Here is a 144179-nt window from a genome sequence, read left to right as displayed (position 1 = left end):
TAAGCTTGAAGATATTTTAATGTCCTGCATGCTTGTGTTTACAAACTTCCAAACATTTGCTTGTGTTTACAAAGACCCAACATGTGTTTGTATTAACAAACTATAATCATGTGCATCTTACTACTATAGCTTCCGATGGAGAGAACAGCGATCATGACGACGAAGGAACACAGCGTACCGCCTTGCCTCGAGTGTGTATATAACTGATTAGATTACATGGACATCTACCAATCTGCGCTGGTTATCTCTCCTTTATCTTGCTGTGCAGCTCTAAGAGATACCTAACCCAAAGCCTAGTTTGCTTCGGAACTCTAGACTTCCCTTATTCCCGCGTAGCTTCCTTTGGATCTCTGTCAGGATTCCTAACATCAGTTGCTTAGCTTGCTTCGGAGCTCTGGGGAGATCCTGCCCTAGGAAGCTCGGGATTTGGGTCAACCCCCCCTCTCTCTCTCTTTCTACCTTATATTAAAGAATTTACATTATTGTAGTATTTCTGTAAAATACTGTCCATATAGAATTTTTCTATAATAAAAACAGGTAGTGGCAAACTATTCCAGACTATAATTTACTATACCTATGCTCTATCTATTCCTGCACAAACAGAGCTTTACAATACATATTCACCCATATAATTTAGCCAAATTGAATTTGATCTATCGATTCGTATGCGTCTTTCTTCAGATATGCTTTTTCCTTTAAATGATAAATACATTGTGGAACTTGCGATTTCTTTAATATATAATTTAAAATCATGGTGACTACATCCATAAATTTACTTACGATATGATTGCTTCATGTCTTAATTTTTTTAACCATAAAAGAAAGAAAAAGAGAATTTTACTTTAATAAATCATCACCTCTGATTTTAAAATATGGCAGCAACTTTATGAAATAACATTAATTAGTCACATTAGCATTTTTGAAAATCAAATAAAACATTTAATTTTCTAATCCTCTCAGTGGCATTTAGTTTTATTTTTGTTTTATTTGATTGTTGTTTTCATATTCCATAATGAGGTGTTCGCACAGAACTCATTTTATCTATTTGTTTATGTTGAACATAAATTAGCAAACAAATAATGTTATTTGTATGTGTATGTATATATACTTATGAATATATATGTTTAGCCTATATTATGAAAGTATGAACTGTTTTGTAGAATTTAATCATCTTCTTTTGAACCTGTAATTTCGAAATAAATTTTTTGGTTGGTTTGTTTTCCAATTACAAATTATGTATGTCAATAACAAACCATGTGTTCAACTCATAGACAGAAAATCGAATACGCATTTCTCAAATAATGTTACTACTGAAAGTCAATGCAAAAGAAAAAGAAAATACGTAATAAAATTATCTCAATCATTCCTATCACTACAGTAAATATGTAGTACAACTTTATTTTAAAATTGGATTTAGCTTGCAACAAAATGTTCAGAATTTCATGGTATAGTTTTCGCAACGTAACTTTAATAGCACTATAACCATATCATTTTCATTTTTGAATATTTGTAATATAATGTATTAAGACTTGCCAACTCTAAAAGTTGTTGATATTTTTCATTAATTATTGAAATAAAATCACACATCACAAACGTTTCTCATACGATCATAACCAAACTTGGCACGTTGATAGAGCTTGACGAACTCAGTAGGTTTGTCTAATATTGTAATTGTACGCTTTTGGTTCCTGAGTTATGGTCCTCCAAGATTGGAGTTTAAACTAACACAAATTTTCGTTTTGAAAAAAAACTACGCGATTAATGAAACTCTTTTAGTCTTGAGTAGGCATACAGTTAGACTATAAGAGCTTAGTATGTATATGGAATATCAGGATATAGAAGCATTTGATTTCCAAGTTATAAGCTGTCAAGTATCTAGTTTAAATTTAATCTCATTTACATAAAAACAATTCTAATTTCTATTTTGAACAAAAATACAATGCTATTAAACGTTATTTGAGACATAAGAAAGTATATGATGAAGCAGTGGACAAGCTACAGTATGTAGCAAATGCGATGTGTACTAATAAAAATTTCATTTTAAAATCAGCAATGAAGAATGAATCTTTTTTCCGCATAGAAAATGTTACTTGATAACTTTAAGCTGATTCTAAGACTCAAGGTTCTTTGAAATGAAACAAATTCCATGAAAATAAAGAAATAAACGGAAAAATATATTTTGTAACAGTATATCTTCACTATAAGAATTCGAACTAGTCAATGAAAAAGTCTAACCAATGCGCTAATTACAAAACCTGAGGTAAAGATTCTGATCTTACAAAATGGTTCCTGACACGAAATGTAAATCACAAACCACCTGCATAAAAATGAAAAGATCTCTTATATCCAATATAGATAGTTCATTATTGCGTATAGCGCTGATAATGCCAGTAATTCTACAAACAAAGTTCGTCCCATATTTATGAACAAAATAAGGTGTAAATTTCTGGAAGGAAAGTTAAGCAATCCTCTCACTTAACATTTTTGGAAGAAAATACTTTCTCACGAAAACTTATCGGCGGATGGTTAAAGAGATAGTAGTGACAGAAACTTCCAAGTGAAATACAATAATTCAGACATAGAACTAATTAATATATATTTTACATATGGGCCTAATTAAAGGGTGAACTAGTATGAACTAGTTGTTAACACTATCCCTAATCCTACGTAGTTTCATAATTTTGGGTGTTCAAAAATATAAGTTCTCCATGTCGAAACATTCCAGAGCGAAGACTTTTTTATATTTCTGTTTCCTTTTTTCTGCACTTCGACTGTTATGATTTAACATTCTGGATAAGATTACCATATATAGTCTATGTGCTATTCCAAACCGGGACACGTTGCTTTAAGATTTAGGACAAATACATCATATGTGTGAACATCGACGTAATATACACGTATATTTAGAGGAAAGATCGAATTCAAACCGAAATTGTCCTAAGAACAAGTTCAATTCCGGCTCTTATCTCTCTGCTGCAACTGCAAACGTCAGAAATCTATCGACTTCAATATTGATCTTTACGAAGTAACACCGATGAGAGTGTTGGAGTTCAGCAATCCCAGAGTAGATATGCTGTCTTCGCACTTACATGTATATTGAAATAGTAAGAACTAGACCCAATCCCTTCCGCCTTCAGTATTGCCTTTCTATATAGCAATAAATGTAAGACATTACGAAAAACGCTGTTTTAAAATAGAGTAAATATTTCAAGAATATATTCTATTTGACTTTTTTTTACTTCCAGTTTCAATATCGGATCTCCATAGACTTAATTAAAGTGGTAAGGTAAGATGCTAATGAAAATATATTTTGGTCTTATTCTTCTATTGAAACTTTGAATGCCACATCTATAATTTCCAGTTTCAGTAAGACACCTTAATTTGACAAAAAGGCGCCACAAATGATACCATAATCTCCCATCTACTATCTATATAACTACCTGTCAGATACCAGCAAAGTCATTCAGAGCATAACTTCGCTTCATGGTGTTGCTATTATTGGTTCACAGGAAGTGAAGTATAATTTATGTGACTGTAATTGTTTCCAGTGTTACAATTATATAATAATAAGTACCGTAATAATTGTGTTGAAGAAAAATCAACAGATCTTAAACTAGTTTTAAATATATCTCGTTTCCATAACAAGTTTATTATTATAATTAAGTTGGAATTTAGTGCATATTTAAATTTTGTGATTTATAGGTTTGCATTTGTTAAAAAGGTTGAATTCTTTAGAGAATCGGAAGTTACCAACGCCAGCCATGGACAGTGGTAATAGGGAGCATTAGGCTCTATGAGACCTACCTTTGTGTATGTTGTTACTTATGCAAGCTGCCAAAGCTGACGATAATTTCAGGTACAAGCGTAAGGAATTTCTTTTACACGAAATATTTAAAATTTCGTATGAATTAACTCAAAGGTGTGTAATAAATAATGTTTGTTACATGCCGTATTATTTAAATCATCATTTTATTGATATCTGGAGTATTTATATCTCTAATAGCTATAACAGTTTGAATATAACGTAGCTGGCGTCCTTGTTATTAAAATAAATATTTGAATTACGTATTATTTCTAACCTTCTTCCATTGCACTTCGCTTCCAAGTTTAACTGACTCTTCACGACGATAGATATGAGATGAAAAATTATTTCACATACACTTTTTTTAATGTTGCCTGTCCATCTTGCTTTAAAGGCAGTGGGGAAAACATCTGATACTTTGGCCCTAAAGATCCTAATTAGCAAAAATAAATTGGTTTAATTCTAACAGTAGGTATGAGAGCAGGGATTGTTAAAGAGAGCTGCAAGGTCAGACTGTTTTAATCAAGAATCTACGCAATAAGCCAGACAAGTATGTAGTCTACGTTGTTACTAGGAAATTGATATTGGAATGAGAAAGCAATATAACAATTATTTTCTTTGCTTTTAGGAAAACATGAAATATTATTTTAAGACATAAATAATTATTTGAAAAAAGAGATCAAGTCAATTTTGAACAAAAGTACTGGCAAGAAATTAGTGTGACTTCGAATAGTAGGAACCATATTGTACTGCGACACATAATATTATTCAATTAGTAACATTAAACATACTATGTTAGTATTGTGTTACGTTATAGTAAGTATTGAAGATTCCAGACGTTAAGGAGCAAACTGTGAGAACTCTTCAGTTTTTAAAGAGGGAAAATTATAGGTCCAAGATTGAAGGAAGTATATTTAAGACAGCGTATAAATCTAGGGCCAAAGCAAAGAAAAGAAATAGTAGATGGAAATCAAGCTAGGTGAGATAGATGATTTAACACAGTGCTGTATATAGAATTTTGTCAATAGAGGTTAAGTACCTAACCTGAAAGCGCTTCAAGACATGTGCCAGTATTGTATCTTAATATTTATTTTTCCATATCTTGTTGAAGACTGGTTAAAACCTGGAAACAGCCGTTTATGACCGCTACTAACAGGTATAAAAGAGCACTGTTAGAAAGAACAGTACAGCAACTGATTACAGAACGTATCCTAAAACTATTTCTACAATTACAATTCAATAGAATTGGATAACCTCAATATCCGGCGTCTAGCTGTGATTTCGAAACTTCTTATCACCAGCACCAATGCAGTAAAACAAATAATATGGTGCCTACTACACAAATCACGGACCGTTAATGATTCATAGAGAGTAAAACTGTTTGTTAAGGTATATTTGTGTTTATTTCCAAGAACAGGCCGAGTTTGAGTATGGCGGTCGCACAAACAGATATATGTTCTGGGTTGAATATTTCCTTAAAATGAACTTGGTAGCAGCCTCGTCCTTGTTTGAGCAGCAATTTAAGGATATTCTTTTGGTCTTATTAATTACATTCTTAAAAGACAAATTACTGCAAATGATTAAGTAGACATTTCAGGTAATTGTCCGCATATTGTAATAGAGATTATGTTCCCTAACAAAAAATTCTCGATAACAACACGCTAATATGGCTACAAAGTTAAAATCTTTATCGTTCTTTGAAAAATACTAGAATGGGCTTCAATATTTCTCCTGGCCACTCAATTATCAACCTTTAAATTATTAAATTCATTTTAATTGTGGGTTTTAGAGTGGCGAATACCTGATAGATTTTCTTCTTTATCATTAAGAAGGATAGTTGGCACTGTAGTTCAACTAAGAACTGTAGTTCATGAATAGCGTTCCACCATTTATATATAATCGACTTACAAGTTATGTTCTCCATTTCCAACAAATACGATTTACTACAATATAAAGGTAGTTCAAAACCATATTATTGAGTAGGTTGCATTTTATAAGGAGTTTCCACTATTTTGATAACTAACTATATATTTAATTTCTGTATAAATGAATGGATATTATTAAATTATGTAACGTAACACAATGTTGATAATTACAGTTGAGACTCATACATATTCATGTTCTGAACTTCAAAATATAACTGGTATCCACAGTATACGTCACTGTTAGGCGAATTTAAATATCAACAGATATCTGTTACTAAACGCTTTATATTTTTCTTATCAGCAGATAAAGTAACGGTAAAATTCAAAAGATTACTAACTGGAGCAGATTGGATACTAAAGACACCCTATTTAATGCCATCATGTTTTTCTCAAAATTTACACATGAGTATTTACCTTCAAGCAAGTTATTTTCTTCATCCTGATATAATCTATTGGTTGGTATATAATTTATATTTGGGCAATATGATACTTAAACAAAAATTCAGGTATAAGAGTTAACCATAATTTAGGGCTCCATCTCATTAACCGTAATTTGTACTGCTAGTGCCTTAATGAAATACTTGGCTAGAGTATATTACAATATCACTTTCATCATTAAAGGTCCCACGATTATCGAACAGGATATATTTTTGCGTTTACGAAAAAAGCTTATTTTTATAGATTTTGTCAAAAACTACGGATGAAGAATTACTCTCACCTATATGATATTGTTCAGTTAACTGAACTCTACTGATTGTCATATGTTTCATCTTTTGACTTTTTTGTTAAGCTCTAATAATAATTTGAAAAGTGAGTGCTTACTGCGCAATGGTTTCATGAAAATGAAAATTTGCTATTAAGCGTACTAAGTAGTTTGGAATCTTAAGGTTTACTTTATTATTATCCCAAAAATACACTTGCTTCTTAGAAATCCACTTCATTATTATCTTACCTCGTATATCACAATCTGAACTTAGAACCAGAACTCATTATTTAGGATAGAATAATCGGAGAAAAATGCTCTGAATTGTGTCTATAATTCGTTACAAACCGACAGAAAAATTTTGCGATCGGTTACTAGAAGATAGGCGATCTTAATGTTCCATGTATAAGAGCCAACTTCTTTACAGACTCTTTCTCCCCGTGAGGCTTCCTTCCACGTGATATGCTATTCTTCCTTGTTAACGTAATTTAAAGTTTGTATATTCCACATTTATTTGTTTTTAATTGTATTATTTCGGAGATGGTTCTAATGATATATTAATTCCAGTAAACTATTTAGGTACTTAAATTGTTATATTTTTGTGTATATATAAACATTGCTGAAATATTAAGTAACATGTTCTTACCTATAAGGAGTATAGGCGTTAGTGTTGCTAATGTCTGTATCATTGTCCGAAGACACGATCTGATATTTAACGGAGTATTTTTAGATTTGCAGTACATAAACATGACTATAACCAATCTGTTCCAGCATAACGATCAGTCATCAAGGCAACGAACTACATACATTTTAGCGCCACTTAAGTTTGTTTTTTGTGAATTTCCTCGGATAATTTGAATCAACGTTTACTCTTAAGCATGTTCTTCTGTTAGGGTCGATGTGACCTATCAATTGATATAAGGTTAATCTTTTTTACAAGATTTTAGTTAAATAAAGAATAAAGAGTAACTGGTAATCACTATTTTGGCCTATATATCAATGGCTTCACCATTTATTGCCTCTTCCTAGTGTCATAATGAAGAGGTTTACGTAGATTTACGGGGAACAGTAAAAGATTCCAGGATTTTGTTAGAATTCTTTATTACCACAATACAAGCACATACTTGATTTCCCCTTCTAAGTTGACACCTTCGAAACAAACACACTTACCATCCTTACCACCGTTACCACCGTTACTGCCATTGCTACGAACACCGATGGAAGTCTTCTTTTGGCATCTTTCTAAGTTCAGTTATCACGTTAGTTTTGAACTCTTCTACGATTGCGAAACAAGTGCATTTGTAGCCCATTTTTAACTTTGAGGAAAGCCACAAATTTGACGGTACTATTCCGGTTTTAAGGTTATCAACGTTTCTGATGGTAGATTTCCCAAACTTTTACGTGAACTTAATGTCTGCGTGTTGCTCAAACTGAGACACTTCGTTAACTAATCGCGACACACCCTTGCGTTCAGCTACCCTACTCGTACACTTCCTGTTACGACCTGTTCACAATCATTTAATTCATAGTTAGGCAACCTAAGAATTGTACTGTACAAGGTGCATGTGATTACATCACAAATACCAAAACTACAACAATATTCCGGAAACGTTTTGACCACCCATCCAGTCTCACCTTAATAGGTGTTGTGGATTTTGTTTAGCATCAATTTCTAAGTTTACAAACTAATTTAATATTTTCAATTTTATCGAAATCTACACATAAGCTTTTACATTCACACACATCATTTTGTTTCACTTGGTAAGATCTATTGATTGATGAGTTTCTTAAATTGTTGATTGATCTTAAGATATTGTTCCGTTAAACATAATAATATTCTAGAATTTATAAACTATTTAGTGGTAGTCTATACGCAGAGCTAGTTTTAGCATTTAAACCATATACATCTTATGAAACACTGTGAATGTATAAAAATTTCATCATTGTGTGGTTCTGAAACACATTATCTTGTGTGAAACTCAATATTAGTCACTAGGCTCATTTTACCTTACGGCACCAGCGCAAATGCCTTCAAAAAACTTTTATTTTACGCGTTAGAACGTCCCTAATTTACTAAGCATGTTTGCAGGGAATTATTTTATGTAAAATCCTTCTGGAGAACGTGGGAATCTAAAAGAGTGACGACAAGCGATTAGCACAGATGGTTAGAAGTATAGAAGGCACAGAATGGAGAGAGTGCCACAAAGAAGGAGGGGGTAACTAAAAGCACAAATTCAAAACAAGAGAAAAGGGAAAAAAGTAACTCATATTTAGCTCCCTCGCTTGACGCTTACACTATTTGCTTCAGGACATTCTTTTATGTCTATTTATTATATTCTTTCGTTACCCGTTGTTCACATATTTTGTATAAATTCTTTCACTACCCATTCTATTGCGTTCGTTACTACATGTTTTTGATAACCACAACTTTATAATAAACGTCTTGGTGTCCCAAATTGAATCCTACTGGTATGTTATCATTAACATGTTGAATAGACTTTCTACTCTTAACATTTCTTACATTTTATGTACACAAATTCGCTACCCATAAATAAATTATACGATGAATTGTTATATGTAGTGCTTTTCTTTACTTTCTTTTTGTCTAAAAACAATGAGACAATGCCTTCAAACATTATATTTCAACAACACATTTAAAATTATGTCGTCTGACGCTCTGTTAAACCAATACAGTTTAACAATAGCAGCTTATAAGGGTAGAGTCCACATCCATACATTGTGTTATGCATGAAATCGATTCATTATGACCAAAGATCAGATATCCTGTTGTTGGTCATCCAGATTTACCAGGTACCAACATCAGCAGGTTTAGGAGCCGCAGGTAGTAGAAGCGAGAGAAGGTTGGCCAGTACAACTGGGGACAAGGACACAAAGGTGGGTAGAATAGGCGCTATGTACAGTGAAAGTAACTTTAAAATAGCTTACAAAATGCGTAACAGACGAAGACATATGAGTTGCATAAAGGAGTGATGGACTGAATGCGCTGAATGAAACGTTATTTATAATGAATGCAACTTTAAATATTTTCGGGAATAGGTATAAAATGTAAAAGAATGTAACTTGTGTGTAATTCTTTGTATCTATGATCGATTGTGTGGCAACGATACTTATAATGATTATGCTAGTTCAACTTTATTACTTTACTTAGAAATGTGCCGCCTTCATAAAAGTTACATGAGACTTTTCCTTTCTAAACTACTGTATTCCGTCCGTAAATTTTTCAAATGGTAGTCTTTACTTTATATTTTTAATATGTACCATTCGTTATATTTACACATAAATAACATAAAAATATATAATTTATCTATTGAAATTTAAAGATTAATGCATCATGATTTACAAATATCCATTGTTTTCCATTGCTTCATATAAACACATATCTGAATAGAAGGAAATAAATTATCTATATAGTGCATGCAAAGACACGATGTTAAAAAGTGGTTCTGTGATTCCTGGTCCCATACTATAACATGTAAGTTTGTGGTGGACAGCATCGTGTCCATGGGTTTTCTCCGAGTACTCACACTTCCTTCCACATTCTCATTCCAACAATTCTTTCATCATCATTCACTTGTTTTAATCATCCGTCTTCCTTATCCTAAAGGGCATCATCGTGGGACGACAAACTGAAATATTTCATTTCATTTTTATTTGTAATTTAAAATTTAATATAAAATACGACAAATTGTATTACTCCTTATTTGTCCTGTTAATAAAAGTATGAACGAGGTGTTACAGATGGTAAATATGAGCACCTCCAAGAATATATATCTGCATTTTTCTTTAAATTATAGAATATAAGTGTTTATGCCTTATAAAGCTATTTTATAGTTCCAAATTATAGTAATACATATTAAAACTGGAGGTGGTTATAGCTGGTATACTTCTGGTTTTAATAAAGAGATAAGGACAGATACGCGGAACAGATTTTTATTAGATTGAATTCACAGCAAAAGACCATTTATCTCAATCTCTTATGGTTTTAGCTTTATGAGATCTAATACTGAAATAGGAAGTCTTATACTTTTGCCATTTTTGGTTACAATAGACGGTTAAAGTGGATAAGAAATCATTCGCTGAACGTTTACTTCATATCAAACAAATATGTCGTGCTGTAACTAATCCTATTTTTCTTTAATATCTGCGAACACACTGACGGACGGACGTAAACGTAGTTTCCATCGCAGAACAGTTTGGAAGTCTGTAACAAATGATACGTTAAAAATATATGTTTTTTCCTGGTTAACACTTCATGATACACAGTCGAATAAGTGATCAATCTATCACTTACAGCATGGTATGACCAGTGTGGAGAATTTCTTTGACATGTCGGTTACAGTACAAAAAACGAAGGGAAAATAATTTTTCTACTCTCCATATATTGGATCTTTTTTACGTTAATTTTACGGTACCTTTTTACTAACCGATGCAGGAATCATAGTCACAATTTTAAAGAGTTTGTTTAAAAAAAGTCTTCCAGTAAACGATCTGAGTTATGTGGATTGACAACGTACTCTATCACCTCCGTGAACAATTACGGTGAATGTCTGTTTCATTGTTTTGTGTTACGTAAAGTGAGAATATTTTGTTTGACAGAGTAGAACAGATGTTATTGAAAAGCGTCAACAGGTAAACTGACTACCTGTCGTTTTATGTGAAAGGCAGAAACGACAGAACCAATAGGATAAGTTTCAATTCTATACATCTCTATGCAAACAATCCTTTTGCTTTGGAGATTGTTTTCAAAATTCCTTCACCGTTACTAACAGAAACCTTTGACGTCCGAAAGCAATTTTAGAACAAGCATAAGAGTGAACGGGTCGTAGAAGGAGGGTCATGAGGAAAAATATAAAATCTTCTGAATTACACGTAAATACATAGTTTCAGCAAATATATTCTACATTTTCTTTTTTGAGTTTTACGTCCCACGGTTATGCCGGTTAGGCTAAAGGAGACGGTGATGATGAGAGATGAATGAAAATAGTGGAATGAAGAAAGTGGGAGGAAACGGGAGAACCCCGAGAAAACCCACGTACACGGTGTTTGTTCACCACAAAGTTCACTTTGCGGGAGCAGGGACATTTTCTTTTAGTACGAGAAAAGTGATAATCTTTGTTTTAGTACTGTTGGTGTTCTAGACACTAACCTAATATTGATAGTTTAATATGTTTAATATGTATTAACCCGAAAATAAATTATTTTTAGAGAATTAACCAAGCACGAAAGTGTAGTTAGGACTTTGTTTACTTATGTGTTTCAATTTTCAATACGTCAAACTGGATACTCTCTGCTCTAATATAGTTAAAAGGACAATAATAATACATTCAACACGTGACAACAGAGTATCTTTAAATAACTTTTTTATTTCAACCTCTTAATTAACCTTTCAGTCTATGCTAATTTGAGTTAGGAATGTATCTAGTATAACGTCCTCGCCTGAATAAAAAAAAATGGTCTAACATGATGAAATGTTAAAATAGTGGTATTTACAACCTGTAATATTTTTCCACAGTCACTTGAACTTTTCCCTCTAACTGCTCTCTCTATCTGTATTGTACCAAGGATTTATGGGTATCTTATATTTAGTATTTTTGAGAATAGGTTGTAATTTAGGATTACAAAACATGTTGATCCGTTCAGACGTTAATTTATATCAAAATAGATAAAACAGGGTATGCACGTATTTAACTTGGTTTTGGTGGCACAATTTTCATTCGAAAACAAGGAAATGCAAATTCATTACATAATATAAACAATGTATAATGGAAATAATTTCACTGTACAACACAAATGTTGTCCTTCACTCAAAAATATGTTTTCTTTTCTTGTTCATATTTTCAACTAAAACACAAATGTGCGATTTCTTTCTTCGTATCATGTGCAGTTTTCTTGAAAAACGTCATCTTAGTACATTGTCTGTATTACTTAAGAAACAACTGTGAATTCTTTTAAATATTTATTTTTGTCGCTTGCTAAGAGTAATATCGCCATCAGTTTCACATTGTTATAAAAGGAAACATTATGCTGCAATTGCAAGTGGTTTAAAAGTGTTAACGTTTGTGTTGGATTTCTACCAGTAAGGTCTGTATGAAAAGGAGACTGTGTTCAGTGTATCAGAGTATCCCATTAGTATAAGAATAACCCTGATTCATTTCATTATATATGTAGTGAACTGACGTAAGTAGCCCTACTCTTGTTGTCAAAAAAGAAGTATATTTTGGACGCAAAGTAAAGTATCAAAATAAATGATGGGCACCATATATCTGTAGCAATTCTTGTTACTGGAGCTTGTGAAACTTGATGCAAGGAATGCGAAGTGGACTGAAATTTGCCGTACCAATGGCTTGGAGTGAGCTCAGAGACCACATAATTGACTATTACTTTTGTTTGATAGAAATAAAGGGCTTCTCTTCAAACTAAAAGCATCACATCCAATTAATTTGGAGTCAATAAGGTTCCCAGTGTACTATAGTGAAAAACTGACTGTGCCAAGAAAAAATCCAGAATATTGTACATTTAGTATAAGAAAAGAACGTTAAGGCAACTAGGATGTCAATTCGAAACACAATCTCTCTCATGTGCACCACATCTCATCACACAAGAAAAATTACAAGCTCTCTTACAGACTCTTAATCTATCGAAAATAAAAGCGGAAATGTTAGGTTCTCGACTTCAAGAGTGGAATCTGTTGGGAAAAAATGTCAAAACCAACACATTGTGAACGCGACAGAGGAACATTTATCTTCCTTTTAGAAATTGGAAGAGTTATGTTTTATAACAATGTTAATTATTTATTTCAGGAGTTAGGGCATGAACACAATCCAGCAGAATGGAGATTGATTCGTGACTCGTGTAAGATTAGTAATAAGGCAGTGCTGCTATATATTGGTAATGCGTATCAATCTGTTCCAGTGGCGTATGGTGTTCACACAAAGAAAAGGTATGACGTAATGAGTGATATATTTTAGCATATTCACTATGAGCGTTGAGTGGCAAATGTGGAGACTTTAAATTTATCGAAATTCTTACAGGTTTTCAATAAATGTATAGTAAATGTTATTGCTTTCTGTGCGAATAGAACAGCCGGAACCTAGTTAGGCATTACTGCGAAAAGCATGACATCAGAACAGGAATATGTCCCGGCAATCACGAACATATTACGTGAACAGCTCATGAACCATGAAAATGTTTTTATTCCCAAATTACACATCTTACTAGGTTTGATGAAAATCTTCGTCAAAATAATAAATCGAGACGAACCAGTTTTCAAGCACCCGAAGACAAAATTCCCAAGCGTAGATGATGCAAAGGCAAACGAAGGCTTGTCTATTGACTCACAAATAAGAACTGTCTCGTAGGATAATGAGATTAAATGTACACTGTCAGACATAGAAAAGGCACCGTCAAAGCGTTCAAATTTAGTGTGTTCTAATTTCCTTGACAAAACTAAAACACCAATCTATGAAACTATTGTTAGTACTATGGAGCACTGCTTCTAACTCATGCGATGTCACATGCTTCTGAAATTACATTTTTGGATTCACATTTGGACATCTGTTCACAAACTTTAAGGACTGTCAATGATGAACATAGGAAACGGTTTCACCAGGACATTGGAATATTTGAAAAAGCGATTAAATTGAGGTTGGAACCGCAGTATGCTTGTTAAATGTTGCTGGTCTATCAACAGAGAAACTCCTCCACATACAAAAGATCATAATTGTCATTTCCTTAGAATTTTGTATAGACTTTTGTTTCTATTCGTAAAATATTTATCCTATGTCTATGTAATAAAATGTCATACTGGCTGCACAATACTTGTATAAATTATGCTTGTTAGGAGAAAACGTACTTCACATATCGATCTAGGATCTCTAATTTAGTTAAAATCATGTTTTCAACTAAAGGACAAAACATGGCCTCAAATTTGGTGTACAGTGTTATTGACATAATTGAATGAACACCTTTGGTTAGATTTTTAAATTTTGTAGATATAAATTTATTTGTCATTCTGATTGTATAGAAAAGATAATTGAATTAAATTATTCGATCATAAAGGAGATTTTAATTTCATAAGTCACAATGATTTTCCTGAGCCACAATAACTCTTTTATTGATTTGAGCGAGATCTACGCGTACTTGTGCATATATTTATTGGAAATCACTTCTTCTCAAGATGGTTCATGTTATAGTGACCAAATTCTTTACCATTGCAATAATCAAGAATTATGTCATTGTAATGGTATAGATTGTCATTGACCTATTTGTCATTGACCATTGTAATAGTATAGATCAGGCTTTCTCAACCTATTTCATATCATGACTCTACTTTAATGCCATCCTCTTGCCAGGTACCTCTATAAGTAAATTCTAATTTATAATAAATAGCTCTTTGATTATTGCTGCTCATGTACATATATCTTTGCGAAAAATAACAAATGTCAAAAACGAAACAAATTCCTTTTGAAACTATTCTTAATGTGTTTTAAAGTTTGTTAATATTCTTTATTATGTTTGAAAAGAAGATTGAAAATAAACTTTGTATATCAAAATAAGAAACTCAAAATATATTTTCCACTGTGGTATCCTAATTACATTTATCTCTATTACTTTGCATTGGAACCAATATGTTTCATCTTGTAATGCCCTAAAGTTGGCTATTCCCAGGTTGAGAAACCTTGATATATATAAGTCGTTACTACTTTAATGGAAACACCTAAGGAAAATGAAACGTACCAGATCAATGTGGAGTCTGGCCATCTTCCATCATCAGAGAAGCTACGATGCGACGTCGAGTTCCATCATAAAGATTTGAATAATGACAAGTGAAATATAACACTTTTCAGCATACAATGCGTGATCAGCTCCGTGATAGGGGATGAAAGTGGAAGTCTGATCTGGATTTGTACCTCCTAATGTACAATAGATATTAAAATTGTGTTCACCTCCGAGAATTGGGTGTGCCAGGAGAAGTGTTTAGCTTCATTCCGATATTCCTCAAACCACGCTACAACAGCTTCAGCTGTGCAAATGGGTGAAGCATTATCCTGGAATATGGTGTCTTTGTCCAGGAACAACATCTGGATCATAAGATGGACGTAAGACTTCTAGATGGTGACGTAATCACGGGCAGCGACTCGACTGATAAGCTTTAGTATAGGAACCACTGATAACCAGGATATAACGCGCACAGCATCGCAGAGCCGCTGGCACGTTATACGGTTGGGCGCAGACACTGCATTTAATACGCTCAGAAGCGTCACACACAAACATGCTCGTGGTTGAAAAGATGAACGATAACTCATCTAATCGTATATGCATTTCCAGTCATCAGTGGTACATGTTGTATGCTCGCGGAAGCATTGGAAATGTGTGCTATAGTGTTGTGGTCCCATATCAGTGGTCTCGCTTATGCAACCCAACCCTGTATGTCGTGCCTGTAACTTCCACTAAATTGTGTTTTGTCAACATAGCATGTGAGAGGTGCAGTTTGAGCTCTTCTGACACTGGTATCACAGTTGCATTTTGATTTTAACTGACAACCCGCTTTAATGATCGGCGGAACCTGATACTAAAAGTTTTCTTATGACTAGACATTTTCGTTGATTTTGTAGTGAGTCTTGTAGGTCGTCATTGCCTTGGACACTGTCTCTCGCAACACAATTAGCACTTGCTCGCACCACATATTTCAGCGCCAACAGTTTGTTCTCTTTGGAAATCTGAGATATCACACATTTTACACTATCACCGTCTGTTTAGTTTACTGTGCACTACCCTTCTCCTACTCGTTACATAGTACAGTCTTTCCCATAGCACATGGTTAAGAACAACTCGAAACTGCAAACTCCCTATGACCGTTGTGAAGTCAGACACTTAAAGTGTTTCCAACTACAGGTGTTTACGTTAGATTGATAAATATCTTAATCCAGCTTCACGAGGAATAACTAATGATCTGAAATGAAACTTACCTATTTCCAGTTATTTCATAAAGAATTCTTTATTTACTTAAAATTTTGTTAATATTCTTTGTATATAGTTGATAATAAGTACGGAAATTCTTGTCTAGCAAAATAAGACACTCAAAATAACAGTTTGAAAAATATTTTTACGCTATTAGCTCCTAACTACATTAACTTTTTCATCTTCATTTGTGACTCCCACGATCTTTTAGGGGTTTCCCCCCAAGTTGAAAATCCATAATAGATCTTAAGTGATATGGCTATGCTCATTTACGCACCAGTGCTTGAGAAATATTAGCAGCGATTTTCTGCTGGTTCATGATATATGTGATTAATAAAAGGGTATAGCTGCAAAATAATTCATTTTATGTTTGAGGTACAAGTATTTTAAATCCGTTATTTTTGGAGCACATCCCCACTACCTTTTAATCTTCATTCCTGGCTACACTGTTTCCTATGTGTAGATTGAAAACCCAACAAAAATGTTGCATACTTATCAGATCAAAGTTAATTAAGAAAACAGAAGACTTGATATCCAAACTTAAGATATTCTTTTATAATTTACACTATATGGAAAATAAATTAATGAAAAATAGCTTCGTGCTTAAAGAGGATATAGCCCAAAGGAGTTAGATATATATACAGTAAAACATTTTTAAAAAGAACTCCGATATGTCAGACTTAATGCGGATAGGTAAAAAAGGCAAATGCAAGGTTTTAAATAAGGCTAGAAGTAAATAATAAATATTTCACATGCCTCTGTGAGATTACCAATACTGTACTGCATTTGCCCAAATTTGTCAACTCAAGTACCTAGAGTACATGTATATAATACAGTTGGCTGTATACTAAAGTCCAGTAATAATATTACATATAAACTTATGTCCTTTTCAAGTACCATTATAAACGCATTTTACTTCTTTAAACTGAGTTATAATGTAATTTTTACTGTCCCTTTTGTTTCAGTTAATCTGGATTTTTTTTAAAAAAAATCTTTTCAACATATTCACCAAATTAGTCAGGACTAACAAGCTTTCATTGTATATCACGTATTCTGTTTCATTTAATTCTCAGACGAGATCTGAGGTGACATAATTCTAGACTGCGCGGGAGAAACAATATAACTCAAATAAACACATGTTTTCAGGAGGCGAGTTTTTATTTTATCAAGGATAAGTATGAATCACTTATACCAATAGTGCCAAGACTCGATTATTTAACTCACGTTTAGAATTGACTTATACTAAGTTAACTAGAGGTGAAGCATGAAACATAGATCTCTAATTTTGACTTATCTCATATTGGCCAATTTCTAACATAGTCTTTCTCCCTCGCAGTCTAGAATTAGTTTTAGTTTTGACGTTAAGCACCTTGAACAACGCGCCATTCAGTGGAAACGTTACAAATCTATGACAGTATATAAAGTATATAATGATTCTCAACAGTACGTAATATTTCTCCAAGACTAAGATACTATTTTTGGACCTTACGTATTTGTCCAAGAATTAAAAAGGCGGTTTCAACGTGTATGGTTCCGGACTCAATTCTCAGAACGAACATGTTTATTTCAAATGCAAAGAAATTATATTACATTTAATAAAATTAAAATACATATTTTATGTTCGTAACTCAGAAATGAAATAATTGTTCAATTCTTTGAAGCAATATGAGGCTCTTTCATCTGTTCAGGACGACTATTCAAAAGTATTAGATTTCTACTACAAGTTTCCTTTGAACATTATTAATATTGAAAATCTTTTTGTAGATTAAATATTTTTCGTTAGAATCTTAGTCACCAGTTGATTGAAAGCGATAATATTTGTCAACATTTTTCGTTTAGAGTTATAAAAATAAATTCTTAAGAATATTATTTATATACGTCTAGAAATTAAATTTTATTTACGAGTTAAAGTATATAATGTTATAACTTGTTGAATATAGTGTATGTATATGTTTGAGTCTGAAATACACAAGGCTGGAAGAAGACTACTTTCTTTTACAAGCAAAGAAAACACTGCAGAAAAGATTTATAAGGATTATTATGAATCGACAACAATTGACAAAAGACGATCTTTCTTAAAGAAATCCAATAACAAACGGGATGACGTCGTGCGAAGAAAGAAATAAGCTGAAAGGAATTTTATTTTAGCGAAATTAAATAGAAAAAGTGAAAAGAATCAGAGAGGAAAAATGAAGCATTCTATTGAATAGATTTATAGCCGTAAATCGTTTTGAAAGGCATCTTTTAGGGACGACATATTAATTAATTGAAAATATGAAGCTGCTAGAAATACCGTACTGATACTTTTGAAAAATCTATAAAAGATTTGCACTTCAGAATGAAATCATAAATAATGAATTGAACTTGCATGCGATACAAAAAAGTTATCAAAATTAATTGATTTCAAAGAAATTGAATTGCTAAGATGTCTCCTCATTGCATTATTTAAACGTTAAGATTGGTCAGAAGGCGCGTATTTAACTAGACAGTGTGTGATCAATGTATCAATTTCTTGCACAAATGCTACTGGTTTTTGTTTAATTTACCGCTCTCACGTTCCTTACAGCAATAGTCAAATGCTGTTCCTGGTAGTCATTTTACATTTTACGGTATGTTGCGCAACTTCCACTGTAATTTTACGCTTGCATTATTCCACCTATTTAATTGTTTCTTTATTAGAGGAGACGTTCTCCTGCGATTATATATGTCTCTAGTGTTTCCGTTCTTGAAACCAGTGAAAGCTGCAACACCTGCCATGAGCTCTTTCTCTCACGTCTTGCGATTGTAATTTATTAATGCGTATGATGAACAAGCAGCTGATGTTGTACGTGAAGTCAAGCTCTCTTCCTTCAGCAAATTCTCGTATGGTTTTCCCTCCTTCCAACCACTAATGACAATTTTGGTAATCTCTAAAGTAAATGCAAACTCATGCATCCTCTTTCCATCGGAAGCATCTTCTTTTAATGTTCCTCAATTTGGAGAAAGCCTTATGGTACAAATTGACGTTACAGTATGTTAAAACAGTTGTATCATTGTGGTCTTCATAGTCACATCGCTGCCTTTATAGGTATTTTCCCTCTGAACGCTATTTTGGTGTAGTTATGTATTGCGAAAGAATTGGCTGGGTCGAGCAGAAAACGAATGAGAAGGTGTTATAAATGGTGGGAGAGAAAAGAACAATTTTACATATTATGAAGAAAAAGAGAAACTAGTTGGGACATTAGCAAAGAGGGAATTGTATCATGAGGGTTGTTTTCGAGGGTATGGTGGCAAGAAAGAGAAGGGGTGATGAAGAAGACTACAATAAATGGATGATATCAAAACAGAGAAATCGTACGTGAAGACGAATAGGTTATCGGAAGACCCTGGAGCATGGAAGCTTCTGGTAAAGCAATTGACCTGCCAATAATGGGAGAATAACTATCATGAAGACGATGTATGTATACCGTACTTGCGAAATAACACATTATTTACTGTTACAGATTGTATTTATTATTATCTTTCTTCTCTTAATAGTGGCATACGGATTACTTACAATAGTATATGCAGTAAGTAACATTCAATAACAGTATACCTTTACATTAATCTTCAAAATAATCAATACAAAAGCATAGAAACGAGATGACAGTGTTAATAATAATTGAATTATACGTAGATTAAGTTTTCTTTAATATTTCTCATCTACTTCGTATCACATGTGTTGTGATGAATAGAGAAACGAATATTTCTATTTATTTATTTAAATCATACGCAAACTTGAACATCATATTACAATGCATTGTGAAATAAAATTAGCGAAAATTATTCGTAGAATTCTTAAAATGGTAATTAAATTTAAGAACTATATTAAACAAACAATTTATATCGCATGGAATGTGATACACGACTATGCATATAATTGATTATTATTTAACGGTGTGTAGATTTACGCATCAGTAACTAATCAATTTCTATGTAAATCACTAAGTACTCCTGGTAGCGAACAAAGAATATTAATTTCAAATAATACATATATTTTACACAATGTGGATTTGAAAATGCAATTAGATTCTTCACATTCATGTACATGTAAATATTATACCAGAGTTAATAACGTCTCACTTGAGTTCCAGTTATGTATATATTCCACACGAGGCACTTGACAATCGCGTCAAAAATAGTTTCAAAATGTAAATTAGTGGATTTTTTTTAAATGTTCATAGCAGGACATTTTAATAGCTTGCAATATAACGAAAATAGTTATCAATAGATACTCATCTTGTTTTAAATCTTATTTTGTTTTAGAAGAGAAATATAAATCAAGATCTTGCAATATTTGTGTCAATAAAATGTACTTATGTTTCTATAAATATTGGTGCATTCTTCAATGAAAAAGATGCTAATATTAATGCATTTCTTGTTAGTTTGCCATTAGCTCTAACATTAATATAAGGTACGTTCTGCTGCACTAAAGATTCTCGTTCTCGTTTCTCAAACATATATCATATGACACTGTACTCATTACTAAAATATTTACATATAAAATATGAAAAAAATTAAAATAGACATTTTCAGAAAACTTTAATTGAAAAATGCTCAGCCTGTAAGTAGAACACTGTTTCTATTTTATAGAAATAACTATATTATGCAATATGCTAGTGTTCATGAGAAAATAATTCACTCAATATATATATATATATATATATATATATATATATATATATATATATATATATATATATATATATATATATATATATATATATAATGATTCGAGCTACTAAAGTAACTTCCGGGAACGTACTTAGATAAGTATGTTCGTTTTTGTGAGAAAAATGAATAATACAATATTTTAGTATTGATATTGATTTTTCGCTTTCAATCGAAATAAACTTAATACTTATAGTTGTTTGAAGAAAATTACTTGCTTTGATATTCATTTTCCAGTAAACTACCATTATAATTTTGTGTAAGAAAAAATCAACCCTACCTACCTTAGGAAGAATCTTATTGAAACATTGTCTTACAAAACAAGGTCTGAATATATGAAATAGTGTAGCGTCTATGTCTCTATACAGTACCTATAAAGATTTTGTCAAATGTTTGATGAATTCGTAGCATGAAATTAAATTTAGCAAGCAAGTAATGTAAAGAAATGAATCGGATGAGGTGGTTCAATGTGATAGTATTAATATGTAACTTCGGATTTGGATTTCGGAATGTAGTTTACCCACTTTATTAAATTTAGTTCATGTTTCTTCATAATTCTTGCTGGCAATAGGCCACAAATAAACCTAACAATTTGACCAGTCTTCTACAACAATCCTTACACAATTACATAACAGAATAGTAAAAATTACTCGCAAATACGACTGCCGTTATATTTAATTTAGACTAGACAACTGAAATTTTGCAATAGTATGGAAAATACTTTGCATTTTTATGGATTACACTCTGAAGGTAATGTTTGTTCTAAAGTTTGATTCATAGTGTGAAACGAATGAATGTTTCTTTTTTAAATAAATTATGTTTAATTGAATTATTCCCTATTACTAAAATGAGGGAAAAATAATCACTAGTTGGTATAGTATTTTATTAAATCGGTTAGTGTTATGTTAGTAGTTAGAGATAAATAACACTGCAGACAATTATAATGAAAAAGGTATAATACTCTACACAAACACATACTTTTTTCTTGGGAATAAAGAATAACGTGCTTTTGCTATTAGTAGCAGAATGGAAGAAATGACTATATTTAGACAAACTAAAATCAAGGCGATGAATCAATAAGGTCCTGTAGTGTGTATATTTCTGCCATACAGTTGTTTTGGAGACGAGAAGATGTTGCTTTTGTAAGGTGACATTCATATTATCTTCAATATTCAAGCCAGCTGCATTTAATTCTAGTCTATGTATTGTTTGCAACGAACAAAAGTACGTAGCAGATATTATTCATAACTTCGTGAACATGGTGGCTCAGTAGCAGAGCGGTTACTTCTCGTGTTTAGGGTATCTAGTTCGATCCTTGAGCAAGTAAGTTTGTGGTAGGCAATATCGTGTCCAAGGGTTTTCTCCGACTAGTTCCTCTTCCTCTGACATTCTCTTTCCGCCAATTATTCCAACATTATTCACTTGCTTTAATTAACCGTCTCCCTTAGCTTAACAGGCACAAAAACTTTAAACTGAAAAATTTCTTCAATTGTCATTTAATTTCACATTCATAAGCTCGGTGTTGCATGAGCTCCTTTGTGGCTAAGCGGTTAGAGTACGCTCCTTTGGCGTGGGAGACCGGGTTCGATTCTCGGTGGGAGTTAATGTGTTTCGGATTCCACGTTAATCAGTAGGTCTCGTGTCATATATCCTCGCTGCTGAAAGGGGCGTTAAACTCCAAATCAACCCAACTCAACTCGGTGTTGCATATTGACACAGATAAAATTAAATCAATTTATGCATTGAATTAATTCATGTACTAACATCACTGAAAATCATTTCGTATGATATGTCTGAAATAGTTTATATATCAAATGAAACTCAAAAAAATACAGTACGCGAATAAAGTTAGAAGGTAATTTTCGTGAATTAGTGTAAGTTCAATGAAATCTTGCTTATAAGAATCCAGAAGTTTCGTAGTGTAATGTGGCAATATTATTGTTTATAATGTAGGCAACCCATTTAGTCGTAAAGTGAAGTGGGTTGCATATGTGACAGGCGTTATCATGCATCTATGCCAGGTAGGTTGGTTGATTTCCATTTTAGCGTCCTGTCAACATGGGGACTATAAAAGAAATGGTTCCACAGATTAACGTGGAACCCGAGTCCCACGAGATCTCACCGGGAATTGAATCCGGGTCTCCCGCAAAACACGTAAATATAGAGTTGTTAATTAGTTAATGGGCAGGAATGAATTATGAAATAAATTATATTAATTGAAAGAAAAAATGAAAGTGAACCGAATTCATACTAAAGGAAGTCTTTGTCCTAATCTCTGATATAATATGTGCAGTGAATACGATATATTTGTCAATTTTAACTTCGTATTTCCCTCTCGTTTGTTTTAATCAAAGAAGACGCTTATATACCTTTTGTCTTTGGAATGTGAACGTTTCTATTCTTCTCTCGTATTTTGTACTTTTTTTCTCCTTTTTCTTCTGATTTAATTTCAAAGAAATTAATTTATATTCTCATCAAGTTTTTATTCAACAATAATCCATCTTCATTTAGAACGGTAAATATTGTAAAGCGAAGATCCACATTTTGGAAGTCTGGACCCCTACATCGGGTCGAGAGCAGAATAACTGTAAGCCGTGAAGGGAAACGAGAAAGGTAAATGAAATTAAGATCTAGTAGCAATAAAATGTATTTTTAAAGGTCATTTTGAATATATTATTTTGATAGGTAATTTTCTAATTCCATGTTTATTTTCAAATGCACTAAAGATTATTAAACAAAATTTTAAACAAATAAAGAACCGTTAGAAAATCAAATGACAAAAAAGAAGAATGAAACTGGTGAAAAATGAAATCTTTAATTACAAGAAAACTATATCTTTTGAAAATCAAACGGAATAAAGAAGGAATGAAATTAGTGGCAACAGAAAGAATATATTGAATAAATTAAAACTCAAGTCTACTGTGAAATCTAATCCTGGTGAAATTTTACTAGGTTACACATGCGATAAGCAGTAATAAATGAAAAATCTTATTATATAATGGAAATTACTTTTAGGACACGCTGGCAAAAGAATATGTTAAAAATGAGGTCGTCATATGAAATAGGTTGAAAACCCTGCTATATAGTACTTAAATTTTCGTGAAGTTACACATAGACGCGCGATATTTCATTTTCCCTCCTTTTATTTTACAGGCAAAAACATATGGTAGAACAAATTAAAGATATGGCTAATGGAATAATAATCCTTGAAGAAAATACAATTCCTTTCAGGCATAATGCACGGTATAAACATCCATTAGTAGAAAAGAGCATTATATATAACCACTACTGGGAAAATAGATAAGAGATCTTCTTTACAATATAAAATTTTATATATTACCAGGAAACATGCCTGCAATCTTGGTGTATCCCAGTACAGTTTTGCAGTCATATTTAACGAATAAGAAGTAATCAGTATTGAGAATTATTTCCTTGAGAGATTTCGCGAAACATAAATGCATTCGGTTTTTGGATCAAGAATAAGGTTGAGCTATTGGTCTATATTATTTTACACTTAATGGTGGTATTATACCATTGAAAAGAAAATGTTTCAAATAGATAGATAGTAATGATAGACAGTTATTTAATTTTCTCAGGCTGCTCACCATTTGCAATCGACAACTCTTTGGAAAGTCACACAGTACATTCTAATATATGGACACCGGAACATTATGAACTTCTTCCTAAATTATTTTCAGCAATGTCTCACGGCTTTTGAGGTGAATATTTTCTTTCAAATATCTGCATAACCAATCTCATCTCGTCAGTCGCACTGACTCATGATCATTCTAGTACGCAACCGCCCGCACTGCTATGGTGGTTTGCTGATGTATATTCAGCGCCACTGTGGCTAGTGACGTCAATTAAGGCACTTGGCCCGTGCCTAAAATAACAAATGAAGTTTCAAGGGTAATATATTGAATTACCATTCTTTGAATTTAGACATCGAAATTAATTTAAATGTTTAACTGAACTGAATACTATAATTCTCCCGCTACAGCAGTGGGAGCGCTGATAAGAAGTTTCGGAATTGCAATCTGACAACTTGCATTATGTTACTTCTCTCATCGAACTATGCTCTTGAGGTGCAGATTATTTCTGGTGCTAGTTGACTTGTGCAGCCACTTGTGCCGCATTAAGTTTTCGGTTCTACATGCCAAGGACTGGTAATTCCTCTCGTCTAGGCTAGTTTTCTGACCACTATTCCCCTTATCCGATTATGTCGTACCACTTGTTCTCAATGTTATCATGACCCTGGTCACTGACGACACATGAAACACACTAACAGTCGTACACACACTTGCTCTAAACGACACACACTCACACACTGCTTTCTCTTTAAAGCCCGGAGAGATCCCCACTTCACAGCATAAAGGTCTGGCTTTTTGTTGGCACAAATCCTTCATGGAACACAATGAAACACAAACGGAAGACAATCGTAATGTAATAATAAGCAGTGTTAGTAACTTGCAATGATTACATCATACAGAACAAGGGTGTTATATTATTTTGATAACCACTTGTAGATACAGATGTGTTGATTTGAATATTAAGAATTTGCTGCACTGTGTGTGCCATCTTTCAAAAACCTCACACCAGTTATAGAATGCTCAGCTCTGATATGCAAGGTTCTTTGTTCAATTTCATATCATACAAACGTGTATTATAGAACCCTTTACATGATTTTCCTCTGAGATCTTGCATTTTATTTGCACTATCATTATTTCATTATAGTGATCTACGCGTTCGATCCACGCGTTTTATTATCGTTTTAATGATGTTCAATGCTTCACTCATCCATTATGAACTAGGTACCTGTAGAAACCTGGGAACAGGAAGGGCTGGATCGTAGGGTGACCACATCACCGCATGTGTATGATGCCAATGCTACCAGAATAAGTGTCCCCTAAGGTTTGATATATTATCAAACATTTCATATTCTTATTATAAGATGAACAATAAAATGTGTGAAAGTCATATCCTTATAAAATCTCTAACCTAATCACCAAATAAACTCTAAACAAATGCTGCCAGGCCTGTCCTAAAAAGGAATGCTCTATATCTTTTATAATAAAAGATGTCTTGTTCTCCCTGGTTTCTCTATGTAGACTAAACCACGAAAGCATCTGCATTATTTCCAACCTAATTCCTCTGATACAAAATAAGATGTTTGGGTTTTACAAAGTGAAGCATCGAAGTATTAGTACGTATAATTGCTCCCTCTATCTATTTTTTCCTTATAATGCTTTGCTTCTCTTGAACAAAGATTTATTGTTACGAATCAGTTCAGCCATTCATCATTTTTTGACAGATTGACTTATGAGTACAAGATTTGTCTATTCCAAATCCAACATTAGGTTTTGTTATTTTTCTCACTTTCCATTTATTTTATTTTATCGTATCTTAAATGTGTTTCTCTTCTATATAACGCTTATGATCATACAGCCATTCTTTTATTCTCGTTTTCTTAACATTGTCGGTTGTAACATGTAACTCCTTCTGTTGATCCCAGCTTTAACTGCAACGTAATGACCCATTTCTCTTCTGTTACATTCAGTATCCATTGTCAAATGGATTGGACGTGATGATTACTTCCGCTCAGATGAACACACCGAGTCGTCTTACGTTTTAAACCAATAAGAACATGATACTGTATAGAACCTAAACCAGCTCATTTCCTTTTCGGAATTAACGAGGGTAGTTGTTTTGCTTTTACGACTTCAAAATGTACATACACAGACTATCGTAAGTCAATCCTTTAAATGTTATTATCATTTCTGTTGTATGCAACACATCTCTCTTATATTCATAAAGATTATATCTCCTTTAATGAGTCACAGTGCACGTGTCCACTTTGGTAAAATAGAAGGTAGGTGGGAAAGATTGAAATCGAAATTGATTCCTTCCTATGTTACTTTTCCATTGAAGGTTATTTTATTGGGAAAATCTATTCTAAGGGATATATTTTGGTTGAGCTTTTCAATAGATTTCATATGTCTCTTTCATATGTTGTAGATATGTAAAGATGGTAATTAGGTGTACTATTTGTTGTATTATTGGGAAATAGTATTATGTTTCTTCTGGATTAAGATATATCATGAACAAATATGGAATTCATTTTAACATTCACTAGTTAAGTACTGTATTTTAAACCATGCATAAAAGGCGGATGTACAGAGGTATATTTTGCCCCTGAATTCTTAATTTAACATATTGTTAAGTTACTTGATAGTGAGCTTGTTTTTGGTGTGGAAATCTTTGGTTCAGTTCTTAGTGGAAGCAAATTTGATCCGAATTCCATATTAAATTCTATATCTCCGACTACTGTAATTCAAACGGTCAAAGATCAAATTCAACTGAATGAATAAATCAATGCAATGAGAAGTTTATTTTGGTAACATAATGTCAAATCAGATAGAAATTCCTTGCTTCTGATATAAAGAGGAAATATTATTTGCAATGTCTGCATTTACGTTTTGATTGATAGGATAATATACACACATAGTACGTGGAATTGAAGAAAAAGAATAGTGCAAAACGAAAAGTTACATGTTACTGCTATATTGATTTTTGTTTCGTAGAAATCCTGATGGAACATGACAGATAAACTCTCCAAGTTTTCTCTCGAACACTCACACCTTCTGTCTCCTCTAGCCTAAAGGACCTAACCGTGTAAAATTGAACTACAAAAATAATTCCATTTACAACCGTTCACTCTCAATTTCTGATATATACATGTTCAATATGAGCCCCGTTTGTATGCAATGAGCATCTAAATGATACTCAAGTACTTGCCACATCCATGCCTGCTTTCTCTTCTTAGTTTCACAACCAGCGTATTTCCTCGAACTCTTTCACCCACGTTAAGATGTCTAGCTCAAATCTTGTTCCGGAATATCTCTGAATTATTAACAGGACCTTCTATCGTATTTGAGTAAATTCATGTTGTCATTTTGCATGCCAGTGCTTCTAATTAATAATTTCAGATATAGCGAGTTATTTAGCGATACCAAATAAAGTTTGTAGAGTTTTGTCAATGTTTCTACAATAAATCGATTAGAGTAATCACTGCTAACTTTTCAATTTGTACTATTCATTTTGAAATTGCTGTATATTCATTGGGAAATTTTGGATTTCTTGTAAATATTCACGTTGATATACAAATTAACATTAAATTAGGAGTATGTGAGTCACTACGAATATTGTGTCATGACTAGGAGTATGTGTGTTTCTATTTAACCTATATGCGTGACTGTTCGGGGTACTGTGTCACTGTTTGGAGTATTCGTGTCTCTGTTTAGCATAGGTATGCCACTGTTCGGAGTATTTGAGCCTCTGTTTAGTCTATATGTGTCACTATTCGAAGTATTATGTCCCTGCTAGGAGAATATGGTCTGTGTTTACTCTATATGCGCCACTGTTCGGAGTCGTCACTAGTAAGAGTATTTCTATCTCTATTTAGTCTATGTGAGTCATTGTTCGGAGTAGTCACTAGTAAGAGTATTTCTATCTCTATTTAGTCTATGTGAGTCATTGTTCGGAGTATTTGTGTCTTTGTATAGTCTATGTGCGTCACTGTTCGGAGTATTGTGTCACTGGTAAGAGTATTTGTGTCTCTGCTTATTTTAAATACGTCATAGTTCGCAGTTTTGTGTCACTGATAAGAGTATTTGTGCCTCTGCTTATTTTAAATACGTCACTGTTCGGAGTATATGTATATTCCTGTTCAATCTATGTTCGTCACTGTTCGAAGTATTGTGTCACTGCTAGGTGTATACGTATCTCTGTTTAGTCTATATGCATAACTGTTTGGAGTATTGTGTCACTACTAGGAATATGTGTTTCTCTATTTACTCTTTGTGTGTCACTGTTCGGAGTATTTGTGTCTTTATTTAGTCTATGTGCCTCATTGTTCGAAGTATTGTGTTACCATTTGAAGTGTTTGTCCTCCTTCTTAGTCTATGTGGGTCATTGTTCAGAGTATTGTATCACTGCTAAAAGTATATGTGTCTCCGTTTAGTCAATATGGGTCACTGTTCGGAGTATTGTGTCACTACTAGCAATATTCATGTTTCTCTTTAGTTAATGTATTTTACTGTTCGGACCATTTGTCTCTGTTTAGTCAATGTGTGTCACTGTTCAGAGTATTTTGTCACTATTAGGAATGTTTATGTCTCCGTTTAGTCCATGTGCATCACTGTTAAGAGTATTTTGTCACTGCTAGGAGTATGCGTGTCTCTGTTTTTTTCTACATGCGTAACTGTTTGTAGTATTGTGTCACTACACCGTGTACTAGGAATATGTGTTCCTCTATATACTCTTTGTGTGTCACTGTTCGGAGTATTTGTTTCTCTATTTAGTCTATGTGCCTCACTATGCGGAGTAATGTGTCAGTATTTGAAGTGTTTGTGTTCCCATTTAGTTTATGTGGGTCAGTGTTCAAAGTATTGTATCAGTGCTAGGAGTATATGAGCCTCTGTTTAGTCAACGTGCGTTGCTGTTCGGAGTATTGTGTCACTACTAGAAATGTTCATGTCTCTCTTTAGTCTATGTCTGTGTTACTGTTCAGAGTATTGTGTCATTACTAGGAATAATCATATCTCTCTTTAGTCTATGTGTGTTTCTGTTCGGAGTATTGTGCCATTTCTAGGAATACTCATGCTTCTCTTTAGTCTATGTGTGTTACTGTTTGGAATATTTGTCTCTGTTTAGTCAATGTGGGTCACTATTCGGAGTATTGTGTTACTACTAGCAATATTCATGTCTGTGTCTAGTATATGTGTGTTACTGTTCGAAGTACTGTGTCACTACTAGGAATATTCATGTCTCTCTGTACCTTATGTGTGTTAATGTTCGGAGTATTTACCTCTCTTTAGTCAATGTGGATAACTATTCGGAGTATTTTGTCACCAATAGAAATATTCATGTTTCTCTTTAGTCTATGTGTGTTACTGTTCGCAGTTTTGTGTCATTACTAGAATATTCATGTGTCACTTTAGTCTATGTGTGTGTTACTGTTCGGAGTATTTGTCTGTATTTAGTCACTGTGGGTCACTATTCGGAGTATTGTGTCACTACTAGGAATATTCATGTCTCTCTTTTGTCTACTTGTGTTAGTGTTCGAAGTATTGTGTTATTACTAGAATATTCATGTCTCTCTTTAGTCTATGTATGTTACTGTTTGGAGTATTGTGTCACTACTAGGAATATTCATGTCTCTCTTTAGTCAATGTGTGTTACTGTTCGAAGTATTGTGTCACTATTAGGAATATTCATGTCTTACTTTAGTCTGTGTGTGTTACTGTTCGGAGTATTTGTATCTGTTTAGTCAATGTGGGTACCTATTCGGAGTATTGTGTCACAACTATGAATATTCATGTATCATTTTAGTCTATGTGTGTGTTACTGTTCGGAGTATTTGTATCTGTTTATTCAATGTGGGTACCTATTCGGAGTATTGTGTCACAACTAGGAATATTCATGTATCATTTTAGTCTATGTGTGTGTTACTGTTCGGAGTATTTGTCTCTGTTTAGTCAATGCGTGTTACTGTTTGGAGTATTTTATCACTGTTAGGAGTATTTGTGCCTCTGCATAGTCTACGTGCGTCACTGTTAAGAGTATTTTGTTACTGCTAAGAGTATGTGTCTCTGTATAGTCATTATGCGTCACTGTTCGGAGTATTCTCTCACTGCTAGGAGTATGTGCGTCTCAATTAGAAGTAAGTGTGCTACTGTTAGAAAATAATCTACTACTTAATAGTGTAGTTTCACATGTAAAGTACATAATTAAATAGTCAATGAGCTGCGGTAAAATAAAAAATATAAATTATTGTTGCCAAGAAGTGATATAATTTTAACGCGATATAATTTCGAATTTCCTTTCATCTCAATTTCCTTGAAAACTACAAATTAGAATTTTCTCTAAATTTCTCAGTTTGTTCAACGAGGGATACCATAATGAAAATCTTTGCGACGGTATACTTCAGTATCAGCTTCATGTTAATACGTGGCATGGTTCATAGATATTCCGCCACTATTGGTAGGTTACTTGCTGAAACTGAGAAACTTCCATGCTTCGCGGTGTTCCGCTAACCTCTTCGTCCTGACGTATGACTTCTCTGTTTTGATATCGTCTATTAAATTAATTGTAGTCTGTTTCGCCTCCCTTCCCCCCCTCTCTCTCTCCCTCGCTCGCTCGCTCTCTCTCTCTTTTTCCTGCCACCATACCCACTTGGATGTCCCTCATGATATAGTTCCTTCTTAGCCAATGTCCCAACAAGTTTCTCTTCCTGTTCTAAATAATACCTAAAATCGTTTTTTCTTCCCCGCATTTCTAACACCTTCTTATTTGTTTTCAGCTAGACACAGCTAATTCTCTCCATTGTTCTCCACGCCGACATTTCGAAAGCTTCTAGTCGTTTTTCTGTATTTTCCATGTTTCTGAACCATACAACACCATACTTCTAATACACAGTATGGTTAATGTACACCATTAATTTTTAGTATTACAAAATATCTCAATTTACTAAAAAAAGTACTAAGAATTTACAGTTATGTTTATAAGTTTCTTCAGTTTACTAGGATCTATCGATTGAATCATTTGTTCTCTTTAGTTACTTTTCTTACATCATACGCTAATAATATTGTACAATTTAAACAGAAGACAATTATATTTTTGATTTTATGTAAATTTCGTTGGTTAATTGTTCCTATTGTTAGATGCTAATATGCTGCAAAAACATACCGAAAAAACTGCCGAATGTATGTTACTGTTGTCTGGTGTTTAATTAGGTGACCTCAAACCAATAAAGTATGGTTTATTATACTTATCAGACATTTGAATATTTTTACCAACGTGAATGTGTGTTTGAAAATGAGAAAGCAAAAGAAATAGAATTTCTTCTTACATTTCATCAGGTAATATTGTCAGAACTGAGAGTTTGAGAAAAGAAAAAAATTTGTGTTATACAAATGGTGTGTGAGAAAATGTGGTCTTTTACTATCACCCTCTAGAGAGACGGAGAATATCCTATCGCCATTTAAAAAGATGAAATTTGAACTGCTTTTGCCGAGATTACCCTTTTAAGATTTCATTAATGGGAAGTGCAAGGAATTATTTCTCCCAGTAGTAATATAACTGTCCTGACATTTTCACAAATATAATAGAACATTTGATACCAGAAAGAAATCAAAAGAATAGTTAATTGGTTTCCAGGTTAAAATAATGGTCTATTTCTTCGAATTATCTGTGATTTCAGAAAAAATCTTTCTTATTTTATTTCTTGTTTTTATAGGGCTTACAGTATTTGAATGTAAGAATTTAAAATTATTCTACCTTCAAAAAAAATCGCGAGAAATTACAAAATCATGTTGATAATACTGTACTATTGCAAATGAAGTGAACACAGTTGTACCTTATATGAGAATATATTTCTTCATTTTTAAATGCACAGTTCTCTTTAGAACATCTTGAATATTGAAGTGTTTTTCGGTAGAGTCAAATAAAACGGTCCGGGATAAGTTCTTCACCCATTTATCATAAGCGTAAATTTCTGTAATCAGTTTACAAAGTTTCTTTCTAATATAATAAAAAGCGTTTCCAAGTTCAACGTATTCTGAGCACACAATAGTGGCTTCGGATAAGACAGGTTCAATTTAGATTCTGGTTTGTACAGAAAAGCCTTCGCTCACTGCAGCCTCCGGGTTATATTTATTTTTTATGGAGTCTCTATTGTCTACAGCAAACTCGGGAGACAGTTTTAGGGATTCTCCGTCACTCATTGCAGCCTTAAAAGGTAGATTGTTGTTAGGATATCTCTTTCGCCCATAGCAGTATCCAGAGATAAGGTTTGGTAAGGATTCCCCTTAGCCTGGTGCGGCACTAGAGAAAGTGTTGTTAGGTTAATGATCAGTTGTTAACTGATGCCTCTGCTGTGCTGTGGCCGCCTTTTATGGATGTCCCCTGCAAAGGGCGGTAGTGTTGAGAGGGTAGTCCGCCTTCTTTTCCCATCTGAACCAACTTCGTGTCTTCCTGGTGTCTTCCTTCTATTGTCTGCTGAAAACTGTGTTTGTATACAATAACACGTGTTTGTAATTGAAACATGTGTTTGTGAAAGCAGAATACACTGGAAGGTGTGGATCCTTATAGCATCCATACCTCTTACCAGAAGCTACATACATCTATTTCTTAGGTAGGAGTAGACTATTTTACAGTGCGTGAGTATATTAAGTATATACAGTTTATAAATATGATCAAGTGTTGAGGGAAGGATTGCATACCGTACTCAGCTAATAATGGTTTTCGAGAGGTTTGGTTACTTCAAGACGTGGGTTTGTATTTATTTCTTTGTTATTCCTTGTGTGTTCGTTGCCTTTGAACGATTGAGACCGTGTGTTTCAATGTGTGCTCACAAATAATGTTAACTTTAAAACAGCGAATAATTCTTCTTAAATACGTCCTTAGCGACCACTTAAATACATACCTACAAGGAGGTACAAGATTTCTGGTAAATGTCCAGATACACTGATCTCTAGTAACATAGTGTAAAAAAGCAAATGAAGAAATTTAGCAGAAGATCGGTAGAGGACTATGAGCGAATAGGCATATCATTAGCATTCGATAAAGAAAAACTGGGCCATGTATCGTAATCTCATGAAGTACTATGATTAATGTATTAATGTGTTATGTATCAATACATGTTTTTTCGAACGCTCTGCATAACATTAAAGAACATCTATCCCTGTACTATTATATAAATAAGTAAGTTGATCCCAAACTTGCATAGAAATACCAACTGTTGAATCAATCTTAAACCAACTGTTGGCGAAAACGAGAGACATACTCTGACATGCAATAAAAGAGGAATGAAATTGGTGAAAAATTAAATCTTCAAATACAAGAAAATCATTTGAAAATCAATGGAAATTGGTTTAATATATGTTGTTGTTTTCTGTTGTTTTACTTGCAGACCGCAAACCAATAAAGTATGGTTAATTTTATGCGTGATCAGAAATCCGAATATTTTTACTAACACGAAGCTGCGATAGAACATTAGATACATGTAGCAAAAGTTAAGCATTTCTTCTTACATTTCATTACGTAAAATTTTCAGAAAGGAGTTCGAGAAAAGAGAAATTTTCGTGTTATACAAATGTTCCGTGTGAAAATGTGATCTTTTACTAGATCCGCTAGAGAGACGAAGAATATTCTCTCGTCATTTGGGAAGATGAAGTTGGAACTGCTTTTCCCAAGATTACCCGTTAAGATTCCATTCAAGAGAAACTCATGGAATTATTTCTCCCAGTAGCAGTGTAATTGTGCTGACATTTACACATAGCACACTTATATATAAGGGAATATTTGATACCAGAAGGAAATCAAAAGAATAGTTAACTTGTTTTCAGGTTAGAATAATAGTTCATTTCTTCGAATTATCTGGTATTTCAGAATTGGTCTATCTTGTTTTGTTTCTTATGTCTTTTATATAGTATTTAAACGTAAGGATTTAAAATTATTCTGCTTTTCATAAAAGAATCTTGCGAGAAATAGAAAAAAATCATGTTGATAATAATGTACTACCGGTGGCAATTGCAAATGAAACGAATACAGATGTTCCTTACATGGGAGTATATTTCTTCATCTTTAAACGCATAGTTTTATTTAAAACACTCAACCTCTTACCAGAAGTTACGTGCATGTACCACTTAGGTAGGGAAAGATTGCTGCACAGTATGACAGAAAATTAAGTAGATATACACCTGCAGTATGTAAACATAATTATGTGATGAGCGTACGATTGTATTCCGCACTCTGCTGATAATAGTTTTAGAAAGCTTTGTAGTCTTATAGTGAAGTTTGGTAATCTAGAGACGTGAGTTTGTGTCTATTTTTGTTGTTCCTTGTGAATTAATCGTCTTGAACGATTTACACTGTGTATTTTCATGTGCGCTCAGAAATAATGTTAACTTTGAAACAGCGAATAATTCTCCTTAAATACGTTTTTGCGACCATGCTAAATACCGACAAACAAGGAGATACAACTTTCCATTAGATTTTCAGGTAAACCGCTTCCTAGTTAATATAATGTAAGAAAGCTAATAAACAAATTTAACGTTGCATCGATAAATGACTATCAGTGAAGTCATAGATCATCAGCACTTCGTGAAGAAAGCTGGTTCGTGCATCGTAGTCTCATGAAGCACTTATTTACGCTCTGAATATCATCTCCACCTGTAGTATTATATAAATGCGTAAGTTGATCCGTAACTTACTTAGAAATATTTATACCTGAAACCAATTGTTGGTGAAATACCTTGTACAAAAATTGGCTACGAAAGCGAAAAAAGAGAGACATACTCCAAATATTACACTGATGATACAAACAATAAATCTGTGATGGGTGGGTGGAAAGTCGAATTCATGGGAACTATACAAGTATATCAGAATTACAAATAAAATGAGAATACGGGGAAGATAATGGCTGATAAGGCTATTTAATTAGTTGATTACAGTAGGAGCAATGTTTTATTTTCAGATTTTGCCAAATGCTTTAACAGAATGTTAAACAATCAGAATACGTAACCAGCATTAATCCTTGTCTCAGTAATCAAAACACACATACGCAAAACACAGATATGCAATTTTTAAAATATTAGTTATAGTTTTTAAAGGTATATTACATATAAGGATATTTGTTAAGTTATGTATTATTAGCATATTAAATATGTTCAAAGTGAGACATAATAAAAACGCATAAGTTGATAGGCCTTATTGAGCTGTACAAAATTACATGAATGAGTGTAAGTTCTCATTCATAATTCTAGAGTCGATTGATCAAAAGTATTTTTGCTTTGTTTTTGTAAGTCTAAAAGTTGGTGAATATGATAACCATGTCATTTGTTGATATGAAACTATGCTGAAGTACATCCTTACCAAAATTTTCACTTCAAGCTTTCCTGATACTAGCAGCAGAACGAAGAGCTGCGATGGCTGCTCAGTGATAGAATGCTTATCTTTGGCGCACGGTGTCCCTGGCTCGATCCAAAGTGGGCTTTGTGGTGGATAAACACTATGTGCGTTGGTTTTCTTTATGGTTTCCCCATTTCCTCCTAAGACTAGCAGGACGACAGTACACAACATTGGTAAGTTAGATATACCTCAACTCAACAAGTTGAACAAAATACTATGCATCAGTCAGTAAGTCAGAAAGTGTCCCGTACATTTACTTGTCATATTGATGTGTTAAGAAATTTCACTCAATCAAAAGATGCCTAAGTGAGTGTTAATGATAAGCATTGCAACTATGGAAATGAAAATTATATTGCTACCTTTAGGTCTCATGATTGCTCTATAGTTGCTCTCTATATATAAATGAGGTAGATGAGTAAAGAAAGTGAAATATTATAAACGAATGGATAGATGAGAGGTTTGGAAATAAAAGGGAGGACCTCGAAGAAACACATGGACATGATGTTCTCCATCACAATCTTGACCCACTCGGAGTGAAACAAGAGACCTCTTGCAAAAGGAGTGAAAGCATTATGAACGAATACCTTTCATTTAGCTAATTGTAGATCATCCGCTTTTCCACACATTAGAATTATCAATTATCAGTCAAATTGAGTTTTAAATATATAAACGCCTAGTTTAAAGGGTTGAACACAATGAACAAGAACACTACTGCTTACTACAAACTCACGTGAATCCAAATTCAGAAAGTCATCACAACAGACTATTATTATTATTATTATTATTATTATTATTATTAATATTATTATTATTATTATTATTATTATTATTATTAGTAGTAGTAGTAGTAGTAGTAGTAGTAGTAGTAGTAGTAATAGTAGTAGTAGTAGTATATACAGCCATACTTCTCGATAGTAATATAATACATTTGTCACTTAACAAAATTAGACTATACAATCGGGCGTGGAAACATTTAACCTGGTCAATGATAACTCTAGAATAAAACTGGTAGTAGATAGAGGGGACCGGTCCCAAGAATATATTCCATTTCCAATCTAATCTCTGTACTAAAGCCTGAAGTGAATCTACTATCACTTTTGATTTCAATATAGGGAAAATATCACAACATATAAACCAAATTTCTTCACGTGGTGCACACGTGACACTGCTACTTTTTTATGTTCTTCAGTATATATTAAAAAAACATGTTTCATTTCTTTTCCTCCTGAAAAGTGAAGTAAACTAAAGATTTATTTAAAATTCTACTAGTTGTAACATTCGTATAAAAAATAAGTTTAGTATAAAGACAACACTGAAAACTTATAACCATACAGAAATAACTTTATTGCTATAAATTATAACATTCTTAGATTACATGTATGAGACTGAAAAATATAATTTTGTATGTCTACTTTCTCCAAGACTGTTCATTTCCAGTATTAATGCACTTCCTATCAGACAACAAAATGTATAACAACAATATTATCTAATACATGTGTATCGAAACATCTGTAGCGGAAACATTTGCTGGTCACATGTCAACAAGAAGGCATAGAAGAAAAAAAGACAATAACTTTAAACGAAGAAATCGCCCAATTTATCAGGGGAAGAAAAGAAAAAAAACAGTGTAATCGAAAACTCTTCTTAAGGTTTTGAGAAGTATCAATTTCTCACATGAGCAATAATAGTATCTTCCTGCAAATGACAACTGTTATTTCCAAACAAGTAAAACTTTTATCTTACCCCAACTAGCTTGAGAGAATTTTCAGTCGACGCACTCTTGGGACTAACCTAAACTTTTCTTCAGCTGTCATCAGAGTGGTGTTATATATTAGATTAGTGATGTTTAGTTCCTAATACCTGTGAGCCAGGATAAATTAAAAAATGAAATGAAATGAAATCTTTAAGTTTCACGTCCCATGTTTATGGGTTAAAGGAGACAGTGATGATGAGAAATAAATGAAATGGCGGAATGCAGAAAATGGAAGGAAACGGGAGAACCTCAAGAAATCCCACATATATATGGTGTTTTTCCAACACAAAGTTCACTTGGTGCGTACTGGGATCAAACCAAGGACACTATCACAAGAGGTGAACACTCTACCACTGAGCCACAACGGCCCCATGGACAAATTAACAACCATGGTTTAGGGCTGTTCCCTAGTTTCCTTGTCCCTATGAGACAACGGGTTTGTTAAGGTGAATAAATCATAAATATTTCGAACCATAGCTTCATTTTGTGTATCTTGTTCCCTATTCCAGATATTCAGATTAATTTTTGCCTGTACTTCGAAGATATTAAAGAAACTCTTTAAACTCTTCATTAAAAGATCAACCCAGAACTAATATCTTGCTTTGTACTATTGAATACCTGAATTCAAAAACACCCAAGTTCAGCAGAGTATCTTTATTTGGAAGGAAACAAAAATATTACAAAACAGAATATTTTTGTTTGAAGTGTACTTTTGTGATGTGTCTTATTAATTATGTTCCTTTTTATCTTTCTCTGAAGTTCCAACTGGGTGAAACAGATATATCAACGTGAAAAATATGAATATGTCTCCGTATTTGTGATGTTTTGTAATGCAGCCCCTCAACTTAAAACATTTTTGTGTTGTTAAGTACTGTTACATCTTCAAAGTGTAGAAAAAATATTACATTTTAACATATTAATGAAAACGTGAGGCTCTATGTATGTTGGGGAGTATTCCCTCACCCTCCGGAACCGAATGCTGAAATGATACCAGTTTATTGTGTTATAATATCATTGAGTTGAGTTGATTTTAATTTAGCGTCCCTTTCAGCAGCGAGGCTATATGAGACGTGGACCTACTGATTAACGTGGAATCTGAACTGCATGAGCTTCCGCAGAGAACTGAACTATAATATCATTGAGTAACTGTAGTGATTATAGCCGACTCAAGTTTTTCTGTCATTAATGTTTTCCAATGTAGCTATGTAACTCGCTTGTATGCAAAAATGTTCTAAATAGCTTAACTGAATTGAGTAACATCTCAAGACATATGACTTGAGATGTTATTCTATTGAGCTGAAATTATTTCTTTTTAAAAACGAGATTTTGCGTTGGACTTCGACTGTACTATTATGAAAGTGAATAGTAATTGGAACGTAGATGCCAATGAATACAAAAGCTAAAAAATAGGAAAAAAATGTTTTGTTATGTGTTCTCAATTGAGGTCCTCACTTGGCCTAGCCAAAGAAATAAAGACAATATTTTCACAGTTAGGAAATTCAGTTTTGAATTAGGTATATTAAGGGAGTTAATTACACTCTTGTCGTTAAGCATGAAATTACTTTTCTTACATTTCTTGTTTCTCTTCGCGGTTAGAATAAAACATACATGCGTACCTGATCCGGCCCACAGACAGCCATTTGATCATTACTGCGTACCATAACATGCTTACCAATAAAAATGAATACGTACATTCGAATGATAATCAACTTCAATATATATTAGTGTAACTTCAAGAAAAATGTATTTTCAGAAATTGTTTACATATTTTTGCAAGCCTCTTTTTTTATATGGCAGTATATTTTTATATATTAATGAAGTTGTATAGAAATATCACTTTTAAGTGGTTATTTTTATTTTTGGCTGACTAACTTACTTTAGCTATATTTTCAAGTCACGACTCTTAGTTCCAGGGCTAAGCTTTTTGCCACTACGCGAACGTTCACTCTTAAAGAACTTTGTTGTAGGAGATTGGAGTGCTCATTTTATGTCAACTAGTGATTATACAGCCATGTAATATGAACATAAACTTATAAGGTAATTATAAATCTAATGGTGCATATTCTTCAGGCAATCTTCCCACCAATTTGAAAAGGGCTTTAATTAGCATACAGCTCTTTTTTGCAGTGCAGCTTTAAAAAAATATGCCTTTATACTTGTTACAAAGAATTTAAATTTTTGTTGTTAAAAGGTATCTAACTGAACCATCTCACTATGTACTTTAACAGTTGAAACATTGAAGTCGCCTGCTTGATGTAGTCTGTTTTACTTCACAGAATATTAAAAAGGAAGTACCACCTAGCAGTATTATAAGACGATAATACTTCAAAGAGGATTGCAGCAGAAAATAATCATTTTATTTAGTTTAAAGTTACATATAATCTGTTGAAATGATCTTTTGAATGGAAGTTCTACAATGTATGTATTTTGGTGTACCACAGGGATCCATTGCCGAATCGCTAAAGTTTCTTTTATTAATTATATTTTGTTAACAAAGTGTGTACTGTATTCTTGACAGTATCCTATTGAAAAGTTTAATGGTGATATGTATTTTAGTTTAATTTGATCTTAATAAAAGGCATAGTTCTCGTATAGCATCAATTTTTCTGTTAACTAAAAGTAAATATTTTTAACACTTTCATGAAAATTAAGTATAAGGATTTACCCCAAAATATGTTATTTTGTTCAGCTAATAAGCTGATTGACTTATTGAACTATCGGTTTATCTATCTGGATTTATCATATGTCTTTTCGTCTAGTGTATCTATTTTGTTGAGGGCGGTGATAATAAGCAAGAGAAGAGTTGTCATTGATTTAGAGCAGCTAAGGAGATATGAATCCAGAAAAGATATATATATATATATATATATATATATATATATATATATATATATATATATAGAGAGAGAGAGAGAGAGAGAGAGAGAGAGAGAGAGAGTTAACTATCGTATGTTATATAGAGTATGGATGATTACTACGCCCTGAGATACAAGGAAAATAGAGATTTAGAAGTTAACTTGATGGATAGTTTTATATATACGAAATTTATAGATAATAACAATACAAACATAAAGGTAACCAAGAAAGTTGTGTCGCTTTTTGTGGAGGTCTGTGTTCAATTGGCTCTCACAGCATGAGTTGAAAGCGAATGGAGATAAAGCGAAGGTCAGTTGTTTTGTGTGGGTGTGTGACAGTTCAGTTATACCATGAACTTGAGTAAGGATCGAGTGAACATGTAACCTCCACAGAGCGTCATAAGGGCGTGTATGGTGTACCAGTTGAAACTGGAGTGAAACGCCGTTGCAGCGGGGCGGAAAATATATCAAGCCTTTGGTGAGGGTGTTGTGCATCGGTACTTTAAAATGATTAAGGACGGTGACGAAACACTCGAAGACGCACCACGTGCTGGAAGACCAACACGTGTGCAAAATGAAAATCTTCAGGCAGTAATTTAGACCAACAATGGCCAGACATGTGAGGAACTGGGACAACAATTGAGTGTGTATGGAGAAACCATTAGGCAGCATCTCCATCAACTTGGAAGCACTACAAGTTGGGTCTATGGGTCCCACGTAACTTGACTCCGGGCCCGAAGGCAACGCAACCAGACACCTGTTTTTTTTTTTTTTTGTTTTTTTTCAGTCTCGTCTGAGAAAAGAGCAATTTCTGGAGAGGATGTTGACATGTGATGAAAAGTGCGTCCTCTACGAAGCTCCACGGCATCATCATTGGTTAGCATCAAATGATTCTGTTTCAAAACAGCCGAAACCAGCACTGCACCAAAAGAAGGTGCTCCTGTGTGTTTGGTGGACTTCTCGCGGCATCGTACATCGGGAACTGCTACCATCTGGTCAGAGCATCAATGCTACTGTGTACTGTCAGCAGTTGAACAATGTTCAAGAAAACCTCAAATCTCTGAAGCCAGTACTTCTTAATCGCAAAGGGTCCTCCTGTTATAGGCCAACGCTAAGCCTCACGTGACTAGGATGATCCGGGACACCATTTTGCACCTTGGATGGGAACACTATTGCCTCCACCATACTCCTCGGACACTGTACCCTCTGATTATCAGCTGTTCCACTCCTTGGACAAACACCTTAGAGGACGTCAGTTTAAATTCCTAGTAGAGGTGCACAATGCACTAGATACCTTCTTAGCTTCACGACCCACTAAGTTGTACCTTGATGGAATCCATGCCTTCCAGAACGATGCTAGAAGGTCGTCGATGCTGATGGGGACTATTTTTGATATTTCTGGTCTGTCTTATGTCACTTATCGATGTTCAAAGGTGGTGGGTGAAAAAGCGACCGAACTTTCTTGGTTACCTTTATATAATTTTCTACTACACACTACAATAGTCGATCATTCTTATCAGACGATAAAATACGTAAAAATTCAATAAGCATTTTATCAAGAGATTTCGAAAATTTGAGATATTGTTCATATCATCCATACACGAATTCATTTAATAGTTGTACGTGGCACCGAACTGTAGTGCTTATCACGCAAGTACAGAAATATATCAGCCACAAATCTATTACTAGTTTCCTTAGAGTTTTTTTCCCTAATCTCTTTGTGAGAACGTGTAATTATGAATCATCAAATGACAATTAGACAAACAGCTTTTCATAAACATTCAAATCTCTAATAATGTCGTATGTTTGTCTATTATGAGGTAACAATACTTGTTTATCTTTATTTGTACTGTCTCCTACTTCTCAAAATTAGTTTCAAGAAATACTGGAAATGAAACCTTAAAATCTTCTACACTACCGTTAGAAAGTTATAAACCTACTGCCAAGTAGTGCTATACTGTCTAACCCCTTCAACTTAGTGCGAATATGGCAGAATAACTCTGAGTTACAGATCAGGGAATGAGCATACAAAATGAGTAATGAATAATTGATAAAGCTGCCTTCTCAGTCCCACTCTCTTTTCCACTTTGGAAACCCGCTGTATGAAATGGGTCACCAAAGCTTGATTGCCTTACACTTTACACTACTTCTAGTCTGTGATTACGTCTTGCACTAGTTCTGTATGTCATCACCTTGGACGGTGTTTCACGCGACACTTCAAAGACAATTAGTCTTGATTAAAATTCAATTAATTATTTTAGGACCCGCCATTTATAATCTCTGAAAATCGAAGAGGTCCTTGATTCTTCACTACCAATGTCTAGCCTATCGCATACAAAAATTTGCACTATAACATCTCGCCTACTACTCACTACCTCTCAATATAACACTAACATAAAACAATCACAGTGCAAGAATCACCAATGCTACTAAATGACGAATAGCATGTGTTTGATTACATGGGTATTTCAATTGCATAGATTGGATAAAATGTAATACTAACACTGTTCTAACCACTAAAAAAAACTTCATTACTATAAAATAAGAGAACGTGAGGCGATGAAGTGTGGCGAGTAGTAACTATCGTATGGTATTCGGTTAAAACTTGCAGTGCCTTAAAGTAATGGAGAAAAATGGGGGCGCCATGACAATATGTTTCGGAAAAAACGAAAAACACGCCCGGATCAAGATTGATTGAATGTTCATGCCGATCTGTCAAATAGGCTATTGAGCGATTCGCCAAGACCGGACCACATGTTAACAGGCCCAGAGTCGGGCACAAACGGATCATGACAGACATGTGGACCGACAGATAGTGATAGAGTAGTTAAAAATGGGAAGATACCGTCATCAAACCTCGGTGCTGAGTTCTCAGAAGGTTTCAATAAAACAATATATGCTCGTATCATTCGTAGTCGGCTTCAAGCAGCTGGTATAAAAGGTTCTAAAGTCAGGAAGAAGCCATAGCTATCCGAAAGAATAAAAGGGTACGATATGAGTGGGCTCTAAAATACCAAATTTTTACCGAATAAGAATCGACAAATAAAGTGTAGTCTGACGAGTCAAATTTTGAGGTAAATTAGTCAATTTGATTCAAAACTTAAATGTATTAACAAAGAGCAACAATGCGTGAAGCGTCTACAATATTTCTACCCATTTCAGATTTTTGGTACACCGGGTGCGACCTACGTCCGTCGCCGAGCCGGCGAGGAACGTAAACCAGAGTGTGTGGTACGTACCACGAAACACGACGGAGGCAGTGTTTTGATCTAGGTCACCATGAGCGCTGTTGGAGTTCGACAAATGTTCGTGTGTGAAGGTCGTATGACCTCTAGGCAACAGATAAATGTCCTCTATTCAGAATTACTGCTCTGTTTTACATCACTTTTTGGCGATACAATCATGGAAGGCGTTAAGTTCCAACATGATAACGCAACCTATCACAAAGCTGTTCACATAATGGCTTGGTTTCTGGAAAATAATATTGAATTCCTGAACTGGCCTGCCCAATCACCAAACCTAAACCTCATTAAACATTTATGGGGTTTCTTAAAACGCAATGTCACGCGTCACACAATTCCTTCCAAAGAAGAGTTAAAGGATCGCTTGCGCCTAGAGTGGAACGCTTTAAGTCCCGAATATTATAAGAAGAATCTGGTCTCTCTATCAAAACGAATTGCTGTAATTAAGGCAAGGGTGGGACTAATAAATGTATAGTTTTTTGCATAACACACATTATAAACCTGTATCGGTTATTTCCATTTCGTTTCATTTTATATTCTTCCAACATTCAAAAGTTAACCTGAGTGCTCAATAGTTTTGGCGAAGGCTGTAGTACAAAAAAGGATATTATTCATGTCAACTATGTAAGTGAAAGTAATTTACGTTGTCTTTAAATTATTTCTTTTTCAGATACAAAATATATTGTTTTAAACTTACGTTTAAAAAATAAATTTTAATATTAAAAATTAGGCCAGATAGTCCTTTCAGAATGATGGTTTCAAGACAGAATTGTACGAAGATAATACTTTGAAAGGTTTATTTTTCTTCTTTTTTTTGGGGGGGGAGCAGTTTTAGAAATAAAGATGAATATAGCGAAGTGATATACCAGTAAACGTCTTTCGGTGAGGATAGAATTCGTTTCATAGTATGCAGAAAGAAATGTTCATTACTTGCCTTTCATTCTTTTTAACACATGAAAATTGTGTGCCTCCAGAAATAAAACGAATATATATATATTGTGCACTTCTATTGTTTCTGGAAAATTGTGGAATATGTTCTGAAACTTTGCATACATATGAATATTTTATAAATCCTACTTGTATATGTATTGCAACATCGAAATTGAGTTTACGCGTTTATGTGCACGTGCATTATTTCATTCGTCTTGAAAATCGAAAGAAAATACAAAAAATATACCCACGGAGTTCACATACACTTGCACACAGAGGCCCGCATACATGTTTTCTCTCTTTGAGGAACAGATGGAATGAAATTGTGTGTCAGTGGTGTAAACGTGAACTTTACAAATAAAAAGAACAACAGAAAGAAGTAAAAGAGGAATATTCTGGATTGTTAGAAATGTCAACACCATTTTGAAGACATCTTGTTTTTTCCTTGTTCCTTACAACATGATGGATGCAATTATGTTCTTATTTTCTATATTACTCTATTCACTGCATCTTTGATCAAAACATTTTTAACTTGAAACAAGTTCTATGTTTGCTCTTGTTGTAAAGTCAGTAACAAAAGTTCTTTCTATTTCATGAAATTAGTTTTGTAAATAACTTCAGAATGGAAGGACAATTTGAGTACAGTTTTCAGTAAATTAAAAAGAATGGAATTTTCTGTACGTTGCAGCTTTGAAACTTGGTGAAACTGTGTACGTTCAACCGTTATTCCAAAAATAAATTTTAGCAAATGGAAAGAACTTATGTCGCTGACTGTACAAATAAAACAGTGGATTTATGTTTACAATTTTAAAGAGATTTGCCCGAAAATGGGTTACTTAATGAAAATTATAGTTTTAACATTTTATGCGTTACAGTGATGAGTGGTTAGGTCGTGTGGTATTTAAAACAATTTGAGGACTTTCTTTTTATTCTGTACGTTTCATCCCCTGAATATGACAGGAGGTTCAAGGTTATTACGCGAAATATTCATGTTGTTTACTATTGGTGAAAATTTGTAGCTTTCCATCGCATCATTTTTCCCTGTAGGGTAAAGGAGATTGTTGATTAACGTAAAAGAATTGGTGGAATGGGAATGTGTGAAGGAAGGGGAGTATCTCGAGAAAATACAACAAAGTACAAATGTTTTACACAACAAACGTACATAGCCTAGAATCAAAACAGGGATCTCCCTCGCTTCGTAGAGGAGCGATCTACCATTGAGTCACCATACTATCTTATTTTACGTTTGGTGTCTAGATTATAATTCTGTATGTATTTCATTCTGCAGCAAATACATACAGATAACCATTTCACCCATTCATGTACCCGAAATTTCCAAAGTATAGTTTTATCTTATGTATGTAAGATATAATCATATGTAATTTACGTATCACTATCTATCAATCGTACAGAACATGTGGAATTTTACTTACAGCTGTCCATTTATTATTGAAACGTCTGCTTCTTTCTAGACCACTATAATATATCTCGCTTCAATCTAGATACTTTTAGCATATGCTGTAAAATAAATTAACTTGAATACAGAAACTGAAAATATATTTATAGTGGTCTCTCTTCTACAAGACTACCTCGTTTAAGATATCTTGGCATCCCTTGCATTTCTCATGTTTTGGTTTCACTAAATTCTACTAACGTTGGCTTTCTTGATAATACATTAAATTCAATCGCAAGTTTTATTTAGTTTTATAACCCTCCAATATTTTTATTATCAAATACTAGCTGTTCTTATTTCAATATGTATATATATCACGATACAGGTGGTTAAGTTGGTATATCGGTTTAATAATATAAGAGCCTGTAACCAAATTAGAATGTGATGCAGAGATGATCTTTATAATTTTGTATTACTCATATGAAATGATTTTTGCTCAAAATTAAACCTTTTGTCTTTTTCAGAAATTCAGTTCACTGAATCTCATGCTAAAAGCACTTTTGCTCCATTTAGTTCATACTTGTATGGTTGTAAATGATTAGATTCATGTGAGGAAGCATTTAGCTTCGATTGACCTAAAAAGAGAGTTAGAAATAATTACTTGTCGAAATGAATGAAACTGGCAAATAGTCAGAGTGCAACAAATTATTCATCGGGTTAGCAAAAGCTTTTCGTATTGATGATATATACTGTATGTGTCCTTTTTTTATTCATTTGTAAGCTACTTGTTGAAAATCAATACATGAAAATAAAATGGATATTTGCTCATCGCAGACTCCTATAAATCTCGCCAGTTAAGTTTTGATTATACATAATATTATCATTACAATTATGATTACTAGTATTAGAGTAATGAAATAAAAGAATAAAATATTCCTTATACCTAATATAAAATTCGTCATACCTAATAAATGCAAGGTGCTATCAAACGTTTCTAGACTAGTTCAGTAACACATCAACAGATGGCAGCGCAAAGCTCTACCCACAGACACAAGGAGCACCAACATTTATATGACACTGTGTATAGAGACATAGTTCTGTGTACGTCGGGAGCTGTGCAGCTGGTGCTCTTCTGGCTACACGAATAAGCACATCTGCAATTTCATCATGGACAGCAAGTTAGAACAAGAAGCAAACGTGAAATACTGTGTGAAACTGGGAAAATCCGCCACACAGACGCTTGACATGATTCGGCAAGTGTACGACAACGCTGCAATGAGTCGTTTGCCAAATGTCCTCCCTCAGTTGTCTTAACACCTGGCAGTAGAACTCAAAATTTACGCTATGGCCCCTGGAACAAATTCGTAATATACAATGGCACAAATGTCGAAAAAGACGATGAACATACATTTATTCAAGTTGCGAACCTGCCTCACCTTTCTCGGTCGTGGAGATAATGAGCTCTCACTGTGCATACTGTTGTTTCTCTCAGTTCCTAATTCTAATCTTTTCAGGAACCGTAAATTTAGCAAGAAGCTTTCCTATTTGATCATAATATCATTATGAAAAAAAGAGCAAAATATTTAGATATTTAGACTGATATTTTCCTAGGGTCAATCATTCTTTTGAACACCCCGGTACAACACACTGATCTTGGTATGGACATATTTATTAAAGAATCTGTACTACATACAACTGTGTGAAACAATATGAACGATGAATTTATATATATATATATATATATATATATATATATATATATATATATATATATATATATATATATATATATATATAGTACTTTCCTGTAATGTTTTATTTAAAAATGAGCTGCTTTATTTCGGTCATTGATGGTCAAATGATGATGGCCCACAAGTATTTATTATTTTGCCTCGGAATAAAGATAAAAAAGGAATGATTTGGCCTAATGTTACGAAAAACGCAATTTCGCGGACTTTGAAGCTGAGATCTAATCAACCCAAACATACGAATGGGATGTTAAGACTGGAACAAAGATTCAGAATATGTATAATGTACGCGCGTTTACCGACCCTCGCTCAGGTGAGAAATGGCAATGGTTAACAGAGCATAGTTCTTATATAGACTGGCCCACAGGGTATTTTAAAATGGCCATTAATGATTATTAGTACGACAACCTAAAAGCATAAAAAAGCATAATAGCATTTTACACATATGGTTGGTACTTTGAACATGGTTCTGGTTATCTAAGGGTCCAGAAGAAACTAATTTTAAAAGCATAATAAAGGATAATTTTAGAGAATAAAGCATGAAACATAATTTAAAATATATAACACAATTCTTCGAAAATTTTGTTTAACTGCAAATTTCACATACTCTATTAATATTTTTTAAAACCAGTATTAACAATGCAATTTTTTGAGAACATCATCATAGGTATTCTGCCTTTATTGGCAGGTCACTTACCGCAGCTCAGAAGCTTCCATGCTCCACGGTCCTCCGCTAACCTTTTCGTCTTCGCGTATGATCTTTCTGTTTTAATATCATCCATTAATTGTAGTCTCCTTCGCCCCCTCCCTCTCTTTCCCGACACCATACCCTCTAGGACGTCCCTCATGATACAATATCTTCTTAGGCAATGTCCCAACCAGTTTCTCTTTCTCTTCCTAATAATGTCTAAAAGTGTTCTTTTCTCACCCACCATTTCTAACACTCTCTCATTCGTTTTTCGCTCGACCCAACTAACTCTTTCCATTCTTCTCCACACCCACATTTCGAAGGCTTCCAGTCGATTTTTCGTCACCTTTACGTAATGTCCACGTTTCCGCCCCATACAGTACAACACTCCACACGAAGCATTTTATGAGTCTTTTTCTCAACTCTTTGTTCAAGGTCACACAAAACAGACTTTTCTTCCTTTTAAAGGCTTCTTTCGCCATTCCTATCCTTGTTTTATTTCACGTTCGCATTTCATGTCATTACTAAGAATACTACCCAGGTATCGAAAACTATTCACTTGTTCTATTTTCTCCCCTCCTACTTTTATATTTGACACAGACCCCTTCGTTCCAATCACCATGGCTTTTGTCTTTCTAACATTTATTTTCATCCCACATTCTTCAAAGCCCTTTCTCATTTTTTCTAACATTTTATTGATTTTCTTTTCAGATTCTGCAACAAGCGCCATATCGTCTGCAAATCTTATGCATCTAATCATTCTACCTCCTACCGAAATGCCATCATCATCATGTAGGCTCTTTTTCACTATCTCTTCTAGATAGACATTAAATAGTGTTGGCGAGAGGCAGCATCCTTGTCGAACTCCCCTTCCAATTGCACTCTCTTCCGTCAATTCTTCCCTTATCCTAACACTTACTTGTTGGTTCATGTATAAGTTTCTTATTAGTCTTCTATCTTTCCATTCCAACCCTATCTTTGTTAGAACTCCCAACAACAATTCCCAATTCACGCGGTCAAAAGCCTTTTCTAGATCAATAAATACAACATACACCTCTTTCCTTTTTTCTATAAATCTTTCACCGATCACCCTTAATAATCCAATAGCATCTCTTGTGCCCTTGCCTCTTCTGAACCCGTACTGCTCTTCCTCAACATCTTTATTTGTTCTTTCATATAACTTTCTGTTCAGTATTCGGAACAGAATTTTAGCTGCATGAGATATGAGACTAATAGTTCTATAATCCTCACATCTCTTTGGGTTCGATTTCTTAGCCATCGGTATCATGATCGTTTTCAGAAAGTCTCTTGGCCATTATCCTGTTTCATATATTTCATTGCATAGTCGCCACAATTCTTTCTTCCCCTTGTCTCCTATATTTTTAATGAATTCGATTGGTATGCTATCTATTCCTGTTGCCTTTCCATTCCTAATCTCGGATATAGCCTTTTCAAACTCATCCCGAAGAATACTACATCCTTTATCATCCTCGCCTACTTCATTTTCCACTTCAACATTTAGGCTACACGGTCTATCCCTACTCTCATATAAGCCTTCAACGTATTCTTTCCACCATCCTATGACCTCATTTCTCTCGCTGACTACCTTCCCATTCTTATTTTCTACTGCCATCATAATACTCCTTTGTTTCCTCCGAAATTCCATAGATTTCACCTCCTTGTACATTTCCTCATATTTCCCAACTCTTTCTAATTCTTCTATGTTTTCGTTTGTAAAACTCTTCCCTCGCTCTGTCTGTTTTTCTTCGTAATTCATTAATTAACTTTCTGTACATATTTTTGCCCTCTTCTGTATCAACCTGTTTCCACATCTTCCTCTCCCTCATTTTCTGCAACATCTGCTCTGTAACCCATGGTTTCTTAGCAGTTTTGTGTTCGCGGTAACCTACTGCTTCTTCTGCAGCCTGCTGTAAGCAACGTTTAATATGTTCCCACCGTGCGTTACTACCTGCGCCTATCCTTTCCTCGTTTGAACATTTTTCTTAGAATTTTTCAGCGAAAAGATTTCTTATTTCCTCGTTTTTCAACTTTTCAGTATTCAACACTTTGTTACCTACTTTTCTTCTGCCTACATTTTTCAGTTGAATATCTACTTCGGCCAGCACAAGATTATGATCAGAGAAAATATCAGCCCCGGGAAGAGTCTTCGCGTTCTTTAAGCTATTCCGATACCTGTCCTGAATCATAATATAGTCTATCTGATATCTTCCGCCGTCTATTGGTGATTTCCATGTATATCTTCTCTTGTGCTGATTGAACCAAGTGTTCGAGAACATAACAATGCAATAATGAAAAGCTTATTTTTATTTTTGTAAACATTTCGGTGTAATTCTTTGAAATAGAGGTATGAAAAGAAGAAGAAAACTTCCCGCCAATAATGAATAAACAATAGTTTTCTTCTAAGAAAACTGCGCAGCTATGAATGATGATTCGAAATGTACAAAAAGTGCACAAGAACTTTACACTATATTGTTATGTATACCTCTTGAACTTGAGCACTTTCTGTATTTTTATTGTGCATCTTTTACTTTCCCTTTCTGCATATGTGCGCCTCTAAGGTTAATAAAACTGACTCGAGTAAAGCATATCTCCTTACAGTAAATTAAGAAGAAAGTTCATCAAATATGAAAGAAACTGCATAAAATATTAATAAATAGATCAAGATATTTAGAATATTTAATACACAGTCAATATTATACATTATACACGATTAATGTAAAACAGTGGTTGAAATTAACAATAAAGCATAACAAAGCATAATTTGGAGAAATAAAGCATAATTAAACAAAAAATAAAGTATAATGTGGGTTGCTCTAGTTATTAGTTTCTGTATTATTTGAAAAAAATAATTATATTGCTGCATCCTATATGGTCATTGAATGGTGAAATATCGAAAGTTACTTCGAATTATGTATTCGAGAAGAATATGCAGATAAATTTGACAGACTGGCAGTGTAAAAATTGGACTACATATTTAATAAACTCTGATCTGAAATTTGTTGTTAGCTACGTGCCTTTGATGCCTGAGATCCGGGTTGGATTCACGGTGGGAAATCACGTGTTTCAGATCGAATGTTCAGCTGTAGATCCATATCTCATCATATATGGGCATCCATATGGTATTGCCAAAAATGACACGACTTCGTTTCAGATAAATATTAATGTTGATCCTTCCTCTTCAATTCATCCAGAAATTTATAAAATTTACTTAAGTAAATAAAGGGTTCATTTTCAATGAACTGGAAAGTTCTCATTCTCCAAGTTTTCCGCGAGTTCATCTACCGGTTGAAAAGATATATTCCAATACTCTTGTTTTGCCACATTGAATTCATGCAAATGAATAGTTATATATATATATATATATATATATATATATATATATATATATATATATATATATATATATATATGCTCATACAATACAAATATAATATATGCTCAAGCATATATTGTATTTTCTAAAACACAAAGGATCTGTATGCTACTTTTGACCGCTTTTGTTCAAAAGGTGAATAGAAAAAAATAATAGTAATAATGAACTATTCCATGAATGAAAAGTTCATCGCACATCTTGTTCTAGCCTTTATGCTATTGAATATTTCCTTAAAGCTTGCTATTAAAGCCCAGTGGTTGCAGTCTATAACTACAGTACTCTGAGATTTCAATCGAGACGTTCATATAAGTTTATTTGAAATGATTCCAATTCAAATATTGATGACGAAACACATACAACCTTTTGTGTTATACAGATAGTATACCTAGGTATTAGCGTAAATATCAAACTTCAGGCTAGAACAAGTCGACTAGTATTGAAGCTAGAAAATGCTGTGGTTGAATGTACACCTTCTATTCCCAAAAATGCTAGTAAATCTTGATTCACAGAAAAATGAGGAAGAAATTACCCGTCCTTAATCATTATTGGTCATTGTTACACAGAATAGCCATCGGTATTCACAATATAAATTAAAGGTTTTCTCTACGAACCAATATTGTATGCTATGTCCTTTAATTTTAATCAAATTATGTTTGCTCTGAAATTAATATTCTTACGATTCCATAGGTATTATTTGTAAAATCAAGAGATTTCATTATATTTCTATTATTACAACTTACTTTGACCTCTATCTCTTTCTTTTCTTCCTCTCTATTTTGTACTGTTTTTTTCTATTTCTTCTACAATATAAATAAAGTCATTTGTTAATGCAAATCTATAATTTCATACAAGACTAAATTCTATAAAAGCTTTAACTGTGCTTGCTACTAATCGCTATTCGCGAAATGTGAGTCGAAGGTATTTCCAATTTAATTATTATCGAATAAGTTATGAAATTAAAATAGAATAAAACAAATGAACTTGAAGAAGACAAGCAGAAATATGTTTGCTTACTATAAGCGTATAGCTCATTATGAGTATGTAAACACCCCTACGATTTGTTCATAATTACTAGTCCTGTTTTCTTTCTTAAGTAAATCATGTTTGGTTTGTTTCGAGCTTACATCGAGGCTGTATCAGACATGCATTTATAAACCAACGTAGAATTCGAACCATAGGAGCTCCTGCCTGAAATTGAGCACTAATCTTCCGTACCAAAGGTTCGTATACTAACTGGCGAACTGTATATCTAAGGCGAGATCTCATGAACAAGCTATACATTCTCTTTTAAGATTGATTTGTCATTTGCTATTAAAAGAACATGAGAGGACAATAATTATGGTTATGTGAAACACACGTACTCAACAATATTACTCAACAATATTCCGATACAACTTGAACCTTTTAATATAATCAATCCTTCAACAGGGAATTTTTCGACCTATGGAGTACCAGTAGTAAGATCATGTCTGAAGAAGTATGCGCTACTATATTGATCGTTGTGTACAGAAGAACGAGTTCTACTAATGATCGATAATCGTTCAACCCTATAAGAAACGCATGCAGACCATAAATTTGTGGTATTTATTCTATTATGGCATATCTTCATCAAGTCCCACGTTCGAAAATTACAACCATTTATCAATATAAACTCTTTGAGCCGTTTTCCCCAAAGATGAATGATCTATGAATTTGTACACATAGTAATCCTTCTATACTAAAATAATTATATCTCACTAAGCTCACAGTACATATACGTATATATGAATTCCATTTGAATCTTATCTGGCTGTTGCTCTTCCTGAAGTTTCTCAACACAGTGCATTTGTTCATATTTCAAGCTTCAGTTATCCTGTCTCTAGGATGAGTAACTTTCCTTATACTGCATGGAATGCAAATCATTGTTGTATTCTCTACTGATTTGAGAAGAATTACACTGCACGGACAATTTGAAGCAACTGAATTAACTGAAACGGCAACTGTTAGAGTCTCACCGTACTCTACATACTGACATTTCAGTTCATTGTTAACATTTTAACTAGTTTTTAGTACAGTGGAAATGCGCAGGAAATCTGAAGGTGTACGGGTTCCCTAAGAACAGAATTGGTAGAAATTTACTACTTAAGAAATTTCATCTTCGACGATCCATGTATAACCACCGAAAGTTCTATATCTGCATTAATACGATAGAATAGTATTGAATAGATTCACAACTATGAAATAAAACTCACTTGTTTATAGTCCTACAGTATATAAAAGAGCATGTCAATCTGTGAGAAACTCTAATTCCTAATAAGGTTACTGCTGATATATATACATGCCACTGCAGCTAAATACACCAAGTGTTCAAGTGTTCAGTAAGGGATGTCTCCCATGAAATCCGCTAAAATAGGCCTCCAATATGTGCCACGGTTATGGACAAGTCTGATTTGACGAATACTCCGGGAGACAGCGCTGAGACCGTCAGGCCGCGCAGTGTTATTTGCTTCGGGAAGGTTCTGTGGAAGGACGTTATTATTTCAATAGATGTAAGAATCCGTTATTAGCACCGTGGTAACTCAGAACATTACCGATTGTTTACAGCAATGTACGTCTTATTTCGTGTCCCTCTAAGAAATTCTACTTTGTTTTGTAAGTGTGATTTCAATATTTGTGATTTCATGGCTACTAAACCAATGCCAAGCATGGTGAAGCGAAATACGCCAGGGCTTATGCAGGACTGACTGCAGAAGACAAAGATGTTTTCATTTGTCTCGCATGTTCCATATAATATCGATGTAGTTTTTTAAGCCACAGTACAGTAACGCTGTTTGTTTATCTTCTTATGGACTAAAACTCTTCAGTTTGGACTTCATTTCAATTTTTGGAGATTATCGTTTTTACAGTTTATCATTTTATCTTCATCTTGCACCTTGGTTATTCTATTTTTTGCTTCAGTCATGTTGTTCAGCAATACTTGAGTTAGTATAATACAGACGATGTAAGCAGTTGCAAGACTTATTAATACTTATTACAGGTTTCTAGTAGTATCCTAGACTTGGCGTAATTATCTGCACGTGTTGGTAAATATGCCACTTTGTAATACTCTTTTCATTTACCGTTTTGTTTTACAAATTAGAAATGATTCGCATCATTACCACATTTATTTGTGCACGCGCAAAAGGCTACTCCGCAACGCACATGTCTTGATTTTTGTGTTTCATGAAAATTAAGGCCATGAAAAATACAATATCTACCCTTAACATGGGTTATTTATCTGCATCTACCTTAGTACATAGTCAATCTAATATTTGTCGAACCTACCAGTCTGATACCAATAGATGCCGCTAGTGTGCTGCAATGATGAAAAGCCATGAGTAAAATCCCATTTTCGGAGGATTTTGGACATTAAGTTTTTACATAGGGGTAAAAGGAAACTTCGTAGGAATTGTCAGAATATATGATATTTTTCATATATTTACTTCACCGAATAAAGAAACTTTTCTATAGGTGGTTGGTAAACTAACGAATGTTCAATAAACGTGAACTTAGTGCTAATTGTCAACATTTTATTTATTGTAAAATGCATGCTAGTATGAAAATAATTTATATAATGACTTGTGAATCTCACAAAATAAACACCATGAGACCTATTAGCAACACTGGCGTTTAAACAATACAAAACCGATCACATCATCTTGCACAACGTCAACATGAAATAGAGAAAGAAGGTTGTCTTATGTAATTTCATTACGTTCCATCGAAGATTACGACACACAAGCGTGAAGAAACTGCTAATTTTTAACAACAAAATGTATTGTGTTCGTTAATACTTTTAATTCTCTCTTTTAATTGCTATTCATAAACATAGAAGATCTGACTTCAGTCAAATATTGAAGAAAGTGAATGACATACAGTAACTTTACTTTTCGAATTTTATAAATTTTGAAAATTTGTAGAAGGTGGAAAATTGAAGAGCGAACTGGGAATTTCTATCTCTAAGAGTTGGGATTTTATAACGTTTCAGGTTGGTATTATTGGTGTGCAGGTATTGCAGAATTAAAACTATTGTGACGGCTTAACCACAAAACTGTGTTGCTTCAATTTAGTTGCTTCAAAATAGGATCAGAGTCATAAATTTATTTAGATTTGAGCGTTGATATTTATACATTGCTATAATAATGCATAAATTGTGACGAATTAATTGCCCTATAAGCAATATTATTTCGTTTTATAAATTTATCATCGATATTTAATTACCTGATGGTATTGAACATAAATTTGTTTTGCTGCTTATCATCAGAACACGTAAACAATTATAGCTTTTCATTAAGCGCAATTTATAAGTAGACCTACAGTGTACACAGCACCAAAGGGTTGGGCGCAAATGTAGTAATATGTAATACAGAAACGTCCCCCCCCCCCACACAAAATCTAGTTTAATAAAGTCATTCATTTATATTATATAAGGTTAGGAAGAGAAAATCAAATAGGCTTCCTTCTGCTTCAATTTACTTAGTCTAGATACTAATCCAGGCCTGATGATAGTTAAACTTGACTAATACTTAGGTCGGAGGTTAATAATAATAATAATAATAATAATAATAATAATAATAATAATAATAATAATAATAATAATAATATGGGCACAAAATCATTCTTCAAGGCATAAACCAGAACAAATAGTATGAAATTATCAAATTTCCTTACATATAAGGCCAACTCATGATATCGTATTAACATGACAATCCGTAAGGTTTATTCCCATTCTCTTGAACAATAGCAATGGGTGTAGTGTTGACTCACAAGGGAACGTCTTATATTGATAGTAGCGTTGTCCAATCAAATAATGTGCAATCGATAGAGGAGTAAAGAAAAGTGAGAAATCCAAAGTTTTACGGGCCGACATCAAAAAACACAGGAGATACAGAAGAAAGAAGAATCTAGAATGATGTAAAGATAGCAATGCAAAAGATACACTAACACAGAGAACTTCAAAATGATTAAAGTAATCAAAATGACATTTACACAACATTATAGTAAGCAAACATTGTACCCACAGACATACTCAATAGCATCATATGTAATGCAATGTTGCCAACTGAGCAAAAAATGAAGTTTTGTTAAATGGCACGGAACACAAATTATAACATTCAGAAAATATAATTATGAGCAGAATCATACCTGTGAAATCATGATGTTCAGTGTTCTCAACGTTTGAAGATAGGCCTATATGAATTCCTATATGAATGTCGGATGTAGAAGAGAACATACAGTACACGATTCAAACTAGTTAAAACCAAAATATGAGACACAAACAAGAATATAATCACTGAAGTACGAAAATAAGGGACGAAGCACAGTGTCGAAGCAGGTTTTTCCAAGTGGAAAATTAAAATAGTATCAAACACAGCACACAAAACTGAAATGAAGCATACTCTTGGATTGATTAGCAGGCTCACTTTTCTGATGCACTTGATATTGTATCACCTCATATATTATTGGTAGTCAATTTCTCAATGTTGCTGTTGATAAAGTGTTCCGGAGTATGTTGGTAGTGTATGTACTCTTCTACATCCGAGATTCATGTAGGCCTATCTTCAAATGTAGGCAACATTGTACATCATGACTTCACAGGTATGATTCTACTCATAATTAGATCTTCTACATGTTATAATTTGTATTCCGTGTCATTTAACAAAACCTCATTTTTTGCTCAGTTGGCAACACTGCATTACATATGATGTTATTGAGCATGTCTGTGGGTATATTGTTTGCTTACTATACTGTTGTGTAAATGTCATTTTGATTCCTTTAATCATTTTGAAGTTCTTTCTGTGTCAGTGTATCTTTTGCATTGCTATCTTCACATTATTCTAGATTCTTCTTTCCTCTGTATCTCCTGTGTTATTGGATGTCGGCCCGTAAAACTTTGGATTTCTCACTTTTCTTTTCTCCTCTATCGATTGCACATTATTTGATTGGACAACGCTACTATCAATATAAGATATTCTCTTGTCAGTCCTAGAAAATCTTATATGTGGCAGTGGGATCGTTTTTCTTCTTTGTAACTGAACCACAATTAACATGGAGGTTTTCTGATTTGTTGAAGTCCAGAACATAAAGAGTGTTAAACAATCTTAAAGTGAGTTCCCTTTGGAGGATAATCGTACAAGCCTTTAGCCCATGCTTTTTTCTCAAGGTTGACCAGACATTGACTACTAGAAGCATGACAGCCAAGCCGAGATAGAAAATGCCAGAAGAGGATGTGGACAATGCTGAGAGAGAGCCCTGAGTACATTGTTAAAGTAACTCATTCACAACTTTGGAGAGGCCCTTAAGTAGCACATGTTTGACTGAAGATGAGTTACGAGGATTTGTTATATTGTTTACAGTACTGTGCTTCGACTCGGCTGTCCTAATGTCAAGGTGCCACCGGACCAACATTAAGACTGCACGGAATATGGGCTTGCAGTTTAACAAAGAATTCACACCACATAAACCCTTGCAAAGGAAACGAACTTGGATAAACCCGAATACCTAAGTATATCGATAATTCTTTACATTGAACAAGATCTCAGAAGAAAATAAAGTACGTCAAATCCCATTTAGTACTTTAAATGCTCAATAAGTAATCAGCGTAAGCAAAGTTATCAAGCATTGCATCTTGTAATTAAAAGAAAGAAGAACGAAATCTTTTTCTTCCGCAGAGATAAAATCAGATACTACCTAGAAAGAATGAAAAATGGGACATTATACCTTATAAATAAATCCTTCGCAAGAAGTGTTCAAAACATCCTTGCTACTTTCGTCTTTAAAAAATGAAGAAATCAATGACAATCGACACACAGTATTTTATTTGAATAAAAAAGGGTAGATTATGAGACGGCATTTAACCTTTTGCTCTAAAATTATGTATAGAATGGTCTCAAACTTTTCTACAAACAGAATAGAGGAAAAATAATAGTATCATTGAATTTTACTCGTAGTTCATTCTACGCTTCTATATTTTATAGCACCGAAACTAGAAGGATAGTTTCTTTTTGTGTTTAATGTTTTCATTATATAGAACGCAACGTCAGCTTTAATGAGTACAAAAGCTTCTTCTAAAAGATTCTTGTTTGCGTCAGTGATAGCGTATACTTTTTATGTAAATTATTGGAAACGATCCAGTCTTTTATTTATTTCTTTTTATTATGGCGAAATGTCTTAACAAAGATATTTTATTCATAAGGATGTGAGAAAATACAAAGATTGTAGTCTGACGTGATTTTGTTTTCTTAATGTAACTACAGTCCTCGACTTACGTAAATTGTTCATTCTATAGATTTTTGTCTAAGTCGAAAGGGAATAGCCGGATAAGGCTGCGAAAAGTGCCTTTACACGGATTGCTGTGATATTTATACCAAAGGTATCTCATATCTAAAGATAACTTTGGCCAGAAAATCAACTTTAAATTCTTTAGAATTTCAAAGTTATTGTTGAAAATTCGAAAATCACAAATTGTCCATGTCTCGGAAACGATTTGGAGGAAGAAACAAAATATGAAAATACCTTATTTGAACCGTCTTACCAAATACAAGATATAATGTATTTCATCCTTCAAATTTCTAGTGAAAAGCCCTTCGAAAATATTCGAATTCAAATAATTTTGCCTTATGTTTGAGTTACCACTTTCTATTTTCTACCATAGAAGCAGCAGCATCTTGCTTATAATATATTTTGACCATGGTTTGATGCCCTTGGTGCAACTTTGTGTAAAATGAGGAAAACCAAAGTCGAATACGCCTAGAAGATATGCAATCTGCGTTACACCATAACTGTTTTAAATCAAAGATGGTTCAGTTTGAATTTCTGACTCGTCGTGAATAACTCTACCTTACAGTGTACTATTCCTAATCGTAGCTCTTCGAGAAACCGTTGAGAACGATAGTGCCGCTGATAATCCAATTGCCATTTTCCTGTTACATTTTTGTTTAAACTGCACACTGGCAACTTGAATAGCGCTGCAAATCTAAGGCTGAAAAGACAACAGCAAGTTTCGGATATGGGTGCATGTGTCGTGACGTCCTCTGAAAAAATCATTTTACCCTATAAGTTCAGAGTCGCATCCTGTTCGCGAGAAGAGGTCGTAATAATTGAGAAAGCTATTGTGGCAACGAAACTTCATATACTGTTGACCATTTGGTACTAATCTTTGACGGAACTATATTCAAGACGGAAAGAAAACGAATAATGAGTATAAATGAAAATCGTACCCTGGAAAAAAAAAGAAAAAAAAGTTGCCTCTATATAAGCCATTTACTGCTTATACTACGACTGGTTATATTGTATATACATATGCTGGGGCCATACACTGCAATTACAAGTGACACAGCAATAGTAAAATGTGTTTCAAGATCCAAACTCGCTAGCAATTCTCATGGCACAAGGTGATATATATTGTGTGAATCGCGGCTTTCTGGATACAATTGAATATTTGGAAGAAAGATGATTTACAGTTTTAATTCCTACACTGAAAGGTAAGCACAGGCAATTGACTACAGATGAGGCGAATTTTTCCCACTATGTTACAAAAATTCGCTGGGTTGTTGAAGCCGTTCATGGTATTGTTGGACACATACTGTCCTCTACGTCACAAACTGGACAAAAAAGATGCTTCCTTAGGTTGGATTGTTATGCCGAATAGCTTATTTTTTGCCTAATGTTTTGGTAATCGTTTTAATTTGGACGAAAGACTTGAGGAGGAAATTTTCAAGTTAAATATATATATATATATATATATATATATATATATATATATATATATATATATGTATGTATGTATGTATATGTATATATTTATAACTTGAAAATTTCCTCATAAAATTAAATTAAATTTATGTTTTCATTTCCAACTCTTGAACTATGGGACCACTGTGGCTATGGATGTACGAGAGGCGAGTGAATATCATAGACATTTTAGCCTTGTCTGCAACACGAATCAGTTGAAAGTATTAAGTCCTAATTTTCCAATATTACTTGTAAGGATTTATTTGATCCTATGACTGCTCGTAAACGGTTCATAACGGCATAATAGAAAAAAATACAATAGTTAGCTTCTACATGAAATATAATATAATGCTAAAGTATTGTTTCTTTATTAATATGTTTGTGTACTATATAACATGCAGAGAGAAAGTTTCGATATTGCGCGTTAGGTAGATATTATAGTGTATTCTGTAGGTGGGGGAATTCATGAAATAGATCTGAATGTAAGTAGTTGGCACGACTCTTACCTTTCTAAATTAACCATGTACTATGAATCTGTTATTTTCAAAGACTATGATGTTTTCACATCTTCTATATTACACCTCCTACTATACGACTTCATTCAACATAGCTTAATATCAATAATTATGGAATTCCAAATACGTATGTGAACTTTCTTCGTCGAACCATTCAAGTACAAAATTTTTTTTCACTCGTGTCTCCCTCCCTTCCCCCTCACTTTGACTGTAATAATTTCACACCCTGGAATATACATACAATGCTTGAAGTTAAAACCACATTGAAACTCATACATTCACTTCAAGCTTTAACTTACCATCATCTTATTTGAACTTCTGTGAGAAATACCAGAACAGTTACATTATGATCATTTTTAACAAAGAATATTTTTAAATGATTAAGTATGCCTGGAAGGTTACAGATAACACAAAGTTACAAACGTTAACATAACGTAATTCCACAAGGCGTACTTTCGCTTTCCGTTACGTGAATGAAACTTATTTTATTCTCTTTGTAGGTGTGCGTGTGTGAAAGCATACGTTATAGTCCTCACCTCACATGGCAAAACTCTGACTTCTATATATTTAACGGACATAGGGGAATTCTCGGACACGAATTCCGTTTAACAAGGATATAGAATCGTACTCGCGAATTCACAGTTGATTGAGCACGTTTCCCATCAAGCGGTAACTAGATTGGTTTGTTCCATGTGAATTCGAAAATAAGTAAAAAGGAGAGAAATATCTAACAGAGAGAGTCGGTTAGCAAAGGAAATAAAAAAATGACCACATGCCCACGAAGATAGAAACCAAAGCGTTATCTAGTAACCATTCATAGTTTTCCTGGGATACCAATGCAGTTTGTAGCACAATAGCTTATGAAAAAAATAACAGTCATCGAATTATAATATAAGAACATTGATGAAAATGGAATATTTTGATTAGAGGAAGCATGACCTCTTATTTCTGAAAAGTGTAAGAACCTTTTAGAGGACCTTGTTATAATAATGTTTGTATTACATCTAGAGTTCCCATACCCGCCCTAATTGTCATCTCTTCAAATTCTCTCTCTCTCTCCTTTACTTTTGTGTCCTTTCTCATGACATTTCTTCTTGATTGATCTCATTCCTTGATTTCTTTTTTAAATTTTCATTTTCCCTCTTTATTTTCAAGAACGCAAGTTATATGTTGTGTGAACTGTCATGTAATATAGATTACTTGAAATGAATTACATCAGAAATCTGTTTTTTTTTTTTTTTTTTTGTTATGTTCTGTTCCTACTAAGCAATCACCTACATTAATTATGAAAACTTACATGTTTATGCGGGTCACGACGGCTCAGTGGTAGAGCGCTAATCTCTAGCGCGTGGGATCCCTGGTTCGATTTCCGGCCAGGTAAGTATGTGATGGACAACATCTTGTCCGTGTGCTTTCTAAAGGTACTCCCACATTTCATTCCACTATTTCTTCCATTATCATTCACTTGGGTTAATCATCCGTCTCCCTTAACCTTAACGACATATCATGGGAAGTTAAACTGAAATATTTCATTTTATTTTCTTGTATGTTTCTGTTATGGTTGTACACACAATTTACTCATGTAATTCTAAGCGAAAGCGAGCATGTTCGTAAAAGTAACTAGCTCATTCTTAGTTTAGTCTTACATCTTATATGAACACAAATTAATTTACATGCAGTACCATATTACAGTTTAATATTGTAACATGTTAAAGATAAGTCAGGATTAATATTAATTCATTTTTAAATTTGAAGTAAATTGTAAAACTTCTTTAATTTTAAATGTTATAATAAATTGTTGTTGTTTACTGGTATTGCAGATTATTTATACAAACCTTTGCAAACAAAGAAGAAAACATACTTTTTTCTACACAAGACATCTTTTTAACTAAAATACAGTGATATTTAAATATGGTCGAGTGGGAGAAATATAACTATATACCCATAAGTCTCAAAAATAAAATCCTGCAAATAGAAAGAAGAGAAGCAGTTCACCGATAAGGGAAGAAGGGGCTTGTGGGCGGACTTGATTGACAGTAATAACACTGAAATTAAATTTGTAGCCAATATATATATATATATATATATATATATATATATATATATATATATATATATATATTACATTTATCAAATACGAGATCTCTAAGAATGGTAGTAAGTATAGATTATTTTTCGTTAAGTTACAATGCATCAAAAAGTCAAATCTACATTTTTATATAAATAAAGTCAAAGTTCATCTTAGTTCTCTTAAAGATTCTAAGTGTCCGTGATCTACATCCCTCACAATAGCAAAAATGAAATAGGAAAAGAAGGTGCGTGGAATAGAATGCTATGTCCGTTCCACAGGGTCTCCATCATGGTGCTTCGGGGGTGTATGTGAAAGCAAATGACTCCGTATGTAATTTGATACATATTTAAACGGATCATGGGAAAGTACACACCTCTTAGAGGGAATAGTTTTTCGCGTGCGGCACCGTTTATGAAGTTGGCACCATTGAATTCTGAATTCTTTCATAGTCAGATAAAACTCACTGTTAAATGGTTAGCACCATTGAATTTTGAAATTCTTCATATATAAAACTCTCAGTTAAACGATTGCCATTCCGTAAACAGTGTCCTACACGAACAATTCATTCATATAATAGGCTTATTTGTTTGTTTTTCTATTATCCTTTGAATGAAGTATCAAATTATAGACCTTACAATTTAAAATTTTCGAGTAGCCAAGGGACTCTGTGAGGCAAGTAGAGGACTCAATTTAATTCATCTTCTGGCATTTTAATATCTCTCTTTTTATTCTATCATTTTATTTTCAGTCCTCAGTAATTTATACTCATTGAACGTTTTATTTGACTTTGCAAGAATTAATAATTAAATGGTAGCAATTTCGTAAGCAGTATTCAACATTTTTTTCCTACAAAAGTTATTTCTTTTTCAGCGATTTCTTCAATGATATAGAATGTTATATATCTTGCTGTTTAAGTTTTCGGGAGAGTTCCTCGGGCTCCTATGATATGGAACACCGTCAGAGAAGCAGTGTTCCATTGATGTGTCATCTATCATTTTTTGTTCTATCCCACTTTTTGTTCTATCCTGTTATCTCCAACCGTTTGTGATTTATAAAGCAGTGGGTTCTTTTTTATCAGAAACACATGATATGGGCCTATAAAGAATAGTAGTTTTTTTTTAGCATATTTTGAAAAAAATACATTAAACAGAAACTAGAAATCAGTGAAGAAGAATTTTAGGAATGATCCAAAAATGAATCAAAAGATTACGATCTTGGCCAAGAATTCTACGAATGCTCCTTAAAAATACATAAAAAATTCTGATCTTGGCCAATAATTAGTTTTTATATCAAGGTCTACAAAATTTTTGAAGGGACCGTAAATCAAGATTTTATATTTTTTGCGGAATAAGCACATCATACTGAGTTAAGTGATAATTTGGGTTTGATTGCACTATATGTAGTTGTTCAGATATAAGGCCTTCAACATTTGATTGAATGAAAATATTAAGAAAACTTTTGATTGAATGAAATATATTGGATTTTTTTTTATCAGGGACACAAAATTTTGCAACGGCACCTAAATCAAGTTTTCGTATTTTTAAGGAATATGCACATCATACTCAATTAAGTGATGGTTTGGGTTTGGCTACACTGTATGTAGTTCTCCAGATATAAGGCGTACAAGAAATATTTTTGATTGAATGAAATATATTGAATTTTCTGAATCATTCTCCACAAAATTTTTGAATGGCCTCTAAATCTAGCTTTCCTATTTCTTGCGAAATAAGCACATCGTATTCAATTAAGTGACGGTTTGGTTTTGGCTACACTGTATGTAGTAATCCAGATATAAGGCGTATGAAAACTTTTGATTGAATGAAATATGTTGATTTTTTTGGATCAGGGTCCACAAAATTTTTGAACGTCCCCTAAATCAAGTTTTGATATATTTTTACGGAATAAGCACATCATACTGAGTTAAGTAGTTCTAATAGTTTTGGTTTGGCTACGCTAAATGTAGTTTTCCAGATTTAAGGCATACAAGAAAAGTTTGCCTAAAATGTATTGGATCTTTTGATCCAAAAAGTTATTGTAAAATCTGAAACAACAAATAATCGATGAAAAATATACTCAATGAAAACATAAGTTCTAAACACCACAAGTGGTTGATAATAGTGAGGAAAATGTTTGAATAGAGTGTAAAAGCGGGTTAAACCAAATGGTGTAAACCACTTTTATTTTCGGAAGATTAAAAACAAGATGATGAATAACTAATATATTTTGCAATAAATATTAGACAACTTTCCTAGTGTTCATGAGTTATATTTGAGATTACTATCAATAGCTGGGAAATATGGTTACAGCTTACAACCACTTTAAATTTTGAAGACTAACCACTAAGGTTGACAGTACTGAAAAATAAAATTACCAGCATCCGTCACCCATCATCCTCAAAACAGATGAAGAATAAATGTATTCTAAACCTTAAAAATATAGTTGACTCTGCGAAAAATACTGATCAGTTGGCAACTCTAATCACAAACAATTTAATCTTCAATAATAATAATAATAATAATAATAATAATAATAATAATAATAATAATAATAATAATAATAATAATAATAATAAGAAGAAGAAGAAGAAGAAGAAGAAGAAGAAGCGGAAGAAGAAGAAGAAGAAGAAGTGAGTTTTCTCGTTAGCTTTCAATTTCTTCTTTTCCTCATTATTTCGTTCATAATCCTAATCTCCTTTATCCTTGAAGGCATAAAATTGTGAGTCATAAGACTTAAAGATTTAATTTCAGTTTTCCATCATCATGAAGCAATTTGGAGAATTACTTGAATTAGAAAGTAGTGAACTTAGGTCCAGTAAGTCAGAAATAATGACACGTGGACGCTGATGCACTGACCATATATCACCACGTTTAACGTGCCACATCTGGATAGCCATAACCCTTCGATTGTAGCGACAGTAAGTTGAGTATTTTTTCTATCTCTTAACTAATTTCATCACTATTTTAAACTAAAAGGACTATATAAACTTAAAAAAAATGTCTTTGTTATCTGTCTCCCTATTCAATTCAGATCACCTCTGTGTACTGAAATAAAACTAACTTTCTCATTGTGGTGATCAATCAAATCACAATTGCAGTTCAATTCGGCACAAATCAATTACTTTCATATGATATGCAGAAATAATAAGTACTACATGTTTTAACACTTGATTTGAGAGCTTGTTTGAACTATGCCCCTACATTGTTCTGTTAGTTTTTCATAATCTAAGATGATACAAACGAAACAAATTACAGCAAATTTGGTACAAAATCATATCTTTCAAATGAGTCAACTAAATCATATGTTCAACGTGATGGGAAAAAAGGTTCACGCAGCCCTCAATTTTATTTTCTTAATTTCTCATAATCTAATACAGTTCAAACGAAACTCATTGCACTACAACCCGGTATAATTCAAGTCCTTATATATGATATACAAAAGTAATGTGTGTCACGTGTATTGACACCCAGTCGGAGCGTCTTTTTGAATTGCGCTTCCAATTTATTATGTTAATTTCTTATAATCTAAGGCGGTATAAACGAAACAAATTAAGGAATAATCTGATACAAACAGAAGTCTTTCAAATGAGCCGACTAAATCGATCATACGACATGAAGGTACGTGCAATTCACAATTACAATGAAATGTAAGGTGATGTTTTAAAATTTTTATTGTTTGAGGTTTAGGAAATAATCCTATTGATTAGGAAGTGGAAATCGGTCAAGGATAGGGGGATAAATTCAACATCAAGGTGTGTATTCAACGTCAAGCTGCGTGAACCCTTCTCTTCCCACTTTGTTTTCCTAATTTTTCATACTACAGTACAAACAAAATTAATTGCGATACAAATCACTACAAATGAATTACTGTACAATGGTATATGGGAATCATTTATACCATCAAATGGGAGGAAAATTTCACAAAGGTGGCGTCAATTCGGTATTTGTGTTTTCTCAGAAACTATGGATTTTAAATATTTTGTTTGGTGCATAGACGAAGAAAAATTTTTCGTATGGATGTGTACAAAGAAAATCAAAGCAGAAATTTTTACATGTGTATGCACAAAAGAAATCAAAGTATTTTCCCTCTTACCATAATATTCTCACGTGCTCAATTTATTGGGTTTTACGTTGTTTGTATTTTTTTAAGTAAACATTTCTGCAGTGACACGGTATAAGACATGGATATAGAGGAGCGAATTTCTGTATAACCTTATGGAAGAGGCCCATTCAGATTTTTCAGACATCATCTAACAACACATAAACTAATATTTTAATACAAATAAGTAGTCGAAAACAAACTTCCGAGTACCAGGCCTTCAAGATACACGGCTCATGCCTGAGCCTAGGATAAAATCCAAACTACCGTAATTGGTAGAAATTTCAACACGTTACCACTCAGAATTGAACCCGGGAATCTTTCAGCCTTAAGTGTATTAAAAATTAGATAGAATGTTATTTCAATGAAGTTAGGAATTACAAATAACAAAATTTACATGACAACTGACGGAAATAAAAAGAATTCAAAGCATTTTATTACGGTGTGAACAGGCACACTCCGCCTATGATTTGATATGAGGGATTTTTAGAGCCAAAACCCCTGAGAACTCCCGTAGACAACGTTCCGCATTGAGAATTATCTCTAGAGAAAAGCTTGCTTATGAAGCTACTGTGAAATGTTTTTATCAACTTTCTAAATATGTTTCTTCCCTACTCCGTGTAAATTTGCAGAGGAAACAACAGCTCATTGTAAAAGCAAACGTAAATTCTGTAACTCTTCACAATGCTGTACATTGCGACATGAACCAAGTTACCAGAAATAAAGGATTATGTAATTTAGCTTGCTATTTTCACTGGAACTCAAAGCCGTATTTTCGTTCACAAAAGTTTGCAATCTTTATTCGACATGAAGCATGTGAGTGTTTGTAGCCTCGAAGTCTTTAGCTAAATAAAATGGCATTGCAGCGAGATCTAGCAGTGAAAATTCTTGTCAGAAGGGAGGAGACATAGAAATTACAAAGACTAAATCAGTATATAATTCTACAATTGGCGTCCTCGTGTTCTTCGACCGATTTTTGTTTTATTCTAGTGAATTTTTGAATGTTAGCAATCTCCACATTTTTCAGTCAAAGTAATTGAATGTGATTAAATGTAAAGGAATTAGAAATTATGTGTCATTTTGAGGTACAATGATGTTTTGGAAATATAAAAAGATGATTTTTCCATACGTAACTGTTAGTATAAGGTAAAATTACTAAGAAGGCAAGCAGCAGTTTCACAGTGTACATCACGCCAAGGAGTTTGGTTTGCTACAATGTACACAACACGAAAATTGAAGCTTGAACTTTTACACTTTCCTTTACCTTCCATTTACCCATTCAAAAACTTTCGTATGACCAATGAACACTTGAAAATATTTAAGCCTTTTAATTTGTCAAGTAGAAAGTCATTTAGGTTCATTTCAGTGTTCTATCGCTGGGACAGATTAGTATTTTGTATCCTGAGTATTATTCTAACCCGCTAACCTCAACAGAAGTGGGTAGTCGATCGGACGTATAGAACATAAGGTGATACTCATGTTTACTCCCATAGAAATACATGGGGAACAGATTTTTGATTGTCCATATCATGGAATCAAGTGGGTGGATCAACCACATAAACAAACTCGACTTCTAACTTTCGACTCTCTACATACTGACCAAAATTTATGTTCATCCATTAAATGTTTTTTTTTAAGATTTTGTTTCTCCTGAACGAACACACTGAAAGACATAGTAAATTTACGAGGGGGAGTCAAATGAAAACCATAATTATTTTTTTAAATATTATTTATTGGTCACACAGGCTACAGAAGTATATCACTTTTCAACATAGTCCCCTCCTCGTTCAATGCAAGTCCGCCAGCGCTTCGGAAGAGCCTGAATACCTGCAGAAAAAAAGTCTTTTGGGCGACGGCGCAACCACTCGTGCACCGCGTTGCGTACCTCTTCATCGCAGTGGAACTTCCTGCCGCCACACCTTGCTCGCTCGCTTTGTTTCAGGCTGATGGTAATGCACCCATGTTTCGTCACCAGTGACGATTCGTGACAGAAAGGCATTACCGTCACGTTCAGCACGCCACAAAAGGTCTTCGCACGCATCAACACGTCGCTGTTTCAGTTCAGACGTCAGTTGTCGGGGCACCCATCTTGCAGACACCTTATGAAACTGCATCTCCATACTGAACCTTCATTCGCCTAAAAATGTCAATCGGTTTCACACCTTCACTTCGCAAAAACCGAATCACAGAACGCTGCTCCTCGCTGGTGCATGTGGCTAGTGGGGCTGCCATTTTGGAACTGTTGTTGCGCCGGTGTTTGTTTATCTGCCGGCTGCTGCCACCTAGGAGACATCCGGCATACTATCGTAAACAGGCATGCCAACTTACAGCTCACTGGCGCCATATGCGGATTTTTATTTCTACTTTTATGGTTTTCAGTTGACTTACCCTCGTATAAAGAAGTTCTTTTTGTAAACAAATTTCCTTACAAGCATATTGCTATAAGCATGTAATGCATTCGAAAAAAACATATTTTGTTTGCAGAAATGAATGTAGGGTCGCCATATAAGATTATTTAGGAAAGTTTTGTATCGAATTATCACAATTGCTCTCCTACTGGTATAATGACTATAGCACGCTTGCTTTTGGTGCACGAAGTCCCATATTCGATTCTCTGTGGAAAAGCATCAAATGGATTAGGATTTACTTCCACTTTAAACTGTAAATTCTTTATTGGCAAAATGTTGCTTTCTAATAAAGTAAGGTGAGCCCAAAGTCCGGTGGAGGAGAAATCCATTCCGTTTCCGAAGGACAGATTGCACAAGTCATTTGTTCTGGAAGTATACGTGAGGTACGATCAGTAATTTGAAATAGGCAAGGATGGGATAGCTCCTCTCCGGTTTCCAGGTAGTTCTGAGATCGTGTGTTAGACTCTGCTCGGTTGAAGTCTTATCGTGAGATATGGCACCTTATGCTGTTTGGAGAGCCCCCGGCACCAAAAGGAAGATGTGAGCTTTCCTTAAGGTTTCTAGTTGTATGGTACGGATTTAGTTTCAGTTTCGACATCACCTCTGAGGGGAAAATGTTTGGATGACAAAGTGAGTTAGTCACACTCCGGCGCAGATATCTTCAGTTGCCAGTTAGACTTCCACCAGCTAGGCGAGTTTTCTTGCAAGTAAGTACAATTAGTAGATACTTTTTGGCTATTGGACTACTACACGTATCCTATTAACCTTTCAGGAAAAGAGTTTAGTTTTAACGTTTTTTGGAATTTTGGACGAAAGTAATTAGGTTATAACTATGGGCAAGATTAAAACCATAGGGAGCTGGCCTATATGGCAAAATACACACAAGTCCTCTCACTACGGAAAAGGAGATGTTGCACTATGTACTGTATATTCCTTCTTGCATAGCCTCGTTACTGACAAAGAACATAAATACAAACCAATCAATTATGACATAGGTGTATAATATTTCCTTTATTTTTCACTATATTAGAAAGTCTGTACCGAGGAAGATAATAAGAGATAGATCAATGTCCTCTCCCGAAACCTTACGTTTTGCATTGTATAAGATTGTATTTAAATCACTTTAATATCAGGAAGTCAATTTCCCCCACCTAATTTTCTTCTGAGTTAGGAATTAGTAACTACTTAACTGATTCTTACATTTAATCAATATTTTTTCTAGTATCTGAGTTATTTTTTATATAATTATCATATTCCATTACTTTTTTTTTCAAGCGCAACATACACTAATTGTATAAAGTAGTTCTCTTTCAATTAAAGTAAATCGTAGTTTCAAGCTTGCCCTTTCGTAATATTCAGGCTACATATTAGGATTTCGAATCCGAGAACGCATCTCTATAGTTTTATATAATTTCCAATATATAATTTGATGCCAATATGCATTGAAGGTATATAAAAATGTAATTTTACACAAGAAAGTATGATGAACGAAAATGCAGAAGATTTAAGACATAAAATATTCTCCGATAGATTGAGTGAACGGGCGATGGTTTACTTGCCCGCTTAATCAGAGTATTTGGTGAGTGCACTTCATTTGCTGGAAAGATAGAGTTTTTGTTCCTGTTCAAATTTACATTTCTTTACCAAACCGTGCGTTATGGTATTCAGATGCGTCTTGATAGGTTTAGAGGGGCGTCACGAAACGTAATATTTAGCGAAGAATTTCGAATGTTCCACTGAAATAATGCTTTGCCTTATAAATATCGAAAGTATAATGACAATTATTTGGACTTTGGATTTACATCAACAGTTATCCAAGACTATAATTGTTCTTGAAATTAAAATACGTTTCAGTTGTTACGTATATACAAATCTTCAGTATATATTTATGTATATTTCTAATGTACGCCTATGTCCTGATTTGCGGGACTGTCGAAAAACATGTAAAATAACAATATCGCGAAGAAAAAAAGCTTAGGAAAACCTGTAGTATTATTTTCTTTTTACAACACTATTGTACAGGACCCAGCGAAAAGGCCTCTCGTATTTGGAAAGAGCGCTGAGTGGGTTGTGGTGGGCATGGCGGCGGAGGGGATATCGATCAATAGCGATATACATTCCAATTTTAATAGTCACAATGGCGTGTCGCGGTGAGCATTATGAACTTGAGGAGTAGTACATTCGTAATGGTGGTTTTGTGATTAGTATTCAACGGGCATTTCACATTCGATTCTTACTTGGCTGACATGATTTTGTTCCGGTTAGAAAAACTATTCAAGTTTGGTATCAAACTTCAAATCAACAGGTTCTGCACTGAGAAAAAAATCGCCTGGCCGTCCTTGGGCTGTAGCGACGGTTTGGATATTCCTGAATGGATTCTCTAACACGCGGTGTTGTTACAGTCGGAGATCGTCCAGTCGATGTATTTCTCAGCGCAGAATATTGCTCTAAAGTTTGACATCTAAACGTGAATAGCTTTTTATTTGGAATAGAATCATATCCACAAAGTCCGAACCGAATGTGAAATGACCGCTGAGTAGTAATCACAGAATCACCATTACAAATATACTCCTCCCAACAAATACGCGATGCTCACCGTGCCACGCCATTCTGACTACTGAAAATGGCATATATACCGCTATCGCTGATCTGCCGCCGTACTTCCACGACAACTCACACAGCGCCCTCTTCAAATATAAGATGTCCTTTTTGTCGGACCTTCTATTTGGCATTTTTAGCCTACATATTTAGGGTCGCATACAAAAAAAAAATGCAAAAGCGCTTAAATTTAACAATTTTTAATAATGGAAACCAAAGAGATAAAAAAAACAATTATAACATTTTTTAAAGAGTACCATTTTGTTTTAAATACACTATTGTTTTCAGTAAATAGCTGAAAATGTTACGTAAAAGTTAGTCCACACCTACACATCTTCTTTAAGGTTTTGTCACATTCTGCAGACGCAAGCACATAGTTTGTGTGTTTGTTTTTGTGAATGCACATAAACAATCCTTTCAAACTCCCTCTAGCATATATGATTATGGTTCTCCTTGTCTTCTCTTGCTCTCTCTCTTTCTCTCTCTGTATCTGTGCTATATATTTGCCATATTATTCACATTTGCTAGGACCGTGAAATGTTTAATGCTACAAACAGGATTCTCCATTTCCTCCACTAATACTTGCTTCCTGAAAATGGAAGCGTTTTGAATTACGACACAATAAGGAAGCAGAGGATGCGTTTAAAGTTGAGAATGTTTCTAAGTGACAAAGCAGTATAATATATGTTGGCATCGCATTTAGTAGTTCCTTATCCTCCCTTTTCCATAATATTGTCTGTGACGTAACTGTTTAGAATGCCAAGGACATTTCCGTACATATAATGTGGCACATTTAGGTTGGCTTTCATAATCACAATCTATAAAGTTTTTTAGTTAGATTAATATAACGTAAAGGTGTTATGAATCAAATCAGGTTCCCGTGGCTTTCTTTTGTTTTCTTCTTCATTTCCCCAATTTTTCGTACACACTATTCTCGAGAATAAGGTGCTAAGTTGTGCCAGTGTGGTCGAGGATTTTGAGGTATTAGGCTAATGACCGTGAAGTGAAACTAGTCTTGGGTTTAAGTTCGTCTCACGAGCATAAGCAATTTTGACTGTAGTCACTACTTCCATGTTCGTGCCCATGTCAAGTCCGGTAGAAATTCCAAAATGTAACAAAGAATTGAGCATATTTTTAAAAAGAAAAGTGGTAGAGCGCTAAGCTCTGGTAAGAAAGGTCTATAGTTTGATCCAAAACTATGTGAATTTTTGGCACACAATTTCGAAGGTTGTGCTCCTGTTTCCTCCTACATTTTCATCTAATAGATATTTCATAACTATTCGCTTTCACTAATCACCCGTCTCCATTAGCCTGCATAACATACTCATGGGACGTAAACATTTCATTTCGATGACTTTTCTTCTATCTTTAACCGTTAGGCATAAACCTGATATTTTTATAGTAAGTTGTAGTCCATGATAGCCAAATAGCGGCCCACAGTATGTTTCATCCGATTCGAATAAACCTGAAATTTCATTTTTTTTTTTCATTGACTTCATGCATAATAAGAAAAGCGGCCAACAGGATATACCTAAATCGAGCTCATTCTACATAGGTAAAGTCGTTAATAACGAGCAATGTTTGAAAACCTGAAGTTTCATATAGTTATTTTAAATTGCTCATGCTTGATTGATCTAGGCGAATGGAACAAGAGACAAGATACACAAAAAAGAAACATAAATTCAGAAAATGTATTCATCGAACTGTTTAGTCAAGGGATACCGAAGATAAGGAAAAAGGTTCACACGTATAATTCTTATTTTGAAATAAAATGAAATGAAATCTTTCAGTTTAACGAGACACAGTTATGTATTAAAGCTAAGGGAGACGATGATTAAAGCAAGTGAATGAGGATGGATGAAATGGTGGAATAAGATAGTGAGAGGAAACAGCAGTGCCTCGAGAAAATCCCACATACAGATGTTGTCCATCACAAACCTACTTGGACGGGAATCTAACCAGGAACCTCACACACAAGAGGTAAGTGCTCTACCACTGAGCCAACGTGTCCCCCGTGATACTCATTTTATTTTGGCTCATTGTGACACTGCTTTGAAATATATCTGGGTAGATGTGATTACCTTTCATTTCGAATCGTGCTGCGAGCTCATGTGATTTGGATTTCATATTAAGCTTTAGATCTATGCTTTACAAGTGGCTCAGTTGTTTTAAAAAGGAAATAGATTCAAAGTAAAATAAGACAATTGATTTACCATTTATGCGTCAGGTGCTATATGAGACCAAATTTACAGTTTTATGTTGGCTGAGGCGGATCCAGGACGGACTTCTGTGGGGGCGATGGGTTGTAATACTGCTGTTTAAAGCTACGTTTAAGAGCTCCTACCTCTGGGATGGATTTCATTTATATATAAAATGAAAAAGTTTCCTTTTCTGGGGGGACGATCGCCCCGATCGCTCACGCCCTGGATCCGCCACTGACAGATTGCACATGCTCCTATTGTGAATCTGTTTGAAGTGTACTGTTGAAGTGTACCATACTGATGAAGTGTGAAGCGTACCATAGTCGTACCTATTCGCTTAATACACTGAGAAAAAATAACATATGTGGCGTACATAAAAACATAGGTTCCATGTACGAATCCTGTCGTTTTTGGATTTTACGTACAACAAACATATAACTGAAAAAGTATGATTTATACGTACTCTCCGTATAAGTGTTCCGAATTAAGGAACTTTCCGTACGAACGAAAGAACTGCATATAGGCGGTCAGGATTTCACATACAGATGGACGTATGTAATACAGCTGACGTATGTAACATACGTATAAGTATGTACAGTAATATACGCAAGACTGTTAGATGTCATAAATCCTGTAACGGCAGAATGTAACATCTAAGCGGGGAAAGTATGTAGCATATGGATAATGTATGTTTCGTACTGATTTCGGTAGTAAACATAAGGATTTCGTATATTTGTACAATATACCGCTGTCCGGATAACGGAGTTTCTTCAGTGTATAAGTGAATATTACTATAGCAATTTATTTGCGAAGCCCTTCAACTGCGTTACGATATTGTGAATTATATTTAACTACCATTCTTCATCGAACCCTTTTCCATAATCTAGGGTCTAGAACAGCGTTTCCCAACCTTTTTCAACTTGCGGCACACTACAGGTGTAATTTGAATTCACGCGGCACACCCGTATTATATATATAATTACTACTATTATTTCTAAATATAAAATACCTTGGTATTTTGCTGTGATTACTGATCATCTTCTTACAGAGAAGAAAACTTGATCACTGGTTTTCTCCCGTGGTAAATCATTATGCTTATTTTTCATTCTAATTTTAAAATAGAAAACAATTGCAATGAAATATAGGACTCGGGTTTTAAAAAGTCCACTTTCTCTTTCGAAAACTGTATCTAATCTTTCACTAAAAAGGAAGATCACTAAATAGCGAAGAAATAAACATATCTCCTATACCTTTAAAACACAAATGTAGGTAATTTGTATACATGTTTGCTTTGTTGAATTTATTGAATGATATGTTAAAATTTCAAGTTACGAAATAGTCTGCAACAATAAAGAAGCAATAATAGCCATGACAATGATAAATACGTTTTCCAACATTAAAAATGTACAGAAAAGTAACACAGTATGCAAATTACAATTTTAGATTTATAGTAGAGGTTCATAGTAATGTGAAATACAAATATACATTTTCCCCTATGTCTTGCAATTTGGTTCCTATAAAATTAATAATTTGTTTCGATTTCCTCGCGGCACACCGGTTGGGAAACGCTGGTCTAGAACGTGAAGAAAAAGTTCGATTCCTAGTGTGAGTGGATCGAACTATATGAGAAGTCCATTTTGCAAACGGGGACCATTCACTCCCGTGGGTTCATGCTCACTGTCTTTAAAGAGCCTGCAATCACTAATCCCAATTATCTCATGCTATCTCAGGCTAGCACATGCTTGACTCAGTTTACCACTTTCAATTAGGCTCTCACTTATCGCGGTTTCACTCGCTTGACTCGCTTCATCATTAGCCTCATTCTGGGTCGCGATCGTTCAGACCCTGGCTCTGGTTATGGTTAGCGGACATCTTCTCTTTTAGAGGGTGCAGACAACTACTTCAGCTTCAAATTTCAAAGTGGTTAGTTTCACAGCTAAGACTACCCAAAAATATTGCAAGACGTACTATTTAGAAAAGGTGAACAGGCAGTCCATATCAACGTTATGAAAGTCACAAATTTGCCATCCAAAAATGCACATTTCAGCAATGTGCAATGTGTGCGTAGGGATTTTTCACAGAAAATTTCCAGGCAACCTCCATACAGAATTCTTAATATGCTTTGACTTAAAGTGAGTACAAAGTAGGCAAAAGATAAGGATTGGCAGCGGTGAATATGGGTTGGGTCTGTGAAAAGTTGGAAGTGTTAGGGAATGACAGTTCCACGGTTCTTCGTGTTCTTTTTAAACGCTTAATGTGAGGCATTATTTCACGCTTATACTTGTAAAATGTGAAATACGCCGTGGAAGAGTATATCGTTATTCTGAACATAATGAACCTCGAGCTGCCGTTCCCTAACACTTCCCATTGACGCTTCCCGTTCTCACTACTGTCAAGGTTTACTTTTTGTTTACTTAGTAATCCACCTTTAAGCCAGAGCACATCTGAGAATTCTGTTAGAAGCATGCCCGGTAATTATGCCCTGTAGGGAACCCCCTGAACACACATTGTTCATTGCCATATATGTATTTTTCGATGGCGTATGTGACTTCATTTACGTTGATATGACAGCCACATCATATTTGGTGTATTAAATAATGTGTTTGACAACGTAGCTTTTCTAAACTTTTGGGCAGCTGTGAAACAATGCACTTTTCCAATAGATTCACATGAACTGTTTTCTTGGTATCAGGAATCACCTCCCAAACATTGTCGGTGTTGTTATGTAATACTCAGGATATGTTTGTAAATAATTGTAAATGCTTGTAATATTGCAATGTTCAATTTCAAAGAACATAAAATAATAAATACAACACATTCAGCTGTACCAACGAAGAAGAAAATTCCGTAGTACATTATTCCTAAAAAAAAAAAAAAAAAAAAAAAGGCAGATTATTACAATTTTACTTTACTTTAAAATCATCAGCATAAGGATCTTTAAAATTATTAGTTCAATGTGTCTCAAATCACGTTTTGAGAAAGTACACATAAATGAATGTTTTCTATTGCTTAACTCCAGTTATAGTTGCCACAACTAAACATCTCAAGATCGTATCAAAGGAAGCGTCACATCATTGATATGAAACATGCTTCGTCGACACATGAGAGGGATACGCAACAAAGTTCCTTCAGTTCAAAAGTGATAGCAATAAGCAACCACACAAACCCAACAGACGTTCATTTGTGGTTTATTAGAAGGCTCATGGTCATCGAAAGATGTCTTGATTGAGTACAAAGGCAGCTAGCTGAGAATCCATTAGCTGTGTCGACTATGCATATTTTTATGCAATATTTCTGTTTCAAGAACCTATTTAGTATTAGAATAATGAATTGAACGGTAAGGACGCGAGAAGAAACGGTAAAATGAAAAAAAAAGTTTTGAGGATAATACTTTTGCTGCAAATTTCACATGCATTCATACTGTTTATTTGTTGCTATGAAATTTGAATCATATTTACAGTCCCATACTTATGTGAAACGTGGGCAAGATATGAACCAAATGTAATCTCACTGAGAATCAAAGGCAGATCTCACACTAAAACTACGCAGGAGGGCTTGGCTCAAACCGAATTTGCAATCTTATTAATTACTGCTATTATAGAAAAGTGTAATATGAGTCATATTAAGCTTACTAAATATAATCAAGCTGTAAAATTACATAAATTGAAACCAAAAGTTTCCAAACAGAGCTGATATATTTTCAAATCATAATTGAAGACATTAAATTTTAGTGTGCAATTCAACTCAGAAATGATAATGGTTACTGGTTTGCACTCTGGTTAACACTCTTCTAGATTAATTGTCCTCTGTTGTTCACTTGAGCTATTGGAGGTATTTTGTAACCATAATAAGGATTAAAAAGTTTGATTTTCACACTCTATGAAACATTTGCTTAACAAAGCAGTGAACTGTCATTCATTAACTTAAATTGTATTCGAATTTATACATGTTGATATCGTGAACAACATCAGTGTTTCTTACAGTTTAGTTTGATGGCATATTGATGGATCGTAAATTACGGAGTAATGTTCTTTTTACTTGCATCGCTCGTCGGACTCATTTACACATTGCATCCCAACTAACTGTTGAAATTAAATCTTCTTTAAATTTTGAAATTTAATTAGCCTTAGCGAGTACTGTGACTTTTCATAAATATCTCATCTGCTAAACACTAAACTTCTAATCCCACTAACATAGCAACTTTAACATTATCACTCATATTATAGGATTAGGATAAATGATTCATTCGTTTTGAAAAGGCTACATTTTCGAAAGTATTACACCTACACACATGAAAGATATACGAAAAGAATCACAAACTCACCAAGTTTGTATTGTGTGGCAGTACGAGGTTGGTACATGTCCAAAATGGAGGGAAAGCAAGAAAAAATAAGTTGAGTATCGTCTGGATGTGTGTCGTGTCATCAAATATTGGTGAACATTTGTAAAGGGTGTATAAACTTGGTGAGTTTGTGGTTCTTTCCATATATATCTTTCATCATCTTTGATAATTAGCATCATACTAAAGGCCTGAGTATTGCAGTTAACATATGTTAGTCAAACTCTTTAGTATGGCAATAATCATGCGTCAGAATGACACTGCATAAGGCCCTATATTTTTATACTACTTCTGGTGCTATTACTAATACTACTAGTTTCTGATGGAATAATTTATACTAGTTAGTTCGGATTCTAGGTTTTGCAGTAAACCAGTGAGAGCTGTATATGAAAAGCAATAATCAGACTGTATATAAATTTTCTGTGACATTTTTGGGAGTTCCAAGTAGGAAAACAAGAGATTTATAGTCGGAAATTTGTATTTGTAAAATTGTTAACAGCTTGTAATGATCTGTAATTATTGCTTTTGTTGAGTGTTGGTAAGTGCAAATCAGTAATTCAGCATTCTAGCCTCAGTGGAATACTGCTTCTAGTTAGATCAATGAAATTAAATAATGCAGAGTCTGGTCAGAGGAAAGGTGGATGACCTATCACACTCACTAGATGATGTTGTATTTGAGCGTCCACCCAGAATTGTGAGGACAAATGGGGAGTTACTTGAAAGTAAGAAGTAGCGAACTCCAGTTTACAAAGCTAGCATTAACGACAATGGGAGCAGATGTTCTGACAACACATCTTCCCAAAGGCAGAAGACAAATCAGGTGTCATTGCTTATGACAACAAAATGCAATGTTTTAACCGAAAAACCAAACCTGGAATAAATATCCATGTAAAACTCACAAGATATCTAGAGAGATGCATGACCTTTTTATTTAGAAAAGAACAAAATTATCCATTCACGTAGATTTGCAAAAGGTAAATGTTAAAATAATATTATACGTTGTATTTCTTAATGGGAGAGTAATTTTATTCATTATTTCTTAAGGTTTGGTAGGTACAGGCATGAAAGGACTAAAAGATATGAGCAGAAGGCAGAAAATGCTAACAGAAGATATTAAATGGTTGTAAGAAGATATTAAATGGATTTAACAGCTGGTTGTAGGACTCCCTTATTTTAAGCAGATTTATTTCAGAGACAGATAGCACCAGAAGTACCAATCTTTAATAAAACTTATTACAAATGTCTTCACTTTACTAGTCTTCTCCTTTTTCCTTTTATTCCGCGCGCCCGGCAGCCAGTTGTCCATTACTCAAACTATTCACCGCCCTTGCATTTCCAGCAATTGTCCTAGAACTACTGCTTCTTCGAAGGTAGAATTAATGAGGGAACGTGACATAGAGTGTAATGATTGTTGAATTGGAAACGATCCAAACTTTGCCCTGCTTTTCTTCAGCACAAAAGACGACATTGGTCTTAGTAGGCAATGATTTCACATAGAAAGATCACACAGATTGTAGAGATAATATGTCGTTCAAATCAAATTTATGTCCCATTCAAAGAGAACGTACACACACACACACACACACACACACACATATATATATATATATATATATATATATATATATATATATATATATATATATATATAATTGCATACTCAGATAATTACAGGATGAACACTTATACTTAAAATTTAGTCAACCCTATTTCTTTAAAGGGATGATGAAAGGGATGTATTACTACTGAGGTCTGAATATTAGAACGTTATTTTCTCTCTCGTGTTATGATTTCAAAGGTTAATGTACGTTGCAAAATAAAATATGCATCTTGGTTAATAGTGATATAGAAACAAATTTAACATCATGGATCTGAAGACTTGAATGATTCAATATGACATCACTATCGAATGTGGTACTTTGTTAAAAAGTTTTAGCACCAATGAAATAATTGCAACAAAATTTGAACAGAAGTATATTTGTTGCATGATAAATGAAATGCATATCTCCCAACTGAACCTACCTCAGCAAGGTCAAATTTCAGTCCTATTCGGTGGCCGCATTGTTTCGACATGACTGACCACCGCGCTTACCCGATCTGACTATGTTTGATTTATTTTTTTGCCTGGTTATAAAAAAGTGAGTTTCCGAAAATAAAAGTGGCCGTAAAGATAGAGAAATTCACAAACTGTTTCGATATTCCAGTCCACTTCATGCTGTATCAGTTATTTATCATCTTTATTAGTGTAGAGGGAGCACTCATATGACATAAAACTACACTAAAGTAACATCTTAAACATTAATTATTTTAACTAATGAGAAGTAGCTGAAGGAAAGTGGGTTATCTTTTCATTTAATCTTAATACTACTTAATCAACAGATATATGATTTACTCTAATCAATTCTTCGAGCTTCCTGACCAAGGTAAACAACAATGAGTCTTGGATGTCAATCTGTTCGTGAGTTGTGTCATTTCTATTCGAGAAGTTCTTTCTTTAGATTTCGATGCAACAACATTATGCACCCCTAGAGCTGCTAAATTGAGTTAATTTTCTCACTGTGTTATCACGCATTATATTCCTTTGGTTTCTGACTTTCATTGGTTTCGATAGTTGACTACGTCGGAATTTGATTTTTGTTGCTACACATTTTCAAGAAGAGAGTAGTGATATTAGGATCAAACTTCCAAGGAGCAACCAAAAAATAATGCCTTTTCTTTTCGCAATTTTCCACGACATAAGTAAATGTATCAAAACAATTGTGCTGACATTGCAAACGATTTTGCTACTTGTTAATTCTCTACCTTGGGTATGAGCTCATTTGTGCGTAAGCGATTAGCATACAGCAATTGGCGTGGAAGATCCGGGTTCGATTCTCGGCGTGATCACGTGTGGTTCAGATTCCATGTTAATCAGTAGGTCCACGTCTCATATAGCCTCGCTGCTGAACGGGACGTTAACATCAACTGAACTCTACCTTGGGTATAGTGACAGGGGATGATAATTGATTAGTTGACAGAATTAAACGCTTCCAAAACAAAGACTGAATAATTTACATATGCAAGTATTTTTTCTTTATTGCCAATAATTGAAGAAAGTTACAATGAAAAAAAGAAGTCTATATACTAAATTTTCAGCGTATATCCACATTCCTTCGTAAATTTAAGGTGAGTATACGATGTAGTGCAAACATTGTGTCCTCCCGCATATAAGCCATTACATTCTTGCATCAAACTGAGTTCAGGTACATAACTTCGTTGTGCTCATCTGCAGTACCCAAGCCGCATGTGCAGCTATTAATGCATATCTTTTACTACGTTTAATTTATTTGGAATCAACACTTTTGGTTGGAAACAGACAGAGAACTAAATAACTTAATGGCAGATTTATTGCCGCAGAAAGATAAAAACGCCACAAATTCTAATTGTATGTCTAACCTATTAAGACAGTGTTCGTACACCCTACTTCCCATCTTCTTTCTGGAATATAGAGGTCCCTTACCTCAAGGTTTGTCCATGATAATGCTATGAGCTCCGAGTGACTTTTCCCATACGAACGATATATATTGTCTACTAAACGTTCAAAGAAATGTCTTTTCGGTATTAGGTTTCTGTAGCCCTGCTAATTAGACAGAAACGTCCTGCTATTAGGATGGAAATATTGTTATGTGTTGTAGTTATAATATTATTTTCTTATTATATTTTGACATATTATTCTTATTTTTTGAAACGTATTTAATAGTTACAATAATAATACAACCAGTAAAGTTAATCAGAGCCATTACATTTTGAAAATACAATATTACAAATGTCTTTGGAAATCATATACATTACGTTGAAGTAGAAATAACTAACAGGGTCACGTGTATCTCATGTGAAGGAATTTGGTTTGTATGGTGTGATATTTTCTCAGCTATTATTGAAACCACAAACGGTAGTAGATTAGATTCATTTCACTTACGGTTTTAGTAGAGAGATTAGAGTAGAGATGGAATACATAATTGAGACAGTTGATTGACTAAAGAAAACTGCTTCTATCCATCTATTACTGTTTTCATTGTATAATGATAAAAGTTAAAACCTTAGGTAATTGATTTCTGCTATTTCCAGTTTTAATAGAGAGATCAAAGTGGATATGGAATATATTTTTTGGACGCTTAATTGATAGCAGAAAACCGATTCTCAGTATATGTTAGCATTTTCACTCTATAAGGATCAAAGTTATAGTGGTTGATTTCTACCACTTTCGGTTTTCGTAGAGATGTTAGATTGATGGGATATATTTGGGATGCTTAATTGATTAGAGAAAACTGCTCCTTTTGATCTATTCTATAGTGATCAATGTTAAAACTGGAAGTGGTTGATTTCTGCGTGGAATATAGGGTTAAGAGAGAAGATGGTACATATTCTTAGAACGATAAATTGATTTTAAAAAAAAACAGCTTCTCGCTATCTGTTCTGTTTCTGATCTATGTAGATAAAAGTTGAAACCGGGAGTTCTAGCATGTTTCTACTACCTCCTAATTAGTAGATATCTAAGGATGGAAGTCGGCTTGACTGTACTGACATATCTGGTTTGTAGAAGCTTAAATTGTGAAAACAATATTGCAAGATGGCGTGATGAACTTGAGTACATGTATACAAGATAAGTCTTTTTCGAAAATTGAATCGAGACGAGGCATCTACAACAATTACGAGATGAGACCAAAAAAAGTATTTAGATATGAACTAAAGACATTTTTAGGTCTTTATGCTATTAATGTCACGAAGCGCAATCATAACATCAGCAATGGGTACATTAAACATAAACCTGTGGTGGATAGCCGACGTGACGTTTAACACGAAAGGATTACATTTTATAAAATTCACGCGGAGCAGATATAAATTTGCAAATTTCAAACTCTAGCCCTGAATGTCGTATGTTCAACAAAATTAAACGTTGGGCATCGAAAGGGCTTCCGCAACTGAATGCACTCATAATCTATTATTATTATTATTATTATTATTATTATTATTATTATTATTATTATTATTATTATTATTATTATTATTATTATTATTATTATTATTATTATTTCACTGTTTCAAATATTTCATGAGAAATCCCTATCAATGATTATAAAGTAATTTATTCATGTTGGATGTGGAAGTCACCTCATCATAGGTTCCTAAATTTATTTTATCGCCAGGCCCAGCAAATTGCAGGAATTAGCTTGGTAACACATTTTTATCTGTAACTTTACATACATATATTTACAGTAACACTTCAGATAAAAATTAATTTAAACTGTAATTGTGACACAAAATAAATAACTGATCATGTAATATATATTGTTAGGCTCTAATTTCCCATACTGTAAATTGCATTAAGAAATTGTGTTCTTTGTTGCTGACTATAAGTTTATTGTTCATAATCTGTATGTTGTCGCCAAGTTTATTGTTTACTTATTTGTTCATAGTCTGTATGTAGGAAAGAGTTGCAATACAAACATGTTATGCATAAAGAAAGAAAAGGGATGTTCTCTCTCTCCATGCACTTCAATACCCACTTGCGTCTCGCTGGTGACGTCACGCGTAACAAAGAGCGAAGCGTGTGCTCGTATAGCCCGACCTTTCTTTCTAGTAACCTTGATATAAGGTACTCTATATTCAACCGCTTATGCGTCTAATTTTGATTCAAAATGTTTTCTTAAAATTTTGTTTGTTAAAATTGTTAACTAATGTTCATTCTGTCGTATTAATGTAATGTTTGTTTTAAAATACATAAGTAAGATGCAGTTAGGGAAACATAACGCGAAAATGTATAATTTTGGAACTCTACCTCTGAAGGTAAAAGCACTTGTAAATGCAGAAAGTGTAGATAGACCACCTGCTTGCCATTGATAATCCAGAACTGAATGTTGGTGTTAAGACTACTTACAGGGCAGAGTACCATAAATCTGAACGTGTTTAAACAACAATTCATTTGCATTCGTATCAGCTAACAAAGTCATGGTCATTGACTGAGCGTAACAAATGGTTTCCATATAAACTATCAGCTGAAAATATACTTGAAAGAAAAAAATGTTCTTTTTTTTCTTCTTTGTTGCATCATGCGATCAGATACATTTGAAGGTCAGTTACTTTCCTGAATCATGTGAAAAATTGATTACGCTCTGACTGTGAATGTTTTGCCTCTATCCCTCCTGTGTTCCCTGATAATTCATCACAACAATCTGCAAAGCTCCGCAAGATCTACAAAACTTAGAAAAGCTTCAGTGTAATTTTGTTGAACATCGTGCCTCACATCGGAACATGCTAAACGTTTACTGCAGAATTATACTGTGCATTCGTTCAATATTCCTGCAGGATCACTTGTAAGAAAATAGTTTGACTTTAAGATGATACTGTACCACATAAAGATTCATTTACGAGATTTTCAAAAATAGATTATTTTAAAATAAACTTTGCTAGACGGTAAAAAGAAACACACACTTGAAATTACTGCAATTTCGTGCAGCAGATGTCAACCGTCAGATAATGATGACTAATGTATAATGGCGAGATGTACAACTTCCAAGTAGAAAATTGGAAAGGAATACATTGCGTTAAAGTCTCCGTTACCCGTAAATATGTAAGTGAATTGACTCCATTAACGAAATCGGAAAAAGTAATCCTTTTATCTACCTATATATTACCAAAAAAAATCAAAAATTACTTTAGTTCAAGAGTTATCGTATGGCATAACGAATGGTTCTAACTCACCGTTAACTCTCAAACATGTTAACGGAATGACCCAATTCGACCGAGATAACAGCTGTTGCTATGAATCGTAAAGACCTGATAATGCTTTTTCCTTGCTTTCTTTCTTTTTTTCCCCCTCTAACCCCTTCAGATCCTATGTCAGACCACGATCGACAAAACTAATTTCCTGTTTCACTCCGGTGCGGAAGACGATCGACATTTTTGTTTTCTAGTGCGTTTGTTTGCCTGCTTTGCTGTCGGGTCCTGTCCAATTTCTTTTCTCAAGTAGTACAGTACAGACTCTAACCAACGGACAATGTGTGTTAAATATATGCTTTCTGTTTCTCGCGCGAACCGTATGGTTTGATAAAAACATGTGATGATGCATTCTATTTGCACTGTAATGCTTGAAGGGAAGACAGCAGGGAGAAGGCAGAAGACAAGGTGACAAGAACACTGCAATGTGAACTTCTTTAGATATGAGATTGAACAAATGATTTTTTTTTAAATTTTCTGTATAACTTAATATAATGTTATCATATATGATTTTCTCTTCTGCAACTGTAGGATAATTGCAAGTAGTTCAGCAAACTCTATCCTGCTCAAAATAACTAAAATCAGGAAAATATGTTGCAATATATATATATATATATATATATATATATATATATATATATATATATATATACAGGGTGTTTAATAAGTAATGGTCATAAATTAAACCGTAGATAGTACACGCCAAAACTAACAAAAAAGTCTTAGTAAACATGTGTCCGCAAACGCTTCGTAACGGAGATAGGGGCTGTTGAAAGTGTGGGAAAATGAAATTTAGAGACCAATATCTCAAAAAGTATGAATCGGACAGAGGGCGGTCCAATGAATGACTATCGAAGTCAGACCTGCGCTATGCAGAAATGCATGGTTGATAACTCTGCAATGCTCGCGCAAGGGATTCCCCAAAGAAACGGAGGGATTCCCGGAACGCGTGCTATAGGCAGTGGACGAAAACCCAGGAACGAGCACAAGACGTGTGGGACTTGCCGAAGGTGTATCCAATGCTTTCGTATGGCACATTCGCCATGAACAGCAGTTGTACCCATACCATCTGCAACGTGTCCAACCTCTGACCCCCACAGACTTTCCGGTGAGAATGCAGTTTTGTCACTGGCTCCGAAGACAAATTACTGGCAAACATCATTTCACTGATGACGTCCTATTTACTGATGAAGCACAATTCACCCAGGATGGCATTGTAAATTTTCACAAATCTCATATCTGGGCCACTGAGAATCCACTTGCAATAGTGAAGTTAGGATATCAACGTAGGTTTTCCTTAAACGTGTGGGTAGCACTTAGGTGATCAGCTCGTAGTGCCATTCTTTCTTCCTAATGCATTAACTGGGATCCCATATTTGAGATTTCTCCAACACGATTTGCCGCTTATACTCGAAGATATACCTCCCGATAGGCGTCAGCGACTGTGGTTTATGCATGATGAAGCGCCAGCATATTTCTTTAACCGTGTCAGAGAACATTTACATGCCCGATTCGGACGAAAGTGGATAGGACGTGGGGGTCCTACTGCTTGGCCACCGCGCTCCCAAGACTTAAATCCTTTAGATTTCTTTCTCTGGGGCCATGTGAAATCGCAAGTTTATTCTACCCATGTTGCAACATTAGAAGACGTTCGAGAAAGGGTTGAACAATGTTGCGGACATATTCAACAGGATGCCAACATGTTATCACGAGTACGTGGATCTTTGCGAAGACAGGTACGAGCATGCATTCGCATAAATGGACGACACTTCCAACATTTACTTTAATGATTAAGTAAGTTAATTTCTTATGCAACTCTTCTGTAGTTACACATCTGGGTATTTACTGTTTACCTTATGATTAATACTGTACACATTACCAACATGACGATTTCTGTTTGTTGATATGTACAAACACGACATGTCCATCATTTTTCGCTTGTTGTAATACAATTACGCGTTCAACATGCGGAATGTTTCATATTCGCCTCCCACATACTCAAATGTTGTAATGCTTTTCCCATTGCAACCCAGTTTGCGGATATTCGTTAACTGCTTAGCACATAATGCTTCATCATTGCCTTCCATACCGTTTGATTTACCTAAGTGCTGCTACACTTGTACGTATGCATTAGTTGTCGGAATTCTTCCTGGAGCCATTTACAACGTTCATCACCACACTTCGATTGCCTCCCTCATTTCCTGCTAGTTATGCAACCACACACGGCACGTAAACATTGTCCGCCATTTTGTATCTTTTCGAACTTTCGACCTGGTACCACGACTTATGAATTACTGGTGGATAGACTTGCTCTCGATGTTCATCTCGAGCCCCATTTCCTTGGACAATTTTCCGGGAATCCCTCCTTTTCTTTGTGGAATCCCTTGCGCGCGCATTGCAGAGTTATCAACCATGCATTTCTGCATAGCGCAGGTCTGACTTCGATAGTCATTCATTGGACTGCCCTCTGTCCGATTCATACTTTTTGAGATATTGGTCTCTAAATTTCATTTTCCCACACTTTCAACAGCCCCTATCTCCGTTACGAAGCGTTTGCGGACACATGTTTACTAAGACTTTTTTGTTAGTTTTGGCGTGTACTATCTACGGTTTAATTTATGACCATTACTTATTAAACACCCTGTATATGTAAATTGGAAAAGATGAACTCTTTCAAATTAGAGATTTCTTGAGGAAAATTACACTTTTACTTAGGATAGTACTGTTTATACTCAAATTACCTTAGGTAGAGTGCTTATCTTTGGTACATGGGGTCCTTGATTCGATCTTCAGCCAAGTAAATTTGTGGTGCACAACATGGTGTCCGTGGGCTTTGTCAGGATATTCCTGTTTCTTCATATTTTCCCATTCCGCGACTTCTTTCGTCATCATTCACTTGCTTTAAAAATCGTATTCCTTAGTCTAAAGGGCATATTCCTGGGACATTAAACAAAGATTTCATTTTATTTCATTTCCAATTTACTTGGAAATGAAATGAAATGAAATTTCTGAGTTTTACGTCCCACGATTATGCCGGTTTGGCTAAAGGAGACGGTGATGATGAGAGATGAATGAAATAGTGGAATGAAGAAAGTGGAAGGAAACGGGAGAACCCCGAGAAAACCCACGCACACGGTGTTTGTCCACCACAAAGTTCACTTGGCGGGAGCAGTGTTTGAACCCGGGACCCAAAACACCAGAGCTGAATGCTCTACCACTGAGCCACCGCGGCCCCACAAACTTACTTGGATTCATGGTTTGTACATCATTATCTTTGGAATGAAACACAAATTCGAATGACACCGTATAAATACGTTTCGACCGGTAAATTGGAATTTCTGGACTGTTTTTTTTTAATATGATTTTCCGTCAACCTACTTAGTAATTCTTATTGGAGTTCATATATTGCACCTTAACTAACGGTAGAAAAATAACAAGTGAACTTATCTAGAGACGTTTTTCATATTATTGACGTATAGGTAATAGGTACGAAGATAAAAACATATGTTCTAATCCAAAATGTAGTTCAAAATTTGTAAAAAAAAAAAAAATGACAGAAAAGTAGAAAAATACCCTTGAGAAAACTTGTTCTTGCCTTAATTATTTTATATTAATGATGTATACATCACTGTCTTCAGAATTAGTATTGTCCAGAAGACGAGACGTACATTTTTAAGTTCGAGACGAGACGAGATATTTCTCGAATCTCGTGAGTAACAGTAGTAAACCAAAATCTTATATCTCAAACGCTTATCTAAAGTTACATGATTCATAGCATAAACACAAGTACGAACACAATGAATAGCAAGTCTAAACATATGCAAGTAATTACATCAATATACTCCAATAGTACCTATGATTTAAATGTTGAGGCCTCGGTGGCTCAATGGTAGAGCTTTCACCTCTTCTGCACGGGGTCCCGGGTTCGATCCCAGCTCCCGCCAAGTGAAAATTTGGGGACAAACACCGTGTACGTGGGTTTTTTCGGATTCTCCCGTTTTAACCCACTCTCTTTATTTCACCATTTCATTCATTTCTCATCATCACCGTCTCCTTTAGCCTAGCCGACATAACCGTGGGACGTAAAACTCAAAGATTTCATTACATTTCATTTCATTTAAATGTTGTTATATCACACCCTTGAAATACGTATCGTAGCGCGAAACAGTTAAGATCGATTCTAGATGAAATGAAGAAAAAAATCAAGTAATAAATTTTGTACATGAATGTACAAAAGCAGATGAGAAAATGTTTCGAGATTCAAGACAAGGTGACACTTTTACAAAATGTATTATAAGAAATGAGAAAATTTTCTCTCTTCTTCTCCTCTGGTCTCATGAATCTTTTTCTTTCAATTTAACCTCACATGATTATGATTTTTAGGCTAAGAGACAATAATTATTAAAGCAAGTAAATGATGATTGAAGAATTGATGTAAGGATAAGTTGAGAGGAAACAGGAGAAAACCGAGAAAGCCCACGGACACGATGTTTCTGGTCTCGTGAACAACACCATTCAATCCGATGTCTGAATGATACTTAACACATGCGTTACAATCCGTAAATTTAGAGAAATCCAAGAAAGTTTTCGGAAAATAAGTTTATTAATCTGAGCACTACTAGCGAAAATCCAGGAGCAGGTATCTGTCAGAAATGTACCAAAAAGTATAACATTTTCTATGCTACGTATTTGACAAATTTCGTTGACGTGAAGTTAGTAGGTATGAATGTATAGAAGTTTGTTCGAATCAAAAATGCCAATGTTTGAGAAAATACACGTATACTCTTGAAAGAGAAAAGAGGTGAAAAAAGATGTATTAATATGTATCGGTAAATGCTAAATCATAACCATTGGTGTATTTGCAAAAATGTAAAATGGGTTCTATAACCCGCATTTATTAGGATTACACAAAGGGGATTCAATGTTACCACGTACGTTACTGACACACGATAACTCTTGAACAAAAGCAAACATTTGATTGTCTTTTTTGCCATAGATACCTATATCAATTATATACGCTGAGATCATTAATGGAGTCAACCCTTTAACATATCAGCTGGTAACAGTGACTTTAAAGGTAGTTTCTAAATCCCACTTTCTACTAATAAAACAAAGTTACCGGTAGTCAATGTTTAGAGATCCCTTCATTAGGTAGAAGCAAACACGCTCCAACAGTTGCTATCTACCGAACGAAGTTGAAGCTTGTAGTTCATGATCCTCTTTACTGTTTCCCAAAGTTTATAGTGCTACTAAGAACATACAAGTACCAGTTCAAATGATATGAAGTTTCTAGGGTCGTATGTTGGGGCAAGAATTAAAGCAGATAATTTATATAGAGGGTATTTACTGCACAAGGGAGTCAAGTTTAATCTCAAAGTTGAGAAAAATATAGATTATATTTCCCCTTAATAATATGGAAACGTTTATATTGTGTTTTAGCTTGTAAGAGATGTTTACAATATCTGAATATAAATCTGTCAAGCTCTGAAAGGAATTTCAGATAGAGATCATAAAGATGAAATATATATGAATTACCAAAATGGATTTGATTCTCTTGTGCATTAAAAGCGCCATCTGTAGGGTTTATATATAAATTTGAGTAATTTAAATTATAAACATTTTACTAATCTCTGTTTTTCTGATTACCAATAAACAAAATTGTGTTTATTTCTATTATTCAGCTATCAAAAATGCTTATTAGCTACTGATTCTTCACTCCTACACTCGTGTCTGTAGATTTTTTTTCGCGGTACTCGTTTCCTCCCACTTTCTCATTCCATATTTTTTCCATCATCATTCATTTGCTTTAATCATCGTCTCCCTTAGCCTAAAGGACATAATTATAGAACGCTAAACTGAAAGATTTCATTCCATTTTCACTCCCAGACTCGGGAGTTATTATTTTCTAAGAACTCTAGATGTAAAATTAATCAATAGGAGAAAACATACAATAAATTACGTTTGTTGAAAATATATCTTCTTTAAAAGAAATATTTCGATGAAAAAGTAATAAAGAAATGAATACTTACTCCCAAATCTAGGTTCCATTGTATTTTTAATTATTTAGGTTATTATTATTATTATTATTATTATTATTATTATTATTATTATTATTATTATTATTATTATTATTATTATTATTATTATTATTATTATTATTATTATTAAATACCAGCTAAATGGTTGCTGCTTTTCCTTGCGCATCCCACATTAACGAGAGTTAAGCATTTAATACCAGGATGAAAGACTTATTAATAATTCAAAGTTTATTAATATTCTCTCTCGTAATGTTTTTCCATTAATAATTCATAAAATGGCAAAGATTATGTGGATGAAAGCAATAGTGAAGATACATGGTTTAATTCCAAGAGAGAACGGTATAAATAAAGAAGTGAATTGGTGTGCTGGGATTGCAGTTAGAACACAAGAGATGTAGGCCTACTAATTCGAGCTCCGCAGCAGTTTTTGCATGACCTGATCTAACTTTGGACTTTGGCTCCTGTGCCCCTGGGTTCCTGCTCCCGGGGTCAATGACCTAGTGGTACCTAGGACCATCCCCTCTACATTTTGACAGGGATACCTTGGCCCACCCTTTGGAAGTAGTAGTATTACTGACAGGAAATGATCTAACTTTTGGTGCCCCGGGAGTGTGCCGCCCAGGTCAATGGCCTAGGGGTACCTCGAACCAACGCCTCTAAATTTTGGCAGGGGTGCATAGGACCACTCCTTAAATCTAAAAATGTGGTATTGTAGCCTAGGACCAGGGTATGTACCTTTTTAAGTTTTGAAGGTGGGCCGAGGTTCCCCTGCCAAAATATAGAGGGGATGGTCCTAGATACCCTTAGGTCATTCACCTGGGCCCGAGCATTTCACGCCATTACTACTTCCGCATTAGAAGAAGATAGCCAGAATTAGACATTCTGAAAGGTCTAGTGTCAAGGAAAGGTTTCACGTGTGAGTTTCAAACGTTAGCACATCCATTCATTATAAGCAGTATGCTTCCTAAGATTATTTGTATCATCGTTAGAAAAGGTAATCCTAGTAACATAATATACCAGTAACATGAGCAAAGAGAGTTAAGATTTATAAATCTCTTTCTTTTGAGTATGGCATAATCCAGAAATAAATAATTACCATTTAATATACGTACAAAACACCTGAAATTATACAGGGTGTTTAATAAGTAATGGTCATAAATTAAACCGTAGATAGTACACGCCAAAACTAACAAAAAAGTCTTAGTAAACATGTGTCCGCAAACGCTTCGTAACGGAGATAGGGGCTGTTGAAAGTGTGGGAAAATGAAATTTAGAGACCAATATCTCAAAAAGTATGAATCGGACAGAGGGCAGTCCAATGAATGACTATCGAAGTCAGACCTGCGCTATGCAGAAATGCATGGTTGATAACTCTGCAATGCGCGCGCAAGGGATTCCACAAAGAAAAGGAGGGATTCCCGGAAAATTGTCCAAGGAAATGGGGCTCGAGATGAACATCGAGAGCAAGTCTATCCACCAGTAATTCATAAGTCGTGGTACCAGGTCGAAAGTTCGAAAAGATACAAAATGGCGGACAATGTTTACGTGCCGTGTGTGGTTGCATAACTAGCAGGAAATGAGGGAGGCAATCGAAGTGTGGTGATGAACGTTGTAAATGGCTCCAGGAAGAATTCCGACAACTAATGCATACGTACAAGTGTAGCAGCACTTAGGTAAATCAAACGGTATGGAAGGCAATGATGAAGCATTATGTGCTAAGCAGTTAACGAATATCCGCAAACTGGGTTGCAATGGGAAAAGCATTACAACATTTGAGTATGTGGGAGGCGAATATGAAACATTCCGCATGTTGAACGCGTAATTGTATTACAACAAGCGAAAAATGATGGACATGTCGTGTTTGTACATATCAACAAACAGAAATCGTCATGTTGGTAATGTGTACAGTATTAATCATAAGGTAAACAGTAAATACCCAGATGTGTAACTACAGAAGAGTTGCATAAGAAATTAACTTACTTAATCATTAAAGTAAATGTTGGAAGTGTCGTCCATTTATGCGAATGCATGCTCGTACCTGTCTTCGCAAAGATCCACGTACTCGTGATAACATGTTGGCATCCTGTTGAATATGTCCGCAACATTGTTCAACCCTTTCTCGAACGTCTTCTAATGTTGCAACATGGGTAGAATAAACTTGCGATTTCACATGGCCCCAGAGAAAGAAATCTAAAGGATTTAAGTCTTGGGAGCGCGGTGGCCAAGCAGTAGGACCCCCACGTCCTATCCACTTTCGTCCGAATCGGGCATGTAAATGTTCTCTGACACGGTTAAAGAAATATGCTGGCGCTTCATCATGCATAAACCACAGTCGCTGACGCCTATCGGGAGGTATATCTTCGAGTATAAGCGGCAAATCGTGTTGGAGAAATCTCAAATATGGGATCCCAGTTAATGCATTAGGAAGAAAGAATGGCACTACGAGCTGATCACCTAAGTGCTACCCACACGTTTAAGGAAAACCTACGTTGATATCCTAACTTCACTATTGCAAGTGGATTCTCAGTGGCCCAGATATGAGATTTGTGAAAATTTACAATGCCATCCTGGGTGAATTGTGCTTCATCAGTAAATAGGACGTCATCAGTGAAATGATGTTTGCCAGTAATTTGTCTTCGGAGCCAGTGACAAAACTGCATTCTCACCGGAAAGTCTGTGGGGGTCAGAGGTTGGACACGTTGCAGATGGTATGGGTACAACTGCTGTTCATGGCGAATGTGCCATACGAAAGCATTGGATACACCTTCGGCAAGTCCCACACGTCTTGTGCTCGTTCCTGGGTTTTCGTCCACTGCCTATAGCACGCGTTCCGGGAATCCCTCCGTTTCTTTGGGGAATCCCTTGCGCGAGCATTGCAGAGTTATCAACCATGCATTTCTGCATAGCGCAGGTCTGACTTCGATAGTCATTCATTGGACCGCCCTCTGTCCGATTCATACTTTTTGAGATATTGGTCTCTAAATTTCATTTTCCCACACTTTCAACAGCCCCTATCTCCGTTACGAAGCGTTTGCGGACACATGTTTACTAAGACTTTTTTGTTAGTTTTGGCGTGTACTATCTACGGTTTAATTTATGACCATTACTTATTAAACACCCTGTATAAAATTGGGAGCTTGAACCTCACTCCCTCCCCTGTGCGAAGGTACTGTAATTTTCTGCTTAACCTTTTATTTTTTCACATATATTGTAGCTATTGCACGCAGTAGCACTAAACAGGGTGAAGAGAAGGTCCAGTCTGTTCTCAGAATCTGAATCTGGGGATGCAAAATGGTTTATGCTTGCTCTTACTGTATGGATTATTCTTGAAAAAATAATTAATTCGGTACACTAAATTTCATGCTTCTGATTTCCAACAAAACGGCAAGCTTGAATACAATAATCAGGTTATTGTAAGGGTTTAGATAGAACCATGCTGTTAGAAATTTAGTAGCTAGTTGTTTTCATCACAGTAAGAAGTCAGTTCAACATTTTAGTGTTTGTGTCGGAATTGATATTTTAGTTTGTGTATTATTTATTCGTATCTTTGTTATTGGTGTTGTTAAATGCAATAATATTTGCTACAGTTATTATTATTTTTTTTTTAACTCTCAACAATAATTCATAACGTGGTAACCCTGAATCTGCTTTGTAGAACAGCACGTTCTTCACACGATGTATTGTGTCTCGAATGAAACGTCTTGCCCTACACCAATAAAATAGGCAGCTCAGGAACATGTGATATAACGTCACAGCTTTTCTTGTGGTGAGCGGGCAGTATGAAACAAGAAGAAAATTGTGTTCCAGCAGAATAAAAGCTTATCAACTATTATAGGCATTGAACGACATACTTTCTAGTGCAGAAAGATATCTTTTCGATCGATCGTTTCGAAAACTACGCATGAAAATATACTTGGAAGCAGCTCATTTTGTTTAGTTCGATGTGAACGTGCTACGTACCCCTAAGGATAGATTTATTTTTTTAAAAAATTTAACGTGGAATGGGGTTAAATGAAGATGACAATTATTATAATACGATGTCTATACCTTAGATGCCGAAAGCGTAGAAATCTAAATCCTAAATTTTTGCAACTAGAATCCTGTAAGGTCAGATACTTCAAATTTGATATTTAGATTTTAAATTAAACCAAGTTAAATCTTTCAGTGTAACACCATACAACTATGTTCATAGGATAAAGGAGACGAATAATTAAGGCAACTGAATGATGATGGAAGCATTAGTATAATAAAAATGTGAGTGGAAACAGAAGTACCCGGAGAGAATTCATGGACACGATGTTGTCCACCACAAACTTACTTGGATGGGGATCAAACCAGGGACATGATGCACCAGAGGTAAGCGCTCTACCATTGAACCACCGTGCCCTCTATTTAGATTTAAAGTTATTTAATATGTATTTCAGCGATTTTTTTACATTTGATCTATAAAGGAAGAGGAAAATGAATATTTGTTCAACGTGAATAGGTCAACAGACATGTGTCTCAATGTTTCCTTTTATGTTTAACTTATAGGGCAGAAGAAACTGGAATGGCTCATTGAAATTCACATACGAGCTCATCAAACTTCATGTGAGATTTTGACTTCAGAAAATTTCTGTATAGAAGACGAGAAGAAGGAATGCAAAATATTGCTTCGCAATAACACATGGAGGCATTTCCTAGTTAAATTATAGAAGCCAACGTTAAATCTTGTCTATATCTAATGAAGAACGCTGTATGCTGATGAAGATACACTTCAATGTGATTTTGATCTTAATAGGTTAGATGGTTATCGTACAACTTCAACAACTTTTTGTTTACACACACACACACACACACACACATATATATATATATATATATATATATATATATATCGATATTTTCCAAAACTTTGCATAAGCACTTGTAAAGATCATCATCATATGTTTCAGATCGATAAGACATTGCAATTTTGTAAAATTTGGAATGCCGAAAGTATAATTACATAATTTATCTGCTTTAATATGCGCTGCTAAAAACGGGCAACTTCCAAGGTGTGAGTGCTTTCTCTTTTAGAGAGATTTACTTCTTATAACTGTTTAGAATGTTATATTTTCTACATCAAATAATACATTAACGTTGAAATATAAGCATTTTATATGCGATGCTGCTCAAAGGAAAGACAAATATTCCTTAAATTAAACATTCCTTCAAACTCGAGAGATCTCTAAAACAATAGATCTCGCTCAACTTTCACCGAGAATGAGATCAGATATTTGTCTACTCTTGGCTGTTAGAGGTTAAAAATAGCACCACGAAAGAATTGATATATTATATAAAGTGGACCAATTATTTAAGAAATGCAGAAAGATACAGAAAAATAAAATAAAACGAAATAAAAACAAGTTTCTTAATCGGAAATTTTTTTCGAACCAGTTTCTTATTGTGAATTATTGTATTTTTGTTTCTTTTCTTTTCCTTCTAGTCTTCCAAACTATGCATGGGATTAAATATGGGAAACATATAGAACGGTATTTTCGTGCGTCCATCTGTTTGTCTGTCAACAAGCATCAGACCAATAACAGTGAGAATTTTTTTTCTTTTTTAGGACTCGATTATTGACATACTTTCTAGTGAAGAAAGACATTTTTTCTATCGATCTTTTCCGAAAACTGTGCATGAGAATATACTTGGAAGCAATTCATTTTGTTTAGTTAGAATTGATCTTGCTACGTACTCTTAAGAATAGATTTTTTGAAATTTAACGTGGAATGGGAGTTAAATGAGGATTGTAATTATTAAAATACGATTTCTATATCTTTGAATCCAGAATCCTGTAAGGTCAGGTACTTCAAATTTGACATTTAGATTTTAAATTAAACGAAATTAAATCTTTCAGTTTAACGTCTCACAATTATGTTCATAGGCTTCAAAAAGATACTCTTGTCTCCACCTTTATCTCTCTAATAAATTCGAACGTAATAGAAATCATCTACTTCTTCAAATTACAACACTGACCTACATAGATAACACGGTATGGGATAGCGAGAAATATGAATTCATCGTCCTAAAAACAGTTTCATCTTTACTCTTGCCCTCCTATTCAAACCTGGAGCGGCAGAAATTAATTGTTTCGGTTTCAACATTGATAGGCATAATATAAACCGGTTTCAACATTGATAAGCATATTATAAATCGGTTCCAACATTGATAGGCGTATTATAAACTGGTTCCAACACTGATAGGCATATTATAAACTGCTTTCAATACTGAAAGGCATATTATAAACCGGTTTCAACACTGATAGGCATATTATAAACCACTCTCAACACTGATAAGCATATTATAAACCGATTTTAAGACCAATAAGCATATAAAAAATTGTAACAGACAACGAGAAGCGATTATTCGGAATGGATTTAGTACCTCAACAATAGATTTTATCAACGAATTTATTTCTCTATAGCAGGATATGAAACGATAGAAATCTATTGCTACTTCCGGTTCTAGTATTGATTTTCATGGAGCGAAAATGACAATAAAAAGAGAAAAACTATAAATCAAGGATTGCAATAATAGATTTATTCATAATTGTTCTTCTACTGATATCAGATGTAGTAATATGTAATACAACTTTCGGTTTCAATTTTGGTCTGTAAGAATTAACGAGAAACTCTGATGCGGATTCGGGGTCCGATAAACAGGTTCTATCTCTGAATCTATCCCATTATTGCAACCGGAAGTTATAGAAGTTATAGAACTAATGGTTTCAGCTTTGAATTTTTCCGGTTTCAGCATACTTCGGACTTCTACTGCAGTTTCACTAAATTATACGAAACTTTTTTTTTGATCCATTGTACAGTTCAGAAATTTTATTCTTAATATGCAAAGAGATGAAATATTTTTCTATTATAACAGTATTTCTAACTTCTACACATATCAGCATTTGATATATGCGAATTTATCTCACATATTATGAATTCCGGCAGTCACTCACAACCAATTCAATACAGTTCGCATAGAGCAAGAGGGAGATTTTTTTTTATTAAAGTTTCACACGACATGTTGTCTATGGAGGACTTTTGGGTAACTAAATTTGAATTTGTCATTCATTTGTATCATTTTAATACAGCTGATGATTCACAGAGAGCAAAAGTCTCTAATTAGCAGAGCATAGAAAGAGTTTGTGAATGGAGTTCTGTTCTTACCTTAAAAATGTATTTAGGTTTTTTTACAATAATCATTTTTCATTTTAACTCTTTCCATTTTTCCTTTTAAACGATTGTATTTTGATTTTGTGTAGCCAGTAGATCTTCATTCTTCTTCTAAACCCTGCATTTTGGATTTATATATCGTTTGAAGCTCCATTCTTTTCTACAAGCACATTTTGGTTTTGCATAGCGTAAAGAACTCTCTTCTTTCCTTAAAAGTTGTATTTTAGTTTTGTATATCCAGAAAAGTTCCATTCTTTCCCTGAAAAGTGGATTTTGGTTCTGTATGACGAGCATTCCATTATTCAACTAAAAGTTCCCATTGGATTTAAATAACAAGGAGAAATCCATTCTTCCACTAAAAGCTATATTTTGGTTTCGTATACTAACCGTGATCCATTCTTTCCACAAAACACCATTTTGTTTTTTTTCGGCGGTTCATTATTCCCTCTAGAAGCCATTTTTGTTTTAACTTCTTAAACGCTTCTACACTGATTTCAAATTAGAAGCGTAGTTTGAAGTAATCGGATGCAAATCGCAGGTTCGATTCATTGCATCGAAATTTAACGTTCCTTTCAGGGTAGAGGCTATCTTGGGCATGGTCTTAAAGTTTAATGTTGAACTCGAAAGCTATGAGCTCTATCGGGAATCAAACCCTGTTCTTCATTTTGAAAGGCGCATATGCTAACTATATAAAAATAAGGGAGTTAACTGAAGTGCATGGACGTTTTTACTGTCCTTACAGTTTATGTGTTCATGCCCGTGTTGGATTAAGTAAAATTTTGCATAAACCTGGCTTAACAAGACGATGAACTAGAAAGAGTATCAGTTGAGGAGAACTTTTTAAAAAATGGGCAGCATACGCACCTTTCGCCCGGAACACTTGAGTTTTAGTCCCGGCGGAAGTTCATGTGGTTAGAACTCCACACTAAGCTGTACGTTCATATCTAATATACTCTCGGTGCTGAAAAGGAGCGTTGTAGTCATATGAATCAAAGAAAAATATCTTTAACATACACACTCCGGTCCAGCTTTAAATAAAAGCCTATATGGGAGTGCAGAACCTCAGTTGTACAGCGTTTGAATGCTAGAAGTCCCTAGTTTGATTCCAGGCCATGCTAGTTTGACAGTGACCGTTGTTTGTTTCGGGATTCTTTCTCCCACCAATTGTTTAAAAATAATCGAATTTCAAACTTGTTTTCCACCGTCATGTTCATTTAAAAACATCGTTTTAACTGGAAATGAAATGAAATGGAATGGAATCTTTCCGACTTATGCAGAGTCGTTTTGACGTATGATTAGCATCATGCTAAAAGCCTGACTACTTGCAGGAAACATGTTAGTCGAACTCTTTAGTATGGCACTAATCACGCGTCATTACGGCTCTGCATATGGCCCTTTGAGTTTTACGTTCCATGGTTATGCCGGTTAGGCTAAAGGAGACGGTGATGATAAGAAATTAATGAAATTGTGAAATGAAGAAAGTAAGAGGAAACGAGGGAACCTCGAGAAAACCCGCACACACAGTGTTTGTTCCACAAAGTTAACTTGGAGCGAGCTGGGATCGAACCAGGGAACCCATGCACTAGAGGTTCTTTTAAACTGATTTATTAGCTATCAAGAAATATGGTTTTGTAATATATCGTTCTAACATATCTAAATGAAATTTCCATGTTTTACTGGCGAATTCTGAACAAGCTACTTACGATCTCAGTTATCATTATCTTGAAAAGAAAAGCTATCTGTAGCAGAACCCATTTATTGCGGAATCACTTAAATAATAATAATAATAATAATAATTATAATAATACTACTACTACTACTACTACTACTACTACTACTACTAATAATAATAATAATAATAATAATAATAATAATAATAATAATAATAATAATAATAATAATGGAAGTAGTAGTAATAGTAGTAAGTTAAAGTACATTTAAATTTATATTTTGTTTCCTAACATATTATATTATCATCTCTCACTCACTTGTTCGTTACAGGAAAACAATTGTATTAGTGGATAATTTTGTTTGCTGACGCTTACATAATATTTCTCTTCTTTCCCTTTATTCTTTTAGGAAACAAATTCCTCTTTATTGCAGTATCTATCACTGTACTATTTATGGTATTCTATTTCGTAATAACTGAAAGCGTCACAGAACAGTTTTTATTCACTTACTTCAATCATAACAATGTATATTTAGAGACACAAGTGATTTGAAAACGTTGCAATAGGAGTAATTCTTCTGTTCTGTTACGCAAAGGCATTCGCTTAACCTTCGTTGGAATTGCAACCATCTACTTTAACCACTGTATTATCTCTGTTGCAATAACTGTTCTTTACACTAACCAGGAAGAATTAATTACCACTTTAAAATAAAGCAACCGAATAATAATAATAATAATAATAATAATAATAATAATAATAATAATAATAATAATAATAATAATAATAATAATAATAATAATAATAATACTTTTGAAATTTATTCTTTAAAGCGATACGTTTCAGGTTTAATCATTATTTATTGATTACATGAGTATATGAAAAAGTGACGTAAAAAATTAAATATATTTTAAGTTTTTCGCAGAAAAATGAATGATGATAAAATAACACGTGGAGTGGAAATGCAGGAGAAAAACGGGAGAATCTCCACAAAACCCACGGACACAATGTTGTCCACCAGAAACTCACATCCTCTTAAATTGAATCCGGGACTCTTCGCACCATGTAGTTGGAAGTCCCGACAGTGCCTGGAGAAACCTAAGCGACGTTGCTCGGCCTTTAGAAATTATGTTTATGCAATGTAGATTCGAATATGTAGACTCATGTATCAAAGCAGAAGTGGCTCATGAGGGAAGTTATATATTTAAAAAGTTCTATCGCTTCTAATAAAGGATCAAATGTCTTAACTGTTGTATGCAACAATTAGTACATTAAGAAAATTTTGTTTTACTTTCAAGTAAAAAAAAAAAAAAAAAAAAGCCTAATTTTTATTGGTGCGACTTTCCTCATGAGCTTCTTCTGTACGAAAGGAAACCAAATAGAAGGAAATCAAGTCCATTACTAAAGTTGTGGGGAAAAAAACGTACATGAAAAGTTAAGTATTTTTTTTTAATCCTATAAGAGTTATTATAATATCCGAACATGAATCTTTTAAGGTCTGAAAAGATCCTGAGATAAAAATCTTCAAGACGAAATAATTCCAATATGACCAAAGCGTACTTCATTCCCTTGTGTACAACATGGAGCAATTTTTCTCATTTGTAATTATCGACAATTGTAGGTATAAGCATTAAGTAGAGAATTCCTAACTGCAATTAAATTTTGCTGATTTTCATTCCTCAAACTTTTATGATTGACCAGATGTCTTTGATGAATAATGCATGGGGGGGGGAGTTCACAGTGGCTCAAGGGTAGAGCTCTTACCTCTGGTGCGTGGGTCCGTTGTTCAACCCAGGGCTATGCAAGTTTGTGGTAGACAGCATTATGTGTGTGTGTTTTGTCGGGGTACTCCGATTTCCTCCCACATTCTCATTCTACTAATTCCTCCATCATCATTCGTTTGCCTTACTTATCCGTCTCCCTTAGCCTAAAGGACACAATCGTCGGAGGTTAAATTGAAAGATTAAATTTCATTTTCATTTCGATGTGTACCCAACACATCAGATTTCATCATTGTTTTCATTTGCAGCCCTCTGGACCGAAACACAATAGTCTTAACTTAGAAAGCTCCTCAATCATTCTGCGATGATTGATGACTGATAAAATTCTATCTTCCGTCTGGAATCAATAGTATAGTAATATATAGATGAAAAACATGAAACTTTCCTTACAACAAAGAGAATTTTGGTCCTCTTCTAAAGCAAAATGTCGGCTCTGATTGCAGATATAACAGTCAGCTCCAATTTTTAATTTCTTATGTGTCAAAAAATAACTAATCATAATATCCGGATTGCGTGTTCGTTTAATGAGAAATTATTGAATCAAGCGCTGTAAGAACGCTTTAATTTATTATTACTTTTTTAAAAAAGATTATAAAAACTATCACGCGTTATTTCGTTTGTGAAAATTTGGAACTCTTGAGTTGGAATACTTAAAATGAAATTCGAAGACACGGTGGTTGCATAGTAGAGCGCTAATATTTAATGCTTGTAGTCCATCCTACGTGCACAAAATTGTATCCGTGGGTTTTCTCGAAATTCTTCCGTTTCCCCCCATATTATCGTTTTTATAATTCTTTTATAATAATTTTACTTTTATTTTTCACCTCTACTCTTATCTGCTGTACATGAGTGTTTGAGGTAAAATTACAAAATTGCAATTAATTTACTTAAATTAAAATCAGTATAGTAATTATTGAAAATAGGAAAATTGATTCTCTTCTTATTTAAAAAAAAAAAAAATGACATGGGATTCTATTCGTGGTATATTCCAAAAATAATTACTGTTAGTAATGCTGGTAACACTATACTTATGGGCGGCTGATATGATCCATTGTTCAGTGACATTAAGCTGATGATTGCAAGAACTGTCTGTTATATTTTTGAACCCCCCCCCCCTTCCAAGACATGGATTGTATGTATTGAGTTTACACTATTCATTTCACAGTCATCATTCATTCCTCATTGTCTCGTTCAGCCTAATCGTCATAAGCGTGGATTAAAAGTAGTTAAGAAAAAAGAAAATATACATATAGTTAGCCAGACAGCGTATTGATTGCAAAAATAACAAAAGTATTACAAAAGTAGGGAAACTATTAACTAATTTTGCAGTGCGTTTAAACACCTCAATGTCGGCGGGGCAACCTTAAGTTCCTCACATTTATGATCCTGTTCACAAAATACGTTACAAATGGAAATCTTTATCATTGTTTTTACGTGACCAAGATAGATAGACAATCCCACTTTTTAAAATTATTTTTCAATTTAGGTGTTCTAACTTAAAAAATTAGAAATTTCTATAAAGGTAGCAACATATACTAGTGCTTCATAGTTTTACGAAAATTATGAACATACATTTTCCATTCTGAAGTTTTATACACTTGTGGAAGAGAAGCGTAATTTTTTCTTCCTTTTTCCTCTAATCCAGCTTCAAATCTTTGTAATCCTATCCATCTGAGCAAAGCTTGATATTCGATGCGTAGAGTAGGCCTATCGATAGTGCGTAGTGTATTTAGTAGATAGTGTATCGAATGAAGACTTACACATGTTCAAGAAATATATCCCCATTGATAAATCTGAGGTATTCTTTTTAATTTTTGAGTTATGTAAAGTTTTTTTTAAAAAAACAAAGAAACATGGCATGTATGATATTATTTCTTGACATTATTTCATTGTATAATTATAATAAAAATCATATTTTGCACTTGAAACAACCGTATAGCTCACAGATCCATGATCTATGCATGTGAAGGTCATTAAATTATTAGCACAACCCTTCGATTGTATTTAACCCTGCACGATTTCGTCTGCTAGCTATTTGAAAGTGGTTGGTGTAATTTTTTGTCGAATTTGGAGTGAAGGAGAACAACGATAGATCAAATTCTACTTTAATGGGAATCGAACAAGGGCCACCACGTTGGTGTGTAAAAGTCATAATGTCTACACTACTGAGGTTAGTAACAATACTTTACTTAGTTATTATTAGTAAACTACTTTTCACGGGTGCCGACCCTAAGGAGAGCAAAGAGTCCTTGACTCTCTCGCATTTCCTTTGTTTTCCGTATTTGTATCAAAATCCCCATTAACAGGATAACTTGTTAGCGTTATCTGACAACGAAACACCCGAACAGGCTCTCATAGTTATCCAGAAGTTCTACTAGTGATCAAAATTGTGTAAACTGAGTTCTTAGTGTCCAACATCTGTTGGTTTAAATTTTTTAAAATTCCTACAATGTCAATGATTTTGTAGACAAAAATAATTATATGAAGTGCAAATTCTTCATTTTTCTTGAGAAAAGAAATACAGAATATTTTAGAATGATTAGTTAATGTCTTAATCATAATATCTGAAGCCTAACTTCGTTGTGAATTAAAGATGGAAAAAGCATGATATTATAGTGGCTTGAACTTCGCAGATATAACTGATAAAAATTAATCTATGTAAATCGCTTAAAATGTAAGACAATATCATTAATTATTGATGTAAGAAACCTTCTTTTCATGACACAGCAGCAGTAATAGCTTCTCATTTACCTAGAGGCATGAAAATATATATTTAAGGGATTAGAGAAATATAGAGACTTCGTTGTTGTTTCTTTGCTGTTTCTATTTTTCTATTTTTGAGACCAAAAAAAACGCTAACGAACGAGTGAACTGCTTCTCAAAATTGTTAAATTCCTTATATAACGATCAAGTCCTTTAATGTGAACTAGTGTTCGCTGAGATAAGCCAATTCATAATCTATACTTTTCATATCCTTAATATCTGTCAAAATGTCATGTGGAAACTTTTGATTATCTCTATAAAATAAACAAATATAAAGTATGGGAAATCTAGACGTTCAGATCTCTTTTCTTAAATATATATATATATATATGTATATATAATGTAGGAAAGTGGGATATTCAATTGGTAATTTTTGCATGTAATTTACTCTTTTTTTTTTTTTTTTTTTGTTATCTTATTATCTCCCTCTCAAATATTGTGGTATTACGATATCTCTAGATTTCCACTGGCTGCTAAATGATGTTTTGTTGTTGTTGTTGTTGTTGTTGCCATTGGAAGGTCAATGAAATAATGTACGTTGTTGTGTATTCCTTTCTTTAATGAATTATATGTACCACTTATTCTCATTTGCTTCAAAACCTTAACTTCCTAATATTCATTGCGTAATTACATTATTGAACAAACATATGGCATTTCTCACTCCCTTCTGATAAGTTAATCAGTTAAAATGTAGATATATATATATACTGACAGGCATAATACATATGATAGGCTGTTGAAACACAAATTAAACATCTCATCACACATTTAAAACATCTAATGTTATTGCCATGCGGATGTACATACCTTCTTCTTGGATCTTGCCATTCTTTGATCACGTGAGTTTTCTGCCTCGCCAGGAATTTTCTTCCCCCAAACCACAATAGCAATTCTTGTATATGTGAACACTAAAACAAACAACGGTAGGAAGTACTGCAAAATCATAAGTGCAATTGTATAATATTGTTTGTAGTCTTCAAGTTTCCACACCTCTTGGCAAATATGATGCTGACATTCTTGATACCAAGGATCATCCGGAATTTCCAGGCGGGACACAATAGCAATTGGTAACGCTGTAAGAATAGCCATCATCCAAACGACGGTGACAATACTTTTAGCTTGTAGTTTGGTCATGCGTGGTCGTAAAGGGTACATAATACCAATATAACGATCAAAGCTTATAGCGACAAGGGTGTATGCACTGACAAACACTGATATAGCTTGGGAGAATGCAACTATATGGCACAACTCGACACCGAAAGGCCAGTAGCCTAACAATAACGTTGACACGAATGAAAATGGCACGCACAGACAAGTCATTAAAATATCTCCCACTGAGAGGTTAACAATGAAAAAATTGGTCACAGTTCTCATCCGAGTTGACGAATACACAATGTAACAAACAAGTCCGTTACCTGTTAGTGCGCATAACATGACAGAACAGTACATAATATAGATAACGACTTTGAAAATGAGAGACATGCTAGGTGCATCTTGATAACAGTCAAACGAAACATTATAAAAGTTTGTTTGTTCGATTGAGTTGTTCAAGTCCTCAATATCTAAATCAGAAACTTGCATTTTCTTTTCTCTACTTAGGCGACAAACAAAAGAGCAATTTCGCTTTGTTATTTCAATTTCTTTCTTTTTATGTAAATTTGCTTAGTTTACTAAATAATACGGCGAAACATGATCGTACGACATAAGGTTTCGTGATGTGGCGCGCTCGGAGTATTGTAGAAGCTGTTTCGCGCTCTCTTTAGAACGAGAGAGCGTTCCCGCGCTGTCCAACAACTAACCTGCCCGCCAAAGCCAGCCAGAGAATCGAGAAACTCTCCCTTGCGCAGGTCATCTAATCTTTTCTCTTTGGGAAATCTTCTCCCCGCCCCCGCATATCCCGTCGCGCGCGCCTCCAGAATCATCATCAACAAGTCCTGAAAGATACTTCAAACCACAATTTATCCCTCTCTCCTTTTCCTCTCATTCTGTCTCTAACAGGGTGCTCACGCCATTTCAAAGATGCGAAATGTTTTCCTTTGGTTCTCGCATGGTTGCTTTAAGGTATATCTCGCTGCGAACATTATTTGTTAACTTTATAAGCATAAGAATTACATTAGATTGTCAACATTCCTTTTCAACAAATTTGCAATTGGTCCATCTGTTCGTCTCTTGATAGTTGTCACAGCAAAAATGTAAATAATAATAATAATAATAATAATAATAATAATAATAATAATAATAATAATAATAATAATAATAAATAAATAAAAAAAATAAAAAAAGATATAGAAAAGCTTTTGTTAGTTTATTTGTTTATTTTTTCGAGCAATTCAGTTGTGTTACATCTACTCCATTAACCCTCTACTGAAACAGATATTGACAGAAATCAACAGTTCCCGATTTCAACGTTGATCACCGTAGAACCAAAATGGTAATAAACAACTACAAGTGATTTCCCAAAATCGATTCAGCGTTTCAAGGGAACATACTTTCACTACCCTTAACACTCCAAAAAAACGGGAAGTTGTTAAAATTTACTAGTACTTCCAGCTTCAATTTTGATTTATATAGAGTAAGAAAAGTAAGAGGTATGGAAAGCCGTTTTTATTTTATTTATTTATTTATATTATTTATTTTATATATATATATATTTTTGTTTATTTTTGGAATCGATCGACGTGCGAAGAATATATTCCATCATTTACATTAATCCTCTATTCAAACCAGAAGTGGTAAAAACAATTCAATTATGTTTACTTTCTTTTTAAATCTTTAATGTCATAGAGCAGAAACAGCAACAGATAGGAACAAACGATTGTTTGCAATCGATTCAGTGTCATAAGTAAAGATTCGGTACTCTGCTGTATGTATAACTCGACTAAGAAGGAAAATAGTAGAAATTTATTACTTCAAAGGTTTCATGTCTCATTATCTCTCTCTTGCTGCCGAAAGTTGTAGAACTTTTTCAATATTGAATTCACATATTTAGGAAGTCTACCTTAGTTTCACAACTGTGCCAAGAAACTTACTTGTTTTCTTCTTTTCTCTCTCTCTCTCTCTCGCTATTTTACCTATACCAGCAAAATGATCGGTGGTACTTGTAATGATATAAGTGTTCTTCATCATTGTACACGAAAGACAAATTTCTGGCTAAACGGTTATCTCAGAGGCAAACTCCAATATAATCAATCTCAATTGGATTTGTGATCGGATTCGATTCTAAACTATAGGCGTACATTCTATGCATTTTCAATAATGAGAATGTATATTAGAGCACTAAACAAACACATGGAAATGAATTGAATTTTTTTAGTTTTACGGTCCCACGGTTATACCGGCTAGGCTAAAGGAGATGGTGATGATGAGGAATGAATGAAATGGTGGAATGAAGAAAGTGGGGGGAAGCGGGAGAACCCCGAGGAAACCCACGCACACGGTGTTTGTCCACCACAAAGTTCACTTGTCGGGAGCAGGGTTTGAACCCAGGACCCCACTCACCAGAGGTGAACGCTCTACACTGAGCCACCGCGGCCCCCAACTGACACATGGAGTTGAAGTATGAGGTGAGATAGAGGTGGAGATAGGATTATCATACTTCGGAATTTAAAAGAAAAATAATAATGACATTGTTTTGACACATTTTTCGCCACTTCAAACTTTCTACAGAAAATCTGTCTTAGATACGATATTATTATAGTAACCTGTACTCTCTGTCAAAGAGGCAAATGCACACATGTTTGTGAATCTCGCACTCCTACACCGACTAATGTGAAGAATGTGTTAAATTAAAAAAAAAAGCTATATTAGAAGAGACATTCAACAAGAAAAGATAACTCAAAACTAGCAGGTTTAATATTGGAGTAGGGAAAAAGCTGATCAAGTGCTATATGTGGAGCATTGGGTTGTGTGGTTCAGAGACTTGGACCTTAAGGAAGTTAGAGAAGAAATATTTAGAGAGAATTCATGTGGTGTCGAAGGAAGACGAAGTAGACAAAATGGACAGAGAAAGTAACAAACGAAGATGTTTTAAAACGGATAAGACAGAAGAGGACACTTTTAGTCAGGATTCTTCGTAGATAATTAGATTGGACACATCTTGCGGAGAAATTGTGTTAATCATAGCAACACAGAAGGGAAGATGGGAGAAGGAAAGCGAGGAATAGAAAGGAGAAGAACACAACTGATTGATGATTTAAAAAATACAAGGTGCATTTTGAAAGTTATACAAGTATATAGTCATAAATTTTACAGTGTTAATATTCAAGTTACCTATCGTGTCGATCCACTGAATATATAACATACAAAATACTTTTTTCTAAGTTTAATCTGCCACGATTATGAACCAAGGCTAACGAAGACGGCTGATAATAGTTGAACAACGAAAGTGGTAGCAAACAGGAGAACCCTAAGACAAAACACACACTGTTTGTCCACAAAAATACCGCTTGGAGGGAGCTTGAATCGAACCAGAAACCCCATTTGCCAGATCTAAGAACTTTACTACTAAGCCACACGATCCTAGAAAATACTCTTTCAATAGCTGAACGATTTTCAAATGTGCAAAAAAGATACTGAATTTTCTTCATAATTCAACATAGTAACAAGGGAACTGACCATGGATTATAACAATTTTGGTCTGCAACATTTTAAGCTCTAGCTACAATTACAGACTAAGTCATAACTGCTCAACAATATACTGGACTTATTATTGCACATGGTATTGACTGAGTGAGAAAGAAGAATGCGATAGGGTCTTTGATTTTCTTGTGTGTGTGTGTGTGTGTGTGTGTGTGTGTCTTGGAGAAACTTATAATTGATTTTTTCGTATAACTTATTAATGCTAATTAAGCTGGAGAACTAAAAGAAGTCGCAAAAACGGTTAGTATCCGGTAAAAACGGGTAGTCAAGTAAGACTATGTAGAGAGAAAGTCACTCAGTGTAGATTAGAGGTCAATATGGGCCGGAATTTTTAGCCCCGACCCGAGTCCGAAATATGTTTTAGCATTTATGCCCGAACCCAGCCCGAGCTCGTGTGATAATCAAATGAGCCCGAAATAAGCCCGAATTACACAAAATTAGTAATTAACTCAAGAGTGTATTTTTATTTACAGCAAGTAGAGATTTAATTATGAAGTAGTGCTTTAAAAGTTCTCCAGAAAAATAGTTCAGTAAATATCGTTGTCAGTATTTACGTTGTCAGTTACAAGGGCCACTATTTATATTTTGAGTCTAACAATGAAAAAACAGTAATTTGTCATTGAAAGTTGATTTATTGTTTTTCGAAATATTCTGATTTATGATCAATACACTTTTGCATTCGATAGAACAATTTGTCAAAGTATTTTTAACAATCTTCTTGAGACACCTCCATAATATGGTTTTTGAACGCATCAACGGCTTCTTCCGCCGACGAAAATCGTTGTCCACGCAATTTATTCTTGGCTTTCGAGAACAAGAAGAAGTCATTGGGTGCCAAATCAGGACTGTACGGCGGATGAACCATCAATTCGACTTTTTGTGTGTTCAAATTATGGGTTGTTTTAGGAGATGTGTGAGAGCTCGCATTGTCCTGATGAAGAATGATCCGACGGCGCTTGTTTGTTTTCCGTATTTTTCCGAATATCTCCGGCAAACAAATTGTTGTGTACCCTTCAGAGCTGACCCTTCTACGTTCCTCTAAAGGCACAGTTGACACATCACCAGTTTTCCCAATAAAACAGGCGAACCATTTGATTCGATGTGCTTCGACCGCGAACAACTTTTGTTGGGTTTGGTTCGTGTTGAAACACCCATACAGTCGACTGCTGTTTACGTTCCGGCGTTTTACATTTATCCATGATTCGTCACCTGTTACAATCTTATATAGTCTTTTGAAGCACCGCCATTGTATTTATTGTGTATTTATGTGTACCGATCGACGCGAGCTTCTTTTTGAGTTTTTGTCAAATTATGAGGGATCCAACGAGAACAAACCTTTCTCACAGCTAAATCATCATCTAATATTATATATATGCTAGTGGAACTAATGCCTAGGGTTGCCTCAGTCTCACAGTATGTCACACGACGATCTTGCAGTATTAGGTTTTCCACAGCGTCAATGTTATCTTGAATAACAACTGATTTTGGTCGACCTTCGCGAATTTCGTCAGTAAGCGAATGGCGGCCACGAATAAAATCGTTATACCGGCGTTTTACAGTGGCAAAGCACGGGGCTTCATCGCCAAATGAGGAAGTAAGTTGATCGATGCACTCTTGTCTTGATAATCCAAGTCGAAAATCGTAATAAATCATCGCACGAAAATTTTCATGAGTTAAATCCATTTTTTTGTTGTCACGCAATGTTCAAGTCAACGTAAACAACACAAATAAAGCTATTGACAAAACATTTGAAGTACGTTATGGTCAACAATGTCAAACGTTTTTATGGAAACAAGAAATGACACCTAACTACAATCAGTGTTGCCAAAGCTCAAAATATAAATAGTGGCCCTCGTATTTACAAAGTTAAGCCTGAAATGGCCTGAGAAATATGGTTGAATATTTAAAAATTTACGGTCCGAGCCCGGCCCGAGCCCGAAGTGACATATACTTTGTAGGCCCGAGATCGTGCACACCTCTAGTATAAATCACTTACTTCTGGTGTGAATAATGTGATACTCTGCATTACGTTAAACTGCTGTAACTTAATTTTCTGTTTAAGTTCTGTTTATTTCTTGTTTTGATTTTGAATACAATTTCTATTAATGTTCCATACGTTGTTGTTAATTTTCTATTAATTTTGTTCCAATCAGCTATTAGTGGTTTTAATTTTATTCTGTTATTATATATTTGCAAATTATAATAATTTAAATCATAGTACATGTGAATTTAACTTTTTCAAATTTACAAGTAGAAGAAGTCGTCGTTTCGCAAGAAATTATGAATTTCAGAATAAATCAGTTGTTCTGAAATATAATATTATTCAACGGTTTGAAATATTAAAAAATCTGTGAAATATTGTTTTTACACTTTTAGATTTTGGTTAAAGAGGTCAAACTGTAAATAAAACGTAAATGACGATTTTTACTAATGCCATGAGGTTTGATCTGTTGCTGATTTATTTGATTAATTATTGATGCATACAGACATGAAATTTATGGATTGTTAAATTGCAAAATACCCATGAGAAGTAAATTCTCTCGCCGCTCTTCAGGCTTCAATTGTGAATAATGTTATAAAGCCTGGGGGATGAGCACATTTTTAACAAAACAAACCACACATCATTATTTACTAAAGGTTCATTCTGGATTTATCATTTTTTTTTTTTTTTTTTTTTTTTGCAAAATCCAAATTTAATTGTAACTTTGAATAATGAAACGGAGAAATTAAATTTCACCTGCAGTACAATCCTAATGTAACTTCATTCGCAACACAGTATTGTTTATAAGATATAAAATACTTATAACATGAAATAAATATCGTAAATAAGGTACTTATAATATGCAACATCATGTTTGTCGTTATTTTCAAGTTTAACATCCTATGATTATGCGCCGAGGTAAGAGAAATGGTTCTAATGAATGAATTAAATGGTGTAATGAAAAAAATGGAAGGAAGCGTAAAATCCCCATGAAATCCCACGCATACGTTTGTCCACCACAAAGCCTACTTGCCACGACATTATTTAACGTTACCATTATGCAATATGTAAAAGGGTACAAGTAATGAATTAATAAAACTCACATATACGTGAATCACTCATCATAAATAGTGTAATTCGGCAATGCGTCCAATAAGGTACATTCCTGAAGTGTTTCCTCGGGATGCGTGTAAAATTGATTGAAATGCAAAAGTTCTCCGAGACCCAATGCGTATTGTATTAATTTTAGCGGCCCATATCGGTAATTTGCATATTTATGGGCCTTCATATATCCGGAATTCAATCATACACTACGATAACGCTTGGACTCAAAATTCCTTTTAGTTTCTTTAGATGTAACTGGACATGAATGTGGTCTATTCAAAACAAATTGGATAAAGTACTGCTTCTCTGACACATGTTACCCACTTCAGCGGCCATCTTGGATCCACCATATTGAATTCAACTTTAGGTTTTTCAAATGAGAATAGGTACAAGTGATACACCAAATTCATGTACAATTTATTCGGAAAGAGCATCTAAATGCATTGTTGACTCCCTACTTTCTTGACCAGTGAGTGCTAGGGTGGATATGGGTATGTAGAGAACCGGTAGGCTCTGTGGCTTACGAATACATTGGTCGCAAAGTGAGGTTCCAGTTGGAACCCATTCTTGGGCTTTGTTGTGATATCTAGCAGGAACGTAGCTAGGAGTGTGTTGCGGTGGAGGAATAGATCAATTTGTTTCCTGACATAAACACAAAATCAAGCTGAGCTGACGCATGGGTAGAAATAGCCGAGAGCGATCAGCAGAGTGTGGTTCTTTTGAGATCTGGTACTGAAACAACTTTAAACCCAACATATTCGGAAACTAACGTGTCTGCTCGTCCTCCCCATACCAACATTTCCCGAGGGGCCCGTCGGTCGCAGGAGATATGCGACTGCACGAGTAAATAATCCGTGCTTCTTGGCCGGTTCTTGTCAGATCTTCTGAGGATCCTGCTGAATCTCTGTGGTTTCATGGATAGTGTGCGCCATAGAATTACGCAGCAGAGTCAAGACATGAGGATAAATCCAAAGATCTCCACCAGAAGCCTCTCCAGTGGCGCACGGTGACCCGAGAAGAAGTGACCACAACACTATCGGGAAAGTCGATTGGTTTTTCGACTCCTGTTCAAAGACATCTCACTTAGCGCCATCATGACCAAGTATTCGTAACCTATAGAGCCTACGGTTCGCTACATACCCATATCGACCCTAGTACTCACCGGCCAAGAAAATAGAAATCACTGGAGATGCCCTTTATTAGTGTAGTGAGTTTTACCGTAGCTTGTACCGTTTGCAAGGTATTGCATGTTAAATGTCAGGCACTTCACGAATATTGAACCAAATAGAAAATCTTGCATGCCCCGTGTGCATATGTAATCTTTTACGTGATTTATCGTTGACTAAAATACGCTGTAAACCTACATACATACAGACATAGAGACGTCAATACAGAAATTATAGGGCTTTACCAAAATCTAGCCGTATCTGGATTTACATTAGGCATTTTGACCGTAATACAATACTTCCTTATTATAGCATAACATGGAGGTAACAACAATCACTCACAGAAATGTAATAAGATTATGACACCAATGTTGTAAAGAGTTTGTTTATACCTACAGTATTTTTCCAGTTAGACATTGTTTTGATTTGTCAACATCAAATCACTTTGATTTCATATTACTCTGTATTGTCTATTCGCAAAGTTCCTGGAAGGATTTAACATGCAATACCTTCCAAAGGGTACAAGCATGGGCATCCGAAAGGGGGCGGGCTGCTTGGCTCACGAAAATGTATTAAATTTCTTAAGATTTTTCTTAATACAAATATAAAATACCAAACGTAAGATAGGAACTAGGGAATTCCCACATAGCGACGTTCATAAATATACTTGGACCTCACCAGACGGAAAAACACATAATCTAATCGATCACGTTTTAGTAGAAGAGAAAAAAACAGTCTAGCACAACTGATGTTCGGTTGTTCTGAGGAGTTGATTATGATAATCGGAGAGAGACTATCGTTGAATAAAGTAAATATTCAATATCTGAAAACGGAGCGGTTTAATTTAAAGAAATTAGAGGAGAGTCAGGTGAGAGGGGAGCCAGATTGAAGTGTCTAATAGATTCTCGGTTTTAGAAGGTTTGGAGTGCACTAGTGTTCAGGACACTTGGTTGAAATTAGAGAAAACATTAATATTTCAGCGTTAGCTACAAAATCCGAACGAAATAATTACATAAAATTCACTGTCATCTGGCGAAAAACTTCCAAAGCTTTTAGAACAAAGAAACGTGATTTTTGAAACTTAAAATTAATTAACTTGAAGATAATAGTAAAAAATAAAAAATAAAAATATTCCGGGCATGTATAAATGCATTAATGGACTTTAAAAAGGCTATCAATTTCGTGCTTATATATTAAAGAAAGCTAAAGAACAGTTCTCACTGATCAGGATAGCATCTTAAATAGATGGAAAGATTTCCTTGACGATTTGCTTAACACATAGCCAAAAACTCATGTGCGTGGAGAAAGTGAAATGCATACAGCATAACCGTATATTCCAGAGCCTAACCAGAGAGAAATAGAATCCGCTATTAAAAAATTAAAGAAACACACATCTCCGGGTGTAGACGAAATTCTGGTTGACTAAATTTTAGCTGGGGGGGGGGGATTTTAGAGCAAGATACACAAACTCATTCTCCTTATCTAGAACAAGGAGGAATTACCACAAGAGTGAAAAGAATCAATCATTGTTGCAGTTCAGAAGAAAAGCAACAACACTGATTTAATAATTATTGAGGCATTTCTTTTCTGTCAACATCCAATAAATATTCTTAAACATTCTATTAGCAAGATTGACTCCATACGCAGATGAAATTATTGGAGATTATCTGAGCGGATGTAGGTAAAAACGATCAACTATCGACCAGATATTTACTATTCAACAAATACTTAAAAAGAAAGGGAATACAATATTCTGGCACATCAATTATTGACTTTAGACTAGTATAGGAAGGAAACATTGTACAACATGCTTACAGAATTTGCAATACCGAAAAAGATAGATTAATTAAGACATGTTTAAATTAATCCCAAAGTAAGGTTCGAGTAGAGAAATTCTTGTTCACGAGCTTTCACGTTGAGAATGGCCTGAAAGAAGGAGATGCGTTGTCGCCATTATTATTTAACTTCTATTCTGGAGAACACTATAAGGAAAATCAAAGACAGGAATCAGGTCCTAGAGCTGAATTGTATTTACCAGGTTATGGCGTATGCTTATGATATAAATTTAATAGGGGATGATAGAACAATAGAAAGGAATGCAGAAATCTTACTTAATGCTTGCAGAGATATGGGCTTAAAAGTAAATGTAGAGAAAACTAAATAAATGGAAGTTTGTCGGGATCGTAATACTGCATTTTATGGATGCGTTAAAATACAAAATAATATTTTCTTTCGACAAAGTTGATACTTTCAAATATCTAGAATCATTATTAACAGACCAAAACCATAATCACAAAAATAAAAAAAAAAAAAGAATGATGTCAACTGAAAGCAGGGATTTTGTGTTATTATTCAGTAAAAAATCTTTTGTTGTCGCGAAGTCTGTCGAAGAATTTGTAGCTTAAAATATAAAACGATAATCATGCCTGTTGTGCTGTATGGTTGCGAAACATTGTCACTGACTCTGAGGGAAAATCGCGGACTGATGGTATTTGAAAACAAGATTCTTAAATCAATATTTGAACTCCAAGAGGAACGGGAATGGGGAATGGCGGAAACTCCATAATGATGAACTGCATAATTTTATACTGTTTACTAAAACATTACATTGTTAGGGTCATCAAATCTAGGAGGTTCAAACGGGCAGGTTATGTAGCCAGAATGAAAGAAATTAGAAACGCTTTCAAAGTTCGAACTGGAAATCCAAATAGGAAAACGAAAATTGGGAAGACCGAGGCGCAGATGGGAGGACAATATTAAAATGGTTCTCGCAGAGATTGAAATATAAAGTAGACACTGGGTCCAGTAGACTAAGGACGGAAATCAATGGATAGCTTTTTTAAATGCAGCACTGAACCTCCTGTGTGCATAGCCCATAGAGCTATATTAAGTTGTTGATGCATTTAGCTTCTTTTTATTTGACAGAAATGTTGCTACAGGAACTAAAAAGTTTTTCTCTAGTAAAGTAACGGGGTCACAGTGACTCAGTGGTAGAGCGTTCACCTCCAGTGCTTGGGGTCCCTGGTTGGATCCCAGCTCGCGCCGTGTGGACTTTGTGGTGGACAAACACTGTGCTCGTGGGTTTTCTCGGGGTTCTCCCGTCTCCTCCCACTTTCTTCATTCCACCATTTCATTCATTTCTCGTCATCACCGTCTCCTTTAGCCCAACCGGCACAATCGTGGGACGTAAAACTCAAAGATTTCATTTCATTTTTTTCTCTAGTAAAGAGGATTTCGTTTCAAGGTTTCCACAAATTAGCTATTTATGTTAATACTAAAACAAATTTGGTGGTGATTTTGATATAGAAAGGCATCTATACTTTCTTTCAAGAAGCTAAATGTATCAACAACTTAATATAGCTCTATGGGCTATGCACACCGGAGGTTCAGTGCTGCATTTAAAAAAGCTATCCATTGATTTCCGTCCTTAGCCTACTGGACCCAGTTTCTACTTTATATTTCAATCTCTGCGAGAACCACTTTAATATTGTACTTACATCTGCGCTTCGGTCTTCCTAATTTTCGTTTTCCTATTTGGATTTCCAGTTCGAACTTTGAAAGCGTTTCTAGTTTCTTCCATTCTGGCTACATAACCTGCCCATATATATTCCCGTTTGTATGGGGCCCTTTTAGTAGACTTGTCCACCGCCCTCATAAGTATCCCAGCACGGCCCTGTACTGGCATCCGTAAATTCTTCATCTGAAGCATGTAAAATTTATTCAATGTTACACTGCTCATGAGACCCGATAAGAAATGACTTAATTTTAAAGTTCTAGAACAACCATTGACATGTATTTATTATGGTGAGGAATTTTTAAAAAATGAAATACACTAGAATTATTCCAAAATAATTTGCTTTGATTACAGTGTCGCAAGATTCATTGCTAGATGTTCTATGACTATTCAGAAAATATCTTGGTAATATCGAAAAAAAAAGTCAAAAGTGAGAAAGCTTCAATTAAGAACAAAAATTTTAAGGAAAGAAAAAAATTATGATACCATCAATGATTAAAGTTGCTGTTAGCATTTAAGCTATTCTTCTATCGTGATTGCTAATAGGTTACCAACAAGAGAGGTGCCTAGCAAATATGGTATATTTTATAATGAAAAGCAAGGCAGTAACTTTACCCATATCAAACATAACACTCAAAACGAACGCTTTGAGATAATGCAATACTGTGTAAATAGTCCACATATTGTGTGGGCCAATTCTTAAACTTATGCTATCATTTAAGCGGAACCTTTCTACAACATAAAGCTAACATGATAATGAGATTATGGAATTAATTGATGTTAAAAAAAGGAAGAATTGTTCACATGACATGTATAACGAAGGTTTGTATGATTAAATGCGATATATTCAATATATTACTGCTCTGGTTAAGCATCACATTGAATTATTAGAGTTTAGCGTCTCTTTCAACAACGAGGCTATACGAGATGTAATCTTCTAAGAGTAAAATGAACGTGCTATCACGTACTTCAAGTAATTGCTCGGCAGGTGTGGGTGCGTTCAAAGGGCGAACAACTCTTCTTATTGCGTTGCAGTAAAAAGTCTGCGATACCCATGGAAATATTAGTCCCCTGTACAAGCTTTATGATTTATTAGAAAAGAAATGATTATTTCTGTTGGATTGTTAATTCTTCATAGTGAAGAGACAGATGTAGATTTCCATGATTGGGTTGGAGAGTACGTAAATTTCTCTGAAAGATATGCTGAGTGTAAATGATTATGGTTCTTTGGAGGTGATGAATGTGTGCAGGGTTGGTGTTCATAGCCAATACAGACATAATCTAGATGATAAATTTGCTGAAGAGCAGTATCCACTTTCCTGGATGAAATGCTGGATCGTGTCCAGATTGACTGGATATGGAACAAACCATATATTCTTAAGCAGAAGTTTCTATCACGGTCGGTAGAGCAGGTGATGAAAAGAGCCAGAGCTCAGCCAGCTTAAATGAGCCAGAAACTCACAAGGGGGTTGCAAACGGGCTCCGCTAAGATCCAAAAGAGACCATTGTGTTTGTATTTGAGATGTTATAACTAGATGAATCCCAAAGTTATAAGTGCCACCAGGCGGGATATCGTGCGTTAGAACGTATTTTGTAATATGAAAGCTCTTAACTGGCAGAATAGTTTAAACCGGGTCATTTGATCGGAAACGGTTGTGTACAATAAAAACCCGACGAACACGTATCCCATCATTTTAAGCTCACACGTTTTGGGGGTAAAAAAAGTATGTCCCAGGGTCTCCCGTAGGGTCCCAGATGGGATCCAACTCAAAAGTTTCAAATAGCAAGGGGGTTAAGTAGCACATCATATGAAAGCTGTTGTGAAATTAAAGAAGATGAAGTAAGTATCGACTCTCTATAGGAACCTTGTGAAAAATGTCAGCGGGTCAAAATGTAAACAAAAACTTAAGAAAAAGTCCATGGCCAACCCTATAAATCGGAAATGGTGAGACAAATGTGAAAACAGGAAAGCACGTGTGGCATTATTTTGAAAGTACCACGGTTTAAAGTGAACACGTTTTGTCCCAGAACCCATGCAGAGTCCCAGGTGGGGTCCAACTCAAAATTTTCAAATTGCAATGAGGATTAAGTAGCACATCGTTTGAAAGCTGTTGTTAAATGAAAAAAAGAAGATGGGAACAAGTCTCGACTCTCTACGACAGCCTTATGCAAAATGACAGAGGTTCGAACTGTAATCACCAACTTAGTTGAAAAGTCTATGGTTACATGGAATTCAAGATGACCGCTTAAAATCTATGTCGAAAGTATAGGCACTCCAAATTGCTGAAGCTAAGAAAACCAAATTGCCATGAATGTTGATCAGTAAGAGTAGGTGACGAAAAGATACGAAATGTTCAAAACCGCGAACTCTTGAGCTCAAAATGTATTGCACGCATGTCCTGCTCAAACCAGTGGAACTGGAGAAGCGAAATGTGATATTTACGTTTATTTTAATAGATATCCACAAAAAGTTAAAGACGTATCATCTGTAATGCAATATGGCTGGCATCGTGAAAAATGACTTTGTATATACATGCTGACAATTATGTTGAGTCTGATAATCACAGCTGACAATTATGTTGCATCTTCATTCATTCGACCCGTCGAGATAAAGAGATCTATGAGCGAAGTGACCGAAGTACAGAAGTTATTGCCACCAGGCGACAACTTTAACCTTCACAACAGACGATTGGAAGAATCATAGAACGGAGACTACTCTTGTTTTTTTATTATTCATTTACTATTTCAATGATTTATTTATTTATTTTTCTCACTTTCATTTTCTATCCGTTTGTATCATATATAAATTATTCCGTCAGTGTGAGCTCATCTTCTTTTATTTCACAATAGCTTTCAAACGACGTGCTATTTAACACCACTTGCCTTCGAAACGTTTGAGTTGAACCCTACGAGGGAAGCTGTGGGGGCATTACGACAAGATATTTTTACTTTAAATCGTGGTACTTTGAAAATAATGACACATATGCTTTCCTATTTTCACATTTGTCTCACCATTTCTGATTTATAAGGTTGGCCATAGACTTTACAATTAAGTTTTTGTTTACATTTTGACCGCCGACGTTTTGCATAGGGTTGTCATAGAGAGTCGAGACTTGTTCCATCTTCTTTAATTTCACAATTGTCAAATGATGTGCTACTTAATTCCAATTGTCATTTGAAAGTTTTGACTTGTATCCCATCTGAGACCCTGCGGGGGACCCTGGGGCAAACTATTTTTAACCCCAAAAAAGTATGTCCTTAAAATGATGGGATATGTGTTCGTCGGGTCTTCTATCTCACCAACCGTTTCCGATCAAATTACCCTGTTCAAACTATGAAGCCAGATAATAGCTTTTACATTACAAAATATGTTCTGACTCACGATATACCACCCGGTGGTACGTATAACTTTGAGATTCGTCTAGTTATAAGATGCCAAATACAAAGAGAATGGTCTCGTTCGGATCTCAGCGGAGCCAGTTCGTGACCTTCCCTTGTCAGATGTGAGAGATATCTGAGGTGGAGATAGTAACAGTTTGAGGATGTAAATATCTTGATGTGTATGGAAGTTACGGACAACCTCTGCAGTCACTACGATGTTCTCCTTGTTTGAAAGTTCCACAGAAATTCTGGTTGAGACGTATGTTGCAAGGTTGATCATGTATTTCCCCATAGCATTAGCATATTTGTTTGCTGATATATTAGCGGGTAGTATGACCGTAAGGTCAACAATTCCAGCAAAGAGGCTGTCAAGGAGCACTTTTGGGTAGTTGCACTGCAAAACTCTGTTTGCGTGGACCTAGTCTGAGAGTCATCCCTTCTGCTATCCAAAGTTGAACTTCATTGGAGTCAGTGGAAAATTCCTCAACAAAGTGTGTGAGGCTTTTAGAATTGCGAATACAGGGTACATTTCTAAAAGCTAAAGACCCAATTTGTTGGTGAGCCTAGATAGCATGTATTCTTTTTTCCCATTGGTTCTATAGACATCCTCTATAACATATGTATAAATATCTTCTTTCAGGCGACGAGAAGTTGAAGACGAATACGATTCTTGTCTGTAAACTATGTCTTGGAGCCAAATTCCTGTATGTGAAAGTGGTTAAAAAACCAGCTGCACAATTCTACATTTTGAAAGCGAAGTATGAGAAATAATTCACCGTCGGAGTAGATAGTCCACTGATAATTCGAAGTCTTCTTATTGAGACATGCAAAAATAAAATTATCGCAGTGCATCATAGATTTATGTTCTAAATTTAGAGAAACCAAACTGTTTTCGATGGATCATCTAAGGTAGAACTTGATGAGGCTGACGTATTAATAGGGGTTTATTCAGAGGAAACTGCATGAGGTAGTTGGCGTGTATTGACTCTAAAAGAATCCTTATGTACCATGATATACTCCATAGAAAATCAAGAAGTAAAGGTGAGACAGAAAATGTAGCACGGTCAGTACACGAGAGCTTCCCAACTATGAATGTCTTACAAGTAAACAAAATAACAATAAACACATGAGCGTTTCACTCTTAATCACGCGAGAAAGAAGAGATGAATGAATAAAAGGGGAGAAAATATATGAATGCTTTGTCTTGGTGAACATTTGTATTATTAATGCCTTTGTTGACAATTTTTAGTTGCTCTTTAACACGAGCGATAAATAAGGAAAACGATCATTCACAGTATCTTTTTACATCTACCATAACAGGCTTAAAATATCAAAAATGCATAATTCGGTTAAATTAATAACTCTAATTGAATGGATTTCAACAGAAGTAATAAAATGATAATCTTATATATAAAAGAGAACGCACAAATCCTTTGTTCCCTCATCACGCTAATACGGCTGAACCAATTTCTTTCATTTTTGGGGGGTTATTAGGATTTGGACCCTAGATGGTTTTTATCATATCACTTTAATTTTTAATTACCAGTGTCTTGAGATAATTGACCATTCAAGTGTCCATAACGTACAAATCCTTTGTTAGTTCATCATAGGTAAAAATAAACGTATTTATATGCAACCCGCATGACCGTGTCACTCGGCGGGTTAACATAAATGACAGGCGATATAATGTTAACATTTACTGCAATCTACTATGGTTTTTATCATATCACTTGAAAGCGAAAAAGTAAAAATTATCTAAGTAACAACGTTTATTGCGTTCCGGGGTGACCGCAGCGAAGCGGGGCGGGTTAACATAAATGACAGGCGATATAATGTTAACATTTACTGCAATCTTCTATGGTTTTTATCATATCACTTGAAAGCGAAAAAGTAAAAATTATCTAAGTAACAAAGTTTATTGCGTTCCGGGGTGACCGCAGCGAAGCGGGGTGAACGCTGCTAGTGCTTAATAATTACTACATGACAATACAGAAGAACTATTTAGTTTTAAAATAGTGGTTTAGTGACTCTAATTGCATGCTCAATCCTATGAAACATTGAATCATGGTCAGTGGTTATAAAAGGTACAACATGGACTACTATCCACATTTACCAGATGTTGTTTCTTCCACTTAATTAGACGATATAATTGGATGTGGATAATTCGAATACCTTGAAAGTGGAAACTAGCAACTAACAAAAAACTGAACGTCGTTCATCTACATTGGCATACAAATTAATGTTAATCACCAATTGAAACTAACTGAAACCAGAAATGAAGCTATTGAGTTCATGTGATAGTCCGAATAAATTGTAAACACAAAAATAATTGAAATGTAAAGCCGATATGTCAAGTTCATTTTGAAAATCGATTTGTTAATACGTACTTCAACATTTATCTCAGTGAGAGTGAAAATGACTTTTTTGTATGTCTTAAATATATTTAGTAATCGTGTGCATCGTAGAATCAAGCAAAATTTTTCCTTTTCTATTCAACGTTTTTATCACCTTATCCCTCAGAAATGTAAATCCAAACTAACATTTAACTCTTAACTTTTAAAATCATATTTGTTAAACCAAAATTATAATGGAGCATATTAGTTTTAATCGGAATACACACAATTTATTGGTGTGAACTCTAAACAGTAAGGATTGTGTGAGGAATTATAAATATCATATCATATCAAAACATAATAATTTTTACTAGTTATTGCGAAATGTTTTTCAAATGAGAAAATTTGGGGAATAGGAAGCCACACTATTGCTCTCTGTTGACTTTAAATCCAAAGAGTAGGAACGAAAAGAAAGAAACCAAATATATATACTAACATATGCGTCTTACTACATCAGAATTAAATACCTACACAGTGCAATCCATTGGGATCTCCCTTCTATCAAGACCACTATATTCACGCGTAATCGCGTGAGTTCAACAGCATCGCCCTGCCCAGAACCAGAATAAAATGCTAGATTTATAGATGTAACAGTCGTGCCCATTTAAAAGTAATCAGAACCGAGGAATATAATGTCATGTAAAACAATATGATTTCTGAAGTACTAAGAATCGATTACGCTCGAAAGGTAGGGTATACGTAATAAATTTCTAGTAGGAGCTTTATTACAGATCTGCACTACAATAAATATTACTTCTCCTTTGAGCATCTAGCAGAGGTTGGAGTAAGTTTCTCTCACGAATACTCTATCTTTCTCCATAACATGCTGTATTTATTGATCTAATGAATAGGATTTTGTAACGTTAGCCTAAGCGATAGACGAACCAGAAATTTATTATAAGGGTATTGATGACACATCGACACACTATAAGAAGTGATTCGTCACATCACTATATATATATATATATATATATATATATATATATATATATATATATATATATATATATATATATAATTTTTAAGTTAATATGTACACCTTGTCTCAAAAAGGTTGAGCGCATTCTTTATTGGTGTTTTGAGGCAAAAATTTTCTAAGTCCAGCTTCGTGTATCTTCGGGAAAAAGTAAGCCAGGTTCGAACCTCCAAGCCAGCCTTTGCAATCGGGAAAAAGTTTGCAGATGTGTTTTTCTTCTTTTAAATATAATAAGACTTGTTACCAAGTGTTTAAAAAAAGCAACATTGATTGAAATACTTAATGATACAATATTTCGAAACCTTTTATTAATGTGAGCACATGCTTGTTTGTCATTTAGCTCTCTATACGTAATGGAACATTTAAATACGTTAAAGAATATTTCCATATGTAAAAGAATGTTCAAAGTTAAGAAATAGAACATAATTATCGCCTGAGTACTAAAATAAAAGTCAAAGTAGAACAGAAACAGCGTTTGTAATGGATATGAATGTCATAATTATCTTGAGAGCCGTTATACATCGCTAGAAGCTTAGTTCTAGAAGTCCTTGTGTTAGCTCATTGGTAAGCTGTCGGATTTTAAATTATAAGGTTGTGAGTTTGATTCTCATCTGGGTCAATACTTTTTTTAAAATTATATTTTCCGCAATGCATGAAAAATTATATAAAATAATTACATTAAAATGCATAAGTTGTTTATATATAACATAATCATTGCAGAACATAGTAATTATTATGTTTAAAATATAACATCTGAGATAATTTTCACAGTAGGTCAGTATTATATATGAGAATGTTAAATACAAGTTAGGAAAATCGTTTAATAGCAATAAATAAGTTATGTAGTGTATTTATTTGCAGCTATTTGTCATACAGATTTAACTTCTCAATATTCTCATTACAGTCTGTTATTTATATTCGTGAAATACAGTATATTCCTACGGATATAGAAAGTGTATAAACAGAGTATCCAAAGTCGTATCCTGCTTCAAAACACATAACTTTACCCGATCCCCTTAACATCACGGGAAGAAACACAAATTCTCTTTAGAACGGAGTGTCGTTACTTAGAGTCTCATTCGAATACGTTGAATATGCTTTTGTGTATTCATCTCTCTCTCTCTCTCTCTCTCTCTCTCTCTCTCTCTCTCCCTCTCTCTCTCTCTCTCTCTTTCGCTTTGTTTATGTGTGTGTGTGTTGCGGAATATCCCAAGTTGAATACAACATTTGCAAAATATATGAGCATCATTGTCATCGAATACCAGAAATTGAAAGTCGTGTTTCTTCATTTTGGGTTTGCGTGTTCATGTTAGCTCACTGGTAGAGTACGGACTTGCCACTCAAGAGGTCTTGAGTTCAAAGCCTACAGCTAATTATCATTCTTTTGTTAGTAGGATTGCACAAAAAATCGGATAAGGGAGTGGTTTACTTCTAGAAATATTTTCGGAAGCGTTTAGATAGCCCTGAAAAGTGCTGTTTTCGGAAGTTAAGGCGGGGACATTAATATTGTGTCCAAGACCCTTCTGAATTTATTACACGCTCCATTCTTCTGGGCATGGAATCTATTACATGGGTGACCAACCTATCTCCTTCCCCTACTTCCAGCCATGCTTCGGAAACAAGATGCCACAGGTCATCCTGAGTTCTTGGTGGATCTGCCTCAGGCCAACTTTCCCTTAGAGTACGCTTCACTTCTGCCCACATATTTTCCATGAGATTGAGGTCTGCTCCACGAGGCGGCCAGTCGATTAAACCAATCTCAGGGTGACCTGCGAACCATTCCTGAACCACACGGGAAGTATGTATTGGCGACTGGTATTGCTGGAACTGAATTACATCATCAGGCTGAAATACTCATACAGGTGGCACCATGATATTACTGATAATGTCTAAGTACTGAGCATTGTCCAGAAGTCCTTCAAGTCTATGAAACTGTCCTGCTCCGCGACTGGAAATCCAACCCCAACATAAAATAGATACATGGCCACTGCGATTGCAAGCAGCCACATATCCATGGTCATATCGGGTGCCTCTCGGACGATAGATACACAAAACGGCGTCCCTCCTTTGATGTTGTGAATATGGATTCATCTGAGAAAACTACGTTTTCCCAATTGAGACCCACATTCGCCTGTGCAAACGCGAGACGGTAAATTTTGTGGTCGTCTGAGAGTTTTTCCTTCACGGCAGCAACACGGCCACGCAACCCAGCATGACGAAGCCTTCGCAGAGCTGTATGCTTACTACCAGGAAAGAGAGCTTCCCTTAGCTGTCTAGACGTCCTTAGTGGGTCTAACCGGGCTTCGTTTACTAATCTCGCATCTTGGGCTTCGGTTGACACATGCGGAAGACCAGGAGATCGTAAATTACCAGTCTGACCTGTAGCACCATATTTCCGAATCCATCGCCTTCCTGTAGAGGCCGGGACACCTACTCGCCTGCTAGCTGCAGTTGCAGAATAACCTTCCAACTCCCATAAAGTAATTACTGCTGTACGTCTATCCATAGTTACCAATGTTCTGAGCTGTGAGAAGGAAGCAATAGGTAAAAGCTAGTACCTGACGTGTGATCGGTTACTTGCACGACACGCCTATTGTAGGGAACAGCGTTGCCAGATCTAGCATAATGATGCTAGATCTAGCATAATTTGCATGTCTCTAGCATCTAGCATCTTGCTTTTAGCATCCTGCCCAAATCTAGCACAATTTCAACAAGTTATCAAAAAGCCGTAAAACCTGGAGATGAGAAAGAAGTTGGTCGTGGGAAGAAAAAGAACGGCAGAAATTTATCCTCTTCCATTGATTCATACACTCGGTAAACCATACAGGCAGTCTTATTTTCCGAGGTAAGTTCGGAACGGCTTTTTCTTTTTTTTTTGTGGCTCCACCCAGGGTTTTCTAATCCTTTAACTCCGAGGCATGGGCGGAGCTATGGGGGCCATTCTCCCCCAAACTTTTTGACAACTTCACCATCTTTATTTCTGACTTCATGATCATATTTATTCCTGAAATGACAGCTCCAAGACCGACCAAAAATCTGCCCCCCCCCCAGCAGACGATTCCCAACTCCGCTTATGCTGCTAAGTAATTTTCTTTCAAAATATGTAAACAAAAACTTTGCATTCATTTATACGATATATACTCCATTTAGTCTGGCAACGACTGCAGTAATTTAGTTGAGTTAAAATTTTGGTGCGTGAAGTATTGAGTTCTATCCATGCATTCTTGCTCTCTGTGTATTTTAAGTTACGTTATCGTATCTCAACTTCGTTTTTTTAACTCCTGAATTAGTAATTATGAGGATCTAGCATAATTTGACCGAATCTAGCATAAGTTCGATCAGGTTTTGGAATAATTCCGAGCTGTGAGTCTGGCAACGCTGGTGGCGAACGACTTCGTCAACGACTCGCGAAAGAAATCTGAAAATGGTGCGCCGTAATAATAATATTAAAAACAGTTTTTATAACGGAATATTAATACATACGAAAAGCTGTTTAAAGAATGAATTGTTATACTGACTTTACACGTATAAAAACATATACCATATACCAAACAGATTGAGCGATATGATGATAGCTGTTTTGAGACGAATACTTTCGAAGTCCAACTTCGGGTATCTTCGGAAAACAGTAAACTAAAGCTGCTGGTTCGAACCTCCAAAGCCAACCTTAGTAATCGGGAAAAGATGTACAGATATGTTTTTCCTTCTGTTAAATGTAATAAGACATGTTGAAATGGTATTAAGTGTAGAAAAAAGTAACATTGGTTGAAATACTTAATGATACAATATTTCGAGACTATGTATTCACACTCTCGTTTCGTCATTGTGATTTCCATACGGAAAAGAGCATTTACGTATGAGCTCAGTTATATTTCAGAAGCAGCTTCCGAAAAGCGGTCATGTTAGCTCAGTGGTACACCCCCGAGCGTTTAAATCGTGAGTTCGATACCCGTTCAGGTGAGTTTCTTTTATGATATTCTACTTTCCTCAATGCATGAAAATTATGTAAAATAGTTACATTACAATTCATCAGTTGTATATATATTTTCATATCATCAGTTGTATATATGAGGTGAATATATATATTCATATCATCAGTTGTATATATCAGTTGAATATATATATTCATATCATTTCACGACATAAGTAATTCTTATCTTTAAAATATAACATCTGAGGTATTCACAGAACGTCGGTGTGTTATGTGTGAATATTGAATGCAAATTTAAAAAATCATGTAATAGCAATAAATAAGTTATGTAATGTATTTATTTACAGCTACTTTCATCGCCAATAACTTCTCAATATTCGCATTACAGCATTTAGGTAGAGCATATCGAAAATCGGATCGTGGTTCAAGACAAAAAACTAGCTAGCCCCAAACTGTCACGTAAGAAATTCACGAATCGCAAAAGTAAAGTGAAGAGATTGAGAGCGGTAATTCCTTAATCTCTCTCTCAACTCTCTCTTATCTGCATTTATACATATAAAAGTGTATTATGTATGTTCCATCATAACTCATGTCTGCCTAGAGCAGGGTTTCTCAACCTGGGAGTCGCGGCCCCTAGGGGATCGCGGCGGAAGAGATAAATATAGTTAGAAATTAATACCAGAAATTATTTTTAAATATTATTTTTAATTTTGTTCTGATAGGCATACTTTTATTTTTTATACACACTGTAAAGAACAATAAAAAATAAGTCTACTGAACATTTTCAAAGGGTGTAGAATTCGTGTTACTATTCGGTTCAAAGTATCTTGTCGTCGCGAATTCTGTCGAGAAATTTGAAGCTTAAAATATACAAAACGATAATCATGCCTGTTGTTCTGTATGGTTGCGAAACATGGTCGCTTACTCTGAGGGAAGAACATAGAGTGAAAGTATTTGAGATCAAGATCCTGAGACGAATATTCGGACCCAAGAGGAACGGGAATGGAAATGGCGGAAACTTCATAACGAGGAACTACATAATTTATACAGTTACCCAACATTGTTAGGGTCGACAAGTCTAGGAGGCTTAGGTGGGCAGGTCATGTAGCTAGAATGGAAGAAAGTAGAAAAGCTTTCAAAGTCTTGACTGGAAGACCAAACGGAAAACGACCATTACGAAGACCTAGACGCAGATGGGAGGACAATATTAAGATGGATCTCGCTGAGATAAGAATACAAAGTAGAAACTGGATCCAATTGGCTAAGGATAGAAGTCAGTGTAGAGCTTTTGTGAACGCGGCATTGAACCTCCGGGTTCCATAGGCCATAGAGTTAGTTAGTTAGTAGAGTTGTTTAAAAATGAATTTAAATCAAAGAGGTATGATATAAAACTAATGAGAACTGTATATAGAAATACTAGAAAAATACACATGAAACAAAACCTGCATATTGAAATACAATTAAAATTAAAACCTAATGAGATACCTAAGCATAGTGTAATTTCACTAGTGCAGCAATGCCCGGTTCAATCTTCATGACGAACATTATCAAGCCATTTTCAAATGATAAGCGACTTCTTATCTTTGTTTTAATGTTTACCATAAAAAAACACTTTCGCACAAGTACGATATAGCAAATGGAATTATTACTTTTAAAGCAGCAATCACCAGACCAGGATATTCTTCTCTCCTCATCAGGCAGAACTTGTCCAAGTCTTCGTTACAGAAACCAGTTGCAAAGACTTGTCGCATGATCATTCTATTATTTGGTCAAGAAGTCGTGGGCTTAGATCGGATACGTTAATGGCCTCTTCAATGAAGGAGTTTAACATCCATCTTGAACCAGCACCTTCGTCGTTGGGAATATAGATATTACAGTTACTGTATCCACTATCAGTGCCGGGCGCCGAAAAAAGGGGTCACACATTTCGGAGGAAGTGTGTTACTCATGTTAGGAAAGTGCATGTGCACATGTGTAAAATAGAAGGAAAAACGTAATAAAATGTGCTCAAAATTAAGGAAAGGTAGAGTTTATTTTGAAAATGTTATTGAGCTTCGTGCCAACCATGGTGGCGCTTCGTAGCTAGTCTGTCGACGTCACTCATATATACGGTGACATTGTACTATACTCTCGCCCCGGGCAATGATTTTCCATGGCACTGTTCATTATAAACAAAAAAATGGATTCTACTATTATAGAAATAGGTATGTTAAAAATCCCACACAAGCTTATTATAAAACAAATTATAAAAGGGTCGCTGGCAAGAGAGTGTGATAAAAGGGGATCGTGATAGGAATTAGATTGAGAACCACTGGCCTAGAGTAATTTTAACCACATTTCTTATAGTTTCAAAAAGAGTGCTGTCGGGTTACCTATGGTGAATGGGAGGGTGATACATATAAAAAATTGCTAGAAAATGATCGATATTAGATTCATAGTTTTCGGGGTCGCTTAGATAAATAGTGAGACTTTCAATTTCGCTTAACTCCGATTAAGCTCTCATTAGTAGGGATGGGCACGAACGACTTTTCTTTGAAACTCGACTCGACTCGAAACAGACATCTTTGAGGTCTACTCTTGGACTCGGCGCGAAAAATATCTTCCAACTCGACTCGGATTAGAGTCAAGTCGAACCAAAACGAGCCAAATCCTGTGTGTAGTCCTACCTTGACAATACATAGACAATAATTATTCTATCATCAATTATACTACTGTTACTACAAATAATAATAATAATAATAATAATAATAATAATAATAATAATAATTATTATTATTATTATTATTATTATTATTATTATTATTATTATTATTATTATTATTATTATTATTATTATTATTATTATTATGACAACACCGTGTACAAACATGAACGATAGATGGTTAGTAAAGGAATACTAAAAGCTAGTTGACTGCCGACGTCGGTAGTCATGAAGTCTACAAGGCAAGGACATCGTTCATTACCCTAAGCTGTAAGCGTCGGTGGACTACAGATGGTCAACTATTAACCTCTCGCCAGAAATTGGTGGCCCCGCAGCGACGATCCGTGATGGCCCAAGTTCCATTTTGAAAACTTTACTACCAGCGGCAGAGACGCGATGAAACGCCAACGAACCACAAAATTACTCTCCCAAAATATGTTAAAATGCCTATATGTGTGATTTGTTTATATTTAGGTGAATGAAAAAAAAACACAAAACAAATACCCCGGGATGGACGCGAACTATCAATATTACGATTACTAGGCACGTGTTCTTCTGACTTCCCCACGAAAACGATCATAAAAAGCTTGCTTCTTGAAGGATAAATCATTGACGTCTTAATTTAGCCAATCAGAGAAACCCCTACATCTCGAGTTCTAGGAGGTGATACCGTGAACCGTTTCAGATTTATTGCTTTCTGGTGGAGTACTATCCATGCGCAAAATTTGAGAATAATAGCCGACATGCATCTTCGGTGCCTCTTATCTTTAGTACAATTTTAACCAGAGATGGTGTGGGACAATGAAAATTTGATCCACGACCCACCATGACCCACTATCACCCACCACCCAAATGACCCATTGTCCCACTCTGACTCATCAACCATTGTGATCCACTCTGACCCACCACCAACTATGAACCGCTCTGAACCACTGCGACCAACTCCGACCTACCAAAACCCATCGACATCAACTCTGACCAATGACCCACGTCCTCCTCTCCATTGACTAAAGAGGTTACACTTGTAATAAAACAACACTGTGAAATTATCACCTATCGGAGTTTGAATTTCTACCGTCATTGGCTCAAGCACCTCTTTGTTACAATACTGGTGGGTCTGACCTTTACGATATAATGGCAAAGTGTTTCTCATCTTTCGAATTAAAATGAATTTAAATTTATCATATGTAATTATTTCTTTGTTGCCTTACAGACACATTTCAGTAGAAAATAGGGTGAAATTTAAAAGTTTCGAATCAAGGAAAAGTAGACCAACGTTAAAAAAAAGAGAGAGAGAGAGAGAGAGAGAGAGAAACTAATTTTCTATATAATTAAGCATGCCGTACTAATTGAAAATGCCCATGTAATTAAGTTTAGAATACAAATTTTATGGCCATTTTTCTCTAACTTTATGGCTTGATTGCCTTATGCTCGGAACGCTCCATATATTAAATACCAGCTTCAGCAATTATAAATAGAAAGCAGTGGGTATAAAATTCAAAAAGAACTTTAGTTTGCATTACTCAATTTTTTTCTCAACTAATATCAATCGTTTTCGATTATTTTTACAAATCAACCCACTACCAATTTCCAATATATAGAAAATGCATCCCCGTCCCCCCGCTCATAAAAACAATTTTAAAAAATGCCAGGGCATATTCTCTTTATTTTTAATAAAGAGTTACATGCTGAATTGCAGCTCTCAGTTGAACGGCTTGTGAGATACTAAATTTTTCGCAAAAATTCGGACTTCTACTCTCCCTAAGGATATGTATTATAATGAAAGTGACACGCGTATGATAACTTCCCAGTTGGGATTGGAGCCTGATTATATACCAAACGTCAATTCATTTGACTTTGCAATTTGACAGTGATGATTACGCAGACATAGTTACTTTCAATTTTTTATGATACATATCCTTATTTCATATGTTTCAGATGATTCAAAAATATTTTTTCAAGCAGTTAGCTCCTCTAGAATCTCACAGGCTGCATCCCAAAATCCAACTCCTACTATCCTATGACAATCCAAAAGTGACTGAACTTTTTTTATTAGGAACAAATGACAAAAGAAAAATGGAGATCTTGAAAGTAAAATGTAGAAAAGCTCGGTGCCCCCAATAACTACATATTTCTCCGCCCCTTTATTCCGAACTTAAAAATAAAACTTAATTCGAATATGGTTAATTAGTGAATTTATTACAGTTAAATTCCACTCACTACATGCGACAGCTACAACTATGTAACAAAACATAACAACTGTGAAACATGTTCTGAATTACTATTACATTTCTTACGCTATTATTATACATATTAGAATAGTAAAAGAGGATTGTTCGTGAAATGAAAAAATTAAAATATTATTCAAGTTTTAAAATTTGCACTCTGCAAATATGTTGCCCTTTAGGCAATGGGACTAATGTGGACTAATGGGAAATGCTGCACTGTTAGCGGCGCTGAAAACTTACGATTCGATTCTAATATCGGTTGATTTCGATATATTTATGTCGCTACGTAACCACCCTGGGTGCTAATGGGAGCTTAATTGGACTTGAATTGAAAGTAGAGCTATTCACCTAAGAGACCACGAAACTATGGATTCGATACTAATATCGACCCGTTTCTAGCATTTTTGATATGTATCCCGACAGTACTCTTTTTCCAGACTGTAAGAAATATAGTTAAAATTGCTCTAGATATATCAGAATTATGTTGAAACACACACATAAATCCACTTTTATATTCTATATAAATAGAGAGTGAGCGAGCGAGCGAGCGAGAGAGGGCGACTCAAGGCATCACCACTTCCACATTGCAAAAGCATATATCAGGAATTGAATTGAAAATCCATGTAAAGACTTTCTGCTGTGGCATGCTTCATAAGGACAATTCCAGTCTGCTCACGTGATCTTTGGGGTTCATGAATTTTTTTGCGAGCGTTCCGACTTTGGATTCTCTGTTTATACCCTCTGTTTATGCATCGAATAACTTTTCAAGAACATAAATGACATTTTGTATTATGAATGTTGAAAATTACTCTCTATATGACAAATAGCTGCAAATAAATACACTACATGATTTATTTATTGCTATTGAACGAGTTTCTTAACTTGTATTTACATCCTCATATATAATACCGACCTACTGTGAAAATTATCTCAGATGTTATATTTTAAACATAATAATTACTATGTTCTGCAATGATTATGTTATATATAAACAACTTATGTATTTTAATGTAATTATTTTATATAATTTTTCATGCATTGCGGAAAATATAAATTTAAAAAAGTATTGACCCAGATGGTAATCGAACTCATAACCTTATGGTTTGAAATCCGACAGCTTACCAATGAGCTAACACAAGGACTTCTAGAACTAAGCTTCTAGCGATGTATAACGGATCTCAAGATAATTATGATATTCATATCAATTACAAACGCTGTTTCTGTTCTACTTTGACTTTTATTTTAGTACTCAGGCGATAATTATGTTCCATTTCTTAATTTTGAGCATTCTTTTACATATGGAAAGATTCTTTAACGTATTTAAATGTTCCATTACGTATAGAGAGCTAAATGACAAACAAGCATGTGCTCACATTAATAAAAGGTTTCGAAATATTGTATCATTAAGTATTTCAATCAATGTTGCTTTTTTTAAACACTTGGTAACAAGTCTTATTATATTTAAAAGAAGAAAAACACATCTGCAAACTTTTTCCCGATTGCAAAGGCTGGCTTGGAGGTTCGAACCTGGCTTACTTTTTCCCGAAGATACACGAAGCTGGACTTAGAAAATTTTTGCCTCAAAACACCAATAAAGAGTGCGCTCAACCTTTTTGAGACAAGGTGTACCTGTGGACAAAACTGCATATGGCAGCTCAAAAGAGTAGAAAGTCTACATTTCGCTACTTGTCCTTTCGAACACAAGAAACGTTGATCCATATAGGGTTAAAGAAGTTACACATACGCCATAAAATGTATATTTCAGTAATTTGTGTTGTGTGTTCAAGGAATTCCCTACCAGGTATAATTCCCAAACATGTTGAAACAGAATTCTGAGACATACTCTGAAATATAGATCCAAAGTAGGCGAAAGGTAAGAATTGACATCAGTGAATACGTAATGGATTGATGAGAAGTCGGAAGTGGTAGGGACCATCAGCTCACTACTCCTCGTGTTGGTAATAATTCATGCTGAGATATATTGTTTGACGCTTGCACGTGTAAACAACGTGAAATATACCCTGAGACAATGCATTGCAGCACACATCTTCCAAACAAGAGGAATCGTGCAGCAGGAAGTCCCTACACTTCCAATATATTACGTATTCATTGATATCAAAGCTTACATTTTGAGTAGTTTGAACCCACCTTTAATTCAGAACACATCTGGAAATTCTGTTGAGGGCATGTCTGGGAAGAATTATGCTCTATCGGGAATAACTTGCGCATACATCAAACATTATTGAAATATGCATTTTTGGATAATGTATGTATGGCTTTTTTTACACTGATATAGACCATCACTCCACGGTTTCTTGTGTTCAAACTAACTCATATTGAAAAGTAGATTTTCCCTGCTTTTGAATGCTAGCAGCTCTGAAACTACGCATTTTTGCCCACAGGTCCATATTAACTTATTTTCTAATCTTGATGTAAGGCAATACCTCCATTTGTCTATTTTTCTTCTACCATTTGTCGGTATAGTTCATCAGCACCCTGTATATACCCTGTCTCTTAGACATAATTTCCTCTTAACACCTTGAAACATTCGTATTTGTGTACGTGACGTTACATGATTGTATATCTGTCCCATATCCTGTGCGCCATTGTCGTAAATAGTTGAGCTTGTCGAACTACCCGCAATTTAGTGCTAATGAGAATAGAAAAGTAACTGAAGTTTAACTTAATTACCTTTATTAGATCCGTATATAATTAAGGCAATATAACCTATGCGATAATATTTGCTAAACATTCATAAGAGCTAATTGCTTACAGATCAACAATAATATCTTCAATATCTCGAAACGCTAACTTACAAATTTTGCTAAACTGTCAGTCTAACGATGCATGTACTGTATGTTGTATCTGCATACGTGGAACTGGAGAATTTGCCACCTTATTCTTGATGGATTACAATCCTATACAATAGGAGTATTTCTATTGTATAGGGAAGACAGACACATCACGTTTTACTAAAATCGGGTAAGTTTTACGAGATAAGTTTTACGAACAGACGAAGAGACACACAAATATCGATAGAGTCAAATGCCAGAAGAAGCTTGCATGCTGGCTTCAGTAAGTTTGAGGTTGGAATATACATCAAAACGATATTTACTGTGGATGATATATTTAGTTATATATCTTAATACACCAAATGATGCTAATATGTAAAATATCATGTGATTAGTAGAATATTCACAAAATTAGTAAACAACAAAGTTGCATTATTTATCTCTTACGTAGGTAGGTTCTCACCAATACCTATACCTTAAGAATGAGTAAAATACTTTATGTATATTTTCATTTATGTGTAGAAAATATTACTTCTCTGTAACTTATTCAAAGCGGAACAAAACTTAGTACATTTATTATAATATTACAAACTAGTGATCGAATATAGAGTAGATTTATTTACGTATGTATTTGTTTGGTGACTTAAAGTCTTACTTCACTATCATCAAATTTTACAAAAAAAAAAATAAGAAAAGAAAAGAAAAAGAAAAAAAGAAAAGAAAAGAAACGAAACGCATATTTTGATGACTTCGAACTGATTCCTCATCTGGCATAGTCCTTAACTTACCCTTTTTGATTATCACTTCTTTTACCCCATGGCGCACTTCCTAAAATAACGATGCTTTACCAACCAACAGGAGGTAGAAACAGCAGTGACCGACTTATTTGCTTCCAAGGCCAAGATGTGGTATCGATATGGAATCGAGGAACTGCAGGAATGTGACTACTGATAATCGAACACCAGGGGTTATAGTTTATATTTAAACTGCTTTAAACGTACTGTACTAAATACAGGTCTTTGCGTTCCGGAATACTGAAAGAGTTACGACTCATCTTGGTAACAATTAGGTCCGTAATTATTGTTCTTTCGATCTGAAACTTATGTTAATAAATTTTAATATAGTATTTAATAGTGATCGTTTTGGCATTGTATTCAACTTCACATCTAACGACTGCGTTGTATAGAATTGCTTTCTTAATGATAGATGCATTTGTTTTATCTTCTTTTTTATGACTGGTATAGGTTAAAGTACATTAGTATATGTGTATTATATATTTATTTTTAAAATTCACATTAGAAGCAAATTATGTCTTTCCTTCTTTTTCTTTTTTGTTTAGTCCCGTTACGAAGAAATATTTATTTGACTTTTGTACTGCAAATAGAACAGCTATTTATGTTCTAATAGAATACATTTTTTCTTTCGTAAATAAAACTGACATTAACATTTAAAATATGAAAATCGATTACTTTTACAAAACATGAAGCAAAGAAGATAAACTATTTACGTTTATTCTTTAAGTGAAGTAAGACTTGTTCCATTGAAACTTTTAAATCATATACTGCACTATAAAAACTTTCATCGGTGAATTTACAAAAAAAAAAAAAAAAAAAAAAGATGGCAATCTGTTTGCCAAGCCTATATGTAAATTTACATCTATAAAGTAAAATTAGTAATATGAAATGGTGTAAAATTACATTTTTATTAATAAAAATATCATATTTTCTTATAAGTTTACCGTAAATTTGTAAAGAAAACAGTAAATTTTTCAATTTAATCTAAGGAAATGTACATCAACTTACAAAATGATTTTACATTGATATTTGGTAATTTAAACTATAGATTTTTCCAGTGTGTTGTGATCTATACTTTATTAATCATAGATCTATTGATCAAATTTTTAAAAAAATTATAAAACAAAAAATGATATTAAAAAATCGAACAAACTCGAACTTCAACAACATTTTATTGGTCTCAGAAATTTAGATTCAATGAATTTATTATTTTGAGTTTGAATGTATTTAATCTAAAGTTTTCAGACTTTTCAAATACATATAATGAAATACATTTACATATAAAATGTAAAACTTATTTTATCTTATTAGCTAACTGAAACACTCCATAACAATTATTAACCTTTTATTTGTTCATTAGCTGCTAAGTGACAATTAATAACCAGAATCTTGTTACAAATAAGCATCCTTCAACTAAAATTTGTTAGTATTGCAACAAAGCTATAATCAATTACGTTCAATACTGTGCAATACGAACCTTTGTGTTTCATTAACAAAATTGTAAAATGTAGTTTTCAGTGGTGGGATTTATTTCGATGAGCTTCGACTGGCCAGAAAAGAAAGAAAAAATAACAAATATAACGAACGAATGCCACTTGATTTCTACAATGTGAGCACACACTTTTTTTACGAGCATATGGCAGGCAATAAACTAAAATTGTCTTTTAAGGCCAGTCCTCTAATAGAATCGTAATTGTCCGTGCTCACACACTAACACATGGAGAAACACAAAACACGCACACAACACATTCCTCTGTTGGTTTTGGTTAGAGAGACGTCGTGTGTTCTCATTCACTTTCCATATTACTTTAAATCTGTTATAAAAGCTTAACCATTTGTAAGTCCAATTTGTGCATGGATGTCTGGCTTCTGTTCTGGTATTGTGACCTACTTACCATTAACTACCATATTGTATTTTTACTCTTTTCTTCACTTTGGAGCTATTTTCACAATTTAATCCAGGAAATTAGTAACAATTTTCTGTATATTTTTCTCTCTCGTTTTATATTCCCGTTTTTATCTGTGGAGTTTTATACTCACAGAAAATTACTTTTGCATTTAACAAACCAGATGATAGCTGCGTAGTACAATTTAGAGGTCTACTTAATTAGTATCCAGTATATATTTCAAACTTCGATAGAATGTTGATCTTAAAAATAACGCCTCTTTCTTCAATTACGTATCAGTACTACATAACAATAGTGATTTGGAAATGGTTCCATCACAGAATGATCAAAGAGTAATATGCAATTGTTGAATTTGGTTAAAGACACGGCGAAATTCTCATTCCATTTTCATTTCCTTGCAACTTCGTCGTTTGTAAATGAAGAGAAATCGGTTCAATATATTACGATAACAATGTATTATCAGCTGTTTACAGCAGCAAAATGAAAAACAGTACATAGGATGCAATCAAGCTCCGTAGTTTTCCTGGGAATCCATGCTGGACTAGTAGCTAGCGTGCGTCTTGTACGCATTCCCGGGATCAATTCCCGGTGAAACAGCATTGAACGCGCCATGGTGGTGCGGATTCAACCTTAAACTGTTAGTATACGTCTCATGTAACCTCGGTGCCGATAAAAGTTTCGATTAAACAAACAAGGTATATTTCCTAAAGTAACGAGTAATATATATACAGACAACAATTAGAAAAATGATTCTTTTAAAGAACATGGAGTACATTCCATTAAAATTCTCCTACGGCAGAGAAACCGTTTCAGACATGCGATTTGTGGATGCAGGAGGTGGCGTTGGAAATATTGCGGTCCAGGACCCTTCCGCATCTTGGCAATGTCAGAAATCGAGCCCGGGCTCCGAAGACGCAGAAATAAGGTTCGGAAGTGTTGAGCTCTGGTCCCTAATATCCCCTATTAAATAGTTGGGCTCTCATGTTAGTTTTAGAAACGTCCAGGTACCCTAAACACAACGATGATGTCAGAAATAGGGCAAGGATTCTCAAATCCAAGAAATGAGGTCCCGAAGGTTTGGCTCATTGCAATAGCAGCTAATATCAATTGTAGACTCGGGCAGAGAACTCTTGGCAAGGGCTGCGTTTAATAATACCAAAAAAGGGGTTCGGTAGTATTAAAATAAGTAAGTAAATACCGAGATACGGCAGCAATTCCTAAATTGAATATCAATTCTAAAATATTGCTTGCGTACTTATAAGCTTTGTTACTTCGTAATATATGCAAACGTCCCAACACTAAAAGAAACAATATCTTCATATTAATTGAAAAGGGTTCCGATTTTCTTTGCTCCGTTTTGCTACACGGTACCCAACTATACTAAGAGATCGTGAAGACAATTTAATTAACTGTCCTTTAATTAAAATATTTAAGTCGAGAGGAACTGATTAACAGACAATCGTAGTGTAATGATGTTTGTGATAAAGTACAAGCCAATGCTGAGAGATTATTGTGCCAATTACTTCGGTATCATATTTCAAAGAGTAAATTCAAGTATCTGGAAGTCTGAAACTATATTTGCTTGTAAATTAAAGAAATTCCGCACTAGTTATTACTTTTCAATGCGCGAAGCATGCACGAATTTATTCCTCCATGATGTATTCATTATTGGCTTGTTACATTGCATTATATAGAGACCAAATTACTCACAATAGTCTTTCTGTTATAGCTTAGTTGAAACTGTTCATTTTTGGTTGGTTGATTGGAGTTAGGTGTCTCTCTTCAATGTCGGGCGTGGACATAAAATTTTAAATTTGGTTACACAGAAATTTTCAAACGATTATTAGAATTTAGATGCAACCCAAGGGAACTAACCAAAATTATTTTTAACCAAATATGCCATAAGAAACTACAAATTGAATTTGAGTTTTACGTCTTATTATACGAAAGAGTATGAAGAAAGAAACTCTTTACACATTGCAACCAAATAGCTAAATCAGGGTACCTTTTGCATTATTGTAGCCGCTACAGGCTCGAAGGAAGCCACAGATGTTAGGGAGATGGCATAAATGGGGCAAGGAAACACAAGTCATTGAAACTTCTACGCTACTATACATCAATTGTACTCAGATTTTATTTCTTATTATGTCCCTCAATATAATAATAATAATAATAATAATAATAATAATAATAATAATAATAATAATAATAATAATAATAATAATAATAATAAGAAGAAGAAGAAGAAGAAGAAGAAGAAGAAATTTGAAAAATGTTTCTGTAAGTTTTGTGTATATATGTTTAAAAAGTACAATCCTATTTGATGCTTGAGAATCTTCCTATAATGAATTTCTAATTATCGAAGTATATTGTAAGTAGTTCAGCGTTTTAGTAGCATAATGGAACTATTAAATTTTCTTCTTCAATGGTTTACGTTTTTCTTTTACCACAATTTTTTTCGCACCAAATGTCATTAAACTATTTTTCTTTCAGACAAGATAATACTACTCTTACTAATTTAGTGATTGAAGACAGATGATATTAATTAAGTATGATAGTGTTTACTATTTAAAACTATTTAAATAATAATATCCGCGAAATTATACTAAAATTCATATTTAAAAATAAATCCAATTAAAAGGTAGGGACTAAGCTTTCTCATTATCCTTTATTATATTACATCCAGTTATGTTACAGTTATTACTAAAATATATATTTATCAAATATGAACGAAATTATAAAAGGTGTTTGTGCAAAGCAGGGCTTGCTAACTTAACATAACTATAACATAACGAAATAGGAGGAAGTAACGTAATATATTTGTTAACACAATGCGTTATGTACCAATTGTAACTTCATATATTTGTTACAAAACACTAATGTTACTATACTTATCAGATAACTATAATGGTAACGTCTTAAAGGAGCAAACTACTTTCTGTTTATCACTAAATAACCTTATGAAGAGATTGATAGGTATATAGTATATTGTAATAACGTTATTACTTTATACGTTATTCCCAATGCTTACTAATTTAACTTAACACTAAAATAACGAAAAAGATGGAAGTACAACCAAGTATAGCAATATATTTGTTAATTTTTTTGTTATGTACCGATTGTAACTTTATATATTTGCTACGAAACAATTATGTTACTATACTTATCAGATAACTATAGACTAACGAATTGCAGGATCAATCTACTTTCTGTTATCAATAAATAACCTGATGAAAAGATTGATATGTATATAGTATATTGTAATAACGTTATTGTTTTATAGATTATTCCCAAGGCTTACTAATTTAACGTAACGCTAAAATAACGAAAAAGATGGAAATTCAGCCAAGTATAGCAATATATTTGTTATTTTTTTCGTTATGTACCATTCATAACTTTTACATTTGTTATGAAATAACAATGTTACTATACTTTTCGGATAGCTATACAGTAACGAATTAGAAGAACGAAATAATTTCTGTTACCACTAAATAACGTTAAGAAAAGATTGACTGAAATATAGTATGTATCAATAACGTTAACGTATTAATTAATTACCGGAACAAAATGGTTTTTGTTACTACTGAAAGCGGAAATATTTCACGTTCGCATGAAGTTTGGAGTAAAAACACTTAAAAGTCCCTTCATTAAGCAGAAACTATGTTATGCGGACAACGGAAAGCAAAACAAACGTTTAACGGAAAATTCTGACTTACGGACAGCGTTTAAAAAATTTTTAGGCATCCTGTGAGAGGGCAAACATATACATTACAATGTCTGCGATAAATTCGTTCTTCTGTTAAATCTTTCTGGACAGTGTTGACCTTCCACAGCCACTATTCATATTCACTCCTACAATTTTTGGCTAGACGTACGAAGCATGTCAGCTGTCCGCCTTCTTTGTAGGTATACTTCTGTTCCGATTGTATAGCGACTACCGACAGCCGGCAAATATGAGGAGAAAACTGACAAAACAAGGTTCTGGCGAAAAGGAATTGAAGCAACAAAGCAAGAGTCATAATCTCTATCACGTGTCGTGAAGATAAGCAGTGAAGGATTCAAAAGACTTTCGGAATTCCAAAGAAAACTCTTCTGGCCTAAAGTATACCGTGCAAGGTTTAGACGAAATGCATCACGGTCTGAAGCAAAAATTCATGTGCAGAACATTTGAGAGAATTATGTCATTGTTTCTCATTTGCGCTTTCTGATACCCTCTCTCCCTTGCTCTCAGCAGGTATGGTTCTGGAATCTCATAAACATGGACATACCAGATTTAAGAAAACAAAGTGTTCTTTGACCCATCAATACTCAGAAATATACATTAATTTCCTGTTTATTGTTCTTGACCTTCTCAGCTCTCAACGCCTGATCAATCACCTTGCAATAAAACTTTTACCAATGCAGCTCTAAACTTACATTTTTACATTGGTTCGGCAGCAGTCATTATAGCTTGTAAAACAAGGGTTATGTTTCATCTTAATACCAAGATAAAAATATTCATGCTAGAGAACGAGATAATTGAATGTAAAGCAAATCATGAAGTTGTTCGACATCGGTAAAACTAGGGTGTACGAGATTCTAAAAAAAAAAAAAAAAAAAAAAAAAAAAAAAAAAAAAAGGAAATTTTGAAGGGGTGAGAAAACTGCAGTAATGGAAAAATAAAACTACAGTAATGGGAAAATAAAAATAGAAGTTAATGAAACTGAAAAATAAGACATTAATGGAGTAGTATGGGAGTGGTTTGTTAGTGCCAAAGCGTAAAATCACCGCATATCGGGCCCTATATTACAGGAATACGCTAAAACGGGAGCTGAAAACCTAGGTAAAACTGAACTCAAAGCATACAATGTATAGTTAGAAAGTTTATGCAAAAGATATGAGGTAGCGTTTCTTACGAATTTTGTGGTGATCATATGATGTAAATGGTGAAATATTTAATGAATGGGTTGCTAAACTACTTTCCATAATCGAAGGACATGAAATTGGATCGTATTTTTTTAAAAGTAGAAATCTATCTCTGTTAAGCGGAAACCTGCTTTAACGGAATTTTTTGCGAATCCCGCTCGATTCTGCTAAAGACAGGTTTCACTGTACTTTGTAATATCGTTATTATTGCACATGGTAAAATATAGTGAAAAGTAGCTTTTCATGTATATACAAAGGCATAAAAATGAATACAAAAATGATTGCATTTATGTGTATTATTACATGCCGTTATACGTATACGGGGGCTTATAGGTTCCTACCAGGTGTATGTGTGTCTGTATGTGATGTTTTATTTCTCGGTAACTACTGGTCGGATCTCAACTAAATTTGGTGAGAAAGTAGCTCATCGTCCATGAAATAAAAAAAAAATGTATACAGTAGGTCGTTCACTTATATCCGATCATATTCTATTCGGTGCTGCACTATCGTATCATA

At 34.4% G+C, this 144179-nt stretch overlaps 1 protein-coding gene across 1 annotated transcript; it reads right to left on the bottom strand.

Annotated features, from left to right (window-relative positions):
* Nucleotides 1–106035: 106035 nt before the first annotated feature.
* On the bottom strand, nucleotides 106036–107028 carry LOC145679081 (RYamide receptor-like). The gene has a single exon (XM_081749677.1). It carries the CDS (start codon nucleotides 106831–106833, stop codon nucleotides 106036–106038), a length of 798 nt encoding a protein of 265 aa, XP_081605803.1. The 5' UTR covers nucleotides 106834–107028.
* Between the last annotated feature and the right edge of the window lie 37151 nt (nucleotides 107029–144179).

Source organism: Thermobia domestica, chromosome 1, assembly GCF_964235325.1.
Source record: "Thermobia domestica chromosome 1, izTheDome1.hap1.1, whole genome shotgun sequence".
Lineage (NCBI taxonomy): Eukaryota > Metazoa > Arthropoda > Insecta > Zygentoma > Lepismatidae > Thermobia > Thermobia domestica.
The sequence above is the reverse complement of the archived record's forward strand: the minus strand, read 5'-3'. Positions and strand labels throughout refer to the sequence as shown.

What these genes read in the sequence shown, in the direction of transcription:
- LOC145679081 (XM_081749677.1), bottom strand. Translation starts at nt 106,833, where the DNA reads ATGCAAGTTTCTGATTTAGATATTGAGGACTTGAACAACTCAATCGAA.